At 27.7% G+C, this 143,448-nt stretch overlaps 33 protein-coding genes across 33 annotated transcripts; 21 read left to right on the forward strand and 12 right to left on the reverse strand.

Moving 5' to 3' along the window:
• Positions 1-7,304: 7,304 nt before the first annotated feature.
• On the forward strand, positions 7,305-9,085 carry OCT59_017626 (uncharacterized protein; the record flags this gene model as incomplete). Its single annotated transcript, XM_066137615.1, has 4 exons — positions 7,305-7,626; positions 7,710-8,129; positions 8,222-8,418; positions 8,702-9,085. 4 exons carry the CDS (start codon positions 7,305-7,307, stop codon positions 9,083-9,085), a joined length of 1,323 nt encoding a protein of 440 aa, XP_066004176.1.
• Positions 9,086-9,639: 554 nt separating this feature from the next.
• Positions 9,640-10,098, forward strand: OCT59_017627 (uncharacterized protein; the record flags this gene model as incomplete). Its single annotated transcript, XM_066137616.1, has 1 exon — positions 9,640-10,098. The coding sequence occupies one exon, from the start codon at positions 9,640-9,642 to the stop codon at positions 10,096-10,098; it is 459 nt and encodes a 152-aa protein (XP_066004177.1).
• A 79-nt stretch (positions 10,099-10,177) lies between these two features.
• OCT59_017628 (uncharacterized protein) lies at positions 10,178-10,572 on the forward strand (the record flags this gene model as incomplete). The annotated part of the gene is made up of 2 exons (XM_066137618.1): positions 10,178-10,185; positions 10,266-10,572. 2 exons carry the CDS (start codon positions 10,178-10,180, stop codon positions 10,570-10,572), a joined length of 315 nt encoding a protein of 104 aa, XP_066004178.1.
• A 98-nt stretch (positions 10,573-10,670) lies between these two features.
• OCT59_017629 (uncharacterized protein) lies at positions 10,671-11,047 on the forward strand (the record flags this gene model as incomplete). The annotated part of the gene is made up of 2 exons (XM_066137619.1): positions 10,671-10,759; positions 10,828-11,047. The coding sequence occupies 2 exons, from the start codon at positions 10,671-10,673 to the stop codon at positions 11,045-11,047; spliced, it is 309 nt and encodes a 102-aa protein (XP_066004179.1).
• A 1,109-nt stretch (positions 11,048-12,156) lies between these two features.
• OCT59_017630 (uncharacterized protein) lies at positions 12,157-13,704 on the reverse strand. Its single transcript, XM_025314584.2, has 4 exons — positions 13,524-13,704; positions 13,272-13,444; positions 12,837-13,014; positions 12,157-12,755 (listed from the first exon to the last, which is right to left on the reverse strand). Exons 1-4 carry the CDS (start codon positions 13,603-13,605, stop codon positions 12,595-12,597), a joined length of 594 nt encoding a protein of 197 aa, XP_025184756.1. The 5' UTR covers positions 13,606-13,704; the 3' UTR covers positions 12,157-12,594.
• A 215-nt stretch (positions 13,705-13,919) lies between these two features.
• OCT59_017631 (uncharacterized protein) lies at positions 13,920-15,928 on the forward strand. The gene is made up of 11 exons (XM_025314585.2): positions 13,920-14,015; positions 14,093-14,302; positions 14,379-14,476; positions 14,550-14,636; positions 14,710-14,866; positions 14,939-15,075; positions 15,138-15,233; positions 15,314-15,393; positions 15,458-15,606; positions 15,672-15,727; positions 15,804-15,928. The coding sequence occupies exons 1-11, from the start codon at positions 13,940-13,942 to the stop codon at positions 15,864-15,866; spliced, it is 1,209 nt and encodes a 402-aa protein (XP_025184757.2). The 5' UTR covers positions 13,920-13,939; the 3' UTR covers positions 15,867-15,928.
• A 56-nt stretch (positions 15,929-15,984) lies between these two features.
• OCT59_017632 (Pyruvate kinase) lies at positions 15,985-18,420 on the reverse strand. The gene is made up of 9 exons (XM_025314586.2): positions 18,292-18,420; positions 18,110-18,201; positions 17,985-18,027; positions 17,872-17,909; positions 17,067-17,695; positions 16,941-16,968; positions 16,746-16,863; positions 16,244-16,672; positions 15,985-16,164 (listed from the first exon to the last, which is right to left on the reverse strand). The coding sequence occupies exons 1-9, from the start codon at positions 18,389-18,391 to the stop codon at positions 16,121-16,123; spliced, it is 1,521 nt and encodes a 506-aa protein (XP_025184758.1). The 5' UTR covers positions 18,392-18,420; the 3' UTR covers positions 15,985-16,120.
• A 1,837-nt stretch (positions 18,421-20,257) lies between these two features.
• On the reverse strand, positions 20,258-22,740 carry OCT59_017633 (uncharacterized protein; the record flags this gene model as incomplete). The annotated part of the gene is made up of 11 exons (XM_025314588.2): positions 20,258-20,359; positions 20,452-20,665; positions 20,753-21,114; positions 21,196-21,361; positions 21,447-21,525; positions 21,607-21,692; positions 21,782-21,799; positions 21,887-21,978; positions 22,051-22,103; positions 22,188-22,368; positions 22,507-22,740. The coding sequence occupies 11 exons, from the start codon at positions 22,738-22,740 to the stop codon at positions 20,258-20,260; spliced, it is 1,587 nt and encodes a 528-aa protein (XP_025184760.1).
• A 445-nt stretch (positions 22,741-23,185) lies between these two features.
• OCT59_017634 (uncharacterized protein) lies at positions 23,186-24,856 on the reverse strand (the record flags this gene model as incomplete). The annotated part of the gene is made up of 2 exons (XM_025324696.2): positions 23,186-24,276; positions 24,427-24,856. 2 exons carry the CDS (start codon positions 24,854-24,856, stop codon positions 23,465-23,467), a joined length of 1,242 nt encoding a protein of 413 aa, XP_025184761.1. The 3' UTR covers positions 23,186-23,464.
• Positions 24,857-25,063: 207 nt separating this feature from the next.
• OCT59_017635 (uncharacterized protein) lies at positions 25,064-26,173 on the forward strand. The gene is made up of 3 exons (XM_066137620.1): positions 25,064-25,280; positions 25,353-25,612; positions 25,710-26,173. The coding sequence occupies exons 1-3, from the start codon at positions 25,086-25,088 to the stop codon at positions 25,909-25,911; spliced, it is 657 nt and encodes a 218-aa protein (XP_066004180.1). The 5' UTR covers positions 25,064-25,085; the 3' UTR covers positions 25,912-26,173.
• OCT59_017636 (uncharacterized protein) lies at positions 26,027-28,394 on the reverse strand. The gene is made up of 7 exons (XM_025314589.2): positions 27,877-28,394; positions 27,713-27,810; positions 27,530-27,638; positions 27,358-27,465; positions 26,835-27,290; positions 26,542-26,764; positions 26,027-26,459 (listed from the first exon to the last, which is right to left on the reverse strand). Exons 1-7 carry the CDS (start codon positions 28,267-28,269, stop codon positions 26,341-26,343), a joined length of 1,506 nt encoding a protein of 501 aa, XP_025184763.2. The 5' UTR covers positions 28,270-28,394; the 3' UTR covers positions 26,027-26,340.
• Positions 28,395-28,580: 186 nt separating this feature from the next.
• On the forward strand, positions 28,581-30,213 carry OCT59_017637 (uncharacterized protein). Its single transcript, XM_025314590.2, has 7 exons — positions 28,581-28,675; positions 28,773-28,836; positions 28,909-29,055; positions 29,158-29,212; positions 29,282-29,398; positions 29,494-29,583; positions 29,663-30,213. The coding sequence occupies exons 1-7, from the start codon at positions 28,624-28,626 to the stop codon at positions 30,029-30,031; spliced, it is 894 nt and encodes a 297-aa protein (XP_025184764.1). The 5' UTR covers positions 28,581-28,623; the 3' UTR covers positions 30,032-30,213.
• A 485-nt stretch (positions 30,214-30,698) lies between these two features.
• OCT59_017638 (uncharacterized protein) lies at positions 30,699-32,936 on the forward strand (the record flags this gene model as incomplete). Its single annotated transcript, XM_066137622.1, has 7 exons — positions 30,699-30,911; positions 31,047-31,163; positions 31,261-31,394; positions 31,490-31,537; positions 31,611-31,623; positions 31,701-32,382; positions 32,474-32,936. The coding sequence occupies 7 exons, from the start codon at positions 30,699-30,701 to the stop codon at positions 32,662-32,664; spliced, it is 1,398 nt and encodes a 465-aa protein (XP_066004181.1). The 3' UTR covers positions 32,665-32,936.
• A 156-nt stretch (positions 32,937-33,092) lies between these two features.
• On the forward strand, positions 33,093-34,740 carry OCT59_017639 (uncharacterized protein; the record flags this gene model as incomplete). The annotated part of the gene is made up of 6 exons (XM_025314591.2): positions 33,093-33,203; positions 33,281-33,521; positions 33,602-33,811; positions 33,888-33,970; positions 34,033-34,184; positions 34,260-34,740. 6 exons carry the CDS (start codon positions 33,093-33,095, stop codon positions 34,318-34,320), a joined length of 858 nt encoding a protein of 285 aa, XP_025184766.1. The 3' UTR covers positions 34,321-34,740.
• A 5,117-nt stretch (positions 34,741-39,857) lies between these two features.
• OCT59_017640 (uncharacterized protein) lies at positions 39,858-40,085 on the forward strand (the record flags this gene model as incomplete). The annotated part of the gene is made up of 1 exon (XM_066137623.1): positions 39,858-40,085. One exon carries the CDS (start codon positions 39,858-39,860, stop codon positions 40,083-40,085), a length of 228 nt encoding a protein of 75 aa, XP_066004182.1.
• A 399-nt stretch (positions 40,086-40,484) lies between these two features.
• On the forward strand, positions 40,485-40,910 carry OCT59_017641 (uncharacterized protein; the record flags this gene model as incomplete). Its single annotated transcript, XM_025330093.2, has 1 exon — positions 40,485-40,910. The coding sequence occupies one exon, from the start codon at positions 40,485-40,487 to the stop codon at positions 40,908-40,910; it is 426 nt and encodes a 141-aa protein (XP_025184767.2).
• A 2,171-nt stretch (positions 40,911-43,081) lies between these two features.
• On the reverse strand, positions 43,082-44,578 carry OCT59_017642 (uncharacterized protein; the record flags this gene model as incomplete). The annotated part of the gene is made up of 3 exons (XM_066137624.1): positions 43,082-43,865; positions 43,943-43,949; positions 44,374-44,578. The coding sequence occupies 3 exons, from the start codon at positions 44,576-44,578 to the stop codon at positions 43,082-43,084; spliced, it is 996 nt and encodes a 331-aa protein (XP_066004183.1).
• A 13,978-nt stretch (positions 44,579-58,556) lies between these two features.
• Positions 58,557-60,228, forward strand: OCT59_017643 (uncharacterized protein; the record flags this gene model as incomplete). Its single annotated transcript, XM_025314592.2, has 2 exons — positions 58,557-59,071; positions 59,152-60,228. The coding sequence occupies 2 exons, from the start codon at positions 58,557-58,559 to the stop codon at positions 60,203-60,205; spliced, it is 1,569 nt and encodes a 522-aa protein (XP_025184768.1). The 3' UTR covers positions 60,206-60,228.
• A 3,962-nt stretch (positions 60,229-64,190) lies between these two features.
• OCT59_017644 (uncharacterized protein) lies at positions 64,191-65,570 on the reverse strand. The gene has a single exon (XM_066137625.1). It carries the CDS (start codon positions 64,832-64,834, stop codon positions 64,547-64,549), a length of 288 nt encoding a protein of 95 aa, XP_066004184.1. The 5' UTR covers positions 64,835-65,570; the 3' UTR covers positions 64,191-64,546.
• Positions 65,571-70,138: 4,568 nt separating this feature from the next.
• OCT59_017645 (uncharacterized protein) lies at positions 70,139-70,507 on the reverse strand (the record flags this gene model as incomplete). The annotated part of the gene is made up of 2 exons (XM_066137626.1): positions 70,139-70,306; positions 70,379-70,507. The coding sequence occupies 2 exons, from the start codon at positions 70,505-70,507 to the stop codon at positions 70,139-70,141; spliced, it is 297 nt and encodes a 98-aa protein (XP_066004185.1).
• A 6,052-nt stretch (positions 70,508-76,559) lies between these two features.
• OCT59_017646 (uncharacterized protein) lies at positions 76,560-80,181 on the forward strand (the record flags this gene model as incomplete). The annotated part of the gene is made up of 6 exons (XM_025310206.2): positions 76,560-77,530; positions 77,616-77,753; positions 77,830-78,437; positions 78,506-78,913; positions 79,006-79,648; positions 79,728-80,181. The coding sequence occupies 6 exons, from the start codon at positions 76,560-76,562 to the stop codon at positions 80,179-80,181; spliced, it is 3,222 nt and encodes a 1,073-aa protein (XP_025184770.2).
• A 1,411-nt stretch (positions 80,182-81,592) lies between these two features.
• On the forward strand, positions 81,593-85,149 carry OCT59_017647 (uncharacterized protein; the record flags this gene model as incomplete). The annotated part of the gene is made up of 6 exons (XM_025331618.2): positions 81,593-82,535; positions 82,631-83,860; positions 83,933-84,412; positions 84,498-84,664; positions 84,740-84,810; positions 84,889-85,149. The coding sequence occupies 6 exons, from the start codon at positions 81,593-81,595 to the stop codon at positions 85,085-85,087; spliced, it is 3,090 nt and encodes a 1,029-aa protein (XP_025184771.1). The 3' UTR covers positions 85,088-85,149.
• A 14,691-nt stretch (positions 85,150-99,840) lies between these two features.
• OCT59_017648 (uncharacterized protein) lies at positions 99,841-100,597 on the reverse strand (the record flags this gene model as incomplete). Its single annotated transcript, XM_025324697.2, has 1 exon — positions 99,841-100,597. One exon carries the CDS (start codon positions 100,595-100,597, stop codon positions 100,055-100,057), a length of 543 nt encoding a protein of 180 aa, XP_025184772.2. The 3' UTR covers positions 99,841-100,054.
• Positions 100,598-100,705: 108 nt separating this feature from the next.
• OCT59_017649 (uncharacterized protein) lies at positions 100,706-101,823 on the forward strand (the record flags this gene model as incomplete). Its single annotated transcript, XM_066137628.1, has 5 exons — positions 100,706-100,757; positions 100,841-100,950; positions 101,287-101,428; positions 101,508-101,684; positions 101,753-101,823. 5 exons carry the CDS (start codon positions 100,706-100,708, stop codon positions 101,821-101,823), a joined length of 552 nt encoding a protein of 183 aa, XP_066004186.1.
• Positions 101,824-101,850: 27 nt separating this feature from the next.
• OCT59_017650 (uncharacterized protein) lies at positions 101,851-102,302 on the forward strand (the record flags this gene model as incomplete). The annotated part of the gene is made up of 3 exons (XM_025324698.2): positions 101,851-101,940; positions 102,019-102,189; positions 102,276-102,302. The coding sequence occupies 3 exons, from the start codon at positions 101,851-101,853 to the stop codon at positions 102,300-102,302; spliced, it is 288 nt and encodes a 95-aa protein (XP_025184773.2).
• Positions 102,303-102,332: 30 nt separating this feature from the next.
• Positions 102,333-103,107, forward strand: OCT59_017651 (uncharacterized protein; the record flags this gene model as incomplete). The annotated part of the gene is made up of 2 exons (XM_025324699.2): positions 102,333-102,635; positions 102,707-103,107. The coding sequence occupies 2 exons, from the start codon at positions 102,333-102,335 to the stop codon at positions 102,980-102,982; spliced, it is 579 nt and encodes a 192-aa protein (XP_025184774.1). The 3' UTR covers positions 102,983-103,107.
• Positions 103,108-103,498: 391 nt separating this feature from the next.
• On the forward strand, positions 103,499-103,999 carry OCT59_017652 (uncharacterized protein; the record flags this gene model as incomplete). Its single annotated transcript, XM_066137629.1, has 4 exons — positions 103,499-103,575; positions 103,621-103,709; positions 103,780-103,854; positions 103,941-103,999. The coding sequence occupies 4 exons, from the start codon at positions 103,499-103,501 to the stop codon at positions 103,997-103,999; spliced, it is 300 nt and encodes a 99-aa protein (XP_066004187.1).
• A 3,561-nt stretch (positions 104,000-107,560) lies between these two features.
• Positions 107,561-108,668, reverse strand: OCT59_017653 (uncharacterized protein; the record flags this gene model as incomplete). Its single annotated transcript, XM_066137630.1, has 5 exons — positions 107,561-107,594; positions 107,692-107,832; positions 108,065-108,109; positions 108,397-108,440; positions 108,552-108,668. The coding sequence occupies 5 exons, from the start codon at positions 108,666-108,668 to the stop codon at positions 107,561-107,563; spliced, it is 381 nt and encodes a 126-aa protein (XP_066004188.1).
• Positions 108,669-113,023: 4,355 nt separating this feature from the next.
• Positions 113,024-114,487, reverse strand: OCT59_017654 (uncharacterized protein; the record flags this gene model as incomplete). The annotated part of the gene is made up of 3 exons (XM_025314596.2): positions 113,024-113,175; positions 113,306-113,687; positions 113,768-114,487. 3 exons carry the CDS (start codon positions 114,485-114,487, stop codon positions 113,024-113,026), a joined length of 1,254 nt encoding a protein of 417 aa, XP_025184777.2.
• Positions 114,488-115,578: 1,091 nt separating this feature from the next.
• Positions 115,579-115,974, forward strand: OCT59_017655 (uncharacterized protein; the record flags this gene model as incomplete). Its single annotated transcript, XM_066137631.1, has 1 exon — positions 115,579-115,974. One exon carries the CDS (start codon positions 115,579-115,581, stop codon positions 115,972-115,974), a length of 396 nt encoding a protein of 131 aa, XP_066004189.1.
• Positions 115,975-118,765: 2,791 nt separating this feature from the next.
• On the forward strand, positions 118,766-118,996 carry OCT59_017656 (uncharacterized protein; the record flags this gene model as incomplete). Its single annotated transcript, XM_066137632.1, has 1 exon — positions 118,766-118,996. The coding sequence occupies one exon, from the start codon at positions 118,766-118,768 to the stop codon at positions 118,994-118,996; it is 231 nt and encodes a 76-aa protein (XP_066004190.1).
• An 11,972-nt stretch (positions 118,997-130,968) lies between these two features.
• Positions 130,969-132,516, reverse strand: OCT59_017657 (uncharacterized protein; the record flags this gene model as incomplete). Its single annotated transcript, XM_025314597.2, has 1 exon — positions 130,969-132,516. The coding sequence occupies one exon, from the start codon at positions 132,514-132,516 to the stop codon at positions 130,969-130,971; it is 1,548 nt and encodes a 515-aa protein (XP_025184778.2).
• Positions 132,517-137,528: 5,012 nt separating this feature from the next.
• Positions 137,529-139,763, forward strand: OCT59_017658 (uncharacterized protein; the record flags this gene model as incomplete). The annotated part of the gene is made up of 2 exons (XM_025324700.2): positions 137,529-138,754; positions 138,844-139,763. The coding sequence occupies 2 exons, from the start codon at positions 137,529-137,531 to the stop codon at positions 139,526-139,528; spliced, it is 1,911 nt and encodes a 636-aa protein (XP_025184779.1). The 3' UTR covers positions 139,529-139,763.
• Positions 139,764-143,448: the final 3,685 nt, after the last annotated feature.

The raw sequence follows: 143,448 nt of genomic DNA on the forward strand, positions 1-143,448 counted from the left end.
TTTTTTCAGATCAGATCGGCTGAAATTTTTTTTTATGTTTAAGTGGGGCAGCCAATTTCTTTTTTTTTTTGGTCAGCAAAAATTTTTTTTTTCTTTAGTCCAATTGTGATTGGACTTAGTTCGATTGGGGTCGAACAGTATTCTGATTGTGGTCAGATGTAAATTTTTTTTTTTTAGTCCAATTGTAATTGGACTTAGTTCGATTGGGGTCGAACAGCATTCTGATTGTGGTCAGATGTTCTTTTCGTAATATATTATAATATTCAATAATGTTTTTTTTATATTTTTTTTATTGTATGAATAATTTTTAATATAATTTTTTTTAAAAAAAAAATAATAAAGTTTTATAAAAATTCCGTATATTAGGAATTATTTTGTAATCACAATACATATTTTATTTTTAAAAGAACTTTTATATATAAAACCTACTAAAACACGATCTTTAGCCATGTCACATAAGAAATTGGTGTATTCAATATTAATGTAACGTTTTTTTTTAAGCAATGTACTTATAAGAATCAACATTTATATATATATATAGTATCAGTAAAAAAAGAAAGAAATGTTAGTACGTTTCTTTAATATTAAAAAGAAACCCCCTCCTCCTCTATTTCTTACATTTCAAGTCTAAGTTTATTCAAAAAGTCTGAAAACCTAAAAAAAAGAAAGAAAGAAATGTTAGTACGTTTCTTTAATATTAAAAGGAAATCTCCCTTCTATTCCCTACTATGTTTCTTTAAAATTAACAAAAAGTTCTTCTCCCCTTCTCTATTTCTTATTACATTCCAATCCAGGTTCGTTCAAAAATCTAGCGAAAAAAAAAGTCCCGTTATTCTACAAATGAGAGATCCAGCATTTTAAAAAAAAGAATAAATATATATTTAAACGATCTTAAAGATTATTAATGATTAGTCAGGTGACTGTCAATTAGATTTTAACCAATAAGCCTTAGATTTATCTCAAAAAAAAAATGAAATTATTAGAATTTCGTACAAATATCGGTACCCGATATCTATTAGAAATATATTGGTGATTAATAGTTTAGATATCAGGGTCTTAATTTTTAGGTGTATTTTTAATGTGATAAATCGGGTACCTGATATGTAAAAATGCCCAATATATAACTGATTAGTCACTGATATATAGGTACCCGATATGTACCTGATAGAATCGATTTTGACCAGTGATACACATATCGGATACCTGATATATATTATATAACATATTGGTAACTAATAGTTTAGATATCGGACACCTGATAATTTAACTATATTTGAAGTTTCGCATTAAAAATCAAATCGGGTACCCGATATATTGTTAATATGTATATATACCCGATATGTACCTAATTGGTTACCGATATATAAATACCCGATATGTGTATGATAGATTCTTTTTTGACCTGTGAATTTTAATGTTGCGTGGATGCGTATTTGTTTTATCAAAAACATATTACACAATCACGTCTAAAAATGTTTCCTGTATTACATATACAATTAACTTATTCTTTATATTAAAAATAGTAAATTTTTTTTACACAAACATGTTTATAACTTTGTTTACATATTTTATAATGTGAAAAATGTAAATATATATTATCAGTTATATTATATATATATATTAAAAAAATCTATCCTGCTACGCAAATATATATTTGACTATTAATAATTTAGTACTCTGCTACGCATAATTATATCTGACTATTTAAAAATTATGTTATTAAATAACATCAGCAAGTTTTAAACAGGCGTATAAAGTGTTGAAAAACGCCATGTGTTGCTCAACGCTAAAAAACGTAGGGAAACGAACCCTTTGTCAATCAACGCTACTTAAAAACGTTTAAAAACGCGTAAAGCAACACCAATTTAAGTGTAAAACTACACGTAGTAAAACAACGATAGTTTAAAAACGTGTATACAATGTATAAAAACGCGTATATTGATATTAAAAACACGTATAGCAACATATAAATTTTATTAATTGCTGATCCGTCACTCAACGGTACAAAATTAATTTGTAGATCCGGCGCAGATTTTATGTGAATTACGTTAATTGGCATATTTTGATGTCGATTTTGTCCCACAAGGTCACGTTTAAATGTAACGATGACTCACCAATCAATAACATTAAACGTGAATAAGCCACAAAAAAAAATTTTTTTATCGTTCGATATAGAATTTAACAAGTTTACCTTGGAGGAAGTCACCATTTCACCTTATATTTTAGCTAAGATAAGATTTTTATACACGAATTTTGCAAATTTTACGAGATTTTTTTTACACTATTGAAAAACTATATATTTTTTTTTACCAAATTAACAAAATAACAAAAAAAAAAATATATTTTTTTATTTTTCTTTTTTAGTTTTTTTTTGGCATACCTTGATCCTACCGGTTTTGGAAAACACACCCAGGTAATGTAATACCTTTTTCTAGCAAATTTTTGAAGTATTTATGTTGTTGTGACGTGTTTTTAAGATAGTGTAAACACCATTCCAGAGCAATAGTATTTAATATATAAAAGTCCGTCGAAATTAATTATAGATTGCCGATCATTTTGTACCGTTGAGTGGCGGACCGGCAATTAATCGTAAAATATTGTAAATTTATTTATATATATAGTAGTAATAGTACAATACAAAATACATTCATTATTTAACTATTGATATTTCTCAGTAATGTAAATTGTCAAATGTTTAAAACTCTTGTTATAATTGGATTGCCACAGATTTTTAAGCGATCAATGTACTAAATTTCTTTGACATAGCACCCCTGGTGACACAACCATAACAAGATGAGGTTTCAAATAAAAATAAACACAAAAATTAAAAGATCCAATATTCTAAAAACCTGACCGAAGCTATAAAATGAAAAGAGAAAATTAAAAAAAAAATAAAAAAAATAAAATAAAAAAATGTAAGTTTTATTCAAAACTTACCGATTCATTTCAAGACGCTAATCTACAGCAACACTGAAGCCAAGTGGCGTCCAATGTTGAGAAATCTAACTAGAAGTCCAACGCTGAAAGAACTGTTGGATGCCTATTAAAAAAAAAAAAAATTAAAAAAAACACTAAACAAAAAAATACAATTGGGTTTTTTAATAGAAAAATAAAAAAAGATTCATACCTTACAAATCTTTGGGGGTTTCTGTTCTTCGGAAGCCCACCCGACCTATAAAAAAAATACAAGAACGGTTAGTAAACCGTTCGTAATAATAAAAAATAAAAAAAAGAAAAGATTCGTACTGTACTTACGAATCTTTGGGTTTTCTGTTCTTTGGAAGCCCACCGACCTATAAAAAAAAATACAAGAACAGTTAGTAAACCGTTCGTAATAATAAAAAATAAAAAAAATAAAAGATTCGTACCTTACGAATCTTTGGGTTTTCTGTTTTTTGGAAGCCCACCCGAACCTATAAAAGAAAAAAGAAAGAACGGTTAGCAAACCATTCTAAAATAACAATAAAAAAAACAAAAACTAGGATTCGTACTCATACTTACGAATCTTAGTTCTCTTATTTGTCCGAAGCCCACCCAAACCTATAAAAAAAAGAAAGAAACGATTAGTAAACCGTTTCAAAATAATAATAAAAAAAACAAAAACCAAGATTCGTACTCGTACTTATGAATCTTGGTTCCCCCTTTTGTCTGAAGTCCATCTGAACCTATAAAAAATAAAGGAACGGTTATTAGTAACCGTTCATAATAAAAAAAACAAAAAAAAAACAAGATTCGTATATATATACTTACGAATCTTGGTTTTTTCATTCATCAGCAGACACCCGAACGGCCGAACCTATAAAAAAATGAAAAGAACGGTTATTAGTAACCGTTCATAATATTATTTTTTAAAACAAAGAAAAAAAACAAACCAAGATTCGTATATACTTACGAATCTTGGTTCTTTTCCATTCTTCGGAACCAGAAAGCCCGCTTGAAACCTAAAAAAAGTAAAGAACGGTTATTAGTATAAACTGTTCATAATATTTTTTTAAAAAAATAAAAAATAAATAAACCAAGATTCGTACTTATCTTACGAATCTTGGTTTTCCGTTCTTCAGAACTCGGAAGCCCACCCGCTGACCTAAAAAAAGAAAGGAAAATGAAACGTTAATCATGTTTCCAATGTTTTTAACGTTTCGTTAAAAAAAAACAAAAAAAAAATAATAATATGAAACGTTAAAAAATATTTCGTTAAGAAATGAAATAAAAAAAATCGGAATGTTAGTCAACGTTCTGATTAAAAAAAATGAAAAAAAAATAATTATACAAAACATTAAAAAACGTTTCGTTAAAAAAAGAAAAAAAGAAAAAAATTGGAACGTTAGTCAATGTTCCGATTAAAAAAATTAAAAAAGAATATTACAAAACATTAAAAAACGTTTCATTAAAGAATGAAAAAATAAACAAAATTGGAACGTTAGTCAACGTTCCGATTAAAAAAAACGAAAAAAAATTAATATTACGAAACGTTAAAAACATTTCGTTAAAAAAATGGAATTAAAAAATAATCGGAACGTTAGCCAACGTTCCGATTAAAAAAAAAGAAAAAAAAATAATATTAAAATGTTTTTAACGTTTCGTTAAGAAAATAAAATAAAAAAATAATCGGAACGTTTGCCAACGTTCCGATTAAAAAATTTAAAAAAATATTTTAAAATGTTATTTAACGTTTCGTTAAAAAAATGAAATAAAAAAATAATCAGAACGTTAGCCAACGTTCTGATTAAAGAAAAAGAAAAAAAAATAATATTGAAATGTTTTTAATGTTTCGTTAAGAAAATAAAATAAAATAAATAATCAGAACGTTAGCCAACGTTCCGATTAAAAAATTAAAAAAAAATAATAATTGAAACGTTTTTTAACGTTTCGTTATGAAAAATGAAATAAAAAAAATAATCAGAACGTTAGCCAATGTTCTGATTAAAAAATTTAAAAAAAAATATTTCGAAACGTTAAAAACGTTTCGTTAAAAAATGAAAATTATAGTTTCGCAACGTTTTGTTGTGAAACTCACCAAAAGTTTGTAAAAAAAACTCATATCTCCGGAATTAATAACCTTAAACTACGGAATTTATTAACTTATTTACATTTTCCGTGAATAGTTCTGTGAAGGCTCCTTTTTACAGAGTTTTTAGAAATACCGGATAAAACTTTTTATAGTAGGGATGAAAGGAAAGGGGAGAAAGAGGAGAATGAAAAGGAAAAGAACGAAACGAAAGGGAAGGGGAGAACGAAGAGGAGAACGAAGGGGTAATGGAAAAATGAAAGGAAAGGAAAAACGAAAGAGGAAAAAGCAAAAAAAAATTAAGCTTTGCTAAAAAAAAGCTTAATTTTTTTTTGCTATACCGCAGTCCCGCAGCGGTAATTAGTCCAGTATTACGTGATAAACGTGATATAGAGTATGCCGAAATAAAATTTTTTTAAATATTAATTATAATATGGTATATATATACTTAAATAAATAGTACGGTGGTTAGATCGTGAGATAATCAATAGTATGAGGTATTCAGTTCGGTTCTAAGGTAAGTAAAATAATAATTTAATTAAAATTGTTATATATATATATTATGTGTTAATATACAGCGCGTTGAACAATAATGCCGCATAATGTGTTGAACTACACATTAGAGTTGAACGATGCATATATTAACATTATGCGTTGGTATACTCCAGTATACGGATGTTGATTAATATTGTAAAACGTGTTGAACAACTAGCTGGTATTGATCAACGCGTATACTGGTGTGAATCAACACTTTTCAAACTTGCTGATGAAGCAATAATAAATCTCACATAGGAAAAATTTTTATATGTTGGTTAAGCAAACTCAAAACCTACCTTTATATATATTGTTCAGGGTCCTAATATAATCTTTATTATATTTCCTATTAAGTTTTATTACTGCTTCACATATGCAAATAACTTTTTTAGCATGTATAACTTTAGCAATATATGGATGTTTTTGTAATCATTGTTTAGTATATTTTCAGTCAACCATAATGTATATGTCTATCTAAAACTTGGAAATATATATATATATATATATATATATATATGTTGTGCGTCAAGTGTTGATTTGCGTCAGATGCAGCCGACGTGCGTCAGACGTAGATTGATACCTGATGCGCGTCACTTGTGATATAAAATATGCAAAATTAAGTTATAATTAAATTAAAATTTTCAAACTTAAACTAAATTTCTTTATTAAATAAGTTTATTAATCTTGTTAAAAAATATGTAACCCTGTAATATTAAATTGATTAGACTCAGTTTCATGGAAAACACTTCATTCAAAATATTAATAAATTACAAGTTTTTTCAAGTAAATTTACAATATTTAATTAAACATAGATTAAATAGCCATAAAATTTCACAATATGTGTAATTTATTGTAACAAACAAATTTACTTACGTAATAAAAAATAATTTTATTAGTAAAAAAAAATTTTTTTACTATAGGAGAACTTTATTGTGTAATTCAAGTGACGCGCGTCAAGTATCAATTTACATCTGACGCACGTCAGCTGCATCTAACGCAAATTGACACTTGACGTACAACATATATGTATAAAGATAGTTTTGATAAAGATATAAACTGTATGTAGGTATAAAAAAACAAAAAATTAAATACATAAAAAGAAAAAAAAATTCCAGAAAATTAAAAATTGTATATACAAAAATTAAGATTACTAAATTAGGGATTTTGCTATACAAACTCATATCTGTTACACATTTGAAAACATAACTATATTAAAAATTTTTTTTTGGCTAAGTTAAATAAAATATAACCTAAAAAATTTTTTTATATGATGGCTAAGCAAATATTTTTGTTACCTAGTATATATGTATTGTTTAGGATTTTAGCTAGTTGATATTTTAATATTTGCAGGTAAATTTCCATGTTAACATTCCAAATTTTAGTATATTTTTAAAACATAACAATAGTTTTCTTTTTTTTAAATATTAATTTTGAAGATAAATTATATAGCAGTATAAGGTTTAAGGGATAAATCGTCACTCATTAGGATAAAATGATCGGCAATCTATAATTAATTTTACGGGCTTTGTATTAATAAAAAAACCGTTTTTTGGAATGTTCCGTTCTTTATATTAAAATTTTTCTAATGAGTAAAAAAAAACAGTATACAATAACTCTTCTAGCCAAGGGAGATATTATACAAGACTTACATTATAGTATTCATGCACGATATTGGTGAGAACCACGCAAATTTGACCAAACTAGCAAAACTAGCGTTAAGTCTAATCAAATCTGCATTAAAGCAATACCCTATCGAATGTTTATGTCTATTAATTGCTGTTTAAATGATGAGAACTTTGCAATAACAATTCTTGATAATAAACAAACACACAAGCCAAGTTTTCGTTGTCTTTGTAATGGCAAAGATTCTGGAATTCAACAATCGGCTTCTGCAGCTATTAATAACACGTATAAACAAGTTTTTAGAAAGAATAAGACAGAGTATTCGGGAATGGTTGTTATGGGATTTGATGATGAAATAATTATTAATGAATTATTGTCTGATATTTTATTTATTCCAATTTTTATTCGTATAAATCGAATTTTAATTGTGGTTAGTCAAATTGGTATTTCATCTCATAAAGGTTGTTACGGTGCATTCCAGGATTTCTTTCTACACTTATAACAAAATATAAGGGCAAACAATCACTTTTTGTACAATCTATAGAAGATAATTGTAATTTAGATGTTTATGATGGCGATATTAATCAATACCATAACAAAGGAATTACTCCTGACGAAATTTGGAAGTCTATTAATATTCTTAACAAGTTTGACGGGACAGCTTTATTTGGAATTACCAATTCATATGTTCAACAAGAATTGGACAAGTTAAGAAATAATTCAATCACATGTACGAGCAATGATTGGAATGATATTGATAAGTTGAATCTTATATTTAGACAACAAATAAAAACTCGTAAAATTGCCAGTCCATTTTCAGATTGGTCAAAATTATTTAAGAATTGGTACGAACAAAATAATACAATAATTCAATTTCCTAATATTTTATTTCAAATCTATCCAGCTAATTATCAGTTTCAAGAAAAAGAATTAGGTGCATGGCGAGCAATGTTTCGTGCCTCTGGTTATATTAATATTACTCCATTTACAAAAAAACAACACATGATTGAATTTTGGACAAAAGCATCCGATCCTTTATCGATAGAGACAATTTAGCAAATCTTTATAAATCAGGAATGTTATTGTTGGTAGAAAAGAAATCTTCTTTTCAGCCTGATAGTGAAGGTGAAATACTTTGGAAAAGTCTGCAAGAAGCTTTAAAGGCAAATAAAAGAGGAATTGATGGAAAAATAAGAATTCTTTCAATTATTGCTGAAAATTTTACATATAAAAAACTCAAAGAAAAGCTTAAGGTAAAACCTTTTTACCATCAATTTCCAATTTCTTCTTCGTCACCAACCTTCAATTCTTTTTCGTCACAAATCTTCAATTTCTTCTTCGTCACCAACCTTCAATTCTTCTTCGTCACCAATCTCCAATTTCTTCTTCGTCACCAATTCTTCTTTGTCACGTCACCAATCTCCAAATTTTCTTTGTCACCAATCTCCAATTTCTTCATCATCACCAATCACTAATTTTTCTTTGTCATCAATCCCAATTCTTTATCATTGATTTTCAATTCTTTATTTTCATCAGGTAGGAAATGATATAGTCAATTTTGCACGAAAACACGCAAGACTATATGGTCCAGGAGTACCAACCTTAGTAAAAACAAAAAGAACTGTTAAACGTATGTCAGAAGTTAAAGAAAAACAATTTTTAATGTTTTTTCAAGATCGAAGTATAGTTACACAAAGTTCTTACCGGGTTGATAAAAATGGATTACCAATATTATATATGCGTGATCAAAAAATTAAATTGTGGAAAAAATTTGAAGAAACTTTTCCTAATGGAATGAAAAAAACATCATTTATGGGTCGATTAGCAAACTGCAGTAATATTAAATATCGAGATGATATAGGTGGACTTTGTCTTACCTGTAATGATTATGGCTATATTCCATTTGAATTATACTTGTAGCTGAAACCTTTTCACGTAATTTTCGGCCACATTTTTAAATCAAAATTAAGTTAAAAAATGATAAAAATTAATATCTACATCCAGCCGAAACTATAATATAAAGTCTTTAAAGTTTCGGATGGATTTCTGGATAGTTTTTAATAATTTATTATAATTAAATTACTGAAAGGCCGAAACCTTGTCCAGCTTCATGGAGGTTTCGGCTACATGTATAATTTGAATCCTTAATAGCTATTGCACGCAATACATTTTTATAAAAGGATCAACTAGTAAGTAAAAAAATATTCTTTGATAAATATATTATTGTAATAAAATACATAATAATCGTAATTTACCTATTTATCACATCATTAGAATAGTGTATTACAAAAAATTGATGCTTTGAAACGTCATCTGCGTTGTGGTTATGAAAGAGAATTAGTGGTTAATGCTAATGGTACAACAAAACATGATTCTTGTATTTCTCATTGTTTGCCATATGCTTTTGGAAATTGTCTTGAAAATGCATACTACGATGCTCAGAATGTGACCAATTTTTTGAATTTTTTGAATTCATGCATCTACATATAAAAGAAGATCAAATAGCTACTTTAGAAGAAACTAAAGAACACTTACAGTATTATTTGGCCCATTCAACACAAAAGATATATTTGAATTCTCAATTTAAAGCTACTTTGGCAAGTCTTGATGAAGATGGTGCATTATTTGTTGCTGATTACAAGATGAGAATTTTGCCAAGATCTGCTCGAGAAACAAAGGCAGAGTTTTTTGGTAAAAGAGGATGGACCCTTCATACGATCTTAATGTTTAGAAAAAAAGAAAATTGTGAGGAATTAGAGATAAGAGCTTATGATCACTGGTCAACTGATACTAAGCAAAATGCTTGGTTTACCGCCTCTTCATTTGAAGCTGTTTTTGAAACAATAAAACATAAACCAAAATGGATTAGAATAATGTCAGACAATGGAGCACATTATCATTCATCAGAACTTATGGCTATAATTGCACATTGAAATGAATGGTACCAAATTGAAGTTCGTGATTGGCAGTTTCTTGAACCAGGCGAAGCTAAAACAACTATTGATTCCCATCATGCTGCAGTAAGTATTCTATTGCTTATTGCTGTGTAATAAATTACACATTAAAATCATATTTACCTTTAGATTGCCCATTCAATTAGAAGATATGTTCGAATTGGATATGATGTTCGTGAAGGAAAAGATATAGTGGAGGCGGCTAAACATTTATCTAGTACATCATTGGCAAATTTAGAACCAGATCGAGATCAATTGGGATCAAATGTCAAAATGATAAAGGGCATTTCAAACTTGTTTTATTGGAAATGGCCAGTTTCTGGTGAAATGATAGGTTATATATGTGCACGATCACTCCCACATTTTGGACCATGGAACAATTTCCCTCCTTCTACAATTGCCAAACTTTGCACCAAACTAATTGTTCGTCCCCATCCAAAAATTTCTGAATAAACTGAACCTGAATCAGCTTGGACAATTCCAATTCCAACTCTGCCAGGTGATCAATTGTAAAAAATATTTTTTTTAGGTTCGTTAAGAGCCTTTGGCTAATGCATTCTATAGATACAGATACGGTTGATCCTATTGTACCAGAATTTATGGATAATAATAATGAAAATGATGAATTAGAAGATGCAAAGTAAATAATGTGAAGCTTAAAATAAATATAATTCAAATTAATTTCTTACATGTTTTGTATTGAATTAGTTCTATTGACGTAAAATTTCAATTTCCTATGGGATGGGCGCTAAAAAGCAATCAAAAATTTGGAGGAAAAGGGAAAGGAAAAAGGATGAAAAAGAAAGTAAAGGAGTTGTTAAAAAGTTTTTTCTTGAATGGAAATCTCAACCAAAAAGATAAGATGTTAGCAAAGGATATGTATAATGAATTGATGAAATTTGTTGAATCCGGAGAATTAGAAGCCTGAAGATGTCCCTAAGATAACAACAATACAAAATTGGATTTCAACTTATGCACGAACCTTCAAAGAACAAGCTACAGAAAACATGGTAAAAGATATTCGTGATGAGAGTTCTTTATAATAAGCAGAAATGTAAATTGTATATTAGAACGAAATACAAGAAATTATACGCAAAAACTAATAAATAAAACTAAATAAAGGCTTTAAAACCAAATAAAAACCAAATACAATTCGGTTGTGGTTAAAATTATTCAAAAATATTTCACTCAATATTTGAATCGGCTGGAAATTTGCGGTCGGAATGTCATGTTCCTCCATAGTAAAGTCGATGACGATGAACTTTAGTGATTTCAAACTTTGCAAGTGACTTGGCTAGGATTGACACTATTTATTGCCGTATTCAGAATTTTCATTAAATATCACGTGAGAAGACATCGATCTAACAAAAATCGGGTTTTAGCCATTTTCGGCAATGATTTGCGTAAACCGTTATTATTAAATTTCACCTATTGGGTACCGAACTGTCACTTAAATTAAAATTTTGATTTTATTTCAATTTATCAGGTTTTAAATTTTGGTATAATTTTAGTTTTAAAAAAAGCTACCTTAAATTATACATTATAATGAAAGCAAGTTTTATTACTATATTATTATTTCTACTATTACTTATTTATATTGGCTATATTAGTATTTAAATAGTTTAAAGTTATTTTTATAAATGTATTTTTGTTAATTTTGAATAAACCATAAAAAAAATTATCTGATTATTGTATATTGTAAAAAATCATTTCAAGAAAAATTTTTTTGGGCAAAAAAAAATTGACACATTTTTTACAGTATTATTTAAACTTATTTCTTTTAATTAATCTGTATAAATTTCTTTTTTTTTAAAAAAAAATATTAACATTTGCATATTTTTAATAAATAAATAGAATTAGTTTATCCATGATTTTTAGTAAGTATTATTAGTAAATTATTGAATTAAATCTTACTTTTGATGATAGTTTTATAAATGCATTTATAATATTCCAACTTTAAGAACTGCTGATCTTTAATTAGAATAAAATTATTTGAAGACAAAAGTAAAAATAAAAAAATAATGTTTATAATATTTTTGAAAGTAAAAATGAAGTGACGTTTTTTATTTGAAGCTAGTTATTGAGTACTTTTGTAGATAGATGAAATTTAAACATGCAATATTTTTCCATTTCGTTTTAATGCCATTATCTTGTAATTCCCAACTTGCCTTAATTGTCTGATTCTTTTTTCGTTAAAGTAGAATCCAAAACATCAAAAAAAAAAATTGCAAATAGATCGAATAATAAAATTCCACCAATTAAAGGGTTGTAAAACTTTTTTTTTTTGTTTTATTTTAAAGTATGTATATATATTTATATACATATATAATAAAACAAGTTACATGATAATAATTAATAACATAGTGTGTATTCAAAGCAATTATATATATATGTTGGTGTGTGTATACATAAATTTCTAAAGTAATAAGAAAATGGAAAAAAGCTCACAAAAAAAAATTTTTTAGTAAAAGAAATTTATTCTGCTTTTTGTCCTTGCTTTTTCTTTGATTCTTTCTCTCTTTTCCACTCATCAATAGCTAATTGAACACTCTTATCTACCCTTTTCTGAAGACCAGAACGATATCCAATACTGAATAATATTTCCAACCAAATAAATAATGGCGCAAGAAGAATAGCTATTTTTATAACGAAATATATAATTTAGATGAATAAATCATTCTATAAGAAAAATCTATGAAGTGTAAATTAACGCGTACCTTGAGATAAATTATCTTTCAAAGCTGGACTTCTCTTTTCAGCAAATCCATGACCAATAAATTGCATAATCCATGAAGAAACTTGAACGATTCCAGCAAGAGTGTTATGATCAGAATAATCTGTGGCAAAATTAGTGGCATTATATGCCATATACAAAAGTATTGGAGCATAAAGTGCCTATATATAAACACAAAAAAAAATTTTTTTTGATTAATTGATATATTTAATAAAATCGAATCATGTTAAAATAAAAAAAAAAGACTTTTTGAAAAATATTCTTTTTTTTTTTAAAAAAAAAATTATTTTTCCCATAAAACTAAATATATTCTTACGTTGATTCTCATCAAGAAATCATTTTTTTTAAAAAGTATTTATTATTTATTAATTACAAAAAATTGTATATATATATTTTAATATATAAACGATCTACTCACCCCAGCTACAGGTTCTAATAATATGTAATAACTAATATAAAAGAGTACTGAAAATAGTGATAGGTTTGGTACAAATGGGGTAAGTCTCCATAAAGAATCTTCTTCATAAGAAAGTAATGGTCCCGTGTTTGCAGCCCATACTAAAGCACTCCAAAAAATGAGAGGAACACAAACTATATAAAGACAAAGTTTAAGGTTAATGTATACAATAAAACCTTTACATAAAATAAAAGAAAAAAAAAAATAAATTACCAATATGAATCAAAACATTAACCTTATGCCTATGATATTGTGCATAAAACACAAGTTGTTCTTCTAGGTTAAGCAAGCCCATGTTTTTTTTGAAATTTAAAAAAGAACAGTGAAAGAAGTTTCCGATAAAAGCTTAAACAGTATTTTGAAATCTAAATGCTACATGAATGAAAATAATTTGTAAAAGGGCGGTTTATGGTATTATTTAAATCTGGACTTCTGGAAGATTTTCCCGTGACAGAAAAAAAGTCACGAACTGTAACCGTGCAACGATATATTTCTTTAATTGGTGTTTTGTTTTCATCGTTAGTCATCTTCATATGAATTTGTTAGTTTAATTAAGGAATTTGACCTGCAATATAAATTGATGATCGACACCCATAAATTCAATTCTTCAACTACAAAAATATATAATCATGCTTGATCCTAAAATTGAAATCAAGAAACTTCCTCTTTCCGAAAATCTTTTGCGTTATTACCAGGAGAGATGCGGTAATTCTACACTTTGTTCAATTAATTTAAATGTTCAAAACATTAGTTCGCGTTTTGATACAAATTAAAACTTTTAGAGACAGCAGAACAAGAATATAAGGACGCGATTGACGCGTTTGACAAATGTAAAATAGCTCATGAAGAGCATTATAAACTGGCGTGGGATCTTCAGCAACGTTTGCAAGAGATTGCGGATTTACAAAAAGACCTTAACGACACGCAATTATTCTTAACAGAAGAACGAAAACGTTTCATGAAAGTAGTTGCCGAAAATGACGAATTAAGAGGTGTGAAATGCGAAAATTGGACGCGTTATATTGAGGATTCTAAAAATTTGCATTCCCATTTATTTTAATTGAATAGTCCAGGAATTACAAGATCGTAGGAAAATTCATTATTTACTATCAATTACTGGACCATTAAAACAGGATGATCATTCAATAAGTTCGAAAGAATCTCAAGTATATTACTGTCACATTTATAGTATATTATGCTTGTAGGTATATATTTTTTTATAATACTATAGTCATTTAGGATTCTAGGGTAAAAGATCCACGGGACAATGAGATAGAATCGTTAAAACTGATGGTGAAATCGTTGCAGTCCCAACTTGAAGAACAGGTTTGTTTTAATGGCAGATTTGTATTTGTTACAGTTTATTTTATATTTAACTGATATATTTTTGATTTCCAAGAGGTATGGGTATGATGAAATTGTAGAAAATTTAAAGTTGAATTATCAGGCTTGTATAGAGGAAGAAACTAGACGGCGTCAGCGGGATGCTGACAAAATACAAGAATTGACAAATAAAATTCAACGAATGGAAAATGTATTTCGCGAAAACATAAAGGGTTGTTTATACGTGTGCTAGGTTTTTTAATGTTAATTCGAATTAACATAACGTATAAATTTATATTTTGTAGAAATACTTCAGCTTAAAAAAGATAAGATGACAGAAGAACGAAGAATTAATGAAGAATTAGCTTCTTTATTACAAGAATTTGGCGATTTAAAAGTTAAATACCACGAAGAGAAAGAAAAAAATGATGCAATTGAATTGGTAATTGTTTATTATGAATTCACATAATGGTTCAGCTGTTATTAAATCACTTCATACTATAGGAAATCGAATCGAAAATTGTCACAAAATATGATTCATTAATTAGTGAACTCAAATGGCAAAATGATCAATATGAAGGAGAACTTAGATCGATAAAAGTGAGTCAATTCATTCGTAAAAGAAAAATTTTTTTTTTTCTTTTTCTGTATTTTTATATTAAAGTAAAATATTTTTCTAGTTTGAGAAAGAACAATATGAGGAATCTTCAAACCGTAAAATTCAAATACTTCAAAAAAAAGTTGAAACGCTTACGAATAAGTATATATTAATTTTCGTATAATATATATTTTATGAACAAATGCTTTAATATTATTTTATATAGTTACAATAATATGAAAAAGCGACGGAATTACGATTTTGAAGGATTTTCCAATGACATCGCTACGTTGAGAAAACAGCTTAAAGGATTGGAAAAACAAATATTGAAATATGCCCCATATGATGATCGGGAGTACCGTTTAATGAATATAGGTACGGTTAACGTTCAATTCATATTCTTGCACATATAAACTGATTGTGTATTATGCTTTTTTCAGCCAAAGAAAATGAAAGGCAAATAGATAAAGTTTCAAGTGAACTACGAATGTTGAAGGTAAAGCGACATTTTTCTTACAATAAAATTATTACATATTTTCTCTGGCTAAATTCATTTTGTAAATCATTCTTAGGCTCCATTAATAGCAGAAAAGGAAGAAAGTGAATGGGGTTTTAATTCATGTTTTTCTCGATAGCATTTGTAATTAAACAAACTCGATGTCAATTATTTTTATAAATAAAAATTAGTTAAATGCAATAATTTAGTCGTGTATTTTAATTGTATTGAAAGACTTTTTATATTATCATTCGTGTGTATTCTTAATTAATTTGATAAAAAGTTTTATTTAAACATAAAAAAAAATATAATGTTCAGTGCCAAAGAATAAAGCATATAAGAAAATAAAAGATGTTATATAATGTATGTAAAAAAAGACGTTGACAGCTAAATTTATGGAGCGGCTAAAATACGTATTGTATTGGTGTTTCCAAGACCTAAAACGAAATTAAATTCTGTTAGCGAAAGGAAAAAAAAAAAATTTTTCACAATTCAAATAATATAAATAATATATACCTCCTTTCCAACCTTGAATAGCAATAACTGTATCACCGCTTTTAAGTATACCAAGTTCAACAGCACGATTTATACCCCAACTAATTCTATTTTCAACATCTATTTGCCAATCTTCATTTCTAGGTTTATCATAAATAAATGGATAACAACCCCTATAAAGATGAATATGTCTTGCAGTTTTTTCATTTCTTGTCACTGTAACAATTGAACATCTTGGACGATATTTAGATATAAGTCTTGCAGTATTACCACTTGTCGATAATACTAAAATACATCCAGCTTGTTGTTCAAGTGCAGCTGATACTGCAGCTGATGCCACTGTTTCAGTCGTTTCTGTTGGCAACAGTGTTGATCGTTTTAATTCTTGATAGAGAGGAGGATAACAAACTACTGACTCTGCGATGACACATGTTTCATGCATCATTTTCACTTTAAATAATTTATAAAAGGTTAAATAACGAATTATCCATGATTAGATATGTTTTAATTAACTATGACTTACCAGCTTCGATAGGATAAGATCCCTTTGCAGTTTCACCGGAAAGCATGACACAATCAGCACCATCAAGCACAGCATTAGCAACATCACTAACTTCAGCTCGAGTAGGTCTTGGATTGAACTAAATCAATACATCAATTATTAAAAAAATAAGAAACAGCAATTATTGCAATTAAATTAATAAAATTTGAATCTTACAGTCATGGACTCGAGCATTTGCGTAGCACTAAATTCAAATAAGATCACGTTAATATGAGTAGTAATAATAGCAATTCATAAAAAAAAAAGAATTTTCTCTACTTATAAAATAAAAAAAAGAATTACCAAACAACAGGTTTTCCAGCGATATTACATTTAGCGATAATCTTTTTTTGAGCGACAAAAACATGAGAAGCAGGAATTTCAATGCCTAAGTCACCACGAGCTACCATTATACCATCAGATTCTTTAAGAATATCATCAAAATTATTCACACCTTGTTGATTCTCAATTTTTGAAATAATTTTAATGTTTTTTCCATTTTCTCCTAAAATTTCTCTAATATCACGAACATCTTGTCCACTACGAATGAATGATGCGAATATCATATCAACATCATTTTCTACCCCAAATAATAAATCTTTCTTATCTTTTTCGGAAACTGCGGGTAAATCCACATCAGTTTCAGGTAAGTTAACGCCCTTTTTACTACATAGTTTACCATTATTCAATGCTTTTACTTCAACATGATCTTCATGAACTTTAAGTACTTCAAATGAAAGTACGCCATCATCCACATAGATTAGTTTCCCTACACCGATTACTTTTGGAAGATTTTTATAATCGACATACATTACTTTTAAGTCACAGCATTCTGCGTAATCATCATTTGTACTAAAAGTCATTTCATGTCCTGCAGAAATAGGAAGCTCAACATCATCGCGCATAATACCAGTCCGAATTTCTGGTCCTTTCTGTAAATATAAAATGTTTAGTTCAAAAAGAATGATTTTACGTTTCATGAAAGATTTTAATTTACGTATACGAATCATTTTGTTTCTCAATAATCCACAGGTAAAAAGAATTAACACCCGGTGAATTACTCGAGGAGAGAAACAAATGATCGTACAATTTTGTAACGTCGATTTACCGTGTCAAGAGCAATTGCTATAGGTCTACCGGGATGCACTACATAAAAGGATTATATTAGCGAATTGATTGGTTAATAATCAAATAATAAAATAATTTATAAATTAAGCTTACGTTTTACACTTTCACGTGTATTGTCGATAACGGATTTATGGTACTAATACGTGAATATAATATAAAGATGGACTGATCAACGAATTGAAGGGTTCGAAACCATGCAAACATGCAAGGATACTCACATCATAAGAACCATGTGAAAAATTCATTCGGACAATGTTCATTCCGGTTTCACGTAAAGATGTAATCATATCAATGCTATTGGTTTTTGGTCCTATATCACAAAAGAATAAAAAGGGAAATTTATAAACAACACAAAAAAAAAAAGAGTAGGTAAATACAGTAATGTCAAGAAATAACGTACCAATAGTGCAGATGATTGAGGTTTTACGCACATTTTTAACGGATCTATCAATACTCAAAGTAGCCAACCATTCGAGGTTAGTAGTAATTTGAGAATCCATTTTTTTAACTTTAAGGATGGTTCACGAGGGTTTGCATTTTTTTGTGAAAAATGTTAGGGATTTATATTCTTTTTTTAGGTGACACGATCTTGTGCTACTTTAGAATTAATCTTTCTTATCAATATATTCGATTACTTTTTTAGCAAAGTGAAAATAAAACAAATTGCCTATTTTGTAAAAACTTGAAATAAATCAAAAGTTCATCTGTAATCAAATTTTTGAAAACATTAAATAGTTTGACACGTGAACGAAGGAAGGAATTTGCCGAAATAAATAAACATTAAATATTCCTTAAAATATAGTTATCCTGAAAGAAATGATAAAGCAATGATAAAAGGATGATCAGATGATCCAAATATCCAAATATCTATTCGGGGTTAACCACGATTGATAAAGGCATTTGATAAAGTAGACAAATAGAAATTAATGTAACAAGCCCATCTCAAAATTTCAATTTTATAGGTTTATTTAGAGGATCTATCGTAATATATATTTAAAAGTTAGGAATATCCGTAAGTTGACAAAGCGTAGCTTTCATTAACTAGCCTCATTGACTATTGACTATAAAAAGTAAGGCTATAAAGTGATTTACACGCAGCTGAATTTTTATTCATTGGCGCAGCTTTTATTTTCTAATTTCAAGTCACATGAATCATCGCATCCAATAAATCGACGATTGTAAAAGAAAAAAATTTTTTTCCTCCTCCTTTTCCGCTGGTGTATAAACAAGAGGTTATTGAAAAAACTTGTTTTGATCATGGTACTTTTATTATTATATTTTTTTTTTATTGGGTTGATCATGTTGGTCATAAGAGTTTGGAAATTTGGGAGAGTTGGTTATTTTTTTATCTGAAAAAATTTGATCAAATGTCAGGATGAAATTTTAGGTCTATTTTGGTATTAACCAAAATAAAAGTACTGTTTAAGAAGATATTTATAGTTAGTGGTTGATTAATCTATGCTTTTCAAGAAAATTTTGACGTTAATTAATTAAATCAATCGAAAGAATGGATATCTTTTTTTAACTATTCATTTAATTAATTGTATTAGCCTTCCCACAAAACTTACAGAATTAAACGAGTTCTTGGTAAAAAACAAAAACAGAATCGTCCAATTCCTCAATGGATTCGTCTTCGTACTGGGAACACGATTCGGTAAGCATAATTTATTTTTTTTTTTTTTGAACAAATAATATTAAGATTTATCAATTAAATTGTTTTAATTAATGTAGATATAACGCTAAACGTCGCCACTGGCGTCGCACTAAACTCAACATTTAAATTACAAGTTATCATTCATTCAATAAACCAATTTCATATTTCTTAAAATGAAAAATGAATCAAATAAAGTTTAATTAAATCGAAATGTAATTGTGAGATATATTTTTTGTGCTTTATATTGAGAAAGTTAATCAATGTTTATACAAGGAAAGAGTTTTTAATGATGAAAGTTATGTGCAATCAAGTTACATACAATAATTGAAAATGTATTGTAGTAAAAAAAAGTTTTATTTACCAATTTAAAATATCACCGAATTTTTTTCTTAAAAAGAAAAAAAAAATTTAAAGACTAAAGATGCATGCTATATGTATTTTGTATTTTTGTAATTATGAAGTGCGAATTTTCAAAGAAAAAAATGCTATTATATATACACACACATATATCTTAAAGAAAGATAATAAAATAATGAAATAACTATCAGAATAAATAATATACGCCTGGCATTCATGGAAAATCACGTCTTTCGTCTATTAATGCTTCAGTATACATCCAGGTATAATAACTTATAAGCAATAAGTAAATAAATAAAAAGTTACTAATATACAGAGAAGAGTTTCCTTTTTTATCCTTAGGATTTTTTCACTCTTAAAACATTTCACCATAATTAGCCACCAGTAATTCATTTATTTTGGTAACCCATTCGTGAGCTGCGTTATTAGGATCTTCGAAATAATATGTTTTTCGAGGCTATAAAAAAATAATCAGTAGATAAAATAATTAGAAGTTGAAATAAATTATAGTCATTCCGAATCATTAAAAATTATAAGAAATATACATACTGTATGAATAAAGAAATTCCTTTTATTTTTTAACTCAACCACCATCCTTGAGCTCCAGTATATTTCTCCTTTTTGTGAATTTTTTTCCTGATCAACATATATTAATCTAGGAAAATCGGTCAAAATCAGTGTTCTTTTTTTGGAAAAAAATCCTTTGCGCTTATTAATTGGACCCGTTTTAATGATCAGTTCGGATTTAAGAATAAATGGAAGCCTTTTTTTTGAATATGCAAATAAAATAAGAGAAATTTTCATAATTACAAGAAAAGAGAAACGATATAATTGTAGTGTTAAATCTTACCACTGAGCAGATGTTCTCTTTTGTTCTTCCAACTTCTTAACTTTTTCAGGATCTACTTTATCTGAAGAATCGTCTCCACCTGCCCAACTTTCTAATCTAAATGGATCATTTTGTCTGAGACCAGTAGCGATTGGACTACCATTAACTTCACTATTATCGGAAAGTTTGGGTAAATATGCATTTGTAGGCGTTCGAAACTCTGGGTCATTATGCTTTGGATTTGGTGGAAGGTATGGAAGTAAATTCGGTGCAGGCTGTTGCCATAATGTATCCCAATCTATACCCTGGAAGAAAGGATGAGCCTTTAGTCGTTCAACACCAGCTTTACCACCAGAACCAAGTCGTTCTGATGGGTTCAGTACCTTATTGAAAAAAAAAAGTAATGATAAATATTATTAATATATTTACATAATAAAAAAATGTTCAGCTAATAATATATTTACCAATAATTTCTGAACTAAATCTCGTGCAACCGGAGGGAACCCATCAGGAAACGAGTATTCTAAATTGACAATCTTTTGAAAAGTCCTATATTCATTAGCACCTTTAAATGGTGGACGTCCCGCTATCAATTGATATATAATACAACCGAGAGCCCAAAAGTCTGAACTGTTGCATTCAAGTTTTAAAAAATGCTATGTTAATGGGATAAAATAAGCAAATAAATAAATAATTAATTACTTTTTATACAAACCTTTTACATGCTGCTTTTTCCTTTAATAGTTCAGGACTAACATACTCTGCGGTACCGACAAAGGAATTTGCCCTATCGTCTATAATATGGATAATGAAAAATAAAAATAAGCAATTTATTCTATTTATAGAAAACAAAACTTGATTAGATATATACTAACCTTCTTCACCTTCAGCGTTTTGTTCTAATATTTTTGCTGTACCAAAATCGGTGACTTTGACGTGCATTTTTTCATCTAATAATATGCTTTAATAAAATAAATATATTAAATGATTATTTAAGATGAATTAACAAACTAATTTCTTATAAATTATATTATGAAAGATCATACTTACTTCTCGGGCTTAAGATCTCTGCCAAATAAAATCACCAGTTACAAATAAAGAAAAAACATTCACAAATCAAAATAATTTTACGTTAATAAATAAAATATTCGTTACCTGTGAATTACACCCTGAGAATGCATGTATTCTATTGCTGAAAGAATTTGAGAAGCATAAAATTTAGTACAATCCATATCAAAAGAACCGAGCTAAAGAAAAGAATATGCATTAATAATTGAAGAAATTATGTAAATAATAATCATGATGATGATATTAATCACCTTCTTAATGAAAGTTAAAAGTTCGCCATTTTTCGCGTGATCCAATACAAAATCTAATTGTTTAAAAGTTAAAGAACAATAAAATAATTTCAAAAAAGCGACGCGACATATCAATTAAAGATATATCAAGAGGATACATAAACTATCGGGATCTTGAAACGTATAATAAAGTCGTACAATTCCAGGATGATTCATTTTATTAAGCGTATTCTTTTCAATGTTAACATATTTTACTTTTTTTTCCTTGATTATATGCTTCTTATCAAGAATTTTTACTGCATATTCACGATTATTTGAACGATCTCTAGCAGCAACAACCTATAAAAGTGGTAAAGAGAGAGAAATAAAAAATAGGTACATTCTTAAAATTAGAATTAAATAAAATTTTATATAACATAAATAAAAATCTAAAATGACAAAAGAACTCGAAAGTTAGACTAGTCTCTTAGAGCATACCGTAGAGTATGAACCTTCACCAAGGGTTTTACCAAATTCAAAATCTTTCACACCTTTCTTTCTTACAGAAGGAGTATGAGAAAGTTGAGTTTTCAGAGTCTGTTCACTATTGCTTCTCGGAGGAAAAGTTGGGGTAGGAGGTTGAGAACGTTGGCCAACTGGAGTACGGGTACCTTCCTTAGGTGTACCATTAGTTATTGGGTAAGGATTTATTGTATTATTGCCTGAAGACATTAGTATTCACTTTTAAAGAGTCAGTATTTGAGATGAAAACAAGAATAATTATTAAAAGACGTTAAGTTAAAAGTGTGTATTATAAATAATTAATACAGTACCTATAAAAAATTAAAATGATGAATGATAGCGCAGAAACGTAGAGATAGGCATGTGATAACGGATTTAACTATATTAGCCTAGAATGTGAAATCTCCTCATAAATTGAACTTCTTACAAAAATATATGCACGAAACACAACCACAAAAACACGTACAGAATAGCAAATAAGTTTTAATTTACATATATAGATTGTTGATTAACATATATTTTCATATGTTTGAGATGAAATTATGTATCTTTCGTTTGTTCAGGAGAGAAACGCGTGTGGAGAAAAATTAATTAAACCTACATTTACACAATAAATCATGATGAACATAAAATATTATCTTATAGTGCATTCATTCATTCTTCAAATTTCAAATAAAAGTTTTATATTCCCACGTTTATAATAAGGGCACAAAATTTAATAAATTTTTTCTCACTACTATATCTGTCTAAACACTCATATGATTGCCTTATTAGTTTAATGTCATGAAAATGTCGGACAATGGATTTGATTGATTTAATATTGTTACACATTAATAATAATAATAATTATATATTATATATCTTATAATAATAATAATTAAAGTTATCCTATAATTTATATATAGGTTAGTAATTTTAATTATATTATATTAAATCATCTATTAAAACGTTCAGTAAATATAAAACTTAATAGCCAGCCAGCACCAGCACCCATCAATGTAGATAAAATTATTATCTTGTCCAATTCTCCACGGGTGAGTATAATATCATTTTTAGGGTCATAAGTCTCTTCTTCTATTATTGACTTTTCACTATCTTTTAATAAATTATCATAATCAATAAGTTCATTTTCCGTTCTAATTTCTAAATTATTTTGATTTGTTTCAAATTCAACAATAGATTCATTATGTTTTTTAATAGGATATAAGTTATTATCTGTTAATAATTTACTTATTTTTTCGTCCATTCTTTCATATTTATGATATAACTGTTGAAAGATTCCTGTCTCCTCATTCTTATCTAATTTCTTAATAAGCAATTCTTCAAATTTCTCAGCTAATTTTTGTCTCTTACGAGGTTCGAAAATAGTTTGTACACAAATAAATAAAATAATGTTGAGTGTCATAAGAGCAATTGTACCGTATGTTGAAGCGCTACGAATTTTATCACTCCAGACCTGTTCTTCATGGTAACGCATCATTATAGATTTAGATAATTCAGTATATTCTTTTTCAACTTGTTTTTCATATTTATGAAGTTCCTCTTTTGCTTCAGTTAACATTTTTTCATTCAAATGTTCATTTCGATAAAGTTCCGTGAACTTCATAACATCATCGTTAGACCATTGATGTTTCCGTTGAAGAAGTTCATTAATTTCTCGTTGAGTAGCGGATCGTTTTGCAACAGCTTCCTCATAAGCTAATTTGGCAGATGCGAGGCGTTGACGTGTAGCTACAAATTCTTTTTCTATGATAATTTAACATGTCATTTATTAATTTTTAATGAACAACATTAATACAAATTTATCTATAATTTTTTAATGATCTTACTATATGTATATATTTATATATATACATATATATTATTGAAGATTTGAATGTAAAGGAAAAAAGTTACCCTGTTGAATCACCTTTTCTTTCAATTTCTCGATTACAGAATAACCTGTTAACTCATTCAATGATTTAGAAGCAATATTAAGTGCATGTTGTGTATTTTTGATCTTCATTTTAGTTATTTCAAATATTCGTTCAGTTAAAAGCTCATTTTTATTCTTAGCATCTTTAGGAGGAAAGTTTGTTAAGCCATTTTTAGTCGCGGAAGGTTCAGAAGGAGTAGTTATTGTATCTTCATTATTTCGTGTTGTTGCATTTTTGTTCAAAGAATAACAATTATATTGTGGTTTCATTATTAAATTATTTAAACCTTTTTTATTTAAAATAAAACTATGACAATGTAAAGACTCATAACGAAATTTTGTTAAAATTAATGATGTTTCAGCCTTGCAAAAACGCAATGGCTTCATTAAATAACGAGACGAGGAGAACATATCGAAAAAAATTATTATTTTTTTTTTTCTTCGGAAATTAAGATCGATGATATCAGCGATCTACTTATTGATTTTAAATTACATAAGAAATAAAAAAAAATGTTTAACCATTTTCAGAATGAACCAGAAATTTGGGTTTAAATGTATACCTTAAAGGTTACAATAAACCAAATATAATTTTATTCAAAAAATTTTCCGTTATAACCTGTAAATATTTTTTTTAAAAAAAATGTATTCTAGAGAATCGGATACGCTCAAAACTACTTCCCAATATTCAGCAAAACAAACTGATAATTCAACTTATGTACCATTATTGGAACGAGACGAACAGGAAAATTCGACGTACACAGACTCTTCTCCGGCAGATACAAGCACTAATGAATATGAAAATCGACGTGCTGTTGGTGCAGTGAGAAGTATACGGGTAATTGTTTCACGATTTTGATACTTCGTTCAATTAAATTAAATAATTAGTTCTCATTTTTTTTATTGAAAGGACATTCTTAATGCAGACAGTCAATCCCCAATTAAGCGTGAAGAAATTGACGTAGATATAACTGGCGATGAACCTTCAGAAGACCAACCATCGCCATTTAAATTTGAGGATCAATTTGGTGAAGTTGTTGACGAAGAAAGAGACAAAATACAGAGATTAAATGTGCGGCATCCACATTCTTCAACTGCAGTTAGAGATTATTTGAATAAAACTGTAGTACCTACTTTATTAGCAGGAATGAAGAAAATGGTTCGCGAAAGGTAATTAATTTATATTTCTCGAATAATTATATTCATTTAATTCTTTTTTAGAAGAATATTTATTAATTTTTTATTTTCTTTTCTTTAAAAAAAAAAGACCGCAAAATCCATGTGAATTTTTAGGAAGATATTTGATTGAACATTGTGATCATGATCATGATCATAAAGAAGAAAGTAATACAGAAGTTCGGATTAAACAAGAAGATACTGATTATTCACCACGTAGCCGACAAAAACAGAGAAGAGGAAGTGGTTCAAGTGCAGATAATGGTGACATGGATGTAGATGATGATGTTTAACCTTATTTCATTTAAAGAAATAATAAATTCAGAAAACATATTACGAAATATTTAATCAATTAATAGGATCATATTTATATTTTATATACAATAATTGCTTAAATTATATTATTCTGCGCTGTACAAATATTAAGCCAGGTAGGTTTTATTATTGTAATATAAGAATGATGTTGTAATAGAATGCATAATGTAATTCCGCATAGGATTAAGTTGGAAATTTGGAATCATTTAATAAAGTTTTGCAATCGAATGTTTAAAAGAGAAATTATACAAAAATTTCAAAAAAAAAAATAAATATGTTGATAAAAGTAAATATAGAGTAAATCGGCCATTGAAATAAATCACTTGGAAACAGGCTGACTTTTTTAACCATTTGTATTATGGTACTATTATATACAAATCAGTTATTGATCTCTCGCTTTTACGTTCTCACTCATCATTATCATCTGATTTGGATAAATTGGCTGTTGTCCAATCTGGAACTTGGCCAGTATATTTTTCTCTTGTTATTTCAACTACAGTTGATTTAAGGGATCCAATTAATGAACCTAAAAAGTAGAATCGAAAAAAAAAACAAGATGATTGAATATGTTAAATTACAAATTATAACTTTTAAACTAAGTTACATACCACCAACCCAAGCCCGACAATTTGCTACAAACACTTTTCCACTACCGCTATCTTCTAAGAATTCAATATGATCCGCAAGTCCACTTAAAGATTTAAATCTTCTGTCAGTATGCAAAGCACGAAGTAATTCTTGTCCAAACCTAGATTGGAAATTTGGAAGTAAAGTTGTACCACCAACAAGAAGAATAGCTGAAGCAAGAGGGCGACGTAAATGGATTGGTGTCTATTATAATAAATTAAAATTTAATTAAATTATTTAAAAAGAACCCCTTCAAAATTACTATACAACTAACCTTTAGTAAACACTCTAAAGCACATCCCACCACGCTGGATTCGTCTTCATCTCCTTCAAATAGCACTTCTGCACAGCGTTCTCTGATCCAGCCCGGAATGATTAAAGTACCAATTTGACGTTCTCGACCACTTTTACTTATAGTAATGGGATACAATACATTTGTTGCCGAGCTGACGGAAGCATATTTATTTTCCATATCTTCTACTAATGTTTTTTCGGCAATACCAATTGACGCCGCAGAAACCATTATTGGACTTACGAAAATAAATCGAGTTTTAATGTCTTCAAGTACTGCAGGTGTCAAATATTTGGCATGGACTGGTGACTCTTTAGTAGAAGGAGGAATTATCATACTTCCAAAAGTTGATAACAATTCTTTAAGTCGTTTCGTCAATGCACGACCAGCTAATGGAGTTGTGCGAATGTAAGGAGTTAAGGGACGAGCTGAAAATGTCTATAAAATTAATCAATTAAATGTTATCAAACTCTAAAATTAAAATTATAAAAAAAGTAATATTTACCGGAAGTACAGTAGTTTCTAAATACCCAACATCTATCACCAAACCTGTTGTACGTCCCGTTGTCAACAACGCCAACATGTGAGATGGTGCAAAAGATATTGATGGTACCTATATTTAATTATTAAAATTAATAAATGCTTATAAGCCTATAAATCAAATATATACTACAAACCTGTAAATTCTCAAATAACACTTTTGCAATTAATTGCTTTAATTTCAAAGGAAGCATGGGAGATTCACATAACACAACTTTGCGTTGTTTAGGGTCAGTTAAGAGGTACCTAATTCAAATTTACAAAAAATTATAGATATTATAATCAAACAAATCGAATAGCCATTATTCTTTAAAGCAAACCTGAAATAAATTTCTCTTAGATAATGTGCCAGCCGGTCATAAAGAACATCTAATCCATCAGGATATTTCCCGATTTCCAAATCAAACAATTCTGCAAACTGTAATACGTTAATTAATACTATTACATTAGAATTAAAGAGCATTAAATTTCATAAATATCTCACCTCACCAACTACTCTGCAACTTTCACCACATGCCTTTACAACTCCTCCACTTCCGTTGAAATCAGGATCCCAATGGACTTTCATGTTTCCAGCATACACGGGTACAATGTGTCTCGGTCTTGACTCTCCACTAAAACCAGCTTTAATGTAAAGACTGCCTATATCTAAAACAATTCTATCTTCACCAGTCCCGTAAATAGAGGGACGTCGTGTAGACGTTACAGGTATAATATTATTAGAAGTAGTCGAACTTTGAGGTACGGGAGAAGCATTACGAGCCGGTGGATTATTTGGGGTGGTAGATCGCGGTGTTTGACTCGCCGGTTGAGTACTGGTCGTGATATCAATAGTTGGCCTATTAGGAGCCGACGATGAGTTTGATTCCTCTTCCATTTTACTAGAATAAGTATTTGACTATGGTCTTATAACTATTATATGACAACTTATATATTTATCTTTGATTCTTTTTGTTCTCAGAATTTGGTTCGAAATTCGTATTAGGCTTTTATCCGATATCTGGAGTACATCATCATCATTTTTTTTGATTACAACTTGCCAAATTAAGATTTCTTATTAACCAAAAGGTTGATACAGGTTAATAAACAAACAAAGTCACGTGGATTTTATGATCTAATAGACTAATACGGAAATAGTATTTTTGTATTTTGCTCTGCATAAATAAACAAAATAAACAAAAACAAACAGCAGTTCTCTCTCTAACAACTAGACTTCTTAAAAACAAAAAAAATGTCCATCACACCAGACTCTCTAAGAAATAAAAGAAAAAACGAGTTAAAAGGTATTTATGTTTCGAGGGTTCACAGAAAAAGTAACGATAATTATTTTACTATAAGTATTAATTTTATAACTCAACGTTATCTCTCATACGCTTTTAGAAATCGCTTTAGATCTAGGCTTAAGTACGAAAGGTTTACGTAGCGATCTTGAAGAGAGAATTAGGTATTCATCATTTATCAGGTCAATTGCGGTGTTGCTTATCTGATAAACGTTACTTATTTTATATTTTAACAGAATTCATTTAGAAAATGCTTCGAACGATAAAACTTCAGAATCCACTTCAAGCAAAACACCGCGACGTTCATTCCGTAAAAAAAGTATAAGTACTATCAGAGTAAAATCACGAAGAGATAATATTCCGTCTTCCCCTAATGGAGGAAGGTTAGTATCTTTGTAAACGAATTCGTATTAATTTATGATATATAAAACTCACACATTATGTCTCAATAATTAATTTTTCTTTTTCATTAAAAAATTATACAGAAGTTCCTCAGATGAAGAAAATCAATCAGTGTCGTCGGAGAATGAAAGTAAACAGGTGATCAAACGAACAAACCTTTTCAATAAACACATAAACAATCAATTGACTTTTGAATCATCCCAACAGGATATTATCATCACGCAGACTACTTCAGAATTAGAAACAACTGAAACTGTTAATCTACGAGGCTTACCAAGTGATAATGTTTTTAAAGTTAATACTTTTCTTATTCAATTAAGAAAAGTATGTTTTTTTTTCTAAATATTTTTTTTTTTACGTTTAAGAGAACTTTTATACTTTCGTTTATTGATTAAAATGGTAATACTTTGTTGTTTTAGAATATCTCTAATTCCACTACATTTTGTAAGGCCGTTACATGTTTGGAACTTTTAGTGTTCCTATATTGTGCAATCGAATGGAGTCTAAAGGTATGTTTGTTTTAATTTCTGAAATAGATCGCGCAATTATTATAAACTAATGTCATCCGCTAACATATCTTTCTAAAAGATTGCATCTATTCCTATCCCAAACTTGGGCTCGGAAGAGAGTTATAACTATGATTTGCATGTACCAGACATCTTTATTTTTATTGACTGGCATCGATTCTGGCGTCCATTGATTTCTTTCATATTTTATCTAGTACTCTTACCACTGGGGTTTTCATATATCTTCAATTTCGAGCCACATCGCAATTTATACAGTCCTCTAACTTTCTCTGTTGCCCAATATGCAATTTTCATGGTCTCTGTTTCTAATTTCGATTGGGCCGAGGATGTTCGTGATTTCATTCCTGACAACTTAATTTACATGGGAGCTGGAACTGGAGCAATTTTCGCACTTTACGAAAGTATTTTGGCAAATTCAGATACAACTTAATTCCTTTTGGTCGTTCCTAAAAATTGTTCGATTGAATCATATTTCTTGGAAATTCTTGACGAATTTTTTTTTTCATTCGTTTCCTCGCAGAATGTATCGGTTATCGGCTGTGCTTCTGCCATGCCATAGAAAACCAATTTATGTGTAAATAAAAAAATTGATTTAATTCCTCATTTGAATTTATTTTTAATTTGGTAATATTATTCAATATATATTTTCGAGTTTAAGCCATTATTTATTTTAATTAGACACGAAAACTTTGTTCCATAGTAAAATCAAAAAAAAAAAAATGTAATGATGTAATGAATATAATAAAAGAGGTCATCAGATTTGCTACGTTTTGGTTACAAAATGAAGACAATATAAGAATCGTAACATAACGAAAACAAAATGTAACAGGTAACGTAAATAGAAATAAAGTTATATTGTCAAGATTTTGTATATTACAAATCATTTTACAGTGTTGCAGATCAATATACAAATGAAGAAATTCTAAGAACTCCACTTACTATATATATTCATTATCTAATCAAGGTTAAAATTTTGTGATATCTTTTTTTACAAATCAAAATCAGATCAGTCTCGAACTATCAGGTAGTCAGTTTCATAGTCGACAGCTTTTAATCATTCCCTTAGTATTCCTACCTCCCTTTTTTTTGTTTTAATAATGGCTCCAAATCACAGTGCTCCACTTATTAGCGAAAATACTTTTAATGTGCCCCGCCTTGAGGATTATGACATAAGTCCGTCGACTGGATTCCTTCCTTCTATTCCACCATTAGAATGTTTGCCTGACTCTTATTATGAACCCTGGGAAACTTTAATTTCAATGTTTCATAATTTGATGTTGGCTGGTCGTCTAAGGGAATATGTTAAAAGGGTATAGTATTGAATTAATGAATGCGCGCTTATAGTTTGAATTTAGGAGTTGCTTTATCCACAAAAAATGCGATGAGATGGATGAGATGGTTACATGCTGATCATGATACGATGTCAATCTCTTAACTAAATGTAGCTGCCGATTTTGAAAACTGATCGCCTAAAAACTCCAGAAGAATATCGTCGTGCTTTCTTAGTATTGTCCTTTATAGCACACGGATATGTGTGGGGAAAATATGAAACAGTCTCAGACGTGCGTAGAATAATAAAGTTCGATATTATTTGCTTTGTTTTTTTCGCTTTTTATCGCGATCTAATCCTATTAAAATAAAATTTTATCTTATATATAGAGGCTACCAGCTAATATTGCTATACCTTGGGTAGAAGTATCAAAATATCTCGATGTCGCACCAATAATTAATCATGCTGCAGTAGTGACTTGGAATTGGAGCTTACTATTTTCAGATGAACCGTTTAAATTAAAGTATTTATACATCTTACTCATCAAATTTATGGTAAATTGTTGAATTCCGATGAAACTTCTCTAATTAAATTTGAAATATATTTTTCTATCTTTAGTAATCTAGCTACATTAATTACGTTCTCAAACACGTTGGATGAATCATGGTTTTATCTAGTTACAACTGCTATTGAAGGGTTCGGAGGACGCGCTCTTACGAGTATTATGGCTGCAATTCAGGCTACTTATGATGGTAATAACGAAATATTGATTAATGAATTAAGAAATATCAGTTCTACCATTTTTGATATTAACAAAACCCTGCAAAAGATGTTTAAGAAATGTGATCCATATGTCTTCTACTGGAAGGTACGACCATACCTCTCCGGTTGGGAAAATGAAGATCGTTTACCAAAAGGGCTAATTTATGAAGGAGTAGATGGAAACGATGAGAATGGGAATCCAATTTATCGACGGTACATAGGAGGCAGTGCAGGTCAAAGTGCCTTAATCCAAGCTCTTGATATTGCACTTAGTGTAAAACACTATCCAACCGGTATTAAACCGCATACAAATTCTTCTTGTCCCCGCTATACCTCATGTTCTAATGGTTACCCTCAACCACATGATATTCATCAATATGTGTCTAATGGACATACCGAACCTCAACAACCTTACCTTCATAGAATTCGACAGAATATCCCAGGTCCTCATCGTAGATTTCTTGAGGACCTTGCCAAAATAGCTGATATTCGAAATTACATAATATCTACCACCAATTATGATTCGAGCGTTAATACTTCCTCATCAGATGAAAGCGAAGACACGTGTTTATTACGCGAAACTGATGAAGCTGATGATCTAATTAAAGCATATAACGAATGTTTGAACCAAATGAAAGATTTTAGAAAAACACATTTAAATATTGTAAATTTTTATATCATAAAACAAGCACGCAGGGGAGGTGATCCACATTTTAATGCGAAGGAAGTGACTCCCCCCGTAGATAAAGGTAATGTATCCATATTTGTTTGTTTTCGTTCATTATTCGTTCGTTATTCGTTCGGGAAGGAGAATTATATATTTATTATTTATTTACTTAGATTTAGTAGGTAATAATGAAATAACTGCAGTGAGTAATGAGATCATAATGACCACCACTAAATCAGTGAACAATGAGATCATAACGACCACCACTAAATCGATCGAGATTATCAAGGGTACTGGAGGAACTAATTTAATTCCATTTTTAGAACAAATGAAGGATGAAACATTAGCCCAAAAAATCCAGTAGGGATTTTTTACTTTAAAATTGTAAAGTTGCATAAAGCTAAGAATTATCTTATTTCCCTTCATCCCATTGCATCAGTAAGCTTAACAAGCTTCCTATTTAAGATTTATCTATAACACTTATTTAAGTATTCTCGAACAACTAAATTATTTGCCAATTAATTATTTATAGATTAGTTTCTTAGTTTATATAGTTTTACAATCGAACCAATTTATATATTTATTTCCTGATTGGAATAAATGAGTATTTCCAAAAATGGAATTTTTTATAATTCATCTAATTCATCGTAATTTATGTACATTGTTAAATCATGCGTTTTCTATTTTTTTTTTTTTGGTCAAATCATGCGTCTTTCCTGTCAAATCATATATTTTTCCTGATTTTCCCTTCTACTATAAATATAGTAAGCGCAGTTTATATAAAATCCAAGAATGGATTCCAGTAGACAGTTGCAATGTGAAGAATTGTCTTTACTTATTGCAATGTTTGTTGATAATGAATTTCAGTGGATAGGAGATGAAAATCAAATTGAAAGTTGGAAAGTAATTATCAAAGTTAAAGTTTTCATATGTTCAATAATTAATATCGAATATCACAATTTTCTAATTCTTTTAAATAGTCAATTATAGATAATTTTAATTTAAACCAAACAACAATACGAAATCTCGAAGAAATTCCTCAATTTCGGTTTCGATTATCTTTGGATATAAATAACAGTTGGCTTAATGTATTTTTACCTTTAAGATATCCTAAAGTACAACCAGAATGTTATTTTTCATCAGACAATGTCAACAAACAAACGTGGACTGAAATTAATTTTGAAATTGAAATGAAAGTCAAGGAATTAAATGCTAATGATGGTAAGTTTCTTAAATTTTCTTCCAAAAATTATTTTATTCTTTTTTTTATAATAAAAAAATTTAATTGATTATTTTTAAAGAATGCTGTATCTTTGAACTTTATCAACATACGAAATCATATTTGACTGAAAAGTTTTCGCAGTATACGTTATCCGACTACGATGACAATAAAAATGAAAAAGAAAAAGCATCTCTACAACTTTCGCGAATATTAATATGGACACATCATTTATTATCTTTGGAAAAACGGAAGAATATTTGTCAATGGGCTGAAGAATTAGGATTATGGGGTATTTAGATTTTCATGCAACTAATATTTATTTTAGTTTATACACAATTATTATATTTTCGTTGTTTTATTGAAAGGATTTTCGAAACCTGGATATCCTGGAATTATTATTGTTGAAGGATTAAATGATAGAGTGCATGAATATATATCAAGGCTTAAGGTATGTAAAACTAGTGAGATCTAATTTATTTTTTTACTAACCTTTTATTTTAATTTATAAAGAGTTTGAGATGGCAGGCAATTACTGTTCGTTCAGAACAAACCGAACCACTTGATCTAAAAGAACAACATTATGGAGAACGAGTCAAACTAAGATTGGGAAGAAGCAATCCTGGAGTTACCGAATTGGAAACTATGTCAGAAATTTCTTCAAAGTAAGCTAATAGAATATAGTTATTAATTATATTAAAGAAATATTATTTAATAATTTTTATTTAATCTAAATATAGAATGAAAAAAGCTGATTTAGAAGAAATGTTTATGTCTGCGATGAAAATCAATAAAAAATAACTCATTCTAGATTAGAATATATTTTATATTTAATAATTCGAAGGTTTTCACATACCTGGTAATTTACCTCAAATTTTCCACCTCCCCGGCCAGAAGTATAAATTCGGCCAGCATTAAGAAATTACGAGATAAGCCCACATAGTTCAAGAAATTAATCCATCAAAAATAATTAGATACAGATAATTCAGATGATCAGATCAATCTGAATTAATTGGATTATAGATCAAACCTTTATAAAAGAAGCTTTTGCATCCTATATTATTGGAACTTGAAACTTAGTCAATTAATTATTAACAATGCAAGTAAATTATTAGGGTTATAACATATATAATATTTTTATTAGGCATATACTTCCATGTAAAATATAATGCAACCAATTAAATCACCATGACTTTTTATTAAAAGATTTTTGCCAATCTTTCTACCTTTTAAAATATTATATAATGAATATCATAATCCTTATAAATTATATATTACTTAGTATTTTTCTCATTCCTTTTTATTTTTGATGCAAAAAACTAATATACAAAAGTCCTTCTAAAAAAGAAATTCAGTCTTTTTTAATTCAATAAATGATTATTATTAAATGACTTAAATCAGAATTCTGCTTACTTATAATAAAGGTTACTATAGAAAATTGGCCTTTTACTGATAATTTTTACCTTACTTTTTTATTAAATTCTATTGATTAATTAGCTAAAAAAGGAAAAAATCATAACAATGTAACATAAAATTTCCTTTATAGTAAGATCTGCAAAGAATTTTATATATGATTTTTACCTTAAATTTGGAAGTAACTTATCTTATAAATAAGCAGATTCTCTTATAATTTGTATATATATATATAATTTAATATTTCTTCTATAATTTAGCTAATATTAATATAATATTACTTTAATATAAAAATTGTTTGTCTAAAATATTAGAAAAATTTTATATTCATATATTAGAACTTATATTTATAAAATTATTTAAAAAAAGTTAAAAGTTTTGGAATTAAAAAGAAGGCAATATAGTAGTAACAGATAATAAAAGTAATATAGTTAAGGCAATTAATAAATAAAATGGTATAAGTAGAGTAGTAAACTTAATATATACTTTTCAGCTTTACATACTTAAAGAATTTAAATAAATAAAACTATATTTTTAAAGATATATAAAATTAAAACAGTTTTTTGAATTACTTAAGTAAACAAAAAAGTTAGAAGATGCTTAAAAAGAAATAATTGGACAAGAAAAATGAATAGCTAATGAAATTGGATTATTTCCTTCTATATAAAATAATAAAAATATATAAATAACAATTAATATAAAAAAATAAACCATTATTACAGAGATACTAATATATTAGAAATTAAAATTAGCTTTCTGGAAATGGTTAAAAGAATTAGTTATATTTAGTTTAAAAACCAATTATAAAGTAAAAAAAAAATTATTAACAATTAATAATATTAATATTAAATGGAAATTATTTAACAAATTATTTAAAATATTAACTTCAATTGAAAGTGCTATTCAGTTTTTTGAAAGTCAAAAATTTTTTTTAAATATTATGATACATTATATTAATAATAATTACTAATTTAATCATTAATTAAATGAAAAAAATAATAAAGAAAATTTATATTTGGAAATTAAAGATAAATTTATGGAATGTTTACTATTATTATCTAATAATAATATTAATTTTATAATTAATTTAATTAAAAAAGGAATTTATAATACTCTTTTTAAATATTGGAATATTCTGCTAAATTTTACTTTATTAGCTAGTTTATTAGATTCTAAATCTAAAATAATATATAATTAGTCTTATAAATTACAGAAATTAGTAAAATTTTTATTAAATACAAAATATGAAAAATATAAAGATAATGATATATTATACAAATTTATCTGTCATTTTAATCATAAATTTAATTTTTTTTAAGTAGAATATTTAATTCTTAAATATATTCAATTTATCAATTAATAATAAATTAATTCAATATTTAGATAATTTTTGCACACCTTAAATTTTTTCTAATAACAATATTTTCAAATAATAAATTTAAAGTAGAAATAGTTAATAAAATATAGAAATTTAGAATATATCAATCTATTTAAATAAAGGATAATTTTAACATTCACTGAAGGTGAAATTCACTGAAAGATTATATTTTACCAGAGGTGAATTTCACCAGATAAAATTGTAAAATACAACATATCATGTGACTACAAATTTTTTTAAAAAAATTTCTTAATAAATAAAACTGAATACAAACTTGCAAAATTTTATTAACAAAAAGTTTCTTTTAAATTATAGGAAATTAATATAATTTTAATTAACTCTACACACTATTCCTATCACCATTTATTTCAAATTATATTATTAATTTTTGCTTATTGCAATACACTCCTTTATAATGTACTGTACTATATCGCGGGCCATAGTACCCCCATGCATAATACCCCCTTGAAAAATTTCATAGAATTGTATAGTACCTGAGGGGATATTTTACAATTATCTTGTGATCCAGTGATCAGATTTGAGCCATCTTTTTTTGTTTGATAGCTTTCATTGAGCTCATCAAAATAAAAAAAAGATCATTCAAATTGGACTGGTAGATCGTAAGATATTCGCAAAAAATGGAATTTTTAGGCTTTGTTTAGTACCTGGAGGTACAGGGTCAAACCCCGATTTTTGCAAGATATCCAGGGTACTGTAGCCCGCTATATACGGTAGTTAAAATTATTAATTAATAATAATGTGTATTATTATAAAATTTCACAATAAACAAAAGAGTAAAATGAATAATAAAAGATAAGTAAAAAGAAATAAAATATATGATAAAAAAAAAAATGAAATGAAACGAATAACAAAAATTAAAGGGAAGAAATAGGTAGTAAAAAATGAAAAAAAAATAATGTAAAAGATAGGAAGTGAAGTAGATGATAAAAAACCATGTAGAAGTGAAAAGAATGATGAAAAAGAATGGATGCAAAAGTAATGCATGATGAAAAATGACGTAAAAGTAAAAAAGATATTGGCATGAGAGCGAAAATAATAATGGAAATCAGCATGGAAGTGAAAGTGATGATGAAAAATTAGTATAAAAGTAAAAACAATGACAAAAATTGGCATAAAAGTGAAAGGAATAAATGGATGATTGAAATCAGCATGGGAATAAAAGTGATGACAGAAATTGGCATAGAAGTAAAAGTGATAATAAAAATTGATATAGGAGTAGAAGTGATGATAAAAATTGGTATAGAAGTGAAAGTGATGATAAAAATTGATATTGGAATAGAAATGATGACAAAATTTACAGAAAATAACATGGGTGTAAAAATGATAATAAAATTCAGCATAGGAGTAAAAAATAATGATGAAAATTAGCATGAAAGCAAAAATGATAATGGAAAATAATATATGTATAAAATGATAATAGAAATTGGCAGGAGCAAAAGAAATGATGAGAAATAGAAGGAATGATATAGAAAATGAAAAAGAAACAAATGGGAAGAAAAGGAAACAAAAAGATTATGGAAAAAAAGAAATACTGATTAGTATCATTTTAGTAAAAGAAAATAATTGAATAAAACAGTAAAAGGCTAAAGCCATTTAAATTATCATTATCCAAAGAAGAAAAGTTAGCAAAGTAAAGTAACAAAAAAGAATAAAAAAATTCAAGTTGTTTTGGAAATAGTACTTCTGAAAAAGCAAAAACAAAAAATATATATAAAAAATATTTTGCGTAATACAAATTCATCTGGTAAATTTTACTGGAACAAAATTTAAAATTTTTAATACATTGCAGATTATAGCAAAATTCATCAAAGGTAAATTTTAAATTAATTCTTAAATAAAAATTTATTTTTAATTTTATTATTACATTAAAGGTAAATTTAGATTTAATACCTCTCGTATAATACTTAAATCTAATCTTTTATGATGCAATATACATAAATTTCACAGAAAAGAAAAAAATTATATCTTAAATTTAATTGGTTTTTTTTTTTTTTTTTTTTGTAAAGGCATGATCATGTTTATTGATAATAATGTTAAAGTAATACAATATATTTACAAAAGTAAAATAAAATAAGGTATTCTAAATAAATTTAAACGTTATTAATATACTGCTCCTTTTAAAGGAAAAGACCGACCTGTCACCTTAAGATCAAAGGTGACTTGTCATGAAAGACTTAAAAATTTGACCAATGACCTCCTTTATCAAACATTAAGCTATTCCATAGCTCCCAATATGAACTTACTATTTTGTCTAATTTATTGTAATTTATTGGCCACTAATTTAGATTTGTTGACCGACTTTTTTATCTTTACATTAATCCCTTTCTGATGTTCTAAATCAGCTAATTTAACATTCCTATACTATACATGAAGTTGAAATTAAAGCCCAAAAGTAGAAATATTTCGACTTGGGAAGGTCAAAAGTTGAAATTAAAGTCAAAATGGTTGAAATTACATCATAGTCATGTGATTTTTATAATTATAATTTAATATAAAATTTTAAACGTGAATAACTCCGTCAATATTAATGCTACAAATATGAAATACATATCATTGGAATCCTCTCGATGAGCTGAATCCAACCGCGTAAAGATCATAAAAATCGAATCACTGGATGCGGAGTTCGCTAACTTTGAATTTTAAAATTATTGTTTACTATAAAAATTATAAGACTATTTAATACCAAATTTTAAACGTGAATAACTCCGTCAATATTGATGCTACAAATATGAAATACATATCATTGGAATCCTCTCGATGAACTGAATCCAACCGTGTAAAGATCATAAAAATCGAATTACTGGATGCGGAGTTCATTAACTTTGAATTTTAAAATTATTGTTTACTATAAAATCATATGACTATGACGTAATTTTGACTATTTCAACTTTTGGAGGGGCTCAAGTCAAAATCATTTCGACCATTTTGACCATTTCGGAGGTCAAAATTAACCAATTTTGGTTTCATGTATATCCTATACTCCCATATAAAAATTTTGAAGTCAAAAATCAATTTGTTAACCAAATCATCTAATAATCTTATCCTGTCTTTATCTAATATTCTATAACTTGTAAATAAGTTAACTAAATCAACATATATAAAACCTTTTGCTAACATAGACAAATTATATGCCTTATTGAAATCCCAAATCTTACAACACGAAATTTCACTCTTTCTGGTCGATCTCTTAACCAAATATTTTTGTAAAGACAAATATAAAAATTTTTATTGATAAAGACATACAATATGGAGTCAACAATATTTGTAAATAAGGAAGAGGTCCTGACGTGGGTTAACAACAACAAGAAGTCATATATGAAAGCTTTTTTCAACCCCTTTCACGATATTTTTGACCATTATCTAGGGGAAATCGTAAAGTACTAATAAACCAGAGACAAAAGTAGCGGCGGTGTATTATTTTTTAGCTTTATTCCTAATAAAATGGGCAGGTACACATATAGAAAGTATAATAGAAGCACTACTTCATCGTGAGAGAACTGCGGCAGTGAAATATGAACAAATCAAAATGCAGAACACAGAAATTTTGGAAAAATTTGAGGACATGAAAAAAAATATGGCAGATGGTAGTTTGACAAATGGATTAGTAATTCAAGATTTAGAAAATAGAATCAGGAATTTAGAAGCAGACGTAACGGCAAAGAAACGAATAATATTGGAGAAAAGTGAGACGAATAATGCTTTATGGGAAAAAATAAAAGCGCTAGAAATAAAAGAGGAAAAGTTAACGAGTTAAGTGACGAAAATGGAAATAGATAGCGAGACGCAGAAAAAGAAAAAATGCCTCAACAAAAAAAGAAAAAGGGCGTGACCACAACATGCTAAAAATGGAATGATCACCGAACCTGCGATAGATATGATCGATTATAAAGATAAAGATCGACTGGAAAAATATTTTGCTGATAAGTCACGTGATATCACATTTTACGATGTGCCAGCGTATTGGAGTGATGATGAAATTCTGGCACTGATTAATGAGAATGTAGGATCTGTAGAATACATGAGGAGTAAATGATGTTATAAATACAAGACCGTTAGAGTGACGCTGCGCTTCAGCAATGCATATGAAAAGATATACAAAGAGGGCGGCATGAACGTGTCTTTAACAAGAAAAAATTGACAATATTTTCTTAGGATGTTTAGTTCACGATTATCATATAGTGACATTAAAGACAAATTTCATTGGCAAGCGGTTAAACGATTGGAACTGGATGTTCAACATGATGATACAACAGTAATTAAAGATATGGTGAAAACTTTTCACGCTTTTTTTGGAAAAATTATTAGAGTCAAGGGGATGCGCTTTATTATATTATATTTCAACACAGAAACACATTTGATGAATGCAATTAATGAGTCGGCAAAGATTAATGACATTAGTCAGGGATTATGGTTAAAAAAAGAAAACGATTTTATTGATGAGAACGGTGAGTTGAAAGAACTCACTAAAAGATCGAACTACAAGAATGACGCCTCAAGGTCTAATGCTTTTTGTATGAAGTGGGAACAACAAGGTGGTCCATCAACACATTCCGCTCTTTCAAGAAGGCACAATCAATAGAGGTAAACAAGGAAGCGTAATGTAGAAACGATGTTAAGAATGGATAAAAATAGAAAAGACTAAAAATATATTAAAATAGTTAAAAAATAAAAAAACAGGTAATAAAATAAATGGTAATGTATTTGGAATAAGTAGTTTTAGATTTTTAGATTAGATTAGTTTAGCATCATAATAGTTAAGTGAATATGTAATTCAGCTTTTGTTATTAAACGACACAACAAAGTAACTAGTCGTAAAAATTTTTTTTAACAATAGCGCTATAAACGGAAAAGAAAGAAAAACTTTAGTTTAGTGTATAGTAATAGTTAGTGTAGCATTTCTTTGGTTATGTTTATTCACGCCTTGGTTAGATATCCCAATGGCTTTAGTATGAAGTAATTCATCATCGAAAGATTTTGAATTACAATGTATTAATGTTGTAATTATTATGTACTATGATGCGTTATATTTACTAATAAAATGACAAAATACGGTTACTAAAAAAAAAAAAAAACACGAAATTTCTTTAAAAATATCATCAGGATTTACATTTTCCATTTGACTATTAACTAATATCAATTCTTGTAAGTATTGTTGAAATTTGTCTATTATATTTAAATATACTTGTTCTAAATGTTCACATTTCCATAAGTGTGAATATGTTTCTTTATCTTTAAAGCACATAGGACATTTCCATTTAGAATTATAAACATGTGGTTTTCTTTTAACTAAGTTATCAAGTGTTGGTAATTCTTCTGTCTGAATTTTGACTTTCTTAATTTTAATTGGTATTACAAAATGATTTGATTAGTAACTTTAATTAGCTAATATTAATAAAATTAAAATGTATTAGTGTTCTATAAAACTAAAATTTAAAATATATTTGTGTTTTATAAAACTTTATTTGAATAATATGATACACTTTTTTCAGTAAATTTCTTAGATTATTTATAATTGTTATTTACCATTCCTTTCTTTCTCTTTATTTATTACCTGTATTTTTATAAAATGCAGCATTATACCTTATTTCATTATAAATATAACATTTGTAAGAATCTCTAATTTTAGGTATTTCCTGTGATTTTTCAATACTACTTATATATTTTTGCTTGGATGATCATTTTTTATTAATAATTTTATTCAAATTCTTCACATTTTGAAAGTTTAATTTAGCATCAGTATCACTTTTGTTTATTTAATTTTCATAGGAAGTATTGGATATTTTAATAATAGAAGCAATATTGTTAATGATAGATCTTTTATTAATAATAAATTTTTCATTAATAGTGAAAATAGAAAGACTTGAACTTTTAGTAATAGTGGTAATAATAAAAGTAGTAGAACTCTTATCAACTTTTCAATTAGATTTTTTTCTAATATAATCTTAAAAAAAAGTAGTTATTTTATCATCTTCTTGTTCAACTGCAAGCAAAGTAGCAGTTTATACTAATTTTCATATATGATTATATAAATTTCCTTTATAAATGACCTTTTTAAATATAGAAATAATAATTGGAATTATCATAGGTTTTTATGCTAATAAGATATTCTCATCTGTAAATTTATTATTGTAAACATCAATAATTTTTTTTTGCAAATCTAATCCATTTTGATATATATCTTTATACCATCTTTAAAGTAATTATATTAATGTAAAATATCCCAATTTTTAAATTTATCATAACATGAAAATAATAATGATATATAACTTCTTTTGAGATAAACTTAAAACATAAATATAGATAAGATATTAAAAATATTAGCCTTAATTATTTTTTAAAAAATTTTGAATTACACCTATAAGATTTTATAACTTTAGTTAATTACGGCATATAAAAATTTTGTGTTATAGCACTTTTTTAAAATATTGTACAGTTCACCCTCGCTATAGTGAAGCTCATGGGCTGAAAACTAAAATTCACTATAGTAAGGGAATTCACTAATCACGTATAGTAAATAAAGATAAGATTTTCACTATATTAAAAATCCATTATTATCACGTGATGTATATTATATAGTAATAATTAAAAGTCACGACGACTAAGCTTATTTTTATAAAAAACACATGCAATAAAATAAATTTTCTTTGTTTTTTTGTAAACCTGCGCATAAATACTTTTTATATTTATGTCACTCAAAGATTATTACTTTATTAAGTATGATAAACGCAATACTGCAAATCTGTAATACAATCATTTATAAAGACTATCCTGATCGATTTGGTATTCAATAAAACCTTCACACTCTTCATGATTATAAAAGTCCCCTTCGTTAAAATATAAAGTTTCAAAATTAATATTATCAACGTCCATAATATTATCTTTATCACCTATTCTATTCATATTATTATTATCAACACCATCAACGCTATCATTAGTTTTAACAAATAGGTCTAAACTCATTTGCTTCTTTGAAAAAAAATTATTTCTGTAAACTTCCCTTCTAGCTTTTTTTATAGCTTTAAAAGCACCTTTATCAATAATATCTTGACTTTTATTTTGTTCTAAATAAATAAAAATTTTATCAAACGCGGCCAAAACTTCAGAGCTAGATACTGAAGTAATTTCCCTATCACTTTCATCATCAGAAATGGAGTTATTTTCTTTAAGAATGGCAACTATCTGTTCTTCAGTTAGTGTCTCACCAGTAATTTCATTCTCCTGATCTAATTTAATATATTCTTCAGCGGTAAGGGGATGTATATATTCAAGTTTATCAATTAAATCTTGGATTTCTTTACATTCATTCTCTTCACGTTCATTCTCTTCTATTTCATCTTGAGAATCTGTATCATCTAATGGCAAAATTTCTGCATCTCTCCAGCAGTTAAATATAGTTTGAGAAAGAACTTTATCCCAGGCTGATACCACATACTTAATAGCTTTTTTGATATCAATTGGTAACTTACTATTGCCTGTTTCTTGTTGATAATCAAAGGCCTTGATACGATTTTTAAGGAGCAATTTTCGATAGTGTCTACAAATATATAAATATGGTAAGTTTAATTTCGTAATAATTAAAAAATTGCATTAAAATTTTTCAGAATTAATTACCTTAAAACTATTAATAATACCTTTATCACAAGGTTGCAGATGCGCGGTTGTGTTAGAAGGTAAAAACTTAATTTCTATATTAGTCAATTCTACACCTTCGTATAAAGCATGAACAGGAGCGTTATCTACAAGAAAAAGAATTTTTCTTCCTTTTAATCTCATTGTTGCATCAAATTGACGAATCCAATCATTCCAAATGGAGACTTGCATTCAAGCTTTTATATTCCAGTAATATTCTACCGGTAAAGATGACTTGGGTAAGTTTTTCAAGAAACGAGGGTTTTTGTATTTATGAATAAATACTGGTTTAAGCTTTTCTCTACCAGTTGCATTAGAACAAAGAAGAATTGTCACACGATCTTTTGATTGCTTTCGTCCAGATATAGGTTTATCAGAAATCGTTCTTTTAGGTTCCATTTTCCAATACAAACCAGTTTCATCACAATTGAAAACATCATCAAGACTATATCCACAAATCAAATCTTGAAGCTCTTTCCTAAATTCATCAAGTTTCTCAAGTGGTGCACTTGCCTCTCCTTGCTTTAAATAACAAGAAAGATTGTGCCTTTTTTTAAATCCATTAATCCAACCATTACTTCCTTTAAAATTTCCAATCTTATATAAAGATGCAAACATCATAGCTTTTTCATGTAAAACTTGATCACTAATATCAACACTATTTTCCAAAGCTTTTAATACCCATAACGTAAGTGCTTTTTCAATTTCTGGAAAAATCACCCTAACTTGTCTTTTACCTTTAGCTTCAGGTGCTTGGGGATCAATTTCAAGCCATTTTTGTGAATTTTTTAACGTACTACTAATACATCCTTCACTAACATCAAATAATTTCGCTAGTTCTTTATTTTTTGAGGAAGGTTCAGTAACTTTTTAAGACATATTTCATGTTTTTGGGCAAGAAACAAGGAGGCTCTTTTTGGCAAAGTTTTTTCTTGGGATATTATACTTTGCCTATGGTTATTTGAGTACGCGAAGTTCTTTTATTTTGAGTTTTGGGCATACTAGTGTGTGAAGAAAATAATTAACTAGATCAGGATTACTTTTATTATAATTAAAATAAAATATGATACTTTTCCTTTTTAGTTTAAATCATGAAAAAATTCTAGCTTCTAAAGGCAAATTCGAATTCAAATAAATTATACGTGATAAAAAATTCACTAATTAATTGTGTAACATTTGAAAAATTCGTTATAGCAAAAATCTTTACTATATCAAGGATCATTTTATTAACACTGGTTCCAGTATTTAAATTCGAATTACGAGATACAGAAAATTTATTATAAAATTCACTATATCAAGAATTATTATTTATAAAAAAATCCGTACCTAGACTTTTCTTCATTATAGTGAGTTATTCACTATATAAAAATTCACTATAGCAAGGGTGAACTGTATTAACAATAATAATAAAATATATATATTATTTTTTTCATTTCGTATATCTACAACTTTTTATATTTCTAACACTTTCTTTCATTCTACTTCTTTAATTATAGTTTGAAGTATAATAAAACACATATTATATTAATTTTCAATAAATTCATCTAATGCTTTATTAGGATTTTTCTTTAAATAACAAAAATTATTAATTTAATATATATTGCTTTACATATATAAACCTGTTTACGACTTAATTTTTTATTATTAGGCTCAATTATAATTATGTTAATAAAAAAACATTGAGATATTTTATTCTGTTTTAATTATATTGCTAATAGAATTAATAAGATATTTATTAAAAGTTTTTGTCATTATAGGAAACAAATCTTGTTCAGATATAAAAGTAGTATTTGTTATGGTGAATTATTTGTATTTATGAAATTGATTTCACTACTTCTCTTCTTTTAATCTTAATCAATCTGATTAGCAAATTCATATAATAAAGTACTTTTAGCTTTTAATTGTTGTTTTATAATTCAATTATAGCCTTCAATTCTTGCAGTACTTTCAATGCCAGCTGTAAAGATTTTATAAAAATAAGCCTGAACTTATGATTTAAACTTTTAATCCAAGGTATGTAAGTGATAATATCTTGCTATTGAATAATTATTAAGTAATTTGTTCTACTTTTACTTGAATAGTAGTTCATATAAGCTATTACGATTTATGATATTGATAGAATTGTTTAAGTAAATTTGTACAATATAAAATATACAGTAAGCAGAATATGTTTCAGAAAAAATAATTAGAATTGCTGTGTCAAATGCAGGATCTGCATCAGTAAATATAATAATTGGTGGTTGTACTGTTGCTCTTCTTATACATTTGAGTAGAACCCCAAATAATACTAATATAACTCACAAGTAAACTTTAAGTATTAAAGTAAAAATACATTTTATTATATAACTCTGTTAATATTGAAGTTAGGAATTTGATTTTACTATCATTAGAATCCTCTCATCAAGATGAATCCAATGATATAAATTTTATTAAAATCGAATTACTGGTTATATTAAAAATAGGAGTATGTAGAATAACAAAATATTGAAAACATCTTGGTAATACGCAACTTTTGAAAAATTTTAATATAAACTCTATACAAACTCAAATGTGAGTTGTTAAAATCAAAGTCACAAAAGACGCGGCAAAGAGAATTTTGCCAAGTACTCTTCAATCGTATAAAGGACCTTCTGTTCAACCTTTCTGCTTTTCTGCTCCTTAATTAGTTTTATCTCAGGCCGATGGGCCTCTTTCTTCGCTTCAGGCTTCCAAATGGTCCTCTCTTAGTATCAAATGGCTCCATTCCTCCTTAACCCAATGTTATCCATGGTTTCATCACCTGTTGGGTTTTCTGAAGAGTTGAATAATCCTCATCTGGAATAATATCTTGGCGGGTTGTACAATCGGGTAAGATTTTCTGGATTTGGATAGTTAATCTGAAATTTTGCTTTTTAGGTTTAAAGTTGGGATATACAAGTTTGGGATTTATAGTTTAGTTTACTTTTCTATATGTACAAATTTGTGCGACTATTTTTTTTTTGTTTATTTTTATTTATTTACTTTTTCTTTCATTGTATTTTGAGTTATGAAGTTATAAATGATTAATAAAAATTACTGTTAGTCTATCAAATGTGAGTTGTATCAGTATTGTTCGGGTTCTAATTTACTAGTAATCTAAATAGCATTCAAATTTCAGCTAAAATAGTAGGTTTAATTACTATTACTAAAATCTTTTTATTTTTTAGAATTATTTTTCTTTTTTAAAAAACTTCCTCTCCTGATTCTATCTATTCAAATTTTTGAATAAAATATTGGAATTCTCACCTTAATTTTGCTTTTAATTGAAATTCTTCTTTGATAGCCTTATAAAAAATATTTTTGCCAAAATATACTTAAAATAGAATTAAAATTTTATTTTATACTTAAAATATACTGAAATAAGCAAAAATTAAATATCATTTAAATACTAGGAAACGGAAACCGTTGGAGTGTCTGAAGCATTATAATCACATGATCGTCAATAATTGTACATTAAATACCAAAAAAAAATGTATTACAAAAAAAAAATGTAACAAAAAAAAATGTATTACTAAAAAATATATATAGTTAAAAACATATATTGTGATACGTTACAAATTTCGGATTTATGTTACAATTTATTTCGATAAAAAAATTTTCCCACAGACAATTCAATACAATTATACAATCGACGAAAAAAATTTGTCTAATGTTAATTACAATATTATATAATTGTCCAGTAGTTGTTTTTCTTCTTTCTTTCTTTCTTTTACTCTATCACAACTTCTGATTTGGTGAATCTTTTCAAATGAAAACGGCTTAAAAAGAATGTCTTTCAGAGCACTAACCCGTGATATTGCAACAAATGTGAAACCAGCAAAATATTCCTTCTTTCCAATATCTATAAAAGCTTTTGGTAGCGTCAGTCCTTGGCTTTTATGTATAGTAATAGCCCACGCAAGTAAAGTTGCTTGCTGAAACCTAGGAGTTTAGGCAAGATGGCGTTTTGCCGTAAAGCGAAATTCTGCTAAAACTATATTAAAGTTATATTAAAAAACTGGCAAAACTTTGGAGAAAGGCGAAACTGCCGAAACTTATTATAAATGCCAAAACTGCCAAAACTCTGCCAAAACTATAATAAATCTATAGTAAAATTTTGATGAAACTAATCGTAGGATTTTGAAGAGGTTTAGACAAGCAACCTTATACGCAAATGTGAGAGGAATTTGCAAACGCGAACAAGCTACCGTCTTGGTTTCCCAGAAACGTCGAATTGGTGTAATGGGAACAACTTTGTTACCCTTGGTAGATATAATTGCAGGACCATTATAATTATCAAATTCTACAAGGACAGCAATTGGAAGAGAAGGTGGACCTTGGTTTTCTTGGAAGAGTATATCATCAATTGTTCCTACTGAGCCATTAACCAGCCCTGTTTCCACAGATAAATTTGCTCTAAGCATAACCCGCACACCCTTGGACAACAATAATTGTGCTTCAAGGCCTTTTGCAGTGTCAGAATCTGCCTTAGAAGCATCATTGCCACCAGTATGTACAGCACGAACTCTAGCGATAGGTGCATTTAACGATTTGAGTTTAGCAAGGTTAATCTCATGAACGTCAACCTTTCGAGAAGTTATATGTATTGCATCCATAAATTGATTGTTTTCTGTAGTGGATGAATTATCAAAACGTGTTGCAAGTATCCTCCAATTATCTATTGTTGATTCGCCATCACGTAATCGCATCAAAATATCTCTAAAAAGACGTTGCTCAGGCGAATTTCCAGATTGATGGCAAACTGCGTCAAGCCAATATACCTCTCGAAATTGGTTGTATACATTCATACCATCATTTGACAGTGAGTCATGTCTAGGTTTCTTAGAATATATTGGCTCGTCAATTACCAGAAGAAGTTGACCGAAATCACCTACTAAAATGACCGATCGACCACCAAATGGTTGATTTCGATGTTCAGGAAAGGCCGCACGTAAATGTGAGTCTACCACAAAAAGCATACGGTGGTCCAATATACTTTTTTCATCTATAATCACATAATTCACTCCATTCAATTTTTTTTGTAGGTTTTTCAGTCGTTCACCCTCTATACTAAGGTCAGAACTGTTTATCAGAATTGAAAGTGTTGAATGGATCATTGTACCATGAATATTAAACGCAGCAACGCCAGTAGGAGCAAGAACAATCACAGGCGAAGTTTCAGCTCCATTATTCATAGCTATCTCTTGAAGACGTGCTCAAATTGCGTTAATTAGATAAGATTTACCAGTTCCCGCTGTACCCATAATTATAAGTCTGAGTGGCTCAACTTGATTATAGTTTGTAATAATAGCATTATAGTGTGTTTCAATTTTTCAAAAATAATCATCTGCTTCTCATTCAATGTTTGATAATCTACTATAATAGAATTCACTGTACTAACATCGTCTTCAATCCTAGACTGCTGCACAAAAGTGTTTAAGTTTATAGAATTTATGTTGGGATAGCGACGTCTGACACCGCCAAACTAATCATTATTTTGATCAATATCACGTAATCCTAAATCAAAAGAACCGTCAATAATTGCATTTGGACCCATTTCTGCTAATACCATCCAATCCGGATGTGTATCATCTCTAGATTCATCTGCTTCTTGCTGGCCTTCGTCGTCATCACACTTATCTTTTAATTTATCAACAGACGGACCAAGTATATCTTTAAATTCATTTTCTGAATTGGCAATATTGTGATTAAAAAGGTCAGACCACGAGAGAGAATTATTTTCAGTCAACTGTTCCAAATTTCGATAGGGAATATGGAGTATAACCTTTATACGGCAAAACTCATTCCATTGTGGATCATTGCGTTGGGATGATAGTCTTGGCCAAATACGTACCACGTTCTCACGTTCACATCTTTTCCATTTACCATTATAAAACTTGTATATCAAATAGAGCTGAAACATTGAGAGATTTTCTAATTCAACAGGTCTATCCCAGTACTTTTGCAAAGGTGATCATTCCGTTCTTCCAACATCGCTATTTGGCATTACATTTTTGATTCCAGTTCCACAAAGCCACCGATAAGATTTATTATTAAGATTTAAAATAACAAATGGACGACTGGAATGGTATAGGGAGTAAATGACAAGTTTCTTGGACGGAATAATCACGTTTCGAAACTGTATGAAGACATAAACATTGAAATGAAAGAAGAGAAAAACCAGAAGAATCACTTTCGGAAAGAATCTTATTTAGAATTTCTGAAAATGAAGAACGCGGTTCTGACTTTGTAACATATTTAGTGACGTACTGAAGGGCAGCATGGATATTAAGAACTGGTTTAAGATCAACATTCGCATGCCAACCTTGAAGTTGAACGCGATTATGGAAGTTAACATAAGGATCATTTCTTGACGTAATCAGCTCTAGTTACTCACGATCATTTTCATGTATAAAACTATGCTCAACATTATCTTTAGGGAAACTAAATCTACAATACTGCTGACCATTTTTAGTTCTAAGACAGTATGAAGGACTACATCTTGTATGTTTCTGTAATTTATTAACTAGCTCAATATAATCCTGTAAGTCATCACATAATTCATCATTAGCTTTTTGGCAAGGATGGCGAACAGGTACAGGAGCATCAGGACATGGATTAATTGTAGTAACCAATGAGTCAAAATGTGACAAAATCCTAGACATCTCATCTTCATTATCTTTCATATTATCCCAATCAAACAAAGACGTGTCTCGCATTATTCCTATTTCATGGACGTGCATACTACCTCGGTGTTGCCACTCATACCTATACCAATAGTCTTCCAATCTCCACTTAGGAATCAAAACAGTTTTCAAAAATGTCTCAAAACGTTTGTCAAAAAACCAGGTGGCGATATGCAGGTTATTAATCAAATCTTGACGTTGATGCTTACACCGATCCTCATCTGATTCTACATCAATTGGGTTTTCATTTTCTCCATGAGGCATTAATTAATGAAGATCTGGCCAATGCATGTCGGCTGCACTAAAAGTAAAAAATATCATCCCTTTTGCTCCCAACTGCTTGATCATATCATATAATTCAGAGCTGCGTTTTTGCCAAAATTGTCTAGTGCCGCGCAAACCCTCACCAAAACGCATAACACGATCTGCCATATGATTATCATCTTTCATCATTTCCTGAATATCCCCAACCGTCAGTTGACTACCATTTAGACTTTGCTTGATATAAACTTTCCTTCCTGTAAGGCACGCCAACGCATCTAAGAATTTAAAGCAAAGTATCGCCATCGGAATGACGAGCAAACTTTCCATCCTTATATTTCGAGAATGCCGAAGTATTCGGCCGGTTTAACGTTCCTGACATGTTCTGCTCAAAGGTCTGCACTACCTGTTGGATATAGAGTTGGAAAGGCACGAGCAATATACTCAGGCGTATTAAATTCGTTAATAGCAATATCATCTATGTTTGGCCACATAAGACCAGTTTCAGACTGCATACGAGCAAAGGCATCATTAATGACATGATTTTCACTACGTAAAAGAAAAGGGACTGGAATAAAATTCCGTATAATCGTATCATCAGTTTCACTATCTAAATGATCAGCATCATGGAGGTTTGTAATCAAATTACGATGGAGCTCGTTCTCGAAGCACGAACTTGCGAAAGTAAATCATCAATAGATCCTTAGTCAGGCAACGTACGCAATACATTGTCATCAATAATAATATCGGCATAGTATCGATTGTTTCTTTTCAGCCAACAAAGTGCTTTTCTAACTTTGTCACGATGAACTGTAAAATCCCTAAACGATGTTAAATTTTCAGCTGAACTGCGACGGATAATAAGTGTATCTAATGTTGAAGGGTGTCGTGAAAGGCGAGATACAAACTCTCCTATATCCTGTGGAAAGTTTATCACATTCCCACTGTAGGCGTATTGGCCTCTGCGAAGATAATAAACTGATATGATTGGAAAAGTTTGCGAGATCAGCATTTCTTTGATTTTGGTAAGATCTTTAACTCTTCGGAGGGTATATCGCAGGATCCATATTATTTGCGCGTGAGAATTTTTTTATCTCATTTTTATCACCGTAGCAGCGACGACACATTCCCAAAATGAGATTAATTGAAGGGAAATGTTCATTGCACACAGGACAAATTTTATGTTCCAGCTTATTCATTTTATCATGAAATTTTTGCAGAAGCTCACGGTCGGATTCAGAAAGAGGTTGAATAATATCGGTATGCCGTTCATCATCCTGATGATTAAGCCGTTCATCAGCATTTTCCAATACTCTTCGTTGTCTTTCATGTTGCTTCTGCGTTCGGTTTCTATTCAAACGAGCTTTACGTTGATTTAAGATTTCTAAAGACCTTTTTATTCGCTTATTTTCACAGTTATTAGTAAGATGAGTTTCACGTTCATTAAGTGATTCTGCAGCTCTTCTTTTACGTTGTCTAATTGCAGCAGCAGTTTGGCTAAGATTCTTTTTATTTTTCATTGTAGACGACAATCAAAGACAATTCAAACAAATGATTTTTTACAATATTTTTTAATAAAGCAAATGTAATTACAATGTTTTTAATAAAGCAAATGTATTTATTGTATATTTATTATTTTACTGAAATCATTGTATATTTATTTATTTCTTAAAATTATAATTAAAAAAAAATCATATTTATTTATTTATTAAAATTATTATTATTTTAGAAAGATTTTTCTTTTATAAAGAATATTTTTAGAGTACTTTAATTTTAGAATAATTAATAAAATATCAAAATGTATAAATATAGATAGAATTAAATAAGGATTCTGTAATTTTGAGCTTAATAAAGATAAATATTAATTATTAAAAATTATTTTGAATATACCGTACCATTCCGAAATTAAACAACTCCCAAAAATAAGTAACTCTGGCCTGCATTATGGCGATTTTGATGAGAATTATAACTATATTGGCCGGAATTAAATTCAAAAAATGGTTGTTTAATTTCGGAATGGTACGGTACTTGTAGTTCATTTAAGACTTAATAAATATTTTAATTTATAAAAATGATAAAATATAGGAAACCTATTAAGTTTGAGAATTGAATTAATAATGAATTTCATAAGAAGAACTATCAAAGTTTAAAAGTTAAGTAAATAAATATTAAAATCTAAACCAAGCAAGAATAAATTAATGTTTCATTAAGACTATTTAAAATAAATTATAATATTATCTATCAATATGTAGCAGATGCTAGTAATAATATTAAGTAATCATTAAACAGAACACTCAAAATAATATTTTAAAGAAAAGTAATACATTATATATTAAAATATACATAATGGCTTAAAACAAAAAAGTTTAATTAGCTTACGCTAATGAAAAATATTTTAATAATTATAATTAGATATGTATCACTAAACAAAATCAATGTTTAGAAAATTGTTATTTATAATATCCCTTTTATTATTTCTCAAATTAATATCCTGATTTTTGACAAATCTTTAGGTATAAGGTAAAATTATTGTAATGAAGATTAAAACGTAAAAGAAGTATTTTATTTTAATTGTTTTAATTGAATTTAATGAATAAATTTTGAAAAATTAAAACAATAATAGCAATCTGAACTCTAAAGTAACATAAAGAATATGAGAGATTTCAGACTATTATTATGATAGATATACCTATATTGATTATTATAAATGTATTGTATTTCACTAAGAATTTGATTCAATCTTTACTATGATCCATTCTTGATGGTTATTTAACATTTAAATTCATTTAAAACTATAAGCATAGAAAGTTGATTATGTATTTTAAATTCTAAACCTACTTGGATAAAACATTAAATATAAGATCTTGTTTAAATTTATAATTGAGAATTTTTAAAGATCCTACTATATATATAAATTATACCTAAAAAAAGAAATGTTATACTAACTAAGTTGTTATGATTTTTTTTCTTTTTAAATCAATTAACCAATAGGATTGCTGGTAAAATTACTAGTAAATTTGAAATTTTTCCTGAAAACCTTTATTAGGAGTAAGCAGGGTCTTATTAAATATAGAATTCATCAACTTCATGGATTTTAAAAATGTTTGAATTAAATATTTTTTGCCTATCTTGAATAAACTTAAAAATAAGCTATTTTATAAAAAAAAATTTTACTTAAAATATATTTAAAATATATTTAATTTTCTTTAAAATATACTTAATTTTTTTATTTTATATTTAAAATATACTGAAAATTGAATTTTCACAAAATTTGAATTAAATTATATTTAATATATACTTAAAATATATTTAATTTACACTTAAATTTTGCCTATTTCAGTATATTTTAAGGATATTTAAAATAAGAATATTTTAAGTATATTATTATATACTTAAATTATTGTCTGAAGCATAAGGACATTCTACTTCTACGCAATTCTAATGCAATGTCATTCTGTACTATAGCCTGATCGACGAATGAAATTTTGTGTTACTTATAAACAAATGTAGTCACGTGTTATGTAGTCACTACTCGTCTACTCGTGTTATTATTATCAAATTTGCGTTAAATATATTTATACATTGATAAAAATAATATCATATGCAAATAAAACTTTTAAAGATAATTTTAATAATTTTTTTAATAAATAAACAATAAATTTTATCTTTTCATTCTATTTTGATTTTAATAACTATAAATTAGCTTCTTATTTCTTATTTTTATAATTAATAATTATTCTTTTTATTTACCAATTGATAAAAACTGATTTTTAATCTATTTTTATGACTAATATTTATTTCTTATTCTAAAACTAATTTTTAAATGATAAATGACTTTTAAATAAATAATAAATAAATTCTAAATAAGTGGTAAATAATCTCCTTAGTAAAACTAACTAGTTTTACGATAATCTAATATTATAAATATTACATCATATAAATCATATTTTTAAATAAATAATAAATAAATTTTAAATAAGTGGTAAATAATCTCCTTAGTAAAACTAACTAGTTTTACGATAATCTAATATTATAAATATTACATTATATAAATCATATTGATCAATTGTTCTTCTAAATATTTATTTCTCAGTTAATTATTTTTCTAATCACATAATCATTCGTTTAGTTTTCTAGAATTATAATGTAGATGATATAAATTAATTATCATCAGAACCTGATCCAAAGATGATTTCAGTATAGATGACCTATTTATTCTTGCCTTTTATATAAATGGCTGGACTTGTACATTAAGAGATTTATTTTATATTACAGGTACGTAGTATAACTGGTAATTAGTGTTTTAGCTTTTCAAAAATTTCTGATTGTATTGGTTGAATTTCTTGTATGACTAAAGTGTAGTGTTCCACACGAATCAAATTTCTTCTCTGAAATTCAATTTGATTCAGACTTGATTCAGAATTGATTTAACCTCCAAAAATTATTATCTTAGAATCTAGTGATTCAATTTTGATGATCTTTTTTTAATCGATAAGTCTCATTGCCCTGATCAAAATAAAAAAAAAGATTGTTAAAATTGGACCGCTAAATCAAAAATTATTCGCAAAATACATTTTTATTATTCAGGGAGAATCAGTCACACTACGTCATGAATCGATTTGTGCAGAATACTACTGAAGTGTTATTAGTTGGTTGTATTTTTTTCTTTAAGTTATGTGATTTAGTTCTTATATACTTATCAAGTAATTTAAACTGAATACACTCAAAAATATTTTTGTAGGTGAGAAAAAACTAAATGAAGTGTAAAAAATTATATAGTTCTAACTTAAGGTTCTGAAACTTGTCCAAATAAGTATTATAAAGATTTTTTATATGACTGTATATTAAGAGTTTCAACTCTTTTAAAGCTTAAGATATATCAGTTTTACTAGTAAAGTAGTATTTTTTCAAAGTCGTTTTAAATATATAAATAAAATCTTTTCGTAAAAAACTATCTATAAGGTATTCTGCCTTTTCTTTATTAATAATATAGTTGTCATTATTAGCAGAAGAACCCATATTTTCAATATTTTTTAACAAAAAATATTATGCTGAAAATTCGTAAAAAAATGCTTCATGTGATTGGTGGAAAGAGTTTCAATATTATTTTATTAAGATAAAAAAAAGATATTATTTTAAAATATTATAATAATATTATATTTATTTTAAGAATTGTATAATAATATTAAAATTATAATAATATTAAAATATCATTATTTTAATATTTAAATAAGTGGATCCTCTAATCATTAAATGTAAAAAATAGGGTTGATAGGCTAAAATAACTCATTTTAAATGAAGTCTACTTATAGAATCAAATGATTACTCAATAGTATACATGTAGAGTACTATATATATAATAAGTGATTTGTAATTTAATTATATTAGAGTAGTTAATAGAAATTTACTTTGTATTTTTTCTTTTTTATATATTTTAATAAAAAAAAAAAAAAAAATATTTAAATAATATTGAATTGATTTTTAAAAGATTATTATTTGAATTTCTGGGTTTTTGTAGTATTTCTATAAAATATTTAAAGTAATATTTTTTTTTCTTTTTTTTTAAATACAGTTAAACCTTAATATAATGAATTCTTGATATAGTGAATTTTTCAGACAACTATAATAAATTTTTCCTTGCTATAACGAATTAACCAATCAAATCTCTTAAAATCTTCACTATAGCCTTATAGCGAAGTTGAGATCTGGAACCTAGAGTTCGTTATAACAAGGGTTGACTGTAATTTAATATAGGTATTGAATTATTAAAAGTTGTGTAAAAAAAAAATTAAAAAATTACTATTATATATAATATTTATATAAAAAAATTTTAATAAATTACAATGTAATAATTATTTTTTTCAATGTATATTATAAATATAAAGTTTCTATTTTGAAATATATGAATTTTATTTTATTATTATTATTTGTATTTAAATAACAATTCTAAATTATTTGAATAATTGTATTTGCTATTTTTAATTAAATAATAAATAATTTAATATTATTTGCAAGAAAAATAAATAATTGAAAATAAAGTAAAAATGAATTAATATAAAAATAAGTTTATAAAAAAAAAAGATATTAAAAAAATAGAATTTTAAATATTTACAATATTAAAGCATTTTAATAAATTTTCAGGCAAATTTAGCCAATTTAAATATTAAGAAATTAGTTAAATTTGATTAAATTATAATTATAATAAAAAAATGCAGGTTGATGCTAAAATAAAAAATTATTAAAGAAAATAAAACTAAAAAAATAACTATGAAACAATTTAATAAAATAATATAACTGACATTGACCAATAATCTCCTTTAATAAAGACCCCTGTTTTGCCCCGTATAATCCGTATTATAAATGATCGACTCTGCATTCTCATATGCAAAAACACACTAAACTAAATAAACCAACTTACATAAAGAATAATAAATAAAGAAATTTAAGAACAATGTAACATAATATAAGGGTTGATGGGGAATTTTTTTGATCCCCAAATAATTTTATCATAAAAGTGTAACAAAAATTATTTTTGTTGATATAATTTTTCGGCTAAAATAGTATTGTTATAAACAACGAAGAGCCATTTACATAAAAATGATATGAAGAGGACCAGTGATTTTTTTTATTAAATATCATTAAAAAATACTCATTCAATGTGTAGCAAACAAATAATCATGTACCATTACACGAAAATAATGCAATTTATAGTAAATCCACCAGTCATTTTCAATATAAAACTATTTAAATTATAGGTAATAAATAATCCTTGTTATAAAAACAGTTAACCAAATGTGGAATTTATGTTACTAAACCCCATTTCTACAACTTATTAGTAAACCCCTCCCCTTTTCCCTTTTTTTTCTTCTTTAAAAATTTCTGTTTGCTAAAACGTAAAAAAAATTTTTTTTTTTTTTTCGCTTTCGAGCTTAATCCTCCTTATCAAAAAATAATTTTGGTGCTTTTGTTGTTGAACATCGAAAAGCAAGCAAATACTTTCAACATTCCATCATAAAATCCCTTTCCATTTTTAATTTTATCTCATTACGCTTTCCTATTTTATCAAACCCACAAACGTCCCAGACACCGTTTTTTTGGTTTGTTCTTGAAACTATAATGCTTCTTTTCGCTCCTGAAAGCATATAATAATTATTTTGGTTTCCTTTGTTAATATAAATAATCTTTTCGTTCAACAGCCCTGCAAAGAGCAACAGTTAATTTTAATACCAAACACTTGTTAAAATACCAGCCACATCTGTTCATTTGCATTCTTACATTCAAAGCACACTTGTTTGTTCCTGTTTCTTTATACAAAACAAATAACGAAAGAAACGAAACCACTACAAAAAAGGACTTTAAACAATAAACAAAGATAGATATAATAATAATTCTATAATAAGTATCATTTATCGCAGATTGTTTCAAAGTGTATATTTATAACTACAAAGAAATCCCAAATAAATAAAATTATTTTAAATAATCACACACTCAACAATTAGTAGAGCCAAGCTCCTTTACCTTTTTATTCGTTAAAAAAAAAAGGATTCGTGAATTTAGAAACTTTTTTTTTTTAAAAAAAAAGGAAAAAAAAATTTCACAGACCTTTTTAATTAGTTACATTTTTATATTTTAAACACAATAATTTTAATAAAATGGGTGGACAACTTACAAAAGAACAAGCTCGTCTACCTTTTGGTTACGTTTCCTCTAAATCTAATAATAGACGACGAATAACGACGGGTCTTACCCCTTCAACGATAAGACCTAATGTACATCCAACCTCAGATACTCCAGATTCACTTTTGAATGACCTTTATGAACTTAATAATCATTTACAGAATGTATCTAATCATCTTACTCTGATTCCACCAAGTGGAGAAACGGCATCGATAGTAACGACAGCTACTGATGTTATTTATCCCGAACCTGTAACGGAATCAGATAAACCTGACGAAGAATTATCATGGGCGATATTACATTCTCATAATGGTGATGACCGTTCGTGTTTTCATGGGGTAACTGATGAATTAATAGATGAAAATAGCGAACTAAGTCATATATTATTTAGTGAATTACCTAACTTAAAAAATATCGGGCTTTGTTCTCTTGGGCTAGTAAAATTAAGTAAAAATATCTGTTTTCTATATATTACGAATTGTCTACAAATGTAAGTATTTTTGGGGGGATGAGGGAATGTTTGAAATAAAGATATATTAACAAAATAATTTATGTATTTTTTTTAATTAGATGCTGTAATGAGTTGACAGAAATACCGGCAGAGATTGGATATATGAAAAATTTAACAAAACTCGACCTGTCCAAAAATAAATTAGAATATATTCCAGATACAATTGGATTCTTACATAAGCTCGTTGATCTTAGATTATCAGAAAATCAGTTGACATACATACCATCTTCTATTGGATCTCTTAAGAAACTTGGAACTTTGTTGCTTGATTGTAATAAAATTGTAGAATTACCTCCAGAGATTGGAGAAATTAAAACACTTGTCAATTTGGATGTTCGCGATAATCCAATTACCGTTTTACCTGCCGAATTGGGAAGGCTTCAATATCTACGCAAACTTCGTACAGATGGTTGTCCATTGAAAACGGAATTCGTACATGAAATCACACATTCACCTCCAACACTTATGGAATTAGCCGCACGAGCTATCGTTAGGAAACAAATACCAATTCTAGAGGATACGACAGAACATCTAAAAGATTATCTTGCAGGCGCTAAAAAATGTAGCTTTTGTTATGGGCCATACTTTGAAAGTTTTGTTAAAAGAGGAAAGATAATTGATAAGAACGATCAACATATTCCTCTTGAATATAGACTATGTTGTCCACATTGGAATACTGAACAAGAACGAGTTAGTTTACTATTCTGTGCGTTACCAGATACTGCACCTAGCTCTGAACCATATAATTATCCAAATAATATTGATCCTACCATAGCATCAGATGGTAATGCGCCAATAGTAAATGAAATGGTTTCAACCGAATCACAACAAAAACTTCAACGTCATCCTTCTGCAAGACGTTCAATGACAATTCCCCTTAGTTCTCTTGCGAGATCCCCTTCGTTACCAAGTTTACCGAGGTCAGCTTCTCCAAGACCTACAAGTCAATTAGGAGATGATGTAGGAGTGAAAAAAAGTAATAGTACACGTGGAAAAAACGGAGTATCTCTCTGGAGACCAAGGAAGAATAGTTCCGCATCTGCAATTTTGGGAAAGCCTTTACGTAACAGTTCATCTTTGCGCCTAAGTTCTAGATGGCGTTCACAATATTGATTTACGCAATTACATATTCCAGTAAAAAAAAAAAATTAAATTTCTTTTTGGTAAATGGGATGGACATTTATTAATATTATTACATTATTATTCCTTACTTTATTATTACATTTACTTTTTTTTGCAATCAAACATATAGTTGTTGAGACGATGTGTGTGGGGAAGAAATTATGTATATATTTTTTTTTCACTTGTTTATTTCACATAATTTAAAACCTCATCTCCCCTTTCCCTTTATTTCTTTTTTTTCATCACTTTCCCCACGCGCGAATTTTTTCTTTTTTTTTGATCTTTTCACCTTAATGTGTATAGTTTTCATTATCTCCTTCTTAAACAAACAAAAGTCCAACCGTCTCACTCAGCTTCCTATAATCATCAATTATGTTTATTATATTTGGGAAATGTTAGTAATTAATCATTAATTATCAGTCCTTTCAATCAAAGTAATCAAAGTGAAAAAAGTATATTATACGGTAAATATTCCATCGAAAAAAAAAACCTTTACGTTTGATGACCTATATGTGTAAGAAAGAACAAACACGCTCTTTTGTTAGGATATGGGAAATTAAAAAGTTCCCTCACATTATTTCGTTCTTTTTAAAATCAAAATTTTATAGACTTATTTATTTTACCTCGCTCATTTTCTTTCTTTTTTTTTTAAAAAAAAACCAAAAAATAAAAACTTTTTATCCTTTTAAAATCTTATTTATTCTCATCTCTAATTATCCTTTACACCTTAACTTTCACATACTAGTCTTTGAAGGAACTTATAAATATTTTTCCAATTCTTTCATAAAAAACTTCATTTGCTAAAAAATGTTGGATAGTTTGGAGAGGTGTTTGTATATATTATACATATATAAAAAATTTTTGGTGGATTCTTTTTTTTTCCTGAGGTTTGTCAAGTTTTTTTTATTATATTAATACTTCCCTTTGCCATTTTTTTCGTTCATATTTGGCTTCGCCGTCCGTTGAGCGCGAAATTAACCGAGAACAAGGAAATTGAAACGAAACCCTATAATATTAATACTCTTTAAACAAAAAAAAAACCAACCAGAAAAAAAACAAAAAAAAAAAAATTTTATATACATTTACTTAACCTTTTTATTATTCAATACATTTTGACTTCTTCGATTGAGGTATTCCTTAATTCGATAGAATGAAAAATATTTTAATCATATATTTATTAAATAAAAAAAAAATTATTAATAAAATATTTATATAATAAGATTTTTGAGTATATTTAATTATTTTAGGGATATTTTTTTGTTTTTTTCTTCTTTTTCTTTTAAATGTGATTGAGAACTTTAAGGATGGAAAAAATTGGTGGCAAAAATGGTGAAAAAACCTCCCCTCGAAAAAAATCATTACCTTTAATTGTATTTGAAAGGGAATATATATCGTATACATACTCTTTTTGGAGGGAAAAAAAAGTACATTGTTCAATTCTGTGATTATTTTTTCGTAGTATAATTTTTTTTTCTTTTACATTTTTCTTTTTAATTTTTTCAAATATTTATTATGGATTTTTTTTTTAAAAACTTTTCGTGTAATTTTTTTTCCATAGAGAATTTACGTGTTTTTAAAAATTAATATTTGAAGTGGTTAGGGAACTTTATTTATGAAAGTTTAATTGTATAGGAAGGAATGAATCGATCAAGTCTGGATTTATGGCTAAAAAATTTAAGAATGTAGCAAAAGGAATTAAAAAATTACGAAAAATATCGGTTGTACATCCGAAAATTTTTCGGTTTATATTTTTTTTTTTCATACTACAATTTAAATTAATAATATCCAATAGAACCCAAACTTGTCGATATATTCATTACAACCTTTCAATTCTGATTCGTTCTTTATTTTAATCATTTCCTCTTAATTAAAACCAACTTCCACTTTTCCTTATTTCTCAAGAAAATTATTAATGACCTCTTTGTCTAATCAAATCAAATATTTCTTTTTTTTTAAAAAAAAAACGTTTTTTCATTTCTTTTTATGTTAATAAAATATTTATTGTAATCATTTTTTCTTTTTTATCAAAATCGTTCATATTTTTTTTTTGGGTTATTTAAAAAAGAAATTGGCAAATGGCAAAAAAAAAGGAACAATGGTATTTACATTTTATTTCGATTTTCTTTTTCGATCGGTTTAATTATTATTATTATTCATTCGAATTATTTATCGCATATAATATTTATTATTTCGTTTGTATATTTTAAATTATTTTTCAAAGAATAATTATTATTATTACAATAATATTATTTTTTTAAGTACAAAAAAAAAAAATTAAGCATTTTAAAAATAAAATAATTTTTTTATTCTTGTTTTTAATTAATTATCATTTAATTCATTTATTAGAGTTTGTGAACAATTTGGGATTGAACATTGGGGCGGGAATACCCATTTTTTAAGAACATTTTTTTTTTGTTCGTTAAAATCGGGTAAAAATCATTTTTTTTAAATAACTGTTAAGGTTCATTTATTTGTTTTGGCATTTTTTTTTTTCATGTACATAATTAATAATTTTATTTAATGTATAAAAAAAAATGTATGTTTTATATTGTAATATACATTAAATTGCACATGTCATAATAAAAAAATGGTTCGTGATACTTTTGATACTTTTGTGTAAAAAAAAAAATTTAAAACAATAAAAAATGATCAACTGATTATTGATGATGAAAAAAAAATGATTTATCTAAAAAAATAGAAGAAATAGTTTTTTAAATTTCAAGTTTTTTTTTTTTTTTAAAACAATACTTTTTTTTTTTCTAAAAAAAAGAAAAAAAGATTGTTTGATCAGTTGACGAAAATCCGAAAAAATTCAACCAATCCCCAATTCCCCAATTAAATCTAATAAAGGTTTTATTAAGTTTCATAAAAAAATAAAATAAAATAAAATAAAAATAAAAATAAAAATATATTTGTGTTCGTGTAATGAAAAAAATTGTATGTGTTGTAATTCCGAAATTTCACCCGAAAAAAAAGAATATTTTTTTTAAAAAAATCTCATCTTTTTTGTCAAATAATAAAAACCTGTTTTTTTAAAAAAAAAATAGAAAGAATTTTGAATAGAAGTTTAATAGTAAAAAAGAGGAATTTTTTTTTGTAGAATTTATGAAAAAAGGAATATTCTTTTTTTTAAGAATGAATGAAATAAAGTTTTTTTTTTTTTTTTATTTTTAAAAAAAAGATTTTCGAATAATATTTTATTGAGATTTTTATTTGAAAAAGTTTTTCGAATTTAACTTGCATTACATTACATACAGTACATAAATTATTTTTTTCCATTTAAAGAATTTCTTTAGTTACATTCTTGAAAAAGATTTTCACATTGATATTTTTCTAAATTAAAAGTAGAAATACCCCTAACCCCTTTTATTCTTTTTATTTTTATTACTTGATATGTTTTTTTATTTTTGATAAAAAAAAAAAAAAAAGGAAAAAAAACCCCTAAAAAAAAATATATTTCAGTGTAAATATTTGTAATATTTGTAATTATGTATATAAATAATTATTCACGAAATTTCCGACTGACATGATAGTGACAATGTGACATCCCCCCTCCCCCTTTTTTTACTTCATTTTTTTTTATAACCAAAAATAATTTCTTTTTTTTTTAAAATAGAATCTTATTATAGTACTTGTAAAATAATATTTTTTATTTTTATTTTATTTTTTATTTTCTTTTCAGGATTTTTATCCTGTTTTTATGATGACAGATTGGGGTGGATAAATTTTTTGAGGGGTTAAGAAGTAAGAGGAGGGAAAGATAAAAAGACTTTATTTAAATTTTTATTTTGTTATTTTGAGGGTAGTAATTAATATTTGTGAATGTTTTTAGGCAAACACATAAATGCGAATTAAATGAAATTAATAATTACTTCTTATATCAAATATATCAAGCATCATTGTGTATGATCATCGCGTTAAAATGGTGTCAAAGAATTATGTAATTTTAACAAATAACAATATAAACAGAAATTTCCCATATTTAATAGTTAATAATATTTAATATTTATATAATAAATATATTATATATGTATATACATTGTAAAGGAAAAAAATAAAAATAAAAAAATTATATAGTAAATATGTTATGTATATATTAAAAGATCGGATAGATCGGATCAAAAAAAAAAAATTTACAAAAAAGAAAGAAGAAAAAAAACTTCCTAATATAGAACTAGAAAAAAAAACTATCAAATATATCAAATATCCTTAAAATAGTAATCAACCATATATTTCTATACATTATCTATCTAAAAAAAGAATAATAATGAAAAAAAAAAAATATTATTGTAAAAAAAACCAAATCTCCTTTTCAAAAAAAAATTTGACTCATTATTTCACATTCTTATCCGCCTTTTTTTTATCATCATCATCAAATACAGGTCTTAATTTATCATCCCAAGCATAAGGTGTTCTACGTCTTTTAACTTTTTTCTCTTTTTTTTCTATAGTCGGTAACGTACCAAATTTAACATGTTGTTGATCTTCTTTATCACCACAAAGTTCTTTGGTTGGATCAATTAATGTATCTTTGATCGGTTTGGGTTCATCAGCGAAAGTAGTTGATAAATTATCATGTTTATCTCCAAGTACCGAACTTGATGATGTTGATGTTGCCATTTTTGAAACTTGTTAAATTTTTTCGTTCTCGTTTTTTTGTACTCTTATAAATAAATAAAAAAGAGAAGTGTAATATTTTCAAGTACGAGGTAAAAAAAAAAGTATATTTTTTGATTTAAAAATAAATTGATTTTAAAAGTTTTTAAAAAAAAAGAAATTGAAAAAAAAAAATTGGATAAAAGAATCGGATTTTTATAAGTTTACTTGGCTGTGACGTTTGTGACGTTATTCTATTATTCCATTCATTAAGTCATTAAGTATTACGTATTATCGGAAATTATCTCACACTAAAAACCAATGATTTGATTATATAATGATGATGATGATATAATATTCAAATGATAATATTCAAATGATTTGATCAGAAGTTCACAGCGAAAAATAAAGTTAAGAAAGGTAAGAACAAAACAATATGATATATATAGTATATTTTACAATACAAAATATATATATATTTATTATATATATATATTCCGTATAATTAAATAGAAAAAGATTTTTAAAATGAATATAATAAAATAAGTAAAACAAGAAAAAAAAGGAAACAATAAAAATTTTTATTTACAGAACTACAAAAGGTATTAAACGATACAAACGATTTTTTTTTTCTTTTTATGATATATAAAATGAATTAAATAAAAATTGATAAATAAATGAAGATCTATTATTATAGAATTTTTCCATCGGACAAAATAATATAATATAATGGAAATGAATATTTTTTTTTTTAAACAATGAAAAATTCTTCAAAAAAAATCTCTTATTTATAAAGCAAAAATTAGAAATTCGTGAGAAAAATTAAAAAGCCATCGTAATTGAATATATTGCCACGTTTTTTAATATCATAATCATGAATTTTTAGTAATCTTTTAAATTTAACCAAAAAAAGTAAACTTTACGGAGAGATCCGAATGATACCTTTCAAACTAAGATTTATTTTATTATATAAAATTATTTTTAAATGAAACTAACTGTATTAAGTAATTTAAATCGACTTTAAGAAGAATCTGGGCTTATGATGTTGGATTACTAATTGTTTCTTAATGATTATTGAGTTAATAAACTAACTAAAATTTGAAGAGATAATTCCTTAAAAGGATAAATATATTTTCTCGAAAAATCATAGAAAATAAATATTACACGCATATTGTAAATTCATATTTGATCGTCGGAATTATTACGAAACTTCATTAATCCCACTATGGTAAGAATGTTACTAATTTACCAGTTCAAATTTTAATATTTACATATATCTTGTAAACGCATTGTAAGGTGCATTGGCCATTGGTGATTGATGATGTCCGGTTTTGACCTGTAATCCCTGTAATCGTCCAGTAATCGTAATCGTAATCGTTCGGTAATCGCTCGGTAATCAGAGTTTCCCCCATTTTGAAAACGCCGATAAGCAATCTTTAGATAAGATTAGCTGATAACAAAATTGGAGATTAAGCTGCTGTTGAATTTAGAAGATTATAAACCTAAGTCCCTTTTTTATATATTTTAAATATATTTTTATATAGCACTCTATTTACTACTACTATATTACTAAGAATGTAACTCACCATATCAACCAATGTTGTCCATATCCTTCATGTCCTTCATTCGTCAGTTAAAAACCTTGTTAAATTCTGTCGATACCATTGTTATATATTTAGAGAGAATTTGTGAAGCTGTTACCGTTATACAATAGATATGAAGTTATCAAATGGATAACCGGTATTTGATGTGAACAAAAATGCGAACAAAATTATGGAAACAACATGATGCCTCTTATGATTATATCGTCTGAAAGGCTATCATAGTAAGACCACGCTGTTTTTGAAAGTTATTACTGATTTTGTGCATAAAGAACTGTATTAGCCCTACAGTTCTCTATCAATCTAGTGATGGATAATAATAGCGGACAAAACATATATTAATCAGTCTTGCTACAGAAGAAATGCGAACCTCTGATGAATTCTAAGGTCTTTACTTGAACAACTTGAACAAAAATCCAGAAATAAATAGAGATTGATGTGTGATGTTCAGCAGATTTCATGATGATTTTTTATATTCATATTTCACCAGCATCGTCAAGCCAATGTTGGATCATATCCTCTTCAGAATATTAATATATGGTAAACTTAGTACCCTAAGATCCAGATTCCCAGATTTCACTATTCTATTTCAAAAATTATACAATTTGTTGTTCGCTGATACTTATTAACAAGATGATTGATGAAGTTAACATATATTACACAACATTTTAAGCAATAAATTCAATAAATTAGTAAGAAACTTACTTGAAGTGTGTTTGCGCGTAAATACACAAAAATATTAAAAGGTAAATATTTGTTCCTTCATTCTTCGTCAATTAGCAATGATAATTTCATTTAATTTACGAAAATCTATAGTAAGATAGCAAGTAAAATATGTAAAATTAATTTATTATATTCATTAATTATTTAAAATTACTAAACAACTTGTTATTCCTTGTTTACCTTCATTTATTTAAAAGATTTGACAGGGAGAGAAAAATATCCTCAAAAAATTCTATATCACGAAATATTTTTTTTTTTTAAAAAAAATTTTTTTTTTTGCTGCTGTACACTCCGGGGATAATTTCCATTAAACATCAGACTACGCTGAATATCAAACGCGGAGTGGTGTAAAAAGGTGTTGGGTTTGTAGTAGGTTATTAAAAGATAGGATAAGTCTCCTCAGAGTAAGATATTTAGGATAGAGTCGTATCGCTTGAAAAAATAATAATCGTGTATATTACTTCATGTATCACGGAATCTTTGTATTTACTACAAATAAAAAATTCGCATCACTTAATATTTCTAGTATGTCAATTTACAAGGCAATTAGGGATGAAACAGATCGGTAAGTTAGATTGATAACAAAGATCTGGATTATTACTAATTTAGGGCAATACTCTTTTGCTTCAGCTTCGACCTTCAAGAAATATATAAGTAGGAAGTGAGCGTAGGAGGATTCGATTCTTAAAGGAATCATTTTCTCTCTACAATTCATTATTATGGCCAGTGAACCTTTAACAAGCACTTCAGGAGTTCAAACAGACGTTACGGAGGTTTTCCAACTTGAAGCATTCTCACTAAATTACCTATGAAATCAAGACATTTCAACTGTACCCAACTACAGAAACGAAGTGCCCTTCCTGTCCTTCATGTCCCATAACTATTAATATTCACAATTTTGCAAATCTAATTATCAACTAATTGATGACTAGTTGTACAATCAAGACGCGTCTATTCAAAGGGGTCGTATAAATTGATTAAGCGGAATTTCAATTTATGTAATAAAATTATTAATTTTAGCGTAAATAAATACCTTTCCTCGTCTTGATATGCGCACATCACAAGTTGATTATAAAAAGATATAAATAATCTCATGTTTTTCTTCTACAAAACTTATTCTCACCAGTCACTCAAAATTTCTTGTAATGATGTTATCAAGGTATGTACTTTTCCTTCGTTAGAAATGTAAAATTGGCTTTGGTGGTACTCTATATATATATATATATATTGAAGTGATAGTTCCTTCGTGGAAACGTGGAAGTGATGCTTCCCTTTGTGAAGGATAACTAATAAAATTCCTAGTGCTATTAAAAGTTTCTTTGAATTTATCTGTTGTTACTTGTTAGGTCCACTGAATGTACTTTCCTTACAATAGTTTGATTGATTGATCGAGATCCAATCTATGTTACACCACCTCTTGCTCTAACCCCTTTTTTTAGGTACTTGCTGTAAAATTCTAGCAAACAAATGAAGTTTGAAGGGCGTAAGTTATTTAAGTATAGACTATAGATAAATGGCTACGAAACGAAGATTTTATTTTTGAAGAAGCTTCATAGCACTATATATATTAAAATTGAATTTACATGAACCTCTAAGCTAAAATATAAGTTTACTGGTTTCGTGCACTTCAATAAAGACCATGATATTTGGATTTTTCGCGATAGAGTTTATTTTTTTTTAGAAAGGTAGTTGGAATTGTCAAATACATGAAAGTGATGATATAAGAGGTACAAAGTACACATAAATTCGCGATAGAGTTGAAGCCGTACGTTTAATGTTTCTGTTCCAAAGTTTTAACTCGGGTAAGAATTTAGCTTAATTAAAAAAAATCTCTCTTTATTAAAATTATTCTCATTATTTAGTAATGATAATGAAGTCAGAATTAATTACGCGGTTTTTGAAGGGCACATAATTTCACATGATACGAACAGTGTTTGAAACTCAATATGGGTGAATATGCGTTGCTAAAACTCTGCACATGACCAAAATTTTATGTGCAATCTGCGCACATCTGCGCACATCGCGCACATACCATATATCTGATATTTATAAAAATTTTTAAAACGCTAATAATATTTGAATTTTTTATTTATAATGTAAGGATAATAGTGTTTATTGGCATTTTTATGAACTTGAACTTAATAATATAATAAAGGTTTTTTACAATTTCATGTATTTTTTTTTATAGAATTTTAAATTTCCAAAGTATCGTCCACTAGAAAAAATGAATTATGCATAAAAAACATTTTCCGCACATCATTTAGAAATTGCGCACATAAAAATTAAATTGCAACACATAAAATTTCTAATAATATGCACATTTCGCAAATGATTTAAAATTTGAATTCCAGACACTCAACAATCTTTACTATAACCAATAAGTAATAATATGACTTTTGATAGTTTCATATCCTTTATCTTTTAACATTTTCATTATTAGCATCAAAAATTGAATTAAATACTTTTCCGTCTATGGAATTATAATATTGTCTTGATATTTTATTTTTTTCAATGTTTTACATGACACATTAAATTGAATAAATTCTTAAATTTATAGGATTTTTTTTTAACGCTTTTTTTTTAAGAAATATAGAATAATACTAATTGAATATGTAAATCTCGGGAGCTTCACCTTGAAAAATTTACTCCAGGAATCTGCTTCCCAATACGCATGTGAGTTTTTCCAGTACTCGGGGTATCGGATCTTACTCAAAACTTCGTCCTCCATTGTTAAATTAATCAACAAATACTGGTACACAAAATTCTTCCATAAAACAAGCCCGATCAAAGCTGTTTGGGCTTGTGATTGGTGAAGTTTTCGTAACCTCTCTTTAAGGCATTCCATTTTGTGAGATATTGGAGTCCCCATAAGCACTATAATAGTAGGATGGTAAAATTTAAGTCCTGACTTTAAGACTGAGTCTTTGAATTCATTGTCTTGAAATTCTTTCATAATAAATTTTAATGTAGAAATCTTCACTTTTGGGATCCTATGAAGATGCATCTAAAGATCTAATGTTGATAATTCCTTTGATAAGATTTTGATGTGACTTTTTTCATAGATTTTTTTGTCAATAGAATCCAAAAATAATTCCCAAAGTATTTTCCTGAAACCTTCAGTTTTACAATAAGTTATTTTTCTAGCGGTCAAATTTAATTCTTTACATTCTATCTGGAAAGAGTATTAGAATTATGAATTTGTTTTTTTTATATTTTATTTTAAAGGACTTAGATTTCAATTTACATTATTTTGAATAGTAGTAGGACCATCTTCGTCTGGGATTAACTGATCTTCCTCTTTGCTTTCTTCCAATGGGACTTTAGCAGCATCCAACAATGGAATCCGGCTCTCGATATTTTCGTCTATTTCCATTTCCTCATCCTCTCTACTCCCAATAGTTTTATCACTTTCATAAGTTCCTGTAATTCAAAGTATAGAGCATTGAACAGTTTATCAGAAACTTATGAAACCTTTTATGAATATTATATCAAAAAATTAAGAATTATTTTTCATAAATAAGTATTGTTTTTTTTTCTTTAGATATTTTAAGAACAAGTTATTTTAATTGAATATTCCTTTTTTTCATTTACTTTTAATTTATTACATTATAAATTATCACATTTTGGGTTAAGAAAAAATTATATAAGACTTCATATATGACTAAATATTTTGAAAATAATACATACGCTTATCAGTTCCATAAAATTATACTTTGTGACCTTTGCAATAATGACTTTTGGGGTCATTTCTTTTTTCGCAATTTTTAGCTGATGATTTTTTTTCTAATCACGAAGTAAAATAAGTAAAATGTTTATACTCAAAATAAAAACAACTTAAATTCCATACATCATTCATTCGTCCATTTGCATGTAAACGTCTATTGTCGCTATTGATCCTTCCTTGTTTTTTATAATTATTTCAGCTTCATTGTGACTTATGTAAAGACATAAGCTACTTCTTCACCTGTTAAAAAATTGTATTAACCTTACAAATTACCAGTCAAGAAATTACATAATAAATTCATGTAATATATACCTTTTTTGAGTATTCCTGATCAGTTAAAACTATTACATTATTCCTTTTTTCTTTCCCTGAACAGTTTGATTTTTTTTGAATATTGATTATATCTGGGAATGGTACTTTCTCACTTTGCATTTCGCTGTTAATATTATTTTATTAGTTTTGTGGTATTTTGAAATGAATTTGGTGATTCATCTAAATTGCCAATATTTGCATTGACCAACTCTCTGTCTTGGTATTCTCAGTAATATCAGTCTAAAATAAATAATATTAATTATGAATTTAAATAAAAAATTGTTTAATTAAAAATTTTAAATTAATAATTACTAGTCTTCTCTCAAAATTCAATGGAAAGATTCATGAAAAATGGACATCATAATTATTTGGATTATGACTATTGTTTAACAGCTTTGTGAAAAATTAACACAATAATATTATAATATTTCTATAAAAATGATGAGAAAGTTGGAAGAAAAACACAGAAAAATTAACACTGGGAACCCTTAAATTTAGCTGAATCATCCTTCTTCAATTCAGTATCAGTATATTGAAATCTATCACTAAGTGTCCTTTTTATAATGGGAATTATATTTTAAATTACATGTGCTTCAATAGTCTAACAATTTTTGTGATCTTTAACCTATTTGTAACATCAAGTCTGAAAATAATCTTATCAAAATCCTCTTTAATCTTAGCAAGATCAAGATTACAAAGTCTCTCCTCTCTTCGATTAATTCATCAACAGATTACAAAGTCTCTCCTCTCTTCGATTAATTCATCAACTATATTTTCGTTGTCACTGTATGGTCTCAATATGGTGGTGGTGATGATGATGATGGTGATGACATTAATTTGGCGTGGAGGCATTTTGTTAAATTTAAAAAATTTTGTTAAGAAGATTTTAGGAAAGAAAGTGGTCTTAATTTGCTTATTATAATAAATTTGTAATTGATAGGTTAATTGATGATAACTTCATTATCCCTCTCACATATACAAAAATGGTAAATTTCGTCAAAAGTTATCTTTAACTTTATTAAGCAATCAAAAATAAATAGGGTCTAAGACTGGAAGGAGTTATATTCACCAAGATAGTATTCAAGTTTTTTTTTTGTGTTTCACTTTCTTTTCTTCTATATGTTTAATAATAAGTTAGAAGATAATTCTAGTTCATTAGTATTTCAAATATTCTTACTAACCTATCAGTTTTTTTAGTTTAGTAATATTTCTTTTTTTACATCCTCATCTATAATGAAAAGTAATCATAGGCACTTTTTATAACTTATCTCATTGAAATGACAAGAAAATAGTTACCTAAAGATAAATTAGATTTTCTACTACTAGAGAAAATATTTTATGCTTAACATTATAATAATTTTATAGTCTCAAAATAAATGTTTTAAAGTATGATTCATTCCAAGTGTTTGCTCTAATACTCGTATTCCTGCTCCATTTGCTAGTTTCAATAATTTGTTTCCATATAGGTGCAGAAGAATCTGAAATAAAAGCTGGATGGCCTTTTAGTTAATTTACTATGGTGGTAAATATTAAAAAAGAAGGCTTAATTGAGTTGCTATAAGGCTTAAAAAAAAAGGATATCGGATGTATGTTTTTCCCTCACATAAACACGTTAGAGTTTTTTTTGTGTCAATAATATAAGTTTGTTAGTCTGAGTCTATATACAAATAATTTTTTTAAAAAATTATATACATTGTTCTTTAAGATTGTGATTATATAGGAGTGTAAAGATCAGGTTATACTGGAATTGGTAATGAACTAATGATGATGATTCTAAGAAAGATTATAATGCTGACGAAATAAAAGAATACCACCTAATATTTATAGATTATCAGGAGAAAAAAATCTAAAATCTAATCAGAATAATATGAGATTTTTTTTTCAATGATGAAACTAACAGTCCGAAAAGCATTGTTGTAAAGATGAATAAGAAAATAAACTATTAAATCGCTATTTAAGGAATTATTGCATGCAAAACACTATATTTAACTTTTATACACACACAAGAAGATCGCGAAATTTACCACACGAAAATGAAAAACAATTTAGTTTTAATTCTTTCTAGTTAGGTCCTTTTTGCATCAACTTATTGGTTTGATTGTTTCCATTTAAATTGTCTTACGAGATAAGCTATATTTTATAAATTCACATTACGATTTCAATAATTCAATCATCATCCCTTAATATCCCTTAATAATAAACAATAACCTAAAAAAAAAAATGAAAAAAATAAGAAAAATTCTCAGAAAATTCCATTAATTGACCTTTTTTTTATAATGTTATGTATAAAATTAGGGGCGAATTGTTTTATATATTCATGATAAAAGTAGAGTTTTATCAAAATAAATTTTGAGTTTTCAATAATTATATTAAATACAGTTTCAAGATAAAACTGGCAAGAGTAAGCGGTACAAGTATGTAAAATTTAGCGGTTAAATTATTTCCACGCATATTTATATTCATGTATATTAATCAATACTTGTGTTTAGAGCCTGAAAATTTTCCTCTTGTCCTTTAAATCGTAAACAGCTACTTTGGTACAAATCTCACAAAATGGACGAAAAGCTATAATGATGGAGCATGAAAAATCAAATTGCAATAAAGTTTGATAGCATATGCTTGAAGGCAGGACGTAGGAATAGGACTGTCAGATGATATCATAGAAAGTTTACTTTGACATTGGTCCTACTGACCAATATAATGACGACCAGATTTGGAAAACATTGAGAAACCGATGATGAGAATTCGACCAACTTTTTCGACCCGGAGTAGCCTTCTACAAATATACCATGGTATGAATGAAGACTGACTTTCATGTTTTTTAAATTCTTTTAGCATCAACTTTAACTTTTATCTGCTAAAGGGCAAAAAATCAGGCGGGATTTCAGACGTCATCATTTCAGTCACAAGATTACCGAACGTGATACAGGCACACCACGAAGGTGTTTCTACAGGTCTTAATAACTCTTCCATTACAATCAGAATCCCCACCAGTACTAAAGGCATATGCTTATCTAGCTCAACGAGCAAAGGAGAATCCTCATTCCCTAAATTTTCTTTCTCATGAATTAGTAAAAAAAATATGAAATTTTATTATTTTAAATCGATTTTAAAATTTATTTTATCTTCAGTCTATTGAATTCAAAAAGAACTAAATTTTTTTTTTTTATCCAAAATTTTCAATAAAGTATATACGTTAATATATGATTTAGATAAAATAAAAAGTTCACGCATGACCATGATATTGGTTGAGAAACATAATCATCTTTATGCCCATCGATCATTTCTTTAATTTGACTATATTGACTTATAAAACGATCTATTATTTCTTGGTGACTATCGGTTTGATTCCTGTAAATGGCCTTAACATATCTGATACCCTAATTTTACATAATATAAAATTTTCTAGCCTTGCCGTAGTGCAAAAATTTTCTTAATTTTCTTTTAACTATTCTTAACCAAGCCAATACTTTCAAAGTTAATTTAAAATTAAGCATTCATAATAATATTACAATATGCTAACGATTAATTTAGTATTTTAACGATTAATTTTTTTTTGACCTTTGGTGTAAAAGTTCTTGAATTTCGTATCCGTTATTGTAGTCTCATTGAAAGATGGTTAAATCAATAGAGGGTACTGGTGAGCTAGATTGTGTGCTTCTTTTATTCCTTTCCTTTTTACATTCAAACAATAATAAATGTGTTCAAACACAAAGCAAAAAATAAGCCTGCCCTAATGTGATCACTGAAGAACTACTGAAGAATAATACAAAAAATCGAGTCTCTAACTCCTGTTTTATTATATAATAGTAGTGTGATATAACACGTAAAAAACGAATACAAATCCATGGTACATGTTTCTATATGCAATGCACCATAATTTCACCATTATTTTTGATTAAAATACTTTAATTCATCTTGAAAAATAGTGGGTCTGTGGTTTGACAATGGAATGGATTCTATACCATCGGAGCTAATGTCATATTTTCCTAACACCTCACTCAGACTTTAATAGGACGAAGAAAATTTCAATTTTTTCTTTTTAATTTTCTTGGCGAGGTCCGCAGATCCCAAATTGTATATATTCTTCTTGTCTTGAGAAATGAACGACCGATAATCTCTTGCTTTTCTAAAATTTCGAGAACCTTATTATATTTCAAGTCCTCCTTACGGAAGAAATCGATAAGTTCCTTCGTTTTGAATTCAACTAAAGTAGGAGCATTTCAGGGGTGAAAATTGGAACAGGAGTATTCATTCTGACATAACGTTTTGTAGGCTCGGTTGAAAAAAGAGAATAGTTAGCGAAAGAATTATTATTTTGGAGAAGATTTATGTGACCGTTCACATGGTATTGCATGGCATTTCGGCAAAATACGCCTCGACACATAATATCTTTAGGGTTGAGTATATTTATGTTGCGAAAGAAAATTGGGTTAAATAAAAAATAAATTTAGGTATAATTTCGGATATTTTGAGGGGCGAACGCTTATAGTGATCATCAGTCTACTAGCTCCCTGTGAATACATTGTTTTTATATAAATAACCAATATAAAAATTTCTAATTTATTCGCTGATCGGCAAATGTACAATAATTTATAATATATACAGTATACAGTATATGTATTTACTGTAGAATAAAAATTAAACTATTGATTATACTATAATAGATGGCTTTGAAAATTTGTGTAATTCAGAAAGATTTACATTTTTCAAATGAGAAAGGTTTCTTTAATTTATCTGTAATATCAATATTATTTTTCAAGTGTAGTAGTAATAGTTCTGAAGCTTTTTACCCATTTTTAAAATTTTTTAAAATGGATTCTATCCGATCCTAGTAAAATTTTTGCCAAGATATAATTAATACATATAAATGTCAATTTTTTTAGTCAATCTTTACTGATCTAGATAATTCCGATTTTCACGAGAAAATAATATTTTTTTAGTAATTGTTAACATTAAATTAATAAACATAAGAGGAAGTCTAAATTAAAGCCAAACTTAACATTTCAGGATTAAGTAACAAAAACTTTTTTATTTTTAATCTAATTATATATTTTTCGGCTTTTTATTTTAATTACTTATTCAAGCCAATTTGTGTAATTGTACGATTGTGTAACAAAATAGTAAAGACATGTAAATTAATTACAATACAACTAAATACAATTGATATTATACTTGTAATACTATTATATAGAAAACCTTAATTTAAAATAATTTATACTGTAAATTTAGAGTTATGTTTTTGGAGTTGTTATCCGTAAAGTTTCTTGTGTTCATTCTTGTGTGTACAGTACTTTTTTTTGCATATATTGAGTGTTTTCCATTCGCAAGATTCATTCTCTAAGTCCATTAGGTACTTTTTTTTCCCGTTCATTATATTGAAACGAATATGATGCAGTCATCTTTTGGACTTTTCCTAAATGAGACTAATTCGAGGCTTATGATGTTACTATATATTTGTTTTATAATAATTTTCTTGCCTCAATTGAGTTTTGCCGATGTTGCTAAGTCTTTTTCAATTGAAACTGAAAGTAACGATCAAAAAATAATTCAAGGAATTAGTTATCATGATGGAACTATCTTATTAAGATTAATTAATAGAGAAAGAGATCCCACAGATTGTAAGACGCAAAATTTAACGTTTACGATTATTGAGAAAACTTGGATTCTGGATTATACTGGAGAACCATTTCTGGATTTTGTTAATTCTAATAGGAATTCTACAGATGATTCTATTATAGATAAAATAAATTTTTGTTCAAATTCAATTGAAAATTTTCTTCCAACATCAGGATCACCATCTCCTTATGGGTTCGGATGTAAATTTCCTCCTTATGGGTTCGGATGTAAAGTTACATGTGACAATTCAGAAAACCAACCTCCAGCATGTAATAACCTTCCAAAATGCAGCGAAACCCAGCAGGTTCTCGGATGTGATGGTGAGACATTGAATTGTGTGAAGTATCCGACATCTCCCAAATGTGTAGAAATTGCAGTTACAAAGGCAAATCTTACTGGTGAGCCATTAGACTGTGCAAAATATCCAGGAGCTAACGTATGTAACATAGATTGTTCTAATATACCGTATTTACCTGGATGTGATGATTGCAATAATAATAAGGATGCTTTAGGATGTGATGTATGTAATAAAGATTCACTTAATCCGAGATGTAAAAGTGGTTATTGCGATAATTACCCCGATGCACCAGAATGTGGCTTAATTAACATGGATAAAGTAAAAATTCATGCAGTTGATGATAAGAATGGAAACAAATTTATTTTGGCTACATATTATTGTTATGATTTCGCAACAGATTTCGATTGTGGTAGATTATTCGATATGGAGGGAGTTCAAATCAAGTATGTAAAATCAATAAACGTACTATACACCCTACTTACAATATATATATATTGTATTGATTATATTTTTGATATTTTAATACAGAAATTATAACTTTGTCATTGTTTGTGGTGGAAAATTTTTTAAGTATCTTAAATACCTTAGTGATATTGATGAATTGGAATTTTTATGTTATAATTTCGAAAACGATATATTACAATTGACTATTAATGAAAAACCCATGTAAGTTAAATTAAAGTTAAATATATATATTGTATATCCTTTTTTTATCTTTTACTCATATAATTTTAATGCTTAGACTTTCTTTAAACACATCTAACTTTAACTCGAATCTTTTGAGTGTATTCGTAACAGAAGACGGTGGATATGGTATAGTAAATCGTAGTGATGCAACAATCTTTGTTACACTTTTACAAAATAATAAAACATTTAAAAATTATTTTCAAATTCACTTGCGAAATTACGAAATAATAGAAATAACACGTATATACGTATGTAATATAGCATATCAGTCATCAGGTTATAGTTGCGTTATTCAAACAACTGAAAGTGGTCAATTAACAACATATTATGAAGTTGATTTCTTAAGCAATGGTATTTATAACACAACAAAAATTAACTTACCTCTAAGGGTGAACGATGGTATTACCGATGTTCAGCCATTAAATTTTGGTGGTTATGTTATTAAGACAATACATAGAATTTACGGAAATGTAACTTTCTATTTTATTAATAACAATGGAGAAGTAAAAGAAGTGATTAATTTCAAGACTCTTGACATTTACACTAGTTTTGTAACTTCCGATAACATTATCGTTTTTATTCCATATGAATCTTCAATTTTTGATTTTAGTTACAAAAAACTTTCTATATATGTCAATTATCATTTTAAAAATATTTCCCTAGGTAAGTATTTTAAATGAATAAATAAATAAAAGTATTTATATTTAACTTTGTTTTTCTTATCTCCGTAGTTGAAGGAGGTGAAACATTTCCGGGAGGACCAGGGGGATATGGAAGTTCAAAAATATTGTCTACAACTCCATTAAAAAATTCTACAAATCTTCGAGATGATATACTATCTAAGGAATTTACCATTAAATATAATACATCTATAAGCCCATCAACAGGAAATTTTAGTGTTTACCAAGTTATTTATGACTTTCCGGACTTTCCGTCTTATGTAACCTTAAAACAAACTATTCCCGCGAAAAATGATCAATTTGTTACATTTTACGATGACACTGTTAAATTGCAGATATTGAATACTACCATTAGTAAATTTAATGCTATTTATTTTATTACCGTCGATGATGATTTTGTAAAAGAAACAAATGGTCAGAATGTTATAGGTATTAGAAAAAATATTTGGAGATTTAATGGTAAGTTTATTATTTAGTCAGTATAGTTTTCTTACGCTGCGTATCATAATATTAATCGGATATTAATCGGAATATTTTGTATTTATGTTTAGTTACATTCGCTTCGGATAATTTTTTAAATGAATCGGAAAGTGCAATCATTCGACTGACAATCAAAGGAACAAAATATTATACTAATCTTACTTCGGTTCATAAAAACGAATTTGTATTTTCAATGGAAAGTCAATTACGTAAAGCAATTTCATGTACAGGTTGTCTAAATATTACCAAATATTTTCAATATGATGCTCATACTAGTTATAATGCCAAATTTAATTCTACAGCATATAATGCTCAGATTTTAATGAGAGTCGACATTAATGCTACAGACGAACGGAGTTCAAATCAACTTTTAAAAGATTTAAATGATACAATCGTATATAAAGAAATCAATTCATTAGTATTTGGAAATACTACTTACCTTGATGCATCATATGGAGCTCATCGAACCAAAAATCTTTGGAAGGAATATTGGGGATTTCTTCTTGCGGCTTGTATTTTATTTGCTATATTGACATTATTGGTTATTATAAAGCTCATAAGGATGACGCGCGATAAACGTGATCCTCATCAAATTCAGGAAGAAAGAAATCTTTTATCAATTTTCTTATTTGTATTGATTCTAATTGATTTAGCATTGGATATTACATTCATATCCAATCATGGAAGAGATTACATATGGATTTTCCCTGCAACGTAAGAAAATTTTGAATTTTTGAAATATATGAATTTATTATACCATTTGAAATTAACTTTTTTTAACATTTTTTTATAGTATCTTCTTTTTAATATTTCCACTATTTCTTAATTTCATATTTGCATGCATTATAATTGTGAAAGAAAGAGAAATTATACAAGGGAAGAAGTTGGGAGTTTTTTATAAGTGGTGGAAAAGTCATCGGATTATAGTGAATACAGCATTATTATTATCATGTCTTGATATTGATGCATTACGAATTATATCATCTAGAGATAAAAGTGGAAGAGTATTCACAGATGAAGGAGAAAAATCGTTCCTTATTTCAACCGTAGCTGTAATACTTTTTGAAGAAATACCACAACTTTTTATTTATGTTACATATTATAAATTTCATATTAAACCAGCTATAGTACCAATTCTCGTGCTTTCATCATGTGTAATAATTATAGTATTTAAAATAATTTTTTTAATATACTCCATTATTCATTATCAAGAACGCAAACGCACGAACAAAATACAACAAAAATAGGTAGATTTATACTTTAATATTAAAAGTTGACTTCGTCACTATTATTAAATTAGTCTCTAAAACAAAATATTTTGATAAAGAAATGACATCATTTTTAATTAAACAGCTTAATAAAATTTAAATACTCGAATTAAATGATTTATTCATTTTCGCGTCTTTAATATTGTAATTACAATTACAATGATGTCTACATCATGCGTAAATACATAATACAGAATTCGTCACCGTAGTATTTCTAATAACTCACTTATTGGATGGGGGAAGACCGAATAACTAAATTCTGTACAAATGTTTTGATTGACATTGTATTTTCCTTATCTATTATTGTAAATGGTAAAATTGGCAACTCGGTAATAAAAAAATATGTAAATGACATTTTGACGCGATTTTGCCTAAAGTAATTTTGGTCAAGAATGCATACTAGAATTTTTTTTGTCTTATCTGTTATTTAGACCGAAGTGTAACGAAGGATTATATAATTCTATGCAAGGTAATATGCAATGACCGCCGGATGTCCGTCTAACAAAAGTGTCATTCTTGATATACCAAAATTAAATATACGTCTATTAAGAATCATGCTATAAAAAATGATATTTTTGCTTCGTACGTGACGTTGTAATTTCGCTGTACTTAATTACAATTTAACTGACCAAATAGTTCACGCCCTGAAGAAATGCGTAGCTATTAGTAAGTTCATCTTAGTTGCTGACATATTGTTCGGGTTCTATTGTGTAATTCGGGTATATCCCGTCAACCTTTCGTTAGAGAGATATACTTGTTTTGTTGATATTTTGTAAAACGGTTAACAGTGCATTGCATGAGGCAATTTTACCCGATATGTATTCGGATGGCAATCTTAGAAATTCTTAGCATAGAACTTATTAATATGCAAGATTGTGATCTATAAGATCTTTTCTAATCTTATGTTTATAACTTAAATACATCCTCAAAGTAATTTTAGTTAGTTCAGAAACTCATTGATCAGTGTACAATATTAATATAATTTTCTTATTGTGCAATAATAATTTTTGATCAACCTATTAGATTAACATATGAGGTAATTACAATTAATTGTAATATGGAAAGTAATTGACAGATTTTGATTTTATTACCGTACCACAAGTTAACTATCCCCCTTTAACTTAAATTCGTTAGCATATCTAATGGTTACAAATTTAAATTTTTATAGTACTTTCAGGATAGAAGTTGTATCTTGTGCAGTGCGGTACGGTTGTGCTAAAATTTAAAATTATAGCTCGGGTGCATCCAGGTTGGATTGTAATTTATTTTGTTCCGATTTTTCGTGTAACATTTCTTGAAAAGTTATTTTTCTAATATATATATAAAATAAAAGTCCTAAAAATATTAAAAAAAAAAATTTTTTTTTTAGTTTTAAATTTATTATTGTGACATGGGAAGTATTAAAGATTTTAGAATTATAATAGATAATAATGGACCGGAATTAATTGATCGAATTATTGTTTCTCAAGAAGATAATTCAATCCTTGATATTAAAAGTGAAAAAGAAGTTGATGGTGAAGATATTCTCAAAAGTAAGACTTTTAATGACAAAGAAGATTATGATGAGGATCTCATAAATAATGATATTATAAATAATAATGTTGAAGAAAATGATGATAATAGTGCAAAAGAAGTTTATGTTGGAGAAACTCTCAAAAGTTTTGTCGTTACTTATAGTGAAGTAGATAATTCAATTATTGGATGGTCAATTAATATTGAAAAGGATGGACGACAAAAACCTGTTACATATTTTAATTTTAATGACCCTAATTATAATATTCATAATATTTATCCAAATTCACTTGTATTATATAAAGAATATTTGATTTTGTTGTATCGTGACAAGAATGATGATTATATAGCTCGTATTAATTTAAGTGATGATAAAGATCTTGTTAAAATAAAATGTGAAAGAAAATTTTCTACTATTGAGCGAAATTCGGTAGGACTTCTTCCTAATGGTGATATAATTTTAGTGTCGTTAAATGATGAATCGAAAGATTACAAAATTTACAAGTACAATAATCAGTTAACAAATCAAATGTACGATATAATAATTCCTGAAAGTACAGAAGAACGTATCAATGTTAATTGTTTTGTATATCAAACAAAGCTATTTCTTTTTGATGAACATCGGATGACCCAATGGGATTTAAATGGAAATGATATAACTTTTGATAAGCAATACATTCTTGATGATAATATATATGATCCGTCTAAATTTGATATGGTTATTGTAATAAACAAGAATCAAACATTGTTGGCATTGAATATATCTCCAGATATAATCGATATATTTTCGATAGAAACTGGAATGCAAATTTCAAGATATGGTTAGTATTATTTCGTGTACATCATTGAACAGTATAAAATAACTTGTATTAGTCATATATAAAATTTTATTTATTAATTTATTTTTTAAATTTAGAGGGAAAAAATCAACTTCCAATAGAATTCATAATTTTAAATGATGGTTCTGAAGGATTGATTATTAGTACGTACTCTGATAAAGAAAAATTATTATACAAATTTCTAGATCCTTTTATTCCTTCCGATGCAATTGATATTACCAATGTTATTAATGATAGTAAAAATATTATTATAACTAAATCAAAAAGAAAATTTTCTATTATTGAAGATAATGTTTGTATTACAGATATTACAGATGAATTACAAGATATTTTAAATAATAAAATTAAATCACCATTACCATCACCAGATTTTATACCTATGTTTGAAGAAGTTGAGAAGTATAGGGATGATGTGAATAAATATGGAAAACATGGGGAAAACTTTTTAAGTATTATGAATGATCCAGTGCAATTTTCAAAATTTTATTTAAAAATGTTAGAAACAGCATCAGCGGGTAAAACGGAAACCCCAAGAAAAAAATATTTCTTTGTCGCTAAATCAATTCTCGATAAAATTATTCAACATGATTCAACAAATTACAGTATCTCGGCATTATTACCTTCGATTGATTTAAATTTATTTGATTTAAGTGATTATAATGATTCTAAATTAGCGAGGAAATATATTTCAATTACATCTCTTATATTAGATCCCACCAATTCATCCGTTAAAAATTCGACTTCACCTTATAAGGCATTTTCGAAAGATATTTCTATTAGAAAAAGTTCAACTAATAGTTTTCTTAATAGTTCAATAACATTATTTTCGTCATTATATAAAGACATGAAGGATTTAAGAATACCGGAAGAAACTGCATCTATTAGATTTATTGTTCCTTTTTCTCCAATTTGTGAATATAAAGATGGTGAAGAAGGTCGAGAAGATAACTTTTGGAATGATTTTTTACACGGACCAGAAGATTCTCTCCTATTTTGTAATATAGATACTGGAAATTTTTATAAATGGTGGAATTTTGTTGCAATTGTAGATTTTAAATGGAAAATTGTTAAAAAAATTTATTATTTGATTTGGTTATTTTATACTCTTTTTTTCCTTTTTTTTATATTGGCTACCACAAAGAGTAATTTAGAACGTACTAATGATTTTAATTATACTGGTGTTATTGTTCCTAGTGATATTTATTATATAATTACATGTTTATTTGGTATTATACATTTATTTTTTGAAGTTAGACATTGTTTATGGGAACCAAAAGTTTATTTTAATGATCCATGGAATTATTTTGGTAAGATGTAAGATTATTTTATTTTTTTTAAACGAAAAAAAAAAAAATTAATACCTTATTTATTATTAATAGATTTAGGAGCATATTCTTTACCTATTTTAACATCTATATATTATTTTATTCTCGAATATGGCGATATGAAATCTACATATATGATTGACAATGAAAAATCAACATCAAACTACGATATTATTAAAGGAATTATAGCAATTTCTAATTTATTATTATATTTTAAATTATTATTATTTCTTCGAGTATTTAAATCATTCGGAATTTACTTTGCCATAATTATTGGCGTCCCTAAAAAAGTTTTCCCATTCTTAGTAGTCTTACTTTTTGTTTTTCTTGGATTTGCTCATGCATTTTTCACTCTCTTACGAGTAACAGATCCATCATCTGATTCATCGTCTACTTCTAATCCATCGCCTACTTCTAATCCATCGCCTACTTTTAATTCAACACCTACTTCTAATTCATCATCCACAGATGATAACAAAGATAAATTTAATGAGTTTGGTAGTTCACTTCTAACAATATTTTATATTCTTATAGGTAGGTAAAAAATAATTTATTATTATTATTATTTAATTATTCTTTTAATTAAGAATTAATTAATTATTATTGTTTTTAATAATAGGTTCTACTGATTCGGTAACATCACAGAAGCCTATTTTAGTAGCAATTCTATCAGTGTTAGTTACATTTATTTTAATCGTTTATCTTAATAATTTATTTATTGGATTGCTTAATTTTGCGATGGAAGATTACAACAAACCCGAACAATTTTTACTTCAAAAAGCAAAGGTAACTGAATTTAATTATAATCATTAAAGAAATGATAACTGCTAATTAGGTATACTAATTATGTTTTAATAAAAGATTATTATGGAAATTGAATTATTTTATATGACATATAATCAAAGAAGAAAATTGCCGAATCCAAATTGGATGTAAGTAAAAGAAATTATGAAATTTATTTATTTATTTGATTTTTCTAATTAATTAATTAATTCTTATAAATATTTCAGTTATTGTGATATTCCTGAAGAAGATGTTCGTAAATTGATTTATGCAATTGATAATAAAAAAACTCAATTCAATTATGATCCTTTACATATAAGTAAAAATCTAAGAAAATTGTTGGATATTCCAGAACCAAGAAACAAATTGGAAGAAATTGAACGACAAATAATGGATTTAAAAAAAAAGTACGAACAAGATGAATAAAAATTATCAATGCTTAATGATGTATCAATAAAATTAGCATATATTGTGTATTTTTGTTTTTTTATTTTTTTTTTCTAATAATTAATATATGCTGTAAAATGGTAGAAAAAAATATAGTAATTTAGGTGTTATTTATTGTAAATTATTATAATTTATTTAAAAATTTAAATAAAATTTATAAAATTTGTTAATAATACGAGGATAAATTGAAGATTCCGTAAACGAACATCTTAATCGTCACGCCAATAATTTATATAGTGTAGAGTGATAGAGTGATTAATGGCCGGCATTATTTGTAATTCCGGTCAGCACTACAGTCCTGAAAATTACAGCCAGTTTTTTGGCGCGCTTGTCGAGTCCAATAACTAATGTACTATACAGGAAATTGACTCGTTTTTATTAAAGTTTATTTTGTGAAAACGAAGATTTGAGATTAAATTTATGAAGAGAAATTCTGCGCATATATAAACATCCAGCGTTCTACTTTAAATTTGCCAAATTTTTATTGTACTGTAAAATATAAAAAACTGTAAAAGAATAAAAAAACTAATAGCTTGAAAAAAGACTAACTGTAATGGAAACATTGTTTATAAAAAAATTTCTTTTTGTTTTTTTTTTTAAAAAAAAAGAACGATTTTCGTTGTAAAAACAAATATTTTTCAAGGGTTTAAATGGAAATGACACGATTGTGGAGATTATACAAAAAAGGAAACAGTGGCGAATTTTGTGGGAGAACGTTTTGCAGGCTAGGAAATTTTATAATTTTATCTCTCGAGATAGTCCTCTGCTTTGCTCGGGACAATAAGCAATAGATTCTACTTTATGAAATCTGAATCCATCCGTATGGAATAAAAGCTAAACAGCTTAAATGTACAGAACACAATATTTATTTCGGGCAAAAATTCATCTCTAACATGAGTAACATTATTATTTTTTTATCATTATAGTACAAACACAAAAATGATCGATCATAAAGACGTAGAAGTTGCCCAAAGTAATAAAGACTGCGTTACGTAAGAACAAGAAATATGATAGTCTTACGAAAAAAAATTACGAGTTGAAAAGGATCCGAATGACTATATTAAGAAAGTCATAGTCAAGATATTTTCAAATGAAGAAGCATACACTTTAAGGCTAAAGAATTATCGGTAATTTCGTCTTATCTACAAGTCTCTTTTTGAGTTTTTTTGTTAACTCCATAAGGTATTCAGAGTTTTGCTTCAGAAATTCGCTTCGAACCTTCTGAGCTTCTTGGAGGGCGCGCTCATACCATCCTAAGTTTTTCTAAATAATGTGTCATATGTTATTACGCACAACTTCTACTGCTTGCCATTAGTGATAATTTTTAACTAACTTTTAAACAATAATTATATTTCTTGTTCATTTATAGCTCTAATCCACTCTCTAATAAGATATTTATATTAAAGGAGTTTAACACTTCATCTTTTTCCATATTCCATAATCCATTCCTTATCTTAGCAATATGTCTCGCAATGGCCACAAATATCAGTATCAAGTTTTCCTTCTCCATAGTGTAAACAGTCTTGAGTGTGTTAATTTCACTTTTCAAATTTCTATTGAAACGCTTAATAGAATTGTGAACATCATCATTATTGCCAGGGGTAAGGTATAATGTTTTCCAATATACTTTCGAATTTCTCCAAGCAGAAATCACTTATAATATCCACTTCAGAAGTAACCACCATATCTACTATTATGGCGAGATGATTTCTATCTCGTTCTCAAAGATACCTTGTCTAGTGATTGTCTTGATTCCTTCTAATTCATAATTTTCTCCTTTGATAACTTAGTTGTATGGCATCAGAGGTTAAGATAGAAAATCGGGGATTGATAATGAGAGACTTGAGCATGATTGTCTCTTCTGCTTCATCAGAGTGACAATATTATGGCAAAAAAAGCTTTAAAATATTTAATAAGCTTATTACTATGAGAAATCTTTGGTAATAAACAGCATAGCATAAATTGCTGCGGCTTCTACTATAATTTAAAGAAATGTTTTAAAAGCCTATTTCGAGATTAAATAATTGATTTTCTTTATCTACGTTCAATAGTAAATTCTAAATTATTATGGTCTTTTTTGTGAATCCAGCTTTGCGAATACAAATCTTGAAAAATCTTATATATACATTTTCAAATGAGTTTAGGCAGGTTTATATTAACAGTTAATGTTTATATTACATATAATATATACTTTTAAATATTTAACATTTAAGTAAATAAAAGAAGAAAAGGGTAAAGGAAGACAAATGGCTTATTTATATTTATTTTTATTTCATTAAAGCCTAAATCATAGCCATGGCTTATTTATATTTATATTTATTTTATCAAAGCCTAAATCATAGCCATAGCCACATTAATCTCAGCCTGGCATGCCCTATAAAAAAATTTTATCCGTTATTCCTGAAAAAACTCCATAAAAATGAGCCTTTCACGGATCCATTCATGAAAAATGTAAATAATTCGATAAATTCCGTGATATAAGGTTATTAATTCCGGAAATATAAGCCTTTACGGAAAAAAGATGGAATATAAAAAAATGGATTGATTTTTTTTACAGGTATGGTTGATAGAATCACTGATATTTATCAAAAAAACAATAAGGTTTATTAAAAAATAAAAAAAATAGTATAAAGATATATATATGATATTTAAATATATAAAAGTTAAATACAAAATACAAATAAATTATTTATCAAATGCTTTATATTAGAACATTACTTTAATTTGTAAAAATTGATATAAACTGATTACAATTGTAAGAAAAGTTCAAAGCTTTATTTTGTACAATTATTGTACTCACTAGTCGAAATCATTTCTTTCGGCATTAATACCTTTTGTCAAAAGTTCGTCATTGTCATCACGTGATTCGTCACACAATCGGCTAATTACAAAATTCAGAAAAATTTGGCATAAATCAACTGGTCAATTTTTGGCTAATTTTTGATTGAGTTGTAACATAAAAAAAACCATAAATCGACCAGTACTTTTTTTTTATCGATTTTTTTATTAATAACACAATCGACTTGGAATATTCAGCCTTAATACAAATTGGCCTATATTTGATGATCTATGATTAAAGTTGCCTGCCGAAACTCTACAGGCCATCATCAGGAAATTTTATAGCGCAAAAAATTGCGTAAGTTTACGATTTTGTAAGTTTACGAAAGTTTATGGCATAATATTTCGAAAAATTTCAAAATATTACGTAAGTTTACAATTTCGTAAGATTTATGTGATATTACGGTTAAAATATTACGTAAGTTTTCAATATCGTAAGATTTACGCAATATTACGGTCAAAATATTCTGCAAATTTACGAAACTGTAAACCTGCGTAATATTACGGTTGAAATATTTCGAAAATTTACGAAACTGTAAACCTGCGTAATATTACGGTTGAAATATTTCGAAAATTTACGAAACTGTAAACCTGCGTAATATTACGGTTAAAATATTTCGAAAATTTACGAAACTTGTAAACCTGCGTAATATTACGGTTGAAATATTTCGAAAATTTACGAAACTGTAAACCTGCGTAATATTACGGTTAAAATATTTCGAAAATTTACGAAACTGTAAACCTGCGTAATATTACGGTTGAAATATTTCGAAAATTTACGAGATTGTAAACTGCATATGCAGTAGAACGTATACAAGGGGCATGTGATACTATTGAATAATCAAAAATAATATAAACACCTTTTCTTTTATATAAACACCAGTTTGGGAAAGCAAATTTATTTTTATTTATGAATTTTTTATTATTTACAATTTTTATGTTAAAAATTAAAGTAAATTCTAATTTTTATTATAACTTAATAAAAAAAATACACATTTGATACTTGTTCGCTACTATTTTATAAAATAGTACCCAGGCTGTACGGCGTGGACGTCAGTATCAGTCACAGCCCAAAAAAAATGTGAGTCTCCAGCCGATATTTGGTACGGACTGGGCCTAGCTACTCACTTAATAAATAATAAAAAAATAAAAATAATTATCTTCTTCTACGATACGTAGGTAAGTTTCTCCTTGCCCTACGATCGTCACGCGCGACTAAAATTGATCAAATTTATCAAATTTAAAACATGAACGTAAATATTAATTATAAATTTTATTATAGTATAATTACCCGGCCTCTCCCAAAATCTCGTTCTAAATTCGCGATAATATCTTGCGCCGGTACGCGTCCACAGCCGCCGCCCAGGGTTACCATTACGATAAAGGACATAGTTCTAAATATCAAAATCAGTTTGAATATTCGGTAAATACATTTAATTTATATGAATGTAATGTTATTTATTTACTTACATGGTAATCCCCGACGAGGTTCCTCCACTTTTGGCTGCACTGTTCGCCCGGAAACCCTCGTTCGAAATATTCTATTTATTCTGATTCAATTAAATGGATTGGTTAATTTGAATTTAAATTCTTTCTTAAAGAAATTATAGATATTAGTCATATGAACCTATTGGCAACAGAGTCCCAAAAATCTTGGCGGCTTCTACCATTAATATTGTGGTAGGCGCGGTTTCTGTCTCGGCGTATGTCAACAAGTTCGTCCATCATAGCCCAGTTCCAATGGACGTTATAGTGGGAACGACGACGTGTGTGGCGAGGCATTATTAGTAATTTGATTTTGGGATGAGTAAAAATTTGAAAGAAAGTCGTAAAATGTCACTTTAAATAAAATTTGAACAATACCTCTTTGGTTTGATTTTATTTCTCGTTTCAATTAAAATTTAATTTATTAGACTTTTCATCATTAAACATATTAATTAAATTTCATGCGGATATGGATTATCTAAATATAAATATCATGATTCTAAATATAAATATAAATCACTTAATTTATTTTAATTTTTTTTAAAAAAAAATCTTAGTTTGATTTCAATTAAAAATAATTAAAAATCATGTACATGTTTTGGTTATTTAAATATAAATATCAATATATTATATTTAAAAATAAACCAATTTATTATTAGCACATTCTATTGAATTTTAAAAAAATCAATTTTTTTTTTAAAAAAAAATCACATATTTAAAAATAAAACAATTATATTCTGATTAAATATTTTGCGTACATTTCTTAAAAAAATCATAAAAAAAAATCTTGTACGTCGTACATGCAATTACTAAATATCATCCCCTTGTGATAAATAAAAAATTACGCAACACAAATTCAACACAAACTCAACACAAATTTAACAAATTTAACGAAATTTGGCTAAAATTAATAATTTTTTACCAGAATTATCAACACAAATTGAACACAAATTGAACACAAATTTCAGTCACGATTTATTTATGTCACACCCGCTATACGATGTACATGATTTCTGGCCAATCAAAATTAGGCTGATCCTTGCATCATTTAATCATTTAATCATGCACGCGTTTTTGTCTTATTTATTTTTGTTTCTTATTTCTTTATTCTTTTGTTCAATATTTTTAATTTTTTTGTCTCTTCTTTCTATTATTTCTTTAATTATATACAATATATTTACATATATTTCATAATTTATTGCTTTGCAGGTATAGAAATATTTGTTTATTAATACTAATTATTTTCATTTTTTTTTACCTCTTTGTTATTTTGTATCGTAATACTAACAATAATATCCATGTTTCCTTTATTCCTTTTTACTTGTACTTTAATACTAACGATACTAACAATACTAACAACATGTTTATTTTTTCCTTTCTCTTTATTTCTTTATTCTTTTGTTCAATTACTTTGCAGGTATAGAAATATTTATTTATTAATACTAATTATTTTAATATTAACGCGTTTTTTTTTACCTCTTTGTTACTTTATGTCGTAATACTAACAATACTATCTACGTTTCCTTTATTTCTTTTTACTTGTACTTTAATACTAACGATAATATCCATGTTTCTTTTACTCCTTTTACTGTTTCTTTAACTCTTTTTACCTTAATACTAACAATAATAACAATATTTCTTTTATCTTTATATCTAATACTAACGTTACTATAGCTGTTTCTCTTCTTTTTACGTCTAATAATATTGTTACTCTACTCTTTCTCTTTTTTACTTTTATGTATTCTGTATATATTAATAAATACTTGTAATTTTTTATGATTATATCTAATAAAACATACATTATATAAACTTATAGTACAGAAAATGAAGTATTATTTATCGAAATATTTTGAAATATTACGAAATATTAAGTTGTGTAAATCACAGAATATTACGAATCGTCAAATTATGGAACATTACGCATCATAGAATTTCGAAATATTTTAAAAAGTTGCGAAGTATTACGCAGTAAAATTACGGAATATTACGAATCGTAAAATTACGAAGCCTTGCATACAGTAATATTTCGAAATATTTTAAAAAGTTACAAAATATTACGCTTACGCAAACTTGCGGCGGGTCTGAAAACTTACGAAATATTATGTAAAATTACGAAATATTGCGAACCGCAAAATTACAGAATATTACAAATCGTAAAATTACGAAGCTTTGCATATCGTAATATTTCAAAATATTTTAAAAAGTTACGAAATATTACGCTTACGCAAACTTGCGGCGGGTCTGGAAGCTTACGAAATATTATGATGTGTAAACTTGCGCAACTTTTCGCACTATATAATTTCCTGATGATTGTCAAAATGTCGAAATGCTGAAATAGTTTCGACATGTCGAAATTGTCAAAACCTGAAAATATTACGCTTCATATAATAACTCAGCATCCAATGATCATAGAAAGATGCACCATAGCTCGTTGGAATCGTCTCATAACGACGTGTCAAATGGTGGTTAGATCGTCTTCCTACAATCACTGGATACCAAGATATTGAGCGAATCATCAAAAATCAGCATTTTGTATTTTGCGATACTGTGCTGTTTGACATTTCGCCTATTATCTCGGCATCCAGTGATCATAAAAAGACGATTTACCCTTCTTAATGACTTCCAAGTCGAATTGTATGGTGAAATTTGGCTGTGTCGGAATGTTCTTTTCCATGCTTGGGAAGAGTCGCAGGGTATCTCGGCTGCTTCCAAATTACGTGGCCCATCTATAAATTCTTCTCCTATTGTTTCTTCTCCACATACAAATAACTCTTCTTTGGCGACAGTTTCTCAGGATTCCTGGATTTCTTGGATATCCTCTTCTATAATTCGGGGTGGATCATGGATCTCGCACTTGGATTTTCTGCGCCGCTTAACAGTTCAACCTCTTAGGATTTCTTTCTGGTAACAGACTGGATTTTTGGATGTTGGATAGTTGACTCACACTGGCCTTCGGGTAAAGTTGGGGTATGCGATTCTGTAATAGTCTAGTTTTTCTTTGCTTTAATTTTATTTTAGTTTAGATTTCTTTACTTGTATGAATCGTGAAGCTACTCTTTTTATTTTATTAGTTTATTTTCTTATTTTTGTAATATAGTTCGTTTAAATTTTCGATGTTAAAATATAAATAAAATAAAGTCATAAGACTGTTTGCACAATAAAAAGATGATTTAACTACCATTCGACTCGCCGTTATGAGACGATTCCAACGAGCTATGGTGCATCTTTCTACAATCATTGGATGCCGAGTTATTAAGTGAAACGTCAAATGGCGCAGTATCGCAAAATACAAAATGCTGATTTTTGATGTTTCGCTTAATATCTCGGCATCTAGTGATCGTAAAAAGATGATTTAACCACCATTCGACTCGTCGTTATGAGACGATTCCAACAAGCTATGGTGCATCTTTCTACGATCATTGGATGCCGAGTTATTATGTGAAATGTCAAACGGCACAGTATCGCAAATACAAAATGCTGATTTTTGACGATTTGCTCAATATCTTGGTATCCAGTGATCGTAGGAAGACGATCTAACCACCATTCAATACGTCGTTATGAGACGATTCCAATGAGCTATGGTGTATCTTTCTACGATCATTGGATGCTGAGTTATTATGTAAAACGTAATATGTTTAGGTTTTGACAATTTTGACATGTTGAAACTATTTCAGCATTTCGACAAATCAGAGAGCCAATGTCAAAATGTCAAAATAGTTTCAACAATTTTGACATGCCAAAACTCTCTAATTTTGGCAGGCAACTTTAATCTTAATGACATACTTTTAAATTAATAAAAATTTCTGGTTCAATTCTTTCCCACTCTTTTCAAATTATATTCTGGAAAATATTTATGGTAATTGATTTTTTTTTTACTACCAGCTTATTAACCTGTCTCTCTACACACCTCTTCAATATGTTCCACAAATTCTTTATAGGATAGAGACATTTTCCCATAAGCTACCTTTGTACGACATTGTGCAAAACTCCATAAGCCATATTGTTATAGGTAAAGCATAACTAATCGTAAATAGACATGTAAACAAAAAATGACCATCATATAAATATGTTTACTGTGTAATCAGGTAAAATTATTTGCCAAACAGATGTATATTGCAGGAATTATCAAAGAATTTCAACATATAATTTTTATTATAATTATTTTTTTCACACACTGTATATTATATTATTAATTTGAAAAAAAAATTATGTGTACACATGTAATATTGTATTATTAATTTAATTAATAATTATCAATATAGTACGGAGATAAAATCTGTTGATTATTAAAAGTTTAAGTTGAAGTTTCTTTTTTTTTTACTATTTCTAAAAAACTCTTTCAGTTTCCTAATAATAATGATAACCTCTTTCTTACGACTCTTAACATGCCTAAACAACAAAAGCAAAAAGGTAATAATATAAGACAAAAAATTAATACTTTGACATTTTATTTATTATTCTTATAATGTAGTATTTACTCAAAAAATTACAAGAAATAAAGAGACCATTAAAGATGTAATATGTAATTATTTTTAGAAGGTTATAAGGTTGCAACTATTACAACATACATACAACACTTTTGTTGTAATTACAACACAATATTATAATTATTATATAGTATTATAATTACTACTAGTATTGTAATTATTATATATATATATTTTTTTTTTTTTTTTGCTGCAGCGCATTTAATTCTTTATTAAGATAAAAACGTTGAGGTCCCCCTATTCCCTCTGTCATCAATTTACAGAGTTGCCACGTCAAATAGGCATTCTCATGGTCGAACGAATGAATAAACGAACGAATGAACAAATAAACGAACAAGCAAATAATCCACAACATAATTAACAAACAACATAATCAACAATCAACATGCAACAACATATGACAACAACATTCGCATGTCTGAAATGTGTGCCAGGTTGATGGCACAATGTGGCGCAGCGATTTTTTCCAAAAAAAATAAATTGCAATTTTTTTTATTTAAAATAAAACCTTTAAATTCCTGCATTAGGTGTATTTTTGTCTGCTCTGCAAATTTACTTAGAGCATATACGGGTGGTTTAGAAGGCCATTTTCGAGTTATTTAACAAAAACTGTTCTTTCGACAAATTCAATTTTGGAAATGATCAACAAAGATGATAAAATCGGTTGTTATATACTAAAGTCAAAATCTACTTCCAAAACCTCCTTCCATTTATAAGTGAATTTTGTAAAACAGATGAAAATACATCTAATGTATAAATTTGAAAGCTTTACATTAAAAAAAAAATCTTTAACTTAAATCTTTTTGAAATTACTGCGCCACACTGCGCCATCAACCTGTCACACATTTCAGGCGTGCACAACATTCTTGGTTTACGACATAAATAACGTTAGTAATATAAAACATCAAGCGACATAAAATTAAATTTAACTTCTCTAAATTTTCCCAAATTATATCCACTTTTACCTTTAATTTCAAACTTCGATAGCTCTCGCTACGAATTATTACTTTTCAAAAGTGTATATTTAATTCATCTTAAAATTTTCATTTTATTCAATTAAAATTAATTAAGCAAACACTAATTAAAGTTTAGGGCGAACCTATTACCTTTAATTAATATTAAACTTTATTAACAAATAATTAAATGAAACTTATATTTTTATTGAGTTATTCAAAACTAACTGACTAACTGTGGAATTCGCTTTGAATTCCGCTCTCTATTTAAACAAATTTTATAATACTTTCTATTATAATATATGCTATCTATATACTATCTTTTATGTTCTTTTACATATTATCTTTGAACTATCTTCCTAATATGCTATCTATATTTTAAATACGCTATCTTTTAATATGCTATTTTAATATGCTATCTTTAATATGCTATCTTTTAATATGTTTCTATATTATCTTTTTAATACACTATCTTTCAATATATTTCTATTTTTAATATGTTGCATGTTATCTTTTATGTTCCGTCTTTTAATATACTTTCTTCCAATATGTTTCTGTCTTTAATATATTATATTCCATCTTTTGTAGCTTATATCTTTTCATATCATCTTTTATATTATCTTTTATCTTCTATATTATCTTTTCATATTATCTTTTATATTATCTTTTCATATATTTTATAATATTGTTTTTATGTATTTTCATTATGCGTGTTCCTCTAATCCGCTGTCCCTCCATTTTATATGATTTACCTTTCGTGGCTTATAATTATTCTTTCTAATTGTTCTTATTGTTAAACTCAATAAACTGGTTGCTAAGCCGCAATTGATCAACTCCCTACTCAATCTATTGGTTCCTTGTTAATCATTCAATAAATATTACATCATGTAGATCATTACTCTTCTTAAATGTTTATCCTTTTCGGCTAATCATTTATCCATTCACGCTGATTCGAGATTTGTTCATTTGTACTTAGTACTTGACGTTCATATTTAATCTATTTGGTATATTATTTATTCATGCTAGGTATTCAACCGCTCACAACGTTAAGTTGATACAATACATGTAAAACCTAAACTAATCCTAATTTGTTACAAGAACTAAACCACCTATTAATATCTGACGATAAAACCATGTGTGCACTGTCAGTGAGGGACTTAGGCTAGAGGAGTAAGTCCGCTTATAAGCGTCCTGTTCTTAGATAATATATCCTCCCGGTCTACACCATGAGTGCCTCCAAGGACTCACTGCTACTGCAGACGAAATCCGAATTCGAACAAAAAGAAGTAAAAGGAGCAAAAACAGAAAGTCAGGGTAAAAAAAAAAATTTAAAAAAAGGGAATAAAACTAAATAAAATTAGTATGCTACAAATACAAAGCCCACTACGAAATCTTCATTCAGTAGTTCACCAAAACTGTCATATCATCCCGTTAATTTTCCAGTCTTTTTAATAGTGAATGTATTTCGGCAAGCAATGTGAGCTTACCCGACTTACTACCATCCAAACCTTTCTTCAAATTCTTAAAAATAGAAGAATTGTTTTTCTTTCTGGAAGGTTTGCCCTCCTTGTTCTTATTATTTGTAGTATTTGGTTCAACCTTGTTAGCTGAGTCTTGGTTCTGCTTCTGATTATGCCCACTTTTTGATGATCGATTATGACCTTTAGATAGTTGAGGGAAAAAGTACCTAGTTCAAATACCTTCATATTCGTGCAAGTTCAACTTGGTATTCGTGATTTTATCCAAATTTGCCCAATTTTCGTAATACGTGATGAGCTTGCGGGTACATTTCTCCTGAACCACCTTAAAAGCTTTGCATCCCAAATGTGAGATAGGTGATTGGGAAGGGTCTGAGGGGTATAGCATTGAGGTGGTGACAGTTCCAGGTAAATCTTTCACCACAGCCTGAAATTGTTTTCTTTCCTTTCTTTGTTGAAGATTCCAGTTAGCAGGATACCATCGGACAGGTAAACCTCCTAAAGGAGCAGTCCAGACTCCTTGATTCTATAGGTTCATAGCCCACTCGTTGAAGTTGATTGAAACGGTGACCGGTAAGTATTTTTTCTAGAGCTTTTCTTGAATGGATAATATCCTAGGATTTATCTGGATTATCCTATTATCCTAACTGTATCTGGTTAATTTCAAAGTGGATATCTGGATTCAAAATTTGAGAGATGGATAATCCTATGAATCCGTAAGGATAATCTGGTTAATTTTTAGATTTAGAATGATCACCAATCTTGATCAAGCCACTTTACCCCTTTTTTTTAGTGATGTATTTCGTTTTATTTTTTTTTTGTTTAAAGAAACCTTAATGAAGATTATTTTTCCCATATTACATTAAAGTTTTATCCAAACAAGGCAAACATGTCAAATGAAAATATAAATAATAAAAAACGTGTGTGGTCTCAAATTGATATAGAAAATCCTTCACAATTTAGTAACCATGAAGAGAGTTTAGATATACAAAGAAAAACTGAAAACGCTTTTGATAAGCTTAATAAAGAAAAGTCTGGTGACTCTGGTCCATCAAATGTTCAAAATAAGGGAAAAGGAGGATCAAAACTTCGCAGTTGGTATATTATTGGGGTGAACAAAAAACTCATCCAACCGATTCAAACAAATATATTTTTAAGTGTAATCAAAAATATGATAATGGTGAATATTGTACTGTTGAAATTGAAATATCGGGTCCAACTGGTAATATTATTAGTCATCTAAATAGAAAACACAAAATTTATGAAAGTACTAAACCTGCAATTACAACACCTCCTTTAAAACAAATTAAAATTGATCATTTTACCATTTCGTCTGATTCTTCTATTCAAATGACTTCTCAGCGTCAAAAATATTTGGAAAATCTTCTTTATGAATGGCTTGTTTTGGATTGTCAACCCTTTTATCTATTAAAGTCACCTGCTTTTCGCCAATTTATTAATGCATTGAATGAAAACTTTGAGCTTCCAAGTTGTAAAGAATTTAGAAAGAAAATTTTTGAAGCATTTGATTTTACAAGAAATCAACTTATACAATATATTCAAGAAAATGCAATTTCAGTTTCACTTACATGAGGACCCCGGATATCTCCAAAACAGGTCATAAGTCACACTTTCGGCAGATTGGCCCATTTTTCAGGGGCTCAAAAAATCGTTTTTTGTAAATATCTCGGCATCCAGTGGTCCAATTTTGATGAACTTTTTTTTAAATTGTAGAGCTAAATGAGGGCTACAAAATAAAAAAAGTTCATTAAAATTGAATTACTGGATGCTGAGATATTTACAAAAAACGATTTTTTGAGTTTTAGCAAAAAGGGGTGTTTTTGGCCAAAAGTCCATTATGACCTTTATATTAGATATCCGGGGTCCTCTTACATGTGATCTTTGGACTTCTCGTAGCAAACAAGGATTTCTTAGTGTCACATGCCATTTCATAACACCTAACTTTGAAATGAAAGAAATTACACTAGCAATTAGGTATATGCCATATCCACATACTGGAAAGGCTATCCAACAAGTATTGGAAGAAATTATTTCTGAATGGAAATTGCAAACAAAAGTCTTTTTTTGCACTACGGACAACGCCTCAAATATGAAGAATTGTTTAAACCGGATTTCTTGATTATAACGATTGTCCTGTACTGCACATACCATCCAATTAGTTGTTGAAAAAGGGTTGCTTGCGGCTGAAATTCTCATTGCACGTGCTAAAAGATTAATCAATTTCTTTACATCTCCAAAGCAGAATGAACGCCTTATTGATGCACAAAAAAATTCTGATGAGAATCTAGAAAAGAGTGATTTGCATTCGGTATTTTATAAAGCAATAACAGATGTTGAGACACGTTGGTCAAGTACATATATAGCCTGGGAAAGGTTAATCATTTTACAACCATATATTGATATTGTAATTTCATCATTAAATGCAAGTAAGGACCGAGATGCAAAAGAGGATGCAAAAAGATTAAAAATAGTTAATCTTACTAATGAAGAATGGGATGTTATAAGAGATTTACTTGAAATTTTAGGACCATTTGCTAAATTAACAGAAAAATTAGAAGGTACTAAATATGCAACGATTAGTTATATACATCCGGGTATTACTAAACTTAAAAATAGATTTCGACCAACAACTTAGCAAGTTGATATTAATTTAGATTTAGATACGAATGATAATGCATTTGAAGAACATCAATTTGAGGAAGATGATGAAGATGATGAACCTGGAGCTAGACGAAAAATCAAAATTAATACACTGGTAAATACCTCTGGCCTTGTTAATAATATTAAAGTAAATCTTTATAAAGCTCTTGAAAAATATTATGAAGTAATTGAAAAAGAAGCTTTGGTTGCGACATTACTAGCTAGATTCATAACAAAAAAAAATGACATTTGCAAATAATGATCAAAGAGAATTAGCAAAAACTAGTCTTCAAAAAGTTTATAAATCAATGAAAAGTAATCAACAAGAATTACGTGAACCACAACCAAAACAATCACTAAAAAGATCAAAATCCCGAATTTATAAAAAAAGTTTATTTTCAGATGATGAGTCTAATGATAATATGGAATTTGAAGAGAATCAAATTGAAAGATACTTAGTCATGGCACAAATTCAAAATGATCAAAATCCGTTAAAGTGGTGGGACGTAAATAAAAATTAATTTCCAACAGTAGCTGAAATAGCACGTAAATATTTGTCTATTCAAGCAACTTCGGAGGTAAGTGAGCGGGTTTTTAGTGACGCTGGATTGATAATGTCTGCAAAAAGAACAAGTATGAAAGAAGATTTATTTGAAGCATTAATTTTTTTAAAGAGAAATGGCGAATTAGTAGGTGGAATGTTCAACAACAACAACACATGCACTTCGATAATTAATGTAGAATAAAATTTTAATATCAGTTGATAAAATTTTAAAATTAAGTGCATATTTTCGTATTTTAATATATTACAATTTAAATTTTAATAAAGTTGCTTATAAATCATTTTAAATTTATTTAACCTATTTTAATTTTAATAAATTTATAAAAATATAAAATCTAAACGACTTCAATATGTGGCACGTGATTCGGCCATATTTTATCCTAGGATAATCCGAATTATTCTAGAATAATTTATCTGGATCACCATTTTCTAATATTTATAGGATATCTGGATTTCAATTTTTCCCAACGGATTATCCTAAATTATTCATAGGATAATCCGGCGAAAAGCTCTAATTTCTTCTGACGTTTAGTCTTGAAAGCGATCACGTGACCCCATTTCTCAAGATGCTGGAGAAGTTTGAGCTGAGCCCAGGTGGAGGGGATATTGTATAAAGTAATTTCCCGAACATTGTCCCTCAGTACTGGATCATATCTGGTCATTACTGATTGTATTTCTTTAATAGGAGCGTGTTGTTTCTTCTTAGCCGACTGAGCCTTGCTATCTGACGCCTTACGTTTGGTCTCATTATTCTTTGACCTATTACCGGGTGGAGATGGGGAGGTATCACAGTTGCTGCCTGCATCTAAATTCCTGGAGGCCATTTCTGCAAACGTGACAGTGTGTCCTTTTCCTTTTAGGGTATAGGGTGCGGCTTTGGCGTTTAATTTTGTGACACTCTTTTTAGAGTTCTTTGTTGAAGATTCTGCAATCACGTCCTCTGATTGGTGTTCAATGTTTTGATCATCATGTTCCACATTTATTAATGATTGGTGTTCGACGTTTTCAAAAATTTCTGTTTCCATCGGCTGTATTAATGTTGATACTGGTATATCATTGGATACTTCTGTTGCTTCGAACTGCGCCACTTGTTTTTGGAAAGTTTCGTCTATGTAATTCTTCATAGAGGTGTCATGCTCAGCGAGAATATCGTTGAGGATAAACAACAAGTAGATAAGTTGTACGGTATTTTTTACTCCAAGTTCTTTAAGTACATGCTTGATTGTGGTCTATAATAAATTGGTCTTTACTGTCGTATTCTTCCATAGGCATCAAACGCATAACAGTTCCATTTATATCGGTTGGTTGCGTAAGACAAACCTTACGAAGGGCAGTACCAAGAGTTTCAAGAAAGCTCTTCCCGTTAATATTACGTTTGGTGACTTTGTCAAGGTCGATAATATTAGTATATTTCTCCTGTCAAACCACTTTTGAGGCTGTATACATTATAAAATAATTTTTATTATTCTGCGAAAAAAATGGTTTTAGTGATTATCAGAAAGAGTTCCCCCATATTATTTTCGTAATTATTATATAGTGTTGTAATTATTTCCAATTATATAAATATGTATTATTATATATTAATTATTTATTTTATGATGATATTTGTTCTATAAAAACTTATTTTTGTAATTTTTATTTTTCAAAAAGGAAATTTTTGAACAATCATAAGTGTTGTAATATTACAACACTTTAACTTTAAAAGTAGTAATAGGTTGCAACCCTTACTATTACAACACAAGGTAGTAATTATCAATTACATACTACATCTTTAGAGACCATTACTAATAATTCCAAGAAAACAGTAAGTGAAGCAGAAAAAATTGCCACAAAGTTGGCATCTCAAACTTTTCAAGGTATATTTAAAAATATTTAAAATATTTTTAACTTACTTCCAATATACTAAATAGTAATAATAACATTTTTACTTAAAAGTTACAAAAAAACAGAAAAAAAATCTTCCTATTGTCGTTATTGATTATGACTCTACAGATAAAATGCAACATAATCTTTTGGATCAAGAGCGCCAAGATCAAGAGCATCAAGATCAAGAGCAAGAACATCGTATTACAAGGGATGTTGGTGATACATCTGTTACACAAACACAAAATGGTATTTCGATCACTATAAATAAAATAATTTTATAACGAACCTAATACTTTTATCTTTTATACTAATAGAGGAAACGTCTTTTTGGCAAATTGTAGAAGGAATAAAAAATTGTTTAGCTCAAAATAAAGAAATATTTTGAGCTATCAACAATGTAAAACATGAGCAAATGATATTTTATAAAGAAACTTGTGAAAGGTTTAATGAAATATCTGAAAAAGTCGATCAATTGATGATTCCAGAAAATTCTTATTGGAAAGTACATTTGACAAATTATTATTTTTTCTAAATTATAACTTTTTTTTTATTTTTTATTTTTTACTACTGAAATTTTTAGAATTTAGCGTCAAAAACTTGTAAAACTCAGCTTTCCATTCTTGGTATTTATCCAGAAGCATCAGCATTCCAAAAGGCTTTTGAGACTATACTTGAGCAAGAAAAACCTGGCTATATCGAAAAACATGGACCCCAATGGATACATATTTATTCAGGGAGAATTGAACCTTTGGTAATTAAATATATTTTAAATTATTTTTAACTTTTTTATAATTATTTTATTTTTTGTATTACATATTAATTTTCTTTTTATTTAAGTGTCGTGATATAATTAAATCTCGCTGATGTGATAAAGCTAAAGACATTCATGCTGCCATGTTTGATATCTTTGGAGAAAACTTGTTAACCCGAATAAATACCAATGCAACAGCTAAAAGTATTCGTGAATTTAAGCAATCAACTAAAACTAAAAAGGCCTTTAAATGTTTATTTGAAGTTGATGATGATAGATCTCTTCCATACATTCGGGCAATAAGAAACAAAGCATGGGGCAAAAAGAAGACTACTGAAAAAGATATAGCCTTTATTTTGGCTGTAACCGAAGTTGTATTAAATCCAAAACATCCAAAAATATCAATTAGAGACACTGCTTTACGAAAAAGATATAATGCTTACTTGGTAGGTAATTAATTTTATAATTTTATATTATTTACAGTATTTTTTGCTAATAACGTTTTAATATTTTTTAGGATTGTCTTACTAATTTAAAAGAAGTATCTATGAATACTACTAAATCCATTAGAATTGAAGAACTTGGTGGTAAAGAATCAGATAATACTGATATCGAACCTGAAACTGAAGATGGAAGTGATGCAAGTAGCGATCATGAAGACTTAGTGGGTAATAATTGTGAAAATCTAGCAAATAACGATCATGAAGGTTTTTCTGGTAATAATTATGAAGACTTTGCGGATAATGATCATATGGATAATGATGATATTTCTGCGCAACAAGAATTAATTTAGTAAATTATGATTTATTGTAAACTGCGAAAAAAAATTAGTAGGATTTTTATTTATAAACTGCGAAAAATATTGATATTAGCAATATATAATAATTATACAAAATATGAAATTTTACTATTGTATCCAAAAAAATTCTATTATTAATGTATCTTAAGAGATTCTATTGTTATTATACCCTGAAGGATTCTATCATTATATCTTATAGGATTCCTTAATGGTAAATTTAAGATCTTAAAGGATTTCATAAAAATTGTTCAACAAGGAACCCCCGGAAGTGGGGAAGGTTCCTTAAAGATCTGCCTTATGATATGAAAATTTAGGATTCTTTAAGGATTTTAAACCTAATGAACTTACTGATACACTGTCGATAATATTTTTATCATAAATATTAACAACAATCGGATTGTTGAGAATCTGAAAGATGAGATTAAAAATGTCTGGCAAGACTTATATTAAAGAAACTTCAATCTATATAAAGTTACTTTTTATCAACGTAACGAAGATGTAGTCGCTTCTATGAATGACATTGAAAAAGGTCAAGGAGAATTTATGGAATCAAGTTTTGTAAATGCTCAAGAGGAATCAACTGATTCGTAAATAGAAATTTTTTATTACTTTTTCACTTTATATATGTACAGACTCAGAAAAAAACCTCCTTATCCTCAAGATGGTGAAAAAAGCCCTATTCACATCCTCATATACCACTCTGGTACTGACCCTCCAGAAGGTTTGTGTAATAGAGTGCCTTAACTTGTAAATAAAAAAAACCTATTCTCACTTTTTGCTTCGATATTCAGTAGGCCAGGTTCTACAAAGAAATGTGAATGCTCAACGTAATTTTGGACAAGTGCAAACGCTTATTACACCTGATGGTACAAGAACTGAGTTTAATTGTATATAAAAAGTTTGACCAAATAGATTCATATTCTATATCTCATTTACCATTCTATTCTGATAGAGGATCAAGCTCTCTTACCAAAGATTAATTACGAGCCACCTTCAAAGAAATGGCTTTGAATTTGTTTCATTATTTTTTCATTTTTTATCGTACCGATATTTTTTGCTTTGTAGGAAACATGTATGTTGGTATCGCAACTATTTTTGTTGTAACTTGTATGGCAGTATATTTGCATAAAAGAGAATACTCAGAGACAAATTGTAATATTGTATGACGGGTTTAAACATAATAAAAGACATATTCATTATTGTTTAAATTACATCTTGCAAAAAAACTCTAGATTCTTGTTGCGTTTCTGGATTATGTTAAGAAAAATACTTCTTGCTTTCATTATATGCCCTGATAGATGGATTTATTGTGCTAGCTCTTACCGATATTATAACAGTATTAATATGTATTTCTTAAATCGTTATGTATGTAGAATTTCTCAGGAATTTTCCGTTATTTTATTATGATGAATAAGTATGATAAAAATTAAATAACCGCAGTAAATACATTATATGCAGTAAGACGTCACATATGTTTATTTTTAGAGGCAGAGTCACTATTAATAGTTCATCATGATTTTTTTTCCTGAAAGTTCTGGCATAATACACGCATATACGAATCTTTGAATTAACGTTAATGATTTGCACGGATTAATTCCCCTTGTTGATCCAGGACATGATCTCAGTGTCTATTAGGAGTATCCGTTGATCTGATTTTCGTGATGAATCATAATAACGTAATTTTCCCCAAAGATTTATTCCAAAAAATCGATCCTTAAATGCACTACAAACCTTATAAAAAGATGAGGCTTTATTTAGTGAATCCTTTTATCCGCTTTGTGCAAGTAAAGAAAAAGAAATCAAACAGAATACAAGCTTACCATTATTTCATCATCGATCATTAATCAATTTATTTCCTAAAGAATAAGAGAAAGGTATGTTGGATTTGATTCTAGGAAAACGTCATCACGGTGCTCATTGATTTTTCCAACTCTACAGAATGTCCATGAAATTTTCGGTCATATCGCTCTTCTTGTTATATATCGGCATTTTGATATTTGCCGAGAAAATCTTTGGCCATCATCACGCGTACAATAGACACAGTGAAATTACTCACATGAATCTCGTTATATGCAACGGTACAGCAAAAGTCTGGCGCAGTGCATCAAAAAATTTATCTTATATAAGCATCTTCACGTGCCGAATTCTTGAACCTTTGCACAGTATCGCACTGCAGAAAAAATTAAGCAATAAATTTCTTGTATATGAGGCGGAATGGAATGTTGTGAAAATGAATCATGGTAAGTGTAAATTGTTATTGTATTATTTTTTTTTTACCTCAGTTGCTAATACTTCCGTAATTATACTATAGATTCGAAATTTCTTAATTTCAAAAAAGTTCTCTTTCAAGGAATGTTTTATATAGTCTGTGTGTTTGGAAGAGATAGACAAAATCTCTGTAAATATGGGTGGGATAATTTATTTTGGAAATCTAGTATAGTAAAAGGCTGTGGGGTAAGAATCAAGTAATTAGTAATAGAAGTATAAACAAATTAGTTATAGATACTTTTCTTAAAAAAATGTAAGAGAGTAAAGATGATCGCATTAAATGGCGTACTCCCTTCCTCTTTGATAGCATCATTATTTCATCTGCTTCTTTAAAATTTTATGATAAAAAATCAATAATAAAGTTTCATCCACTTCAGCGCATTTGTATAAATTTTTTTTTCTTTGCAAAAAATCGAGGTTACCCGAAACCTTCTCCAGATAACATAAGGTCACAATATAAGAGACGTTTTGTCACAAAAGTCATTTCAAAGACAACACCGAAGGCAGACGTATCCCCTCGGGTTTTACAGGCTGAAGAAACGCTGGATATAGGAACCAGAACTTTATGCATCTTTTGAAAGCTACTATGCAGTTATTTCGAAGACAGTACCAGAGGCAGACGTATCTCCTCGGGTTTTACAGGCTGAAGAAACGCCAGGTTTATGTGCAAAGGATTTGAAAAATATCAGGTTACACATTGGTGAACAAAAATGATATTTAAAACCTTTACTGACACGTTAGTTACGTCTTCGTGACTTTATCATAATTATCATGGTTTGTATCAATATAATCAAGTAGTTCACAGAATTTTTTAATTGTGGCTCGATATTAATATAATATATTTATACTGTTTATAATCTGCAGGCTTATGAAAATTATGTTACTTTGCTAAAAGGAATGTTGTCAACCTCTGATAATTTCAGTGCTATTAAATTTTTCAAAATAGCCTATTTTACGGCCTCCCAAAGAAAAAGGGCAGAGGAAACTTTGTTCGAAACATTAAAAATCGTTGAAATGGAAGATTGCGAGTATTCTGCAACAGCCCTGTAAAAAATCTGATCCGTGTTTTATCTTTCCATGTTTTTTCCGTGAATGTATCATTTTCATGGAATTAATAGCCTTAAATCATGGAAATTTTCATCTTGCTAACACGGATATCCATGAATGGTAAGGAATGATGGGACTCCTGGCAGATAGAAGTATTTAGGTATTATTCCTCATGATGAGTATTATTATTATATTAATGGAGAACTAATAAAATTTAATCAGAAATCTGATTATTTTAACATATTATATAATCATACCCTTTATTCTGCTAGAACTTGGATAGAAGAGAAACGAAATCAATTAGCATACCGATTACAATGGATAACTTTTGAATGTGCTAGAATATTATTAGAACAAAAAGGTTACATTTCACATACCTGAAATTCTGAAATAATTTCAGAGGGATTGATAATTATAATTTTGCATTTGCTCTCACCATGTCCTATTTGTGATGGAAAACAGGGAATTATGGATTACATGGCTCATGGTACATCAGCTCCCTTATGAGTTATGATCCTGAATTAGCGAAGTTGTATTCCAAAGATAAGTTGGAATATTGTCTTACCTGCAACACTTTAAGCAATAAACTCGAGTTCGCAATTGTATAGACCGGTCATGTGGATCCGATCACCTGAAATGCGCAGGATATTGGTAAAATCCGTTCAAATTATCAGATTAGAGATTTTTTGCGATCAAGAGGATAGGGCTGTGCGACATCAATTTTTTTTTGTTATCAGGACTAATACCTAGTTTCAATTCGTTAATCACAAGTGCAAACAAATGAAACGGACTATTAGGTTAGGGTGATGGTATAATGAACATAGCGAGTATCAGGAGTGGATAGAATAGGCGCAATAAGACTTTATCATGTATCATATATTAGAAGCTGTATCACGGTCTAAGATCCGATATGTACTTTTTATTTACAAACAAAGGTGCATTAAACACAATATATTTACATGATAATATTCCGTATAGTATGGTTGTGGGGATTGAGAGATCGTATTTGCATCCCAATAAATGCGTAGTATAATTAATATTCGGGAAAATTATTGCTGAGATTGTTGTGCGACGTAAGAAAAAATTAACCGTAACATCTTGAAGACGCGTAATATTCTTGAACTTTCCCGCAGATACCCATGTAATAATAAAAAAAGACCCCTTTGTTGATCCAAGGGGCATGATCCTATATGGTTAGCGACCAAGGCTTTTATTATGTCTTTGAGCGAATCTGTTGACCTGATTTTCCGTATGCAATCATAATTCCATTCCAAATTCGATTTTTAGATTGCTACAAATCATATAAAAAGAAGGCAAAACAATTAGTGAACTCTTTTATTTGCCTTGCGCAAAAATCAAGTGAACTAATAAAATCTAATCAAACTTACTGATATTTACTAGCTTCTTGAAACATGTTAACGCCGATCTTAACCGATTTTCCTGCCTCTATAGATGTTCCAAAACAAACCGGACATATTGCTCTTCTTGTTATATATTGGCATTTTGATCTTTGCCGAGAAAATCTTTGACTATCATCATGCGTTTAAAAGGCGCAGTGAAATAATTAGCAGTATCACGAAAATATTATATAATCTAATCGACCATGTGCCTCATCAGCGCAGTAAAACTGAATTCCAGCATCAACAAAATTTGGTAGTGGATGCCGAATTCTTGATGTTTTGCGCAGTATCGAACTTTACGATAAAATTGTGAGGGCATGGAATATTATTAAAACGGTAAATGTAAATCGGAAGCCCTCACCTTGTTTTATTTTTTTTTATCTCATTGCTAATCTCAAGAATTCTCCTATAGATTCGAAATCATTTCATCTCGGGAAAATTCTCTTGTGGGAAATAATCTATTACATAGTTTGTGTGAGTGGGAGTGATATAGATAGACGAAAATTCTGTATAGTGGTGTAAATTATTTCAAAAATCTAGTGTGAGAATCTTGTAGTTAGCAATAGCGATAGAAATAAAACAATTATTATTCGAGAGCAAAGAAATAACTTGATGCCCGTTAATTGTTTGATTCTGTAATTTTAATTTGTTTTGTATCAATAAAACTGAGCGACTTCACATATAAATGCATACCTTAAATCAACGTTATAATCTGCGAATCTTACATTATTTGGATTCTTGGCGAATTTAATGTCAAGAAACCCTCACCCCTGCTTGGGGAGTGGTTAGGGACTTAACCCAGTCTTTCAATTCAACATCATAACACAAGTTCTGATGGAAGCATAGACCATAGCACATGGTATTGCCATCTTTATGTAATGCAAAGATGGTGCATCACCGGTTAGGGACTTAACCCAGTCTTTCAATTCAACATCATAACAAGTTCTGATGGAAGCATAGACCATAGCGACAATGCAAGTTTCTTGACTTCACTGATCAACATAAAAAATTTTTGCACGTTCGTTAACTGATTCGAGGTTACACCAGGTAATAAATGACCTTATGAAAAGTGAAATGACGTAATGATTGGATAATTTCGCGGTCGCCTTATGATTTTATGATTTTACTATGAAAAGTGAAATGACGTAATGATTGGAAATCTGATTAGTTGTAAAAAGGCGTAATCGATCAGAGATCATGTGATTTCGCAAAATTTGAATCACTTTTAGGTTGCACAAAGGTTAACGTCTTATTGGAGAGGATAAAAGTTTTTTTTTTTTCAAGTGAGAAGGGAAAAACAACAATTAAGGATGAAGACAGAATCAACAAGAATAAAAAAAGCGTAGTGACGACGCTAGGACAAAGAGATAATTCCGATAGCGAATAAACAAATTTGTCCTTTAGATTTTTACAAATTTGAGAAGAAATTTTTGGGCTAACTTTTGGATCCGACCGAAGGCTATTCGGACAAAGAATATTTTTGGACGATATCTGGGGTGTTTCCATCAAATAGTGTAGTTTTTAGAGTTTTTTCTTGATGTTTTAATTTTATTATTTTATTATTTTTATAATTTTTGTTTTATTATTGTATTAGTATTTTTTTTTTCTCTTTTTAAATTAATAGAAGTCTGGTCTCATAGAAAATATTAAAATTAGGTTAGTAGCATAGTTAAACAATATTTTAGATCATACACAATTTAGTTAGATCTATAGATCTTTGTTCGAATACTTTAGTTATAGAGGGTAAATTAGTTTTAATTTGCTTTCTAAGTGTTTTAATGTTTATGTAATCCTTTTTTCGCATAGCGATTCATAAATAAATAAACGCGTTACTAATTTTTTTTTTAAAAAAAAAAATTTGTCTGCGCCTGAACTATTCCGTATTCATATTGTAGTTGATATGTTGATAACTAATATTTTAAATTATTTTTTAGTTTCCGGTAATTGAAGTTTTACTAATATTAATAAGTAATAGATAATTAACTTATTAAGTTAATAAATTGTAAAATTTTTAAAATCAATATCACTCTTCTTTTTACAACCGAGTTTCTCTTGGCATTGATGGGCGTCCCGACGTCCCGTATATTATGAAATCAGCTGTAACCTCTACCGAGTTTTACCGAAATGCCAGTATCCCGTAACCAATTTGATAATAAATTACTTCATATGTAAATAATAGTAACTGATTTGCTGAGTTACTATTCAACCATTATAATCCTAAAAGTTTCTTAAGTGGCATCCATTTCTTTTTTCATAACGGTTAATGATAATATTGGATCAACTTTTTTTTTGCAAAAAAAGTATATGTATAGTAGTTTATATATAGTTTTTTTTTTTAGTTTAACATTGCCATTTATACATATTTTTAAAAAAAATCAAATCAATTCCAGAAATTTTCAGCAATTAAAATAGATTTATCCAAGTTTTATTTTTATGATATCGATACTAAATGTAAATTTTGAATCAAAAATTCAATTTTGGTTATTACATTCGTTAAACCTTACTAATTAATTATTTGCTTATCATTCAGTAATAATATAGGTAAATTTTTTATTACATATGTCAATTTGTTCATATAGATCAAACAACTTTATAATACATTTATAGACAAATTCAGAAGCAATCTATTATTAATCATAATGATGTCCAAATCTCCGATTATAAGAGTTAAAAATATCTTAAAGTAAAATCTCTAAGCTTTATTACACGTGACATTATGCTTAAACTTTCAAAACTATTATTCTTTCACGCTACACTTCCCTTACTTCCCTTGGTAGTTATTTTGAATATTCGGGTAATGCAAAGGCTTAATCATAATCACATTAATAATTAAACTCAGTATCTATAAAACTATATGGACAACAATGTAAATCATAGAATTTTTTAACTATAATATTATGTAATTTAAATTCATTTACTTCGTCTTTTAAAGGAAATAATTCATAATCACCATCATAAGAATTAATAGCCAAATATTTAACCCTTTCCTTCTTCATAATATATTCTTTTATATAAAATAAAAGACTTTCAATTATATAATTCGGCCCATATATAATTAATAATTTCTTAATAAAAATATTTTGTGAATTTTTAAAAAATATTTCCAGATCACTTAAATTATTATTAAATGAAAGAGATAAACTTAAATATTCTAATTTAGGAGGAAGAACCTGTCCTAAATTTTGTAATATAAAACTTAAATCAGTACCATTATAGGGAAAATTTGATCCAATAGTAAGATAATTAATATTATATTGATTGTTTTCAATGAATAAGCAAATAATTCCATAATTAATTTAAGTAATTGTCGTTTTAGTTTAAGATATCCGTCACACGAATTACTGTGTCCAAATCCAAAATTTTCTAAATAATCACCAAATTTCTCCAATAATAATTGTAATGACTCAACACATCCATAAATAAAGATCTCAATTTAAAAGTTTTATCAACCTTAATAATTTGTTGAACAAAATCAGAATTTAAAGAACAACAATAAATAATATGAATAGATTCTAAGATCAAAAACCTCTTGTAAAATACTAATTATATTCTTAAAATCAACGTAATAAAATACAATTATATTTAAAGTATTTGAACAATTAGAATTTTTTAATGATAAAAATGGATTATATAAACTAGTATTATATTTATTATATTCAAATGAAATTTTTTTGAGATTATGTTGTGAAATAATTATTTGTATTAAACATTTTTCAATTAATGAATCGGTACGAAAAATATGACATAAAGGATAAGGTTTGGATTTTGTAAAATCAAGTCTATAATAACTATAACCACTCGCAGACAGTACAACTTCAAAAGAATATAAATTTCCTTCATTTTCAATAAACATTTCAAGTAATGACCTATAAATTAAGTTTACTAGCTTCTCTTGGTTTTTACCCACTACAGTATCAACCCACGTTTGAATAGAACTTAAAATTTTACCTATATCTAAGTATTTAATAAAACTATGATAATTGAATTGAATAATGTATTTGAAGTTAATAAATTATTATTAACTCCATATTTCATATAATTTTATTTTGACATCTTCATTTAATTTACTAAGTAAATTTCAATAAAGTGATGATTTTCGAGATATTCCCTTGAAAGTGGATCTCCCTTTGGAAATGGATCGGATCTTCCCATAATAATGGAATCGCTAAACGACACCATAATCTATTAATTAAAATGCATGAATACAATGTTGAAAAATCTTTTCTAAAATACTGTATAATTTCTTCTGTTAATTCAGGTAATCTCCCGAAAATATTTTTGAGCATGCCATGTTAGTAAAGGAAAAAGGAAGGTTCGTTTCAAAAATGAAATATCATTAATTTTCAGTATTCCATAAAAAGAAAACAAAAATACATGTAAATCATTCCTTTTCTGTTAATTCCGTGCCTAACCTTACAAGATGGGCTGGGTTTACAACATATGAAACCAACTTTGTTATGGCGTGGGTCTTCATTCACGTGACAGATTTAATATTTTTGATTGGCCAGATTGGCCACATGATCATGTCTCCCATGAGTCCCATCACTCCTCTTCATCTTCCCTTTTCTCCCATCACTCCTCTTCATCTATCACCATGTCCTATTTCTTCTTTTTGTTTCCTATCACTTCTCACTACTCTTTTTTACTCCCTTTCATCTTCTATTACTTTCCATTGCTCCATTGTTATTTCATTTTTTTATTAGCATCTTTCTCCTTGATATAAATTGTAATTTACTTATCTTTTTATTTATTGTTATTGTTTCTTTCACTTCATTAAAAATACGGTGATTTTTTCTTTAAAATCATAAATGGGTGGCTTAAATTTTAATATTTGCAAATAAAATTTCATTAGATAAGATTATTTTGAATAAATATGTTTGCAAAAAATTTTTTTTAAAATATCTTTTGTGATAAAATTTTTAGCCGATCAAAAATTAGCTAAATTAAAAAAATCAGCCGACTAATAAATTTACTCTACATCATGTGACATATTTGGAAAAAAAACCCAGGCGACATTTAGCAATTCCCTTAAATTTTTACTATTATAAACCAAAATCTGCCATTTCTCTATACTTAATTTACTCGTTATAAATAGAAAACTTTATTTGTTTATTCATTTTATTTTAAGAAAAAGCTAGATTTAAAGCTTGTTTACAAAAGAGAGATAAACAATTTGCATATAAATTGGTCATTTTTTTTTTACAATAACTTTCACTTAAAAGATCTTTATAAGCATGTCAAGCTCCCCCATGAAAAACTTCATTAGTAAAAAAATAGAATATACTGTATAATGAAAAAAATAGAATGTATAATTATAACATTAATAATTGTTCGCACTATATAAAAATCTAGTATCTATATCAATTACTCCTTCATCATAATATTTCTGTACAATTTCAATATGCTTTTGGGTAAAATGATCACATTTATCAAAACGTGGGTTAAATTCAATTGGTTTTCTACCTCTCCAACCTTCAAAAAAATTTTTTAGATTATTAACTGAAAATCTCCATCTTTCATTAAAGGAAAATTCATCAAAATTTCTTGGTGAATAAATAATTTAATATTTCATCACAAATAATTTCACGTTCATGATTATTACCAGCATCATCTTCAAAATTTATACTAATTTCTAATTCTTTTAATTTATTACAATTTAAGATAATTTCTTTCACACCACCTAAATTTTTCAAATAGGTATTAACACTTAAGCTTTCAATATTTGGACAATTTTTAGCAATTACTTTGAATAATTTTATATTATATATAGCTTCTTCCCCCAAAAAATGATTCCTTGTATCAATTTCTTTAATGTTTTGAGAATTTTCAATTAACCTACAAACTCCATGAGGTGATAAATATTGTGTTTCGAGATATTGAAGTTTTGGAAAAGAAGAAATTAATAAATACTTATTCCATTCTTGAATATCTTGTTCTGATGGATATAGATAAATTCTAAGCTTTAATTTTTCTGCAAGACATTCCTTAAAGTAAATCGTTTTAATGTATCTGCTTTTTTTTCTATTGTTTCACTTAATTGTATACCTCCCATTTCACAACTTACGTAATTATTTAAGTGAAGTGATTGTAAATTTTTTTGATTATCAATAAATTTGATTAATCCTGGAGTATCTCTATCACAATTCAATAATTCCAAATTTTCAATATCTTGACAAATTTGCGACATTCCTAATAATTTATCTGAAATCCAACTTTGATTATCTGTAATATAAAGGGTACGGAGTTGAGAAAAGCAAGTTGATGCTCCAGGATATTGATATAAGGGTAATGTTGTACACCAACGAAAATCTGTAATATTCTTACAATTATTGATAAATAATTTATAATATTCTTGTTCCAATATATTATATTTTTTCTGATAATCATTAGTATAAATAGATTCTTTAATTAATTCAAGCCCCATATCTTTGATAAGAGCTGGTGAAATTTCGGAAGAAAAACTAATATAATTAAATAATGGTTTATTTGAAAAAGGAGTTAAAATTGAAATAACATTATTTTCAATTAATAACTTTTTTGAAGATATTGGTAATAAGTCAATTATTGTATTATAAAATTTAATAAATTGTAAATTCTTCACACGATAAGAAACTTTTTTAAAATTTCGATGATTAAGAAGAAACTCATAAGGTTTTTCCCATAATATTTGTACTCCTATAATACACCAAAATCTATTCACCAAAATACATGAATATAAAGAATTTGGAACATATTTCAATTCAATAAAAATAATCCTAAGACAATCTTCAACGAGATATGACATATTTCAAAATATAAAAATATTAAAAATATTGAAATGTTAGAAAAAAAAAAGATACTATAAGACATAATTCAAGTCTCTATTTATTATTATTGTAAGCCACAGATTTGAGTCACATTTTCTACTCCGAATTTGGTTAATATTTGGCTTATAGCAAGTTTGCATATGCAACCTACTTCTTATTTGACAGATGATTATCTTGATTATCTTATAGATGAATGACATCTTTCGCAACGTTTTTTGATAATAAGTTTTATTTTTAATAGAAAATTTAATTTATTCATAATAAAACTTCAGGTTAATCGGGTCACGCACCTGATCACCTGAAGTGACTCGAACCAAACTTGACCTGAAAAAAATTCTTCGGTTCGGGTTAGCAATAACCCGAACCAAACCGACCTGAGCTCTATAATAATGCATATGACAATACATTGTTAATTAGATCGATTTTATTGTATAGTACAATATTAATCTATATAAAATATCTGAAATTTAACGAATTTTTACAAATTTAGAATAAAGATCGAAAAAGGGAAAATTGCTTTAAAGAAATTCAAATTTTCAACTTTTAGAATGGATTGAATATGATAGATTTGAAAAAATTGCTAGTTGAAAATGTTTCACACTATATGACTGTTACAAACCACGATATACAAAGCATTACTAAAGTGCTTACATTCTTCAGTTAAAATCATATTATTTGTAAGGGCGCTGCCTAATATCATGTTAATATAGGTGCTTCCGGTAAGATATGCTGCGTAATCACGTGATTTGATTTTTTATTGTATAATCTGACGGAGAAACTTATCTATATTGGGTAAAAGTTTTAAATATTTTTTCTGTATAGAAATTCTAAATGTAAAAAAAGTTTATTTATGTAATAAAACATTATTCTATGTAAAATTTTTTCTTGATTTTACTTTAACATAAAACACTCATCGATGAAATGTATTCAATTAAAAAGATCACGTCGATTTATCCTTATGAAATTTTCTATATTTAACCTCGCACAAGGACTTTACGTATTTATTTCGCATTTGGCATCTTACAACTCGTGGAAACTTACATATTTGTTTTCATGCTAAATATCAAAAATGAGTCGCCAGACATTCTTTATTGATCCTAAATTTAATAAAAAACCAATATATAATTCGCCAATCAATAAATATCAGGAGTTTACAAATGCTTATGTATATAGTGTTATGGTAAAAACAAGTAATTTCACTCCAAATCGTGCTGCTGTTTGTCATGAAGCTATAGATGAATGGAATAAAATTAAGAAAAAAAGTATAGATGATATTAATGATATAATTCGGAACCATATGACTACACCTATCAATCTATATGACATACAATCAATGAGATATAAACGTTCTGTGTCTATAGAAAAACCGAACTCTTCACCTTCAAGCATTCACTCAGTAGACCCTCTACCAGAAATTCCTGCTAATTCTTCAGCACAAGCAGAGCAGCAGATACAATTCAAATAGCAGAAAAAAAAATTTATGAATATGAGCAGCTCTACAATATTTCCACTGATGCTCAGATTTGTGATGATATGTATCAAAAAATAGAAAACTTGCGAAATGAAGTTAGATAGAATCATCAAGTTAAAAAAGAAATGCCAAATATGCCCAAAATTGTAAAGAAAAAAAAATTAAGACAACTCAGAAGTTGTCCGTTATGAAACCTGGAAAGCCACCAATTCTTTTCAAACATCCAGATTTACATGAATGTATACATGACCGTGTTGAATTTGGATCAGCTGATGCAAAATGACGAAAAGAGGCTATCAAAGTTCGAACAATAGAAAATCTGCGTAAAATCTTGAAGAAAGATATGAAATTTATATAAATTTGACAAAAATTCTTCAATTTTTGAATAATCTTAAATAATCTTCGTTCAAACTTCAAAGTAAACGATATTGTTAATTTACTTTATAAATAGAATATTATTTTTTGAATAAAATTATGACAATTATGATTCATAACTATATGGACATCGTTAAAAATGGTCTTGATAACTCTCAAGATTGGCGATTCTATTTTGTCCTTTTGAAAAAAATAATTATATGAAATACTGTATGCCTTATTCATGATTGATACTTACTGTTATTTTTAGTAAACGCACCACATTCCTGTTTACTAATACGGTATCCATTTCATTATTAAAAATTTGTTACGCAAAAAATTATTGGTTTCTTTTATAAAATTTGGACAATTTTCATATAATGACTTTTTACTGGGAGAATTCTGCCAAGTTTAAATTTTATTATCGCCTAGAGAGTTTGTAAATAAAATATATCCCAAAGGGCGTTGTCAAAATCATATGTTGTAGTGCACAATCCATAGTTAACTTGATATTCTCTTTGTTGCTACTCGTTTGCCAAAGGAGAAATCGCTTAGGAAAAAATAGCAAAAAAGCAACAAAAAGCAATTTAATAAATGAATGATACATCATTTAATTTAGTCAGCATGATATTATATGTAAATTTTTAATTAATAATGAAATGCGTTACTAATTAAAATATATATATATATCTGGCAAATGTTGAATAGATTTTGTACGCTGGTTGTATGGTGTTTTATTTTATCTTTTTTTTTAGGTCTATTTTCTCTCCGTCTAGGTCTCTTTATTAGGTCTCTTAGGCCCCTTTTCTTTACATCTTCCTTTAGGTATATGGGTTGGGAGTGTAGTTTATGCCCTATAAAAAATTTTATCCGTTATTTCTGTAAAAACTCCGCAAAAATGAGCCTTTCACGGATCCATTCACGGAAAATATAAATAATTCGATAAATTCCGTGATATAAGGTTATTAATTCCGGAATTATGAGCCTTTTATGGAAAAAAGATGGAATATAAAAACGGATTGACTTTTTTTATAGGGATGTAGTTTATGTGGGTTTCTGTGTGGGTTGGGAGTATGGGTTCGTTTCAGTCTTTAGTAAAAAAATAAAAAAAAAATAAATTGAATTAAATAATTAAAATAAATTAAAATAAATAAAAGTATAGCAAATATTGTTTTTTAAAGTTAAAAAAAAGTGTTCAAAAAGTATGATTAATTTTAAGCTTTGGCAGCAGCAGCAGCTGCTGCGGCTATACGATTCGTGTCATGTGATCACATGACTGCGTTTCGATTTCAAGTTTTTTTTAATAATGTTTAGTATATACTGATGTGGTATATATACTGTATTTTAAGCTTGGCTGCGGCTGCGGCTATGGCTGTGCGACTGCAATTTTATCCTTAATACCCATTAGTATAGTAAGTATACCGTATAACAATGTATTGAGCAATGCATATACCAATGGTAGTGTTAATATGATAAACTCCAGTATATGGCGTAGTTTAATGACATGTGACGCTGAAAGATACAGAAAAAAAAATTGAGAATAATTTTGGCGAAATTTGCCAAGAAAATTATTTATTAATACAAGCAAAAAAATAAATACAGATCGGGACTTTACCCGTTATACACCACGATTTTTTCTTATAAATTTTTTTGTCCTAGTTCTTTTACTATCAGGTGCGTCACCAACTTCTGCCCTATTCCCAATCACTTTCATAACTTTTTTTACACCTCGGCACAATTCCTCCCATTTCCAAAATATCCTCGGTAATAGTTGGCTTTTGAGCAATAAATGAGGAAGTATTAGTTCAAGGCTAAATAGAGAAAGGCCATGAGTTTGTACATATGTACGATGGATAAAAAACCACGCTAATTACTGTTGCCAAGAAATTTCTGAGACCTCTCAGTTCCAAAAAAGTGCTAAGAAAAAAAATCCAATCTGTGGTGACGATTAGGGCTCCGATTTCAGTACATTTCGGTAAATAAGGAAACTGATCAAGGCCGTAAAATTGAGTTAGGATGCTGGGTTTATAAATTAGTTTCGAGAGATTTTGGTTAATTACAAGACATTTCGGTAAAAACCGGAGCCCTAGTGACGATTCCATAGAGATTCATCATTGAAAGTATCAGATGTTTTCATTTTTTCTTGTTTGTGATGAACATTATAAATAATCCATCCTGATACTAAATAATCTTATCCGATTTTGATGTTACTTCGGCTAGTAATTATTTTGTATAATAATAAAATAACATATGGTACAGTATACAGTATTAATAAAGGCAAAAGAATAATATTACGTAAAAATATAAGAGGTTAAACCTGGATCCAGTTGAATCAAAGGATGTCAACCATCACCAGTCTCCACCAGTTCGCCGTCCTGATGACCGACACGAAACTTGGTGGCCTACCTTTACGAATAGAAAGTCCACCTTGATGGCAAGTGAAGTCTTCCTACCCTTGACCGGTCGTCTTGATGGCAAACAAGTCTGCGTTGAGGAGCTCACCTTCTTGATGACCGACATGAAGTCTCCTCTTCGCACTTCCAGCATCATCCACCGTCCTGATGACCGCCATGGATGTGTGGGTAAAGCAAAACAACATAGAATCTCTGTGACATATCGTATATCATCTGTGAAAATCATGAAAGCATTAAAAATAAATTGACTAGCTGTAACTTTCTTAAAAAGCGAATTCAATTATTTTAAAAATACAAAGCAGGTATTACATCATTCCAATTCAGGAATCTTCAATACATGACGAACTGTCGTTTCCTTTGACCGAAGTACAAGCCGAATAATTACTTCCATTAATTTCTGATTTCATCCTACAGAAAGATACCACTGCATGAGTAAAAAATAAATGAACGATTATCAGGTAACCGATCTAAACACATACATGAAAAATAGCCATCAATTTAAGGACACTTTTGTATTGACATCGACTATTAAAGCTGAAAGGCATAACGGCAGTTGCCAGCTCAGTTACGAGAAAACGGCTTAACGGCCATCAGAAAGCATGCTTAATGCATATAAGGTTAGCCGAGAATCTGAAAGCGTATGAGTTAAATACAATCACTAAGGCATAAATATAAATCATGCATTTTACTCACTGATATATTGAATACTATACAATCTAATTTTTGTAGCATGACTTATTTTATAATCAAGGTGATTTCGTAGTACTGCGATCAAGTTTAAAATATCCGTTCGCATGGTTTTCTTTGCATCACCCATCGTATGTTGCATCACAAGGAGGACCCGCGACCTCTATGTGAAATATATCAAAGCCATCAGAGATTCTCGTTCCCTTAACGTCCACTCGAACAACTTGTGCTTGCGCTCGCCAACTTTTCTGTTCATAATAGGATCATCCACGAGGTGTTAGCTAAATGAAAAGCAGTTGTTAGTGATAAAAGTGATAAGTTAATGGACTTACAAATCGATGAAAATTTTTTCGCAATATAGTTCATTTTTAGCGTCTGATAATTTGTTCTGGACCTTATTTTTGAAATTTTCTTCATTCCATCAAGGACGGTATCAATATAACTCTCTAAGGTAGATGTCCACACTTCAGGATTAGTGTCTCTCACGGTTAACATCTTTCTAGCGAGTTCCTCTCCTACTTCTTCCATCAGATCCTCAATTGTTTTCCCGAATACACAAACTATGAAAATATCGTGGATGTATCTGTCCGTCAAAAAGGAACAAACACTGTTGGATGTCTTCTGTTTCTGAAAACATTATGTAGAAAGCAGAAACGACTGTTGGAACTCCCCTTTCTCGAACGGTCTCTTGTTAGGCGTATCCAACAATGAACAATTATAGAAATCATCTAATTAAAGTCGGCTCTCAATACAACGAACCCTCTAATTTTAACCTTAGCAAAATTCGTTGAAAGTTTATGATAGTAGAATAATTAACGAAAGAAGGGAAAATAGGAAGCGTGAATTATCGGAATTATTCACCGAGGAAGACAACATTATTATGAAATCGCAATAAGAGTGATTTGATTATTTAAGCGTTTTGGAAAATGAGGTTTCTCCGCCTAATAAAAAAAAAATAGATATTAATGCACAGCCATAACCGAAAAAAAACATATTTCATTTGTCCGGACTTCAATGAATTTTTCGTCAACCCTTTTTAAACTGCAATATCTAAACAAACGCGCTTAGGCAAAAGTTACATCGCACGGAGAACTTTCCCAGCGTAACCTGAAAAAAAAGTCACGGAAGTGGCTGGTGGCTGATGTGATCGCATTACATACCGCGAAAAAAAATAAAGAATGAGACTTTGCAAATAACGACACAAAACGTTATATTTGACTTAATCTACTTACTGTAAATTTAAAGAAAATACTTATTTTACGCGTAAATATAGCTTTTCTAGTATTGTTTTTTCTTTTTATTGTGCTATTTATTTTTTAGCATAGTATTATAATCGTAAAATACTAGTTTACTGAACTGAAGTTCAAATTGTGATTTAAAAACTGCTGATTTCAAACCCAAGTTTATAAACAATTCGAGTTGTTGTCCAAACTGTTGACTTTAGCGGTTCGGTTTTCTGTCCAAGCCGACGGTTTTTGAATTAAATTGACGGGTTTGGACTGAATTGAATCAAACTGAACCGATTCCATTAATTTCATCTCTAATTATTCTCTTCCAATATCGAAATAATTCACCTAACTCTATAATAATAAGAATGAATTTTTTAAAACTTTGAAAAATTACTTTATACTTGTTGATTTCCTAGATTTTGATCCTATAGAATTATTAATTATGTTTCTACTTCTAGACTAACTTTCTCTTGTACTGTACATATTCTTATAAATAAGCTATAACAGATAATAAAACAATCGTTTACTTCTTTGAATTAAGTTCGGAGTCAAAGATCAACTATAAAATAAATGAGCGTTAACAAGATTTGAGAATGGTATAATCACCTTAAATTTCAATAGCAATCAGCGTTGTGCGTTATAAAAATTTGTGAAACTCTATTTTTTTAATAAAATTATGAACTATTTTTTTTTTTCGCTTAAAAGAAAAAGAACTTTCGCTGAGATTATTTTCAACATGTAGTGTTGAAAAAAAAAATCTCGAACAGGTACATTTATTTATTTATTTTTAAATTAAATCAAATCTTTAAGTTAAATTCATATTTATTTATTAGGTTAAATTTAGGGATGCCAACGGTCAGTTCGGTTCGGTTTCGGTTTTAAAACCGCGGTTTTCAGCTGAAACCGAACTGACTGCAAAACCGACCGATAAAACCGAATTGCAAAACCGATCGCAAAATTACTGCAAAATTGAATGAACTAATGTTAGAAAGTGTTAATTATAATTTTATTTGATAATATTCCTTAAAATTATAATTTTTTTTTTACGATAATAATGTCAATTTTGCGATTTTTTCAGCAGAACGAAAAATCACGTGATCGACGCGTAAAAAATTTTCTTATTATTTCAAAAATAAGAATACTATATATATAAATAAACACCAAAATCATAATTTTTAATAGTATTCTCAATATAATTAACGAAAGAAACATTTTTTTCTTTTGGAATATATGATTAACTGATCGGTTTTTTTGTCGGTTTTTTTTATATATAAAACCGACGGTTAACCGGTCGGTCTGTGGACTGAAACCGAACCGTAACCGAACCGATAAAAACCGGTTATAATCGGTTATAACCGAACTTTTGGCATCCCTAGTTAAATTATTTTTTGGAGGTGGCAAGAAAATAAAGACCGTTGTCTATGATATACTGGTATTTGAAAATAGACTTAACTAATAATATTCCAAATGAAATAACATGTAATAATATTAATATACAAGATAATGGTTGACGAGTCTATTCATAATTTTTGTATAAATGTAAACTTGTGATACTTGCGATAAAATTTAATATTTAACATATAAAATATTTAGTACAAGGTGCATAACTACATCAATAAAGATACCTATACGATATATGATAATAACGGTAGATAAAATATTTACATTTGTTGTAAACTTGCAGGTAACTGTACCACATTGAAAGAATCGTTCATTTTCAACTAACTCATTCTGTGTTCAGCTGAAAGTAACTTCATAATCTCCCACAATTTACAAAAAGTACGTATCCAGTTGTATTTGTTTTAGGATCTTCATAATTAAGAGGAAAATATATTGTAAAAAATTGAATAATATGTTGCAATATAATATTAATTTTATTAGAAGTTCCTCTTAAATGAAGTAGTTATAGTGACATAGCGTAATATGTTAATGGTTAGCGAAAGGAACAAAGGAATATTGTACATGCCCAATAATATAAGGGTATTAACTTGTTGCTTAAGACTGTAACTTGTTAGGATTTATTTGAGGTAATTTCGCAATTGCTTATCACGTGACCAATAATTGAATGGTGTATTTTTTGTGCTAATCACCTGACTGTCGCCTCTGGATGACCGTTCACATACCATCCGCCGAACCCGGCGCAGGCGCATAATTAACCTAACATTTTCATCAACAACTCCGGACCTACTAATTCTGTATCATTTTGTACCTAACAGTATTTACGTGCAACAACACCGGGCGACGATCGGTGATGTTGAAAGAAAAATACGTGTATCTACCTCGGAAGTGTCGGAAGTGTAAGGGACTACCTGAACTCTTTTTTTTAGCATTAATTAGTTTTTTTGTTCGCTGAGATAGGTATAGAATTAGGTCTCGCCTATAATTTTTTAATAATAGGCATGACGACCTCGTTAGGAGGTTGGGTGTTAACTTTGGTATAGTATAATTCACTATTTGTAATGGTGCTAACTTACAGGGATTTCCCTTGATACCACCCCATTCTACGTCTATATTTAATAAAAATAAAATAATCACCTGACCGTTATTAATATGATTGACAATTATTACACCAAATTTAGATTAATGCGAAATTAGTTTCTAAATGACAAAAGGAGCTATAGCATTGTGAGTGAGAGCAATTACTCCATAGTAGTATAGATCATTACATATGAAATTTAGAAATGAACGCTGTTAGTGTTTTTCATTTTTGCATCATTTAGAGTTCTCATAGATAATAGAATATAACATATAACTATTCCAATTTGAGCGATTAATCATTTTATTAGATGCCCAATTCGTATACAGTTTCACCATTTACAGATAATAGAATAATAAATACAATTATTCCAATTTGAGAAATTAATCATTTGATTAAAAACCTAATTTGTATACCGTTTCACCATTTACAGATAATAGAATATAATACAATTATTCCAATTTGAGAAATTAATCATTTGATTAGATGCCCAATTCATATACCGTTTTACCATTTAGAAATTTTCATAGATAATAGAATATGACGCTTTAGTATTCCAATTTGGGCAATTAATCATTTGATTAAATTCTCAATTCGCATTCAATGGGATCTTTGTTTGAATATTTATACTCCCGTTTTTTTTCATGTTGTGTTAATCAAAAGTGATTTTCATTCTTGAATTTCCTCGCACATACTTATATATTATCGTTAAAGCTAATATTTTCCGTACAACGAAATGGTTAACGTAAGTTAACTCTTTACCGTTTTTAACCTTCCAAGAGTTAATACTGATTTGTATAAACAATTCTTTAGTGTTATGGATGCCGAGGTATGGGGACAACTCTCTGTGGAACTTGTGATGGTTCTGGATATACTGTCCGCACCAGTAAAGATGGGACAGTATCCAAAATAAGCTGCTCTGGACCATGTGGGGGAAGTGGTAAAGTGACATGCCCAAAATGTGGTGGGAGAAGGTGGATCTCATAATAAGACCCCGGCAAAAGTAATAGCGGTCGGTTTTTTTAATATAGCACATGAATTTTATAATGAAGCTATGAACTCTTTTTTTATTTTCGAGAAGAAGAGTTAAAAATACGTACAGTATATTTTATTATTTGATAAATATTTGATTTGACCTCTATTTGCATCAACACATGCTTCAATTTCATTTTGCATGCTATTATCACCAACAACCTCGCTATTAATAATTATGTTATTTTTAAATTTATTTTACTCTTTTATAAATAAATTGAGAAATGGGTTGTAAATTAAATTTTTTAAAATGAACATGAAAACCTCATTATTAAAAGACAAATTTTCATACCACCTTAAATATTATGAAAGTTGCTATTTTACATCTCTATTATAATAATAAGCTCATCAATAGCCTAAAAAATTATTTAGTAAGCCAAAAATACACATATTTTAAAGTTTTCTTGTTGAGAATTAAAATAATTTGAAAATGACCATCATTTCGATTTTGGCAGTATTTTAAGATATAGCTTTAATATTGACATTTAAAAGGCCAAGTAAATAAAATTACTCGTTTATCAGGGTCATGTAAATATTACAAGATAAAAAAATTTTTTATTTAGTCATGTGATTTTAGTTTTGACCAATCATAATCATGAGAAACGAATAATTTTATTTCTTTGGCCAAATAAAAATATTTAGAATTTTGGCATTTTTTATAACAGAGGTGATATATATTGCTTACAGAAATGCAAAAAAATTTCTAATTCAATTAGAAAATTCCTAAAATTTGTTTCAAGAAAAAGTTAAAACCCTCATAAATAAATTTAATTGTAATGGGAGCTATTTTGGATAATAAAATAAAAATAATGTTAGTATTTAAAATTACTTTTTTTTTCATTGCTTTTTTAAATACTAGGACCCGAGCTATACATAAAAAGGTAGGGTAAGGGTTTGCGTAGAATTGACCAAAATAATCATGTATATCTTTCCTTTTGTAGATAATGCCGGCCAGGATTTATTTTCTTTTTTAGACGCTGACTGGAATTATCATAATTCCGGCCCTGAAAAAATGCGTAATTTTTTTTTTGGCTGCACCTTGCCTCTATATATATAGCTCGGGGTCATATTCCACTGTTTAATTCGGTATAAGAAGTAATGCTCTAATTGGGATAATAATGAAGTTATGATCAAATTTAGAAGCGGTATTCTCACCGCCATCCCTGTAAAAAAAAAATGTCCGGAAATTGTAGCTCAAAACATCCGGAAAATGTCCGTGTGTCCGGAAAACGTCCAGAAAATTGCAATATTCCGGACACTTTCTGGACGCTGGGTCTGAACCCTCCTAGACATTTTCTGGACATTTTCCGGAAAATGGAAATTTTCCAACGTCCGGAATATTGCAATATTCCGGACATATTCCAGACAAATAAACATTTCCGGACGTTTTCAGCTACAATTTCCGGACATTCTTTTTTTATAGGGCATTATTTTCGCCGAGGACTGTAAATGAATTTTATAATCATATGATAGTTGTATTAATAACTTTCATCTAGTTTTTTTTAAAGTCTTTATATTTGATTTATTGTAATTTTTACTTCATATAATTTTACTTATGTTCTTTATTGATTGTAGTAATAAACTAGTAAATAATGATAGTTTAGAAAAATCATTAATAGGGTGTAAAAATTTTAAAGTCATTCGGAATAATAAAATCATATCGAATAAGCTCTAACATATTATTTAAAATTCTGGTTTTATGTCCTAGTTTAGAAAGATTAGTAATTATTCATTGCTCTCAAATAAATAAAGAATCAATAGAAAAAATGAAAATATCACACCCATTACTTAAAATCGAGACGAAGAATGCTCTCAGGTGGTAGTTCAACACCATCATTAACAAGTAAGAGTTCCTCCCTAACAAATCTACGTCCAGGTCCATCAAATAACTTATAAAGGACAGGTTGATTTTGTTGTACACGAACTTCTCCATGTTATAAACTTCAACAAATCCGTACTTCTTCAAATTCACTAGGTTTAAGAAGGTAACGGACATTATCATTATAGGATAAACATGGTTCATCATATCTACAGGAGGATTTAGTATAAACTTTCTTCATTTTACAGCTTTTGCAGGACCATATCAATTAACCTCATAACAAAATTATTAATATCTTCAACAATTACTATAGGTCACCCAAGCAAGAGAGTTTCCTAACGTATGTAATGATAACAAGTCATGAGCATCCTGTATACGAAATAATCTCCTAAGGTAAGATTATACCTTTCAACAATACCAACAAAACGTTTAGATGTAACCTTCGAATTTCTACACCATGTCTTTTCATTAATCGTTCACAATCACCCTTAAATTCAGACGCCTTATCTGTGACCAAGAATTTCGGCCATACAAGAGAGCAATCAGGATCACTTTAATAAGGATATTTTTTTTTTTACACAAACACTTTCTAATTTTTAAAACATGGTCGAGATTAATATCAATTATAAATTAGAAAGTGCGATGTCTCAAAGTACATCACTAAGAAAAGAATTTATTTTGTTGGCTTGTTGCGACGTAATACGGAAAATAAATTAATAAGCATAGTAAAATCGGTACACGGAAAAAATGGTTTTATCATTACTCATTAGATTGCATTCTTACTTCTTAGGGTACTTGTTAAAAAAAGGAGTAATTTTTCGTACGACTATCGATCAAATAAGACGCAGTAACTCCGTTCGATGTAACGTTTGCCTAACGCGTTCGTTTAGATGTATCGCAGTTTAAAAAGTGTTGACGAAAAAATCTTTGTAGTCTGGACAAGGCATTTCGCAATTAAGGTATGAATGAAATGTATTTTTTTCGTTGTGGCTGTGCATTTGCAAGAAAGCGACTCAGAGCTAATAGTAACTATTTTTTTTTTTGTTCAGTAATTCGAGAGGACCTTATTAGGCGGAGAAACCTTATTTTTCAAAAGCTTAAATAATCAAATCACTCTTCTTGTGGGTTCATAATAATGTTGTTTCCTCGGTGAATAACTCCGATAATTCGCGCTTCCTATTTTCCCTTCTTTCGTTGATTATTCTACTATCATAAACTTTCAACGAGTTTTGCTAAGATAAAAATCGTAGTATTGAGAGCTGACTGTAATTAGATGGTTTCTATAATTGTTTAGTCGTATAGATATTTGATATGTTAAAATACTAGTTTACTGTACATTTAAGTTCAAATTGTGATTTAAAACCGCTGATTTCAAACCCAAAGTTTATAAACGATTCGGGTTGTTGTCCAAACTGTTTAACTTTTAACGGGTCGGTTTTCTGTCCAAGCAGACAGTTTTTGAATTAAATCGACGGTTTGGACTGAATTGAATCGATTCCATTGATTTCATCTCTAATTATTCTCTTCCAATATCGAAATAATTCACTTAACTCTATAATAATTTTTAAAACTTTGAATAATTACTTTATACTCGTTGATTTTCTAGATTTTGTACAATTAATCATATAGAACTATAATTATGTGCGTTATAAAAATTTGTGAAACTCTATTAATTATAAACTATTTTTTTTTTCACTTTTTCATTCATTAAATATTCAACTCAAACTTTTTTTTAATAATTTTCATTATAAATAAAATTTCAACTTTCTATAAATTCGACTTTCCATAAAATTAATCAAAATAATAGAAAAATTCATCATTTTAAGAAGTAAGAAAATAAACAATTCGTAAATGTAATACATATATATACATATACATATACATATATCTATAACTAGTATATACAATATAAATACAGTATACATATACTATATATCGTATAATCTACAATTTACCAGGTATAAAAAAAAAAAAAAAAAATGTATGATCATGCAAATGTTAGGTTGCATCGATTGATGGGCTGAAACAAAACAAATAATAAATAAGTTTATCTAATATCGGGAAATTTTTTATTTACTGCAAGTGAAGTATAAAACTTTTATGGAAATTTCTCGGAAAAATAAAATTATATTCCTATTTTATTTTTTTTTGTTTTTTTTTTGTTTCAAAGTACCAATGTGAATCAGTATGTTAATCTGTGAAATATTTGTTAATCTTGTGGAATCTGTAAAATCTGTGGAATGATGTGAATCTGTGAAATAAATGTGAATCTGAGAATCCGTTAAAAGAATATTTTTTTTTTTTCTTATCAATGCATTGAATGAACGCACGACTTCTATTTTAATGTTGTGCAATAACTTTATTATTTGGCCTTAATTTGGTAATTAAATAAGTTTAAACGTGGTCTGTCGATAAATGTGACGATTGCAAGCATGCATGGGTAACTTGACCAAAGATCTGAGTGTTACTTGATATATATATATATGAAGATTATAATTGGGATCCAAATTATTGGCAATAATTCAAAATAATAGACGGTCAAAATATAATAGGCAATCAAAAAATAATTGGATGGTTAAAAATAATTGAGCGTTTAAAAATAATTTTAAGAGTAATTCGACAGTTAAGAATAATTTGACAGTTAAGGGTAATTTGACAGTTAAGAGTAATTTTGACAATTTGATAGTTAAGAATAATTTAGGATTTTACACATTATTTGCTTAAATTCGAATTAGACCGTTTCTATAAACAATGTCGGGATGATCGCATATTTTTTTTCGAAATACTTATTAGGATTCTGAACAATGAACAAATGGGAACACAAGATGGCAAATTACGAGATCATTTTTCTATCTCTTGGTCAATTGTGGCTTGAAATCCATATATACGTAAATTGCATTATTGAATTTTCGAGGAAATTTTTCTGTTATAATATTATTCTGCATATTTTAAATTTATCTGTTATACTACTACTATTATTATTAATAATTGTATAATTAATTAATTAAGTCGTTTACGCTTACAAAATGAATATATTATGGTCGAAATTCATTTACAAGTTCGTAGATAATGGAATTGATATTTTGTCACATTACTGTCACATTACAGTAAATGAATGGTTCAAAGAAAGCATTTTTATGATTATCGCTTTTAAAAATTTAATCCAAAAGATATTATAAAGTGGATAATGGATCCGCAATGAAAAATTCATTGAATTATATTATAATTCATTTGAACTTGGACCTCAATTGAACTTATTATTCTTTATATATTAAGATTTAAAATATTTTTGGGCCTTTCATGACTTCATGACGTACAGTAATATTGCGATACCGTAATAAAGTACATACTTTTATAATTTATTTTTCTTTTAACGGTCAATTCTTTTAACGGTCAAAAAATTTCATAATAAGGCTGGTTCCTCTATTCACTTAAATTTGAAAAAAAAAGAAATTTTAAAACATTATATAAAAAAGATATTGTACTGTACGTACACTTTTTAGTCTTGTACATATAAAGTATAAGTTATATTATGCATGTAAAGTTTTTCTCGTGCATACCATACAGTGTTAAAGTATCAAAGAACGTCATGTTAGAACATATTTTTAAAAATTATGAAATCATAATAATTCAAATAATTTTTGAACCTTTTTACAATCAAAATGAACGTATTTTAAATTTTTTTTTAAAAAAAAAAATAATAATAAAGAATTCATTATTATCAAACACAAAAAATATTATTATTAAAAAAGATGTAGATGTTTAAAGAAACTGGGGAGGAAAACGTAAAATATTTCGTGTTACATAATACATGTTTATTCCCTGTTATTTCAAATCTATTTAGTACTATTATAGTTTAACTAGAAATTAATCGTAACATCAATAATCATTATAATGGAAATTTATTGTTCATCATACATATCATACATAGAGGGTTCATATTATTTTTGGGGTGTATACAATTTTTTAAGGGTGAATTTTATATTAGAACGGGGTTTTATTTTTGTTTTGTTTGAAAGTTTTGGTCTTTTGAAAAAAAAAAAAAAAAAAAAAAATTTTTTTTTTTTCGTTACATCCCGATATTCCCGATATTCCCGATATCCCCGATATGTACGGCCGGTAAAAAAAAAGGGAAAAGTGGGCGGGTCAAAATTATGGCGAATCGGGTTCTCGGAATGTCATTAAGCCGTAACGGGAATAGTTAAACCGGTTAATCTACCTGCGGCATTACGTTTTCATTGTATTTTACTATACTTGATTTAATTAAAGGCGTATTATCTAATCATTTATTGTATGAATCTATGACACTTTTAGTAATTATTAGTATGGTACGCTTTTCTTTTATGCAGGTCAAGACAATACAATGGCGCGTGAAATGTGAGCATTTCGGTTTTGGGCTGAAACAACTACGAAACATACGAAACAACTACGAAACAACTAAACAACAAAGAAACTAAAATTGATTGGACAATGAAAACGCGTCTTTTTTTTTAGCACGAATTAAATATGTATTTTGTTTTAAAATAATTATAATTTTTTTTTTTTTTTTTGAAAAATAACAGAAAAAAAAAATAATTGATAAGAACAACACTACTAAGAAAAAAAATACTAAAAATACAATAATATAATATCTACAATTTAATTGATTTACAATATATAAAAAAAAAAAAAAAAAATTAAAAAAAAATAAGAATATACGTCATCTCGATAAGCAGCAATCAGAATCCAGAGTCTAAAAACATGTCGCCGTCGTTATATCGAGAATCTCCGTATATTTATATATATTTTTTTAATACTAATTTCATCAAATCCCCATTTGTAAATTCTATTCCATTCATTATCATTAATCCCGTTTTGATTTTTAATAATGAAATATCTGTACCAGCAAATATTTTCTTTTTCTATATAAAAAAGAATTTTTGAGATTGTAATTGTTTCTTTCCCGGTTTTTTTTTTTAGTTTATTAACGCGTCTTTTTTATAATCCGACACGTTCTAATTCAACATTTTCAGATTTACATTTTTCATAACTACCAATTAATTCACCACCTCTTAATTGTTTAACTACAGAAATAGGAGCACCAGGACCAAAATTTCTAGCCAATTTATATTTAAATAAATCTTTTGAACCTTCAGAAATTTCACCACCAAAATTAATTTCTAATTTACATTGTCCATTAGCAGCAATAGTAGGATACCAAATGTGACGTAAATTATCATCATTAGCAATAAATGGATTATTTGTAAAATTGGAAGTGGTATAAGGACCCAAGTAATCACCATTTTTGGTAAAGAAGATTTCATTTGTTCCAGGTTTATAACCGCATCCTATCGTATCCCCAACAGTATAAGATAAAGCATATTCTTTACCAGAATTCATATCATTATGATATAAAGAACCATTATTTGATTGATAACCAACAGAATGTTTATTCCATCCTGGTAATCTAAAGTAAGGATATGGTTTTGTAGATAAACCGACAGAAATAATTGTATCAACATCTGTAGCTTTTGATAAAACTGTAACTTCAAAATAATGAATCACTTCTTCACGAATAGTTGGAGGTTTAATGGCATTACTACTATTTCTTTTAATATGAGTACTAGAATTTTTAACACTGTTTAATCTATCAGCAGGGGTAGAAATACTAATACTATTTCTTCTAACTGAAGTAGATTTTGGAACGAAGAAAGGATAATTTGCTTGTACACAAACATCATTAGTTGTACTACTCCATTTTCTTGTATTAATTTCAACCAATTTACCATAATTAGTTATTTGAACCACACCACTTTCTTCAACTACATTATTTTCCACGAGAAATTTCCAAGAAGAATAAGGATTTAAAGTAATATTTTCATGAACTTTTAATATAGAATGAATTTCCGCTTGAGTAGGTAAAACATCTTTTGGAGGATTCTTAATCAAAAAATCCAAAGCTCTTTCCGTTAAATCTTTTTTTGGAATTGTTTCATTTAAAGTTAAAGTAACATTAGGAGTTGAAGAAGGATCATAAACATAAGGAGGAGGAGTTATAACATTATTTAAACCACTACTTTTCATTATTTTTGAATTATCATCATCAAAATGTACAGATTGTAAAGAATCATTATCAAAATTATAAAATTTCTTTTTAAATCCAAATATATCCTTTCTTAAATTGTTATTATTAGAATAAACATCGGTTATCCAATTATTTTCCAAATCCAATTCATCAACTTTAGTAGTACTTGTAACTGTAGTATCAGTATTATCACTATTTGTTTGTCTAATTATAGTAGTAGTAATATTTTTACATAAATCAACTTTTACTTGTTGTTTTCTTTTACGAATAGAACAAATACAACCTACTACCATTATTAATAAAAGTAACATGAAAAATATAAAAGTGATCAAAAATTTCAATGAAATTCCACCGGTACTATTATAATCTCCATCCATATCATTACCATTACCAGGGTTTTGTGAAGATATTAATGATGAATTAATCAAGACGAGAATTAATGATAAAATTATTCGATACATTTTTTTCTTTTTTTTTTACTGCGGGATGTATATATATTACAGGGGAGGAGGGGGGATTTGAAAAAAATTTTTTTTTTTAGAAGTTGAAGTTTAAAAAAAGAATAATTTTATTTTTTTTTCTTTTTCTCCAAATCCGTACTTTTTTTTGTTTCCTACTCCTCATTTCATATTCTTTATATACTTTTCTTTTTTACGTTTCAAAAAAAAAAATTTTTTTTTTGCGTTTCATTTTAACAATAAAAAAAGAAGAAGAAACACGTAATACGTGTATCTTACATCAATAATTGCATGAACATATATATTTTATTATTATATTATTATATTATTATACTATTATTATTATATATATATATATATATTTTTTTTATTATTTTTTTTCATTATTATAAAAATATTTATTTTATTTTATTTATTTATTTATTTATTTTTTATTGTCATTATGCATCCTGAACTTTAAATCTATTATTATGAATACTTTTTTATTTGTAATAAAAATAATAAAAATATGATACAAATAATAAAAGGAATCCGCAATCAAATATTTTCATATGGAAAAGATATTCAAAAAAAAATGCAATGCAGGAGATGCATTATCCGCATTATCCGCCAGTTTCCTCCTTAAATATAATAAAATAATAATATATAAATGTGTAAATCATATATATTTTTAAACAATGACTCCCTTTTTTGTCTGAAAAAGGAACAATGTTTATGCCAGTGCATAATTCTCGTGTAACGACCAAAAAGATCTCAGCCCAAGCCTTAAATAGTTATTTAGTAGGTAACTCGAACAAGATTAAATTTGGGTTGTTTCAAATGTAAGAAAAAAATTTTTTTTTTTTTTAGTATTTTATTATTACCTTAATTAATATTATTCGAGAAATTCATAGTGTCACACCACATTTTCTAAATTAATGTTTAGAATGATATATTATACTTTTAGATATTTATTTCATTCTTTCTTACCTTCTTAATTTATCGAGTATGAAAAACTTTTAAGAAGGAATTGATTAGATTTTTGATTTTTATGCATCTAACTATGAACAAAAAAGGTATCTTGGCATCATTTGATTTCTATCAAAAGCTAACGTTTTTGCGAATGGGAATTGGCACGGGGGATATGCAGGTATAATGTGACATGATGATCATTTCCCTTATGGATCTACAAATCTAAAACTGAAAAATAATTTATTATAATCCCTAATATGTTTCAAATAAATGTCTCAGATTTATTGTATAACCGTTTCAAGAGTTAAGAGTTTAGGAATTAATTTTGTGAAAAATTAAATTTTGAATTTTTTTTTTTTAAAAAAATAAATTACTTAATTTAATGTTTTTTAAATCACGGAATTTACGTCTATGGTAAATTTTCGGAGTAATCGGAGAAAAATAATTTCGGAATGAAAATGAAAAAGAAACGGAATTTTGCGATAAATAAATCCTGTAATCAAATCATAAATCAATCCGGAATTATTTTCCAATAATGAGAATTTCTATGAAATTTTTGAATAATATTTAAGGTTTATAATTAAAATTATTGTATAAAAATTATATTGTATATTGTATATTATTGTATATTGTATTTTATTGTATATTTAATCCTTGTATATTTAATCCTTGTATATATATCAATCTTTTAACAATGAATATTGTATATCAAATAGCCAAGCTTTTGATGGGACAGTCGGATGATTGATCATGAGGTAACGTCCAATGACGTTCTAAATTATAATAAGTATACTATATTTAGTATGATAAAATTTTTTGAGTATAATGACAAGTTTCCTGCTAATGGTTGGTAAATAATAATGCAAAAAATTATTAATAATATGAATATCACACGAAAAAAGATATTTTTGGAAAATCTTAATAAATTAAATTTTTATATTTTTGGAATTTGAAATACATTTATTATTAAAAATAATAACGTTTTTTCTTTGTTGAGATCTTTTTGTGGCTTATTTTTTTTTTTTCCAATCAATCCAATCAATCCAATCAATCCTATCAATCCTTTTTTTTTTTTTCGTCAATCCTTTTACGATAAAACTGAAAGCAAGTTGAAAAGCAAAAAACAAATAAAAAAAAAAGAATGTCATAATGTCATAATGTCATAATGGGCATAATGTCATAATTCATCAACCATTAACGTGTCTGATTCTAAAAATAAAATGAATTTTAATTTTTAAAATAAATGAATTTTTCAAATGAATTTTTTTCAAATGAATTTTTTCAAATGAATTTTTTTTAAAAACTTTTACTTTCAAATGCTTTTATTTTAAAATGCTTTGTTTTAAAATGCTTTGTTTTATAATGCTTTATTTTCAAATGATTTTTTTTTTAAAAACTTTTACTTTATTACTCCATTTCGAAAAAAAGAATTTTTTTTTTTTGGGCTTAGATTATATTTTTGATTGTTTTGACTATTTTTGATTATTTAGTTTTTTTTTTCAAAAAAAGATATAAATGATATAAATTTGATTGTTGATGATTTTTTTTGTTGATTTTTTTTATTGTTTTTTATTTTTTGGGAAAAAAGAAAAAAGTAAAATAAAATAAATGAATGAATAAATAAATAATTTATTTAAATAAAGTTTAGATTATTTATTCGAAAAAAAGATTTAAAAGATTTAAAAGATTTAAAATAATTAAAAGATTTAAATAATTAAAATAATTAAAATATTTAAAATATTTAAACTCATGAACTCGTGATAGTATGTTGGGAAAAAAGGCTTGTGATAAAAGAAAAAAAAAATATCTTGAAAAAAAAAAAAATCTAGAATTTCTTGAAAGAATTACTTGAAGATTTCTTGAGATTTCTTGGAAATTTCTTGGTAGTTCCTTGGAAATTTCTTGGTAATTTCTTGGCTCTCTTTATTTTTACGAATTTTATTTTTAAATTTTTTTTTATTTTTTATTTTTTATTTTCACTCATTTGGTTATTTTTCTTAAACACTTATTTGAAAAAAAAAAGAAAAAAAAATTTTTTAGTTCAATTTTTTGATTGATGCAATTTTTTTCATCTGACTCAATCTTTTTTCATCAGACTTCAATTTCTTGATGGAAACTTCTTTTAGAAACCGAATGATTTTTCTTTAAAAATAAATTGAAAAAAGATCATTGTTTAAGATAAATAAGGTAAACAAAACAAGTTCATTTACATCGAAAATAGTTCATTAAAAATATTTCGCCCATGAGGTCGCCACGCCACAGCGCAGTAAAGTAACTGATAGACTTACTAATCGGTAATAGTGTTTGCATAATGATTAGTAAATTTTTTTGATAATAAATTATTAATTAAGAAGGGAACTTGAAATGGTTGACAATCATTCAAATGATTAAAATTGAATTTCAATAAAAAAATTTCAGCCCTTTGGGACCCTTTAATGACTAATCAAAAAAATCATGATATTTTTTTTTTATTTCGGCCCCAATCTTCCGAACAAAATCGGAAATGCGGAATTACAAAATTACCATAATTAGTTAATACTATTTAATTTGTTGAATATGTTGTCACATTGCATAATGAATGTATTTGAGGCGTAAAAAAAAAAAAGAGTAAACTTTTTAAAGCGAAATTCTATTTTTCCGATTTTTTTTTAATAAATTTAACTTTTTTTTTGTTACACCAAAAAAAAAAATTATTTTATATTAAACATTTCGTTTGAAACGATCATCGGTATTACTTTTTTTGACAGCAAAGTTTTACCAAAAGTTTAAATTAAATAAGTGCACATTGTCTTCAATTAGTAAGCATAAGGATAAAACGATAACCGAATCACAATATTATTTATTATTAAAAAGCAAATGCTTATTTTATGCGTATATTATTATTTTTTTTTACCCACACACATTTTTCACGCATTATTTACTGCAAAATGTCTTTCTTTATACATAAAAGTATTCTTTAATTATAAATGAATTTCTAAATACATAAATAAAATTATTTATTATACTTAAAAAATATATGTAAATAAAATTTATTTATTGACTGTTTTTAAAATATCTTTCTTGCAGGATAGATTACAGGTTTTATTAACATGATAGTAAAAATAGTTACTTGTTTGATAATTATAGAATAAGAACAATAAATTAGATGAGGGAGATTTAATTTACCTTAATTGATAAAGAAATGATTGTCATTATTATATTAACTTAAGGGTTCGGAAACTTCTTGAAATATCAATTGCATTGTGAAGTTTCATTTAAAGAAATTTTATTTTGTGATTTATTTGTGGAATAAAATTGTCCGTACGGTTATTCGGTAAGGTTCCAGCCTTTTTTTATTTTAAACTAACAAAATATATATTTACAATAAAATAAAATACAATACAATAAAATAAAATAAAATAAAATAAAATAAAATAAAATAATTTTTAAAAAAAAATAATGAATTGTTACAATGAAATAAAAAAATTAAAATGTCCGTAACACGTGATTACTTTTTTTTTTAAACAATTTTTAAGAATTCTTTCTCCCCCTTCGAGTTTATTTTTTTTTTTTACCTTTGATTTTTTTTTCCTCGACCTTTTATTTTCTTTTTTTTAAATAAAAAAAAAATCATTATTTATTATTTATTTATATTTATTTATTAAAAAAAAAAATCTTTTTTATTTTCCTCCTCTTTTTTATTTTTATATTTTTATATTTTTTTATTTTTACTATTTTGTTCATATTTATTTTCTTATCATTCCGTAATAAAAAATCTTTTTTTTACTGGACACAATATTTGATAATCTCCAAATAAAGATTAAGTAAAAAAAAAATTTCTTAATATTTATATAAATTTCGAATCGATTCATACAATTTTATTTCCCCCGCAAAATCCAAAAAAAAAAAATTTTTTCATACAAAAAAAAATTTTAAATTTTTTTTTCTGTAAAAAGAAAAAATTTAGTATCATTCTATTATCAATTATAAAAAATTCATTATAATTAATTATTCTGTTATAATAATAATAATAATAATAACTATTATTATATTATTTTGTTTATTATTTATTTTTTTTAAAAAAAATGTCATTCCCGCAAATAACTTCTTCTATCTCTTCCATCACTACTTCTTTACCAACACCGATCTCATCATCATCATCTACTGTATCATCATCATCACCTTCTAATAATAAATTAGTATGTTCAATAAGTTGTTATATAACAATTGCAATAATTTTGGTTTTATTAATCGTTTGTTTAATATTATTAAGATTATCATATATTTATTTACATAAAAGAAGAAGAACTTCTATTGTTGATATAGAAAGTAATAATAATAATAATAATAATAATAATAATATTGATGATGATGATTATGATGATAATAATAATAATAATCAAATATTATCTACGACAAGATTGAATAGTTTCGAGATGTTTGATACAAGTGATACATTGATTATACCACAAAATGCCTTGATTAGGAATCGTCATACCATATCAGTTAGGACTCATACTAATAATACTTCAAGTAATAATCTTCATTATAGTTTATTAAAAAGAGCAAAAACAACTTTATCAAATATAAATATTATTATTCATAATAATAATAATACTAAATTAAGAAATGATTTCTTAAAAAATTTTTTATTAGATAAAAATAATAATAATAATAATAATAATAATAATAATATTGAAATTTTAGTAGATAAATTTCCTTTACCTCCTCCTCTTTCTTCTAATCCTGTTGATAATAATAATAAAAATGATGATGTTGATTATATACTTGATGAAAATATTAAAAAATTTAATAAACCTTGGGAATTTGCTCCTGAAGTGGCTTCAAAAGAAATGAATACTATTAAAGTGATGAATGGTGGTAGGATCATTGATATTAATCCTAAATCTTGGAGTAGCGTAGTAAAAGATGCTTGTGTACAATCAAATTATCCTTTTTATGTTCCTTTACCACGAAATAATAATGTTGAAGGAGAAACCATAAAGAATGATGAAAAAGTTGACGATTTAACCGATGAGAAAGTCGATGATTTAATCGATGAGAAAATTGATGATGTAATCGATAAGAAGAAAATCGGAGAATCTATTAGTGATAAAATTAAAAAACAACTTCAAAAAAAGAAACGTTTACAACAATTAATTACACGTAAAAGTTCAAAGATTGAAGAAACAATAGAAGAATATAAAGATGGTGAAGGTTTTAATTATTTTGAAATTACTATATTGGAAAAAGAAGATCCGAATACGAATATTGTGATTGGTGTCGCAACAAAACCTTTTCCTTGTTATAGGTAATTAATAATTAATTTTTTATATACTCTATTATTCTTGATGAAATTCATCACATAAACTAATAATAATAATTTATTCACATAATTAGATTGCCAGGTCATACTGAATATTCAATAGGTTATCATTCAAATAACGGTCAAGTTTATCAAAATTCAATGTATAATGGATGGGAATATGGTCCATCATGGAATAATATTCATACTACTATAGGTTGTGGTTATAAACCACTTTCTGGTGAAATTTATTTTACGTTTAATGGTTTCATCTTGGGTACTTTATTCACTACTGAAGTTGAATATGATGCTTTAAATGAAAAAAGATATTATTTATTCCCTTCTATTGGTGCTAACGGTAAATGTAAAATCAGAGTTAATTTCGGTGAAGAAAAATTCGTTTATATAAACGAAGAAAAATTATTAAAGAATATTGAAAAAAGTAATAAAAGTAATGAGAATAATGAGAATAATGAAAGTAATGAGAATAATGAGAATAATGAGAGTAATGAGAGTCATGAGAGTAACGAGAGTAATGAAAGTAATGAGAATAATGAGAGTAATGAGAGTAATGAAAGCATTAAAAGTGAAAATGAAAGTGTGAATGGGAGTGAAAGTGAAAGTGAAAGTAATTATAGCGATGATGAAAATATAATTTATATTAAAAATTCAGTAAATAATGATAATAATCCATTAGGAAAATGGAAAGATGTTAGGTTAGAAATAAATGAAAAAGAAAGAGTTTGGTGGAACACTACTACTAATGCTATCGCATCATAGAACGAGGTAAATCCTAGTTAATTTTTTAAAAATTTTTTTTTTTTGTAATTATTGTATATTTTTTATTTTCCCCTACTCCTCCTCCTCCTGTATTATATATTATGTAAATATTTTATTCTTATCTTGCTTAATTATTTACTTTGAGTAGTATTAACTGTTAGATATGAATAATTAATAGATTTAATTAATTTACTACTTGAAGAAAAAAAATAAATAAATAAAAATAAAAAAAAGAATTGCATTAAAATATCAAAAAAAGATGCGTGAATTTCTCGATAGCATGCGATTTATAATTCCGGCCAAAATTTAAAAAAGTTGTAAAGACCACGTGAGTTAAATCATGAAGATATAATTTAGGGTCGGATTCGCCAGGATAATAATATCGTAGAACATATGGTATTCATTTGTAATTTATGGTATTGTGGGTTTTGTACTTACATTTGGGTAACGTTCAGCGAAGTAAATGTAAATACAACCGTACAATATCTAACGGGTAATGCAGATCATGCTTTACATAGAGTTATTACTGCAAACTTTTTTCTTTCTTTTTATATTCTTATTGTTTAGAAATTAATTCCGAATCTCCGACAATACTACCTTATAATTACTGTAATAATAATTTACTAGTATAAATAAATATTTATCATTTTCAACATTGTACATATTGTAGTTATTGTATGTACGCAAATAAAGCTATTGATATTTAATATTGATGATTCAACCATTGAGGTCCAAAGTCCAAACAAATAAAGGGCCTATAACGAATAAACACGATAATATAGCGAATCTTGAAACGTGATACGGATTTTTGATATATGAAAAAATTTTTTTTTGTTAATATTTCGTAGCGAATCGGAGATTAAAATTCGTTATAGTAAAAAATTCACTATATTGAGGTCTGAGGATCATTTTATTATTTTATTATACATAAAAAAAAATCTGTATCTGATATTATAACAAGTTATTCACTATATAAAAATTCGCTATAAAAAGGGTGAATTGTATTTATAACGGATTTTTTTTTTATAACGAATGTTTTCTTATTTTTTTTTTTTTTTATGAATATAGTAATCGAATATTACAGTAATTGAATATACCAAAGAATTGTTATTTATACCGATTTTTTTTTTCAAAAATTTTATTAAATATACCCAAGAATTTTTGTGAAATTTATTATAAAGGATTAACATTTTCTCGTTGTAGACTTGTAGTAAGTAGTAACCACACATTCATAGATGTGTTCGTATTTTTTACACTATTTTTTACTATACTGTTTTTTACTCTGATTGTTTTTTTAAAAATGCTGAAAATCCAACCTGTTAAACGGAATAAAACCTAGTAATAAACAACTTAATTAAAGTACATAAACCTGTTATAGACTTACAGCGGCGCTAAAGTATAGAATTTGTTTTGAAAAAATTTCTATTTTATGAACAAAAAGAATATTTATATAGTGATATAATAATAAAATTTCATTTTAAAAATTTTTTAAAATCACGTAATCTATTTATGTATCAATTTTAATTACAGTATCTCTCTTAAAAATGGTACCGGAACATTTCGCCGAAAGTCATTTCGCCGAAAAATAATCTTTGGCCTGAGTTATTCATAATGCTACATAATGTTGACCCTATTTTCAGCAAAATGTCCTTTCGATGAAATGATTTTGGTGAAATGTCCGTAACTCTTAAAAAATACTTAATAATAATTTATTATTCGGCGAAATGGATTTCGGTGAAATGTCCGTAACCCTTAAAAAATACTTAAAATAATAATCTATTTTTCGGCGAAATGTCCTTTCGGCGAAATGGATTTCTGAAATGTCCGTAACCCTTAAAAAATACTTAAAATAATAATCTATTTTCGGCGAAATGTCCTTTCGTCGAGATGGATTTCGGTGAAACGTTCGTAACCCTTAAAAAATACTTAAAATAATAATTAAATTTTTCAATATAATATAATAAAAATTCATTATAGTGATACACGTTATCATTGTTTTTTGCGCCAATAAATCAATAATATGTTACTGTATTTTGTGGTTCGATACGTAATGCGATCTGATTGGTTTATCGACTACTCAGCAATGATATAAAAAATTCAAAATTTTTTATGTAAGTGAAATGTAAAAAACTTTGAAATTTTATGCAGTCATATGTGTACCATATGTAAGAATGAAAGAATAATAACCTCAATCATAACTTAATGTACGCTGCGCCTATTGTAGGTCTCTTGAAATGTGACACATGATTTTTTTGTACGGATCCCCAGCGGCCCTAGATCCCGGTTTCAAGGATAATATTCTAGGTTCCAATTCAAGCCTAGGGACGATGATTTTCACAGAATTCCAAGGGAAATCACAGAATGGGTTTATAAAATGGTGATAATTTTAAAATTTTGGCCTGATTTAGGATTCGTAATGGCGGCCGGAATTTGCGAGTCGTGATATTGGTTGATCCCTTGTATAATTCTGGCCAAATCACAGAATTAACTTTTTATCACATCCTGAAAATCATCTCCGTCACAATCATTTACCATAATTAATGACAATCTCCCCCTTTTGTATTTTAAAGGAATATATTTTAAACAATAAAGAAGCATTTTTATTATTTTAGCAACAGTTCGAACTTCAAGTATAAAGTATTATTATGAAGTTATGGATATTTTCATAAGTAATTTCTTAACAAACAATTATTTTGTATTGTAAAGAGCACTTTGATCAAACTAAAAATCAGGCGAAAAATATTTAAGAAAATTTATTCACATAACTTTATAAGGTATACTTGAATTTTTTGTGTAATTCTTAAATTCTAGTTATGAATTTTTTTTTTTTTTGTAATAATAATAGGACATTTTTTTTTAGTAAAAACATTAGTGTTAATAAAATATAGCATTTTAATAATAGAATGTAGTAATTTATTAATCCTGACATTGATTTTAGCATATACTGTATATATAACATTCATGGAAGGTACGAAAACAATACTGGGTACGTTATAATTGGAGAAATATAAGTACCAGAGTTAACAGCCAAGAGATTCTTTCAGGCTTCAACTTGGGTGCTGATACGCAAGTATGTAGCAGCAGGGAGTGTGTGCAGACCAAAGTAAATCGCTCATAGAACACTTCCTGGTATGTTTATCTAATTATCAAATCGTTCTGCCGCCCTCTGCTCCTCAAGCAGCTACACGAAATTTGGGTCCCCTCATACCCGCCATTCATAGAACCCTCCTGATATGTTTATCTAATCGATCGTTCTGCTGCGCCCTCTGCTGTTATACGAAGTTTGGGTCACCTATCATATACTCGCCATATACTGTACCTATAGTGAGGTGCCGTCGGAATTGCCGAATTGAAATTACTGCATCACAAAATACGGACTTTACCATTTAAATATTTAACAAATCATTGAGACCAGCATTATAGATTTACGGATTACAAATTATCTACGGCATAACCAGAAAAAAATATCTACTTACTTTGTGTAATTTTATATTTTGACATTAAATAATTACAGCGTTACAGCGATTTAATATATTACTTTATAAGCTTCATGTGCCGTAATTAATTCCGACGGTAAGTATACATATACCCTATATATCCCGCTCTCATATATCTCTACTATACACCTCCATGTCCACCTTTCAAGCAGGGAGTGCGTACAGGCAAAGGTAAATTAACTATCGGAGTAATCGAACGCGTTCTAGAAATATAGAAATTGATCACTCTCCCACCATACACCTCTTATATACCCTCTCATGAACTGACATACCTAAATGCACTCAAAATGAGTCCTCATAGAGGTAAGCAAAAAAAATATAATTAGTCGTAGAAGCAAATTTGCATACAGTGACACCTCTCTAAGTGCACAGTAAATGTGCATTAAGAGGGTGTGCATTATTTATAGAGAGTAAAATATCAAG

The sequence above is a fragment of the Rhizophagus irregularis genome, chromosome 26 (genome assembly GCF_026210795.1).
Source record: "Rhizophagus irregularis chromosome 26, complete sequence".
NCBI lineage: Eukaryota > Fungi > Glomeromycota > Glomeromycetes > Glomerales > Glomeraceae > Rhizophagus > Rhizophagus irregularis.

Bases quoted from the DNA above. Each gene is read 5' to 3' on its own strand.
- OCT59_017632 (XM_025314586.2), bottom strand. From the start codon at position 18,391: ATGGATTCTCAAATTACTACTAACCTCGAATGGTTGGCTACTTTGAGT. The intron at 17,910-17,984 runs GTAAGCTTAATT...CCTTTTATGTAG, and splicing joins TACACGTGAAAGTGTAAAAC to TGCATCCCGGTAGACCTATA. The intron at 16,165-16,243 runs GTATATATTATT...ATTTCGTTTTAG, and splicing joins TATTCAAGGTTGGAAAGGAG to GTCTTGGAAACACCAATACA.
- OCT59_017631 (XM_025314585.2), top strand. From the start codon at position 13,940: ATGCTTGATCCTAAAATTGAAATCAAGAAACTTCCTCTTTCCGAAAAT. The intron at 14,867-14,938 runs GTTGTTTATACG...TATATTTTGTAG, and splicing joins ATTTCGCGAAAACATAAAGG to AAATACTTCAGCTTAAAAAA. The intron at 15,607-15,671 runs GTACGGTTAACG...TGCTTTTTTCAG, and splicing joins GTACCGTTTAATGAATATAG to CCAAAGAAAATGAAAGGCAA.
- OCT59_017635 (XM_066137620.1), top strand. From the start codon at position 25,086: ATGTATTCTAGAGAATCGGATACGCTCAAAACTACTTCCCAATATTCA. The intron at 25,281-25,352 runs GTAATTGTTTCA...TTTTATTGAAAG, and splicing joins GTGCAGTGAGAAGTATACGG to GACATTCTTAATGCAGACAG. The intron at 25,613-25,709 runs GTAATTAATTTA...TAAAAAAAAAAG, and splicing joins AAGAAAATGGTTCGCGAAAG to ACCGCAAAATCCATGTGAAT.
- OCT59_017636 (XM_025314589.2), bottom strand. From the start codon at position 28,269: ATGGAAGAGGAATCAAACTCATCGTCGGCTCCTAATAGGCCAACTATT. The intron at 26,765-26,834 runs GTTAGTTGTATA...TTATTATAATAG, and splicing joins CTTTAGAGTGTTTACTAAAG to ACACCAATCCATTTACGTCG. The intron at 26,460-26,541 runs GTATGTAACTTA...TCTACTTTTTAG, and splicing joins TTGTCGGGCTTGGGTTGGTG to GTTCATTAATTGGATCCCTT.
- OCT59_017630 (XM_025314584.2), bottom strand. From the start codon at position 13,605: ATGGGCTTGCTTAACCTAGAAGAACAACTTGTGTTTTATGCACAATAT. The intron at 13,015-13,271 runs GTGAGTAGATCG...GTTTATATATAG, and splicing joins TATTAGAACCTGTAGCTGGG to GCACTTTATGCTCCAATACT. The intron at 12,756-12,836 runs GTACGCGTTAAT...TTATAAAAATAG, and splicing joins GAAAGATAATTTATCTCAAG to CTATTCTTCTTGCGCCATTA.
- OCT59_017644 (XM_066137625.1), bottom strand. From the start codon at position 64,834: ATGGCAACATCAACATCATCAAGTTCGGTACTTGGAGATAAACATGAT.
- OCT59_017637 (XM_025314590.2), top strand. From the start codon at position 28,624: ATGTCCATCACACCAGACTCTCTAAGAAATAAAAGAAAAAACGAGTTA. The intron at 28,676-28,772 runs GTATTTATGTTT...ATACGCTTTTAG, and splicing joins AAGAAAAAACGAGTTAAAAG to AAATCGCTTTAGATCTAGGC. The intron at 29,399-29,493 runs GTATGTTTTTTT...TTGTTGTTTTAG, and splicing joins TTCTTATTCAATTAAGAAAA to AATATCTCTAATTCCACTAC.